Below are 144179 nucleotides of genomic sequence, written 5' to 3'. Positions count from 1 at the left end.
ACCAGTCGTGGCAGCGAGATCACACTGAGCATCACTTTAAGGATCACAATGCTGACCGACAGCCTCGTGGTTACCGTGACAACTGCTCCCTGCAACAGGCGCCACATGAGGACCAGGAGGACATCAGCTATGTTACAACAGGTCAGAGTTCATCCAAGGTAATAACGATTTAGAGCTTTTGTGTGTGTGTGTGTGTGTGTGTGTGTGTGTGTGTGTGTGTGTGTGTGTGTGTGTGTGTGTGTGTGTGTGTGTGTGTGTGTGTGTGTGTGTGTGTGTGTGTGTGTGTGTGTGCGTGCCATATCTTCACAAAAACCTTGTGTATCAAAGTGCAACTTGATACACAAAATCACCCCAATAGCACTTCGGACAAGATCAGTGTTGGGTTTGTTTCAATTCTGATTATGCCCACTAGGGGGCAGAATCTCAGTCCTACTGGATTGCACTTTGCTCAGATCTTGCATAAGTTCAAAGGTCAGGTGCAGGTTAGTGTCATTGTTGACTTTGTTCATGGTTTACTTCATAAAATGTCAGAAGATATTTCTAATGTCCATTATGTTCTCACGGAGCTAACAGCGGCTTCATAACATTGGCGCTTGTGTCCGGCAGCGTTGCTCTGTGTGTCCATCCTTAAATGAGCACTGGGCGGACACACAGGTGGGGGCGCTGTTTTGCCACGTACGAATAACTTGCTGATCAGTGGTTGATATTCAAAATAAATATGAATTAAAACTTATCCTGGATCATGATCTGTTCAAAGTCTCATCAAACGTTCTGTGTCAAGACATACTTTTTGTCCATAACATGTCATTAAAATCTGTTCATGTGTTTTTGCAATATCCTGCTCACAAACACATAGGATGACCTTTTGTCTTTTGGGCACTAAAGGTTCATTTTCATCTTCATGAAATAGAGAAAAGCAGCACATTCCCGCAGTTTAGGAGCCAGTATGAGTGAATATTTTTACTTTATAAATTCATCTACATGCTGATTGATTTTCTGTTGCTCACCTGAATAACTGTGTTTACTCGTATCGCTTTAATTACTTGTTTTCTGTGTGAGGTTTTTTTAAACAGAAGAAACAATCGTGATTGTTGTTTCAGGAATGTCGACACCAAACGGCCACGCAGTGATGAATCCTGAATGACCACCAGCACAGAGAAGGAGCACTACAGGACTGTGCACAGATCAGAGGACCATGACAGACCCACACCCCCCCCAAACAGACCCTTAACCCCTCAACGGACCCATACTCTCCCCAACAGACTCTAACCCCTGATTTTCCAAGGTCATTTTCAAAAATCAGCAGCTTTATGTGGATTTATGTCCGTCTGTGATGGTGAATTGGACTGAAATGAACAGGACAGACTTTATATTTTTTCCGTGTGTGAATGAAACGTATGGACCACAGCTTTCAGCCAGTCAGTGGCCAGCATTAATGGATGGATTTAGACTTATGAGTAAATTACAAGAAACGTCTGCCAACAATCACATAACTTACCTGCAACTTATGTCCATCATGTGCAGGACGTATGAGTCACACGCTGGCATGCGTTGAAAATTTTCAGTGTGCCCAAAATTTTTTTAGGACGTACAGTAATGTTTAGAATAATAGTAGTGCTATGTGACCAAAAAGATTAATCCAGGTTTTGAGTATATTTCTTATTGTTACATGGGAAACAAGGTACCAGTACGTAGATTCAGTAGACTCACTGACTGAATGCCACACTACTATTATTGTGAACACCCCCTTTTCTACTTTTTTTACTAATAGCCCAACTTCATAGCCTTAAGAGTGTGCATATCATGAATGCTTGGTCTTGTTGGATTTGTGAGAATCTACTGAATCTACTGGTACCTTGTTTCCAATGTAACAATAAGAAATATACTCAAAACCTGGATTAATCTTTTTAGTCACATAGCACTACTATTATTCTGAACACTACTGTACATCAACGAGCTTCAATGCACTCTTAACTTATAAAAAAAAACTTACCCTTAACTTATTGAAATTATGCCAACATTTTTATGCGGTTGGCATACGCTGGCTAAATCGTCAACAGTGAGTTTTTGAAAGTTTTTAAAATGTGCATTGTGTGTGTGTGTGTGTGTGTGTGTGTGTGTGTGTGTGTGTGTGTGTGTGTGTGTGTGTGTGTGTGTGTATACACAATGCACGTTTTAAAAGGTTTCACTGCAAAGCAGCCTTAGGAACAATTAGCCTCCACCCCCAAACAAAAAACAGGTTATCGTCATTGACATTGATGAGGGATTTTACTGCCATAATTTTGGTTTAAGTATTTTATTTTGCATTATGCATATTTTGCATGGCATTTGGGAGGTATTTTTCTTCTCCACCTAGCATTCTGTAAACTTCGGCGGCCTTCGACCACAGCATACTCGCTACCTCGCGCTGACCCCGACACCCCCTTCCTACGAATGGTTTGTGCCGACACTGCACACTCAACCCGTGTGTTAGTCTCACTCATCACCGACTGAACAGTACCCCTAAAAATCGGTCCGCCCTGCCTTCACTGCACATGCATCATCAGCCGTGGTTCACATATTATCGCCTCGTTTCTGCTTCGAACTGCATTCCAGTCATCATCTATCTCAGAGACAGATATCTGAAGCTTTTGTACAACAATCATTTCTACATAAATTCAGTGTTATTTAATCATAAAAGACGGGGGAAGTGATCAGAGCACCACAGCTGCTCGAGCTGCTCGCTGATGCATTGACTGCGTGTCGGTCATTTCATAGCGTCACAGAGCTTCTCCTCATTTCTGCTTAAAATAGCCTCATTTCCGCTTAAAATTGACATTAGAATGATTTAAGAGGTTTTACCTTGTCATCTGATGGGTAATAATCCCATTAATCCAAAAAGATGAAATGACGCGTAGTGGAGGCGGGGCGGACCAATTTTTAGGGTCGGTCCGTTCAGTCTGTGATACCGGATAAGCGGTTGAAGATGAGTGAGTGAGTGCGTGACTATTAGTATTATTGTTATTTATTTATTTAGACATTGGCACTGCATTAGTTGGTCACCATGGACCCCACATCTAAATATATACACCACACACAGATCTGAAACACAGAAAAAAAAAGGATTATAATGAAACAAGAGAATAATAAAAACTTGTAATATTGCATCAAATGAGGGGAGAGGTTCTGTGTAATTATGATTCTTAGCATCTTAAATATTATCTGTACAGTGTGTTTATTCAGTCCTCTGTTTAAAATAAGTAGCTGATCCTGCGTAGAGGAAATCATTTCTAAAGTTAAAAACAGTATTATTTAGTGGAAACACACAATGAATAAATAAAAATAATGTTCAAATAATAAAAATCCAGCCTTCAACTTATCATGCAGTGAATCAATGAATATCTTAAATACATGAGTCCAGTTTTATGATGTAAGTCAAAGAAGCTTTATCCTTATTGTTGACGAAAGTAGAACAGCGACATCTGCCGGATGATAAAAATTACAGCAGGCAGTACACGTTAAAATTATGTTTTGGTAGCTTTGGAAAGGTCTTTGAGTTCACAGATATGGATTCAAAGCAGGTTTTTGCAGGCACTTGTAGCCAAGTCAAGAATTCAAAAGGACTACAAGAAGCAGAACATGAGGTCAGAAATTTCCGTGTTACAACACGTCGTCGGCTTCCACAGCTGCTTTGAAGATGATGACTTTGTGTTTGTTCTCTTGGATCTGTGCAGCAGCGGGTCCTTAGGAGACATCCTCAGGTTTCGTCAGACGGTGACTGAGGTTGAGGCTCGATATTTAATGATGCAGCTCTTCAAAGGTGTGAAGTATCTGCACAGTAACAAAGTGGTCCACAGAGACCTCACACCAGAAAATATGTTTTTCTGTGACCGTATGGAGTTCAAGATTGGAGATTTTGGCTTGTCCACAAGCATTGAATTTGAAGGTCAGCAGAGACACGGCAAGTGTGGAACGTACAACTTGATGGCACCTGAAGTCATTAGTGAGAAGGGCTACAGTTACCAAGTTGATGTCTGGTCACTTGGGTGCATATTGTACACCATGCTGGTGGCTCAGCCCCCTTTCCAAGCCTCATCTTTAAAGGAGACTTTGAAGCGCATCAGGAACAATGACTACACCATCCCCAGCCACATCAGTTCTGCAGCATCCTCTCTGTTAAACAGATGCTTCTTGCTGAACCTTCTGAGAGGCCCACAGTCACCAGACTGCAAACACACAGTTTCTTCACAGGCCGATAAATACCCTGAGGCCTGCACCCGACACCTTCATCATCATTAATGAAGGTCATCCAGAGGCTGCTGTTGGAGCCCGAAAGATTGTGACTGCTGGTATCCATGGTGCTGGTGGTTGGGTGAAGGACCTGTGCTATGGTGGCCGAGGTGATAATCCGTGAACCGCGGCTAATGACGTATGCACAGTGAAGGCAGGGCGGACACTGTCTGTCAAAAAGGTCACAAAACAATCACAATTTATGACCGCCCTCCCCAAGCCCTTCCTCCAAACCCCCGCCCCCAGACTTGTTCCCTACCTAAACCCCTCCCACCTGTGTCTACTTTTTTAATAGTGTTTTAGAATTTTTTAATTTCTGAATTAAAGAATAATAAAAAAATAAATGTATCTTTATTGTAATTATGGGAAGATTTTTTAATGTAGTAATTAAAGAAATAGTGGTTTATAATATCTACTAAAGTGGATTAGAAGTTTTTTGTGGTACACAGCACCAACTAGTGGACAGGAGGAACCTAGCAGTCAATGTGACTCTGATTTCAAAATGCTGCTCTTTGCAATCAGACATGTGGTGCCGTGACCTGTCAATCATCTATGTCCAATCAGATTTCAGTGGAGTCCAGAGCAACCCTGGCCTGTGCTCAAGCTCCACCCATTCGCCCTATTGAGATATCCCATAATCCCTTATGGGCCATAGTTGCTGTCGTGAAAACAACATAAAGAATCCACATGCAAATTGCAAATCAATCAATCAATCAATCAACTTTTTTCTTGTATAGCGCCAAATCACAACAAACAGTTGCCCCAAGGCGCTCCACATTGCAAGGCAAGGCCATACAATAATTATGAAACACAGTCTACGTCTAAAGCAACATAACCAAGGGATGGTCCAGGGTCACCCGATCCAGCCCTAACTATAAGCCTTAGCGAAAAGGAAAGTTTTAAGCCTAATCTTAAAAGTAGAGAGGGTATCTGTCTCCCTGATCTGAATTGGGAGCTGGTTCCACAGGAGAGGAGCCTGAAAGCTGAAGGCTCTGCCTCCCATTCTACTCTTACAAACCCTAGGAACTACAAGTAAGCCCGCAGTCTGAGAGCGAAGCGCTCTAATGGGGTAATATGGTACTACGAGGTCCCTAAGATAAGATGGGACCTGATTATTCAAAACCTTATAAGTAAGAAGAAGAATTTTAAATTCTATTCTAGCATTAACAGGAAGCCAATGAAGGGAGGCCAACACGGGTGAGATATGCTCTCTCCTGCTAGTCCCCGTCAGTACTCTAGCTGCAGCATTCTGAACCAACTGAAGGCTTTTTAGGGAACTTTTAGGACAACCTGATAATAATGAATTACAATAGTCCAGCCTAGAGGAAATAAATGCATGAATTAGTTTTTCAGCATCACTCTGAGACAAGACCTTTCTGATTTTAGAGATATTGCGTGAATGCAAAAAGGCAGTCCTACATATTTGTTTAATATGCGCTTTGAATGACATATCCTGATCAAAAATAACTCCAAGATTTCTCACAGTATTACTAGAGATCAGGGAAATGCCATCCAGAGTAACGATCTGGTTAGACACCATGCTTCTAAGATTTGTGGGGCCAAGTACAATAACTTCAGTTTTATCTGAGTTTAAAAGCAGGAAATTAGAGGTCATCCATGTCTTTATGTCTGTAAGACAATCCTGCAGTTTAGCTAATTGGTGCGTATCCTCTGGCTTCATGGATAGATAAAGCTGGGTATCATCTGCGTAACAATGAAAATTTAAGCAATACCGTCTAATAATACTGCCCAAGGGAAGCATGTATAAAGTGAATAAAATTGGTCCTAGCACAGAACCTTGTGGAACTCCATAATTAACTTTAGTCTGTGAAGAAGATTCCCCATTTACATGAACAAACTGTAATCTATTAGACAAATATGATTCAAACCACCGCAGCGCAATGCCTTTAATACCTATGACATGCTCTAATCTCTGTAATAAAATTTTATGGTCAACAATATCAAAAGCAGCACTGAGGTCCAACAGAACAAGCACAGAGATAAGTCCACTGTCCGAAGCCATAAGAAGATCATTTGTAACCTTCACTAATGCTGTTTCTGTACTATGATGAATTCTAAAACCTGACTGAAACTCTTCAAATAGACCATTCCTCTGCAGGTGATCAGTTAGCTGTTTTACAACTACCCTCTCAAGAATCTTTGAGAGAAAAGGAAGGTTGGAGATTGGCCTATAATTAGCTAAGATAGCTGGGTCAAGTGATGGCTTTTTAAGTAATGGTTTAATTACTGCCACCTTAAAGGCCTGTGGTACATAACCAACTAACAAAGATAGATTGATCATATTTAAGATTGAAGCATTAAATAATGGTAGGACTTCCTTGAGCAGCCTGGCAGGAATGGGGTCTAATAAGCCTGTTGATGGTTTGGATGAAGTAACTAATGAAAATAACTCAGACAGAACAATCGGAGAGAAAGAGTCTAACCAAATACCGGCATCACTGAAAGCAGCCAAAGATAACGATACATCTTTGGGATGGTTATGAGTAATTTTTTCTCTAATAGTCAAAATTTTGTTAGCAAAGAAAGTCATGAAGTCATTACTAGTTAAAGTTAATGGAATACTCAGCTCAATAGAGCTCTGACTCTTTGTCAGCCTGGCTACAGTGCTGAAAAGAAACCTGGGGTTGTTCTTATTTTCTTCAATTAGTGATGAGTAGAAAGATGTCCTAGCTTCACGAAGGGCTTTCTTATAGAGCAACAAACTCTTTTTTGCTACGAGTTTGTGAGTTATACCACGGAGTCAGACACTTCTGATTTAAAGCTCTCTTTTTCAGAGGAGCTACAGCATCCAAAGTTGTCTTCAATGAGGATGTAAAACTATTGACAAGATACTCTAACTCCCTTACAGAGTTTAGGTAGCTACTCTGCTCTGTGTTGGTATATGACATTAGAGAACATAAAGAAGGAATCATATCCTTAAACCTAGTTACAGCGCTTTCTGAAAGACTTCTAGTGTAATGAAACTTATTCCCCACTGCAGGGTAGTCCAAATGAACATTATACTACTAAAATGTAATTTTTTTTTATGCTTTTCATCACGTTTATAAGAGACTGCATGCATGAGACCCTGACAACTAAAATATATATTTCAAATAATCCGTGTCTGCTTTGTATGACATGAACAGGAAGTGATCGCAGCTCACAGCAAATCCCATTGAAAATAACGGAGGAACAACCTGTGCTTCTCGCATGCTTACATAAAACACTTGCAATAACAACGTCTAAAAACCCAGATAATAGATTCACCAGAGTTCTTCGAAGTTTTTTGGGATTTGAAACCTTAATAGGGCGAATGCCAGGAAGGAAGGAAGGAACATTTGACATTCCGTTTCACCGTGGACTCAAAATTTGACACTTCCTGTTTCAGTGTGAACTTGCCACTGAGTTCCCGTGAGATTCCATTCGGCCTTTTCAGGTTTCAAATCCCGCAAAACCTTGGAGAGGTCGCTGCGCTACGAGATCTCAGTAACATTGAGAACTGCATTGAGACGGTCTGATTGAGCTGCACTTTAACTGCTGCACACAGACAACACCATTAACATCGCAACATAAAACTATTTTTATATTGTACCTAAAACTCTCATGAATATATTCTCTGGGTTTATAGACGTTGTTATTGCGTTTGTTTTATGTAAACAAGTGAGAATCACAGGCTGTCTCTCCGTTATTTTCAATGGGAGCTGCTGTGAGCTACACTCGCTTCCTGATCATTTCGTTCTGGGGGAAAGTGAAGTTTACTCTTTAACGTCTTGATTATTGTTCTTTACAAAACTGTTTGTAAACTGTTTAGCAGGAGTAGTGGAAAAACTACAGAGGATCTTCAGACAGCACAAAATCCCAGTTTACTTTAAATCGGTTAACACCTTGAGACAGAAATTAGTTCACCCTAAGGACAAGATCCCTAGTTACAAACAGAGCAATGTAGTGTATTCTATCAGATGTCAGGAAAACTGTAACAAACACTACATAGGTGAGACTAAGCAACCTTTACACAAAAGGCTATACCAGCACCGCAGAGAGTTCGCCAGTGGACCTCAGTCTGCAGTTCATTTCCTTCTTAAATATGCTAACCACACGTTTGAGGACAAGGAAGTTAAAATATTAGCCAGAGAGAAGAAATGGTTTGAGAGAGGGGTCAAGGAGGCATTCTTTGTGAAACGTTTGAAACACAGCCTTAACCGGGGAGGGGGTCTGATACACGCTTTATCCCCTGTTTACAATGGGGTACTCAGGTCAAAGCAGTTTCAGTCTTTTGTTCATGGTAATGAGTCATTCACGTCATCATGAGAGTCATCAAGGGAGCCATCAGGAGAGGGTCCGTCCCATCATTAGGAGGGACAGCTGCCCTGTCATTAGGAGGGTGCTAACTAGAGCACAATAGGTGCTAATTAGAGCTATTGTTTAGTCACTAGCCTATAGCAGTCTGCCTTTCGTTAGGAGGGGTCTGGTTAGGTTTAAAACTCCAGCTTTTGTGACTTCTGATTATTCTTCTCTACAAGAGTCAAGACAGAAGTCAGACCACTAGAGCAAGAATTTTAGCTGAGGAAGCTTCTGCAATTTGAAGCGAAACGTCCTTGCGTCAAGCAACCCAGCCCAGTCGAAGATTCAAGCTTCTCTACTATGGAAACCATCTGGACAACTGAGAGCCTACACAGAAACACTGTTTGTCCTCTTTGTTACATACTAATATATATATAAGATGTCTGAAATTCGGTTTCTGTTTATTAAATTCCACGCAGAACATAGCAGACACGAATTATTTGTTAGAATTGTTTTAGCAAGTTTTCAGGGTATCATGCATGCAGTCTCTTATTAACGTGATGAAAAGCATTAAAAAATTACATTTTTGTAGTATAATATTCATTTACAATTGTCATCATGTGGATTCTCTATGTTGTTTTGACGGCAGTGACTCTCTGGCGCACAAGGGATTATGGGATACATGAAAACCCCGAATGGGATCTCGTCTGTCAATCCAGGAAGTGTTGATCCAGGAAGTGTTTGGCATTGCCTGTTTCACTGAGGAAAATTTGGCACTTCCAGTGGCCAAGATGGTGGCTTGAGCCAAAGTGGTAGAGATGCCGCGCACCTTTAAGTCAATACCTTTAAGTCAATATATACTTATTATCTTAAGTCAATAAAAGATGGACTTTTCTACTTGCTTTTTAATCAAACGTGGACCCAAATGAGTCAACGCTGTATCAGAGGAAGTTTTTCCACACGAGGAGGTACGAAGCGGACGCACGGAAGACCTAGCACCGTGAAGCTAACTGTGGCTGAGCACGACTACACTCGGAACATGCAAAGTTTTGAAGAAGACTTTCCAGTCCGGTAACACTGTCTAAATCACCGGCTATGAAGAAGAAGGCGCATGAGGTGGAGGTAAATGGTAAATGGACTGCATTTATATAGCGCTTTTCCATCTGCATCAGACTTTAGACATCAGCCTGATCAGACATCAGGCTTTACAATTATGCCTCACATTTACTACACACCGGGAGCAATAGGGGATTAAAGGCCTTGCCCAACAGTCCTTAGTGATTTTCCAGTCAGGTGGGGATTTGAACCCATGATCTTCTGGACTCAAGCCCAACACCTTAACCACTGGACCATCACCTCCCCCTAGGGAATGATCTAGTGAGGTGAGCCCTTCTTTTATAAACCAGATGCATGCTCAATTTGAAGCTGTAAAAGCTCTAATTAATGCAAGATGTGACTCACTCGAGTGCAAAATAACTACCATGGAGGTCAAAATTGAAAGTGTAGTTACTGACTTGGGTGTAGAAAACACATTGTCGCTCACATGGAGCACCGTTTGAGGACAGCACTAAGAAGATTGGATGAACAGGAGTCACATTCAAGAAGAATGAACCTGAGACTGATCAACTTACCAGAGTCGGACCAGGAGGATGTGTGTGAGAAAATCAGCAACATTTGTCAGCAGGTTGCACCAGAGTCCAGATAGCTCAAAACGTGGATGTTGCCCACCATCTGGGGGCAAAGCGGAGGCCTGCTGGTGGCCCGGTCCGCCCCAGAGCGGTCATTGTACAGTTCTCCCAGCGCTGCTACAGGGACGCTGTGTGGAAAGCAGCTAAACGGTCTACATACCTGGAACAGCACGAACTGCAGTTCAAACAGGACTTCTCCAAATGGGATCGAGAGCAGAGAAAGAAACTGTGGCCCCTGGTCCAGAAGGCTCACACTGATGGAGACATTGCATTCTTTATTGGGGCTTGAGTCTTTATCCAGGGTAAAGGAGAAATCCTTCTACCAGAAGATGGAGATGGAGTGCATTACCCACTTCCATTGTAACTGCAACTCAAAGGTGGGATTCACCTCCCTTGGTTCTTTAAAATAACATCAAAAAGCTGTCTTGTAAGAACTATTTAGAGGATCTTTGAGACAAAACATGAACTGTAAAGGTGTCGCAGGTGACCTTTTCTTTAAGTATCTAGTACTATTTTCTCTTAAAAGGTTATCTCATCTTCATTTATCTATTCTTTCTTTTTCTTCTCTTTCCTTCCTCCTTCTTTCTTCCTTCTTTTTCTTATGCCTTTGTCTAAGTTTCACTAAACACTAGGGGATTAAGAAATAATTTAAAGTGTAAAGCCTTATTTCTATATGCTAAGCAGCTGAAAACTGATTCTGTATTTTTTTTCAAGAAACTCGTTCGCGTGCTGAAGACAAAAACGTTTGGCAGTCACAATGGGGTAATGAAATATGGCTTTCTCATGGGTCTGAACTTTCCGCAGGTGTATCTTGCATGAAACTTAATTTCATGGGGGATATTTTACATTCAGTGTGTGATAGTTGTGGCCATTGTATTTGTTTAATTTTAGAGTTAAAGGGCAAAAAAGTATTCTTGGCTAATATTTATGGTTATAATTTAAACCAGATAATGACAACTTTATGGAAAGACTGGACAGTAAACTCACAATCTTACTTGAAATGTTTCCCAATGCTTACCTTATAACTGGCAGAGACTTCAATGTTGTTATGAATGAAACATTTGATAGATGGCCTTCGGGGAAAATCTCAACCAAAAAGTCTTCTTTAAAGCAACTAATGGAAAGTATGATTTAACTGATGTGTGGAGAGATAAGTACCCTAATAATAGACTCTACACTTGGAGGAATAAAAGCGGCTCCAGACAGTCACGACTAGACTATTGGCTGGTCTCTAAATCACTGTGTAATGACAGTATCTTAATCAATGCTTTACCAACTCCTTTAACTGACCATAAGACAATAACAGTTGAGATCAACTTCTCTCCGGACATTAGTAAATCAAAAAGCTTCTCCTTATTGGAAGATGAAAAGCTCTCACTTAAAGCATAGCACTGTAAGACAAGAATTAGACAGATTGATTAGGTTTTTCTGGGGTGGTGGACAAGTGGTTAATGCGCTTGGTTTCAGTTCAGAAGGTTCCGGGTTCAAATCCCACCCCTGCCACATTTCTCCATGTAATGTGGAGTTGTGTCAGGAAGGGCATCCGGCGTAAAACCCGTGCCAATTCAACATGCAGATCCACCTTGGATTTGCTGTGGCGACCCCAAGTGCAAACAAGGGAGCAGCCGAAGGGATTAGGTTTTCTGGAATAAAGCCCAACTTGAGGAATCATATGGAAAGAACTGGTAAATTCTTAAATTTGAAACAGGTAAATATCTTCAACACTATGGGAAGGATTTAGCTAATTCTAGATGCAAAACTGAAACTGAGGTTATTTTAGAAATTACCTCCATATCATGCAGACAACCTGATACTCTCTACTGAAGAAAAATTACAACAAACTGTGAACTTCAGAACAAATTAGATGAAATATATAAGTTTAAAAACAGAGGGTGCCTTTGTTCATTCTAGACGAATATCATTCAGTATTTTTTAATTGGAGAGATCTCACACTAAGTACAATACTATGCTTGAGTTAAGAATTCATGGTGCTGTCACTGATGATAAGAGAAGCAAATCTCAGTTTTGCCTTGAATACTTTTCCTCTTTATAGAAAAGTAGGTTTAATAATCTCGACACTACAAACACTATAAATGATTAGGAAATATTATGTGATACTCCTGTCACACATAAAAAAGTATTAAGTGCAATATCTCATCTTAAAAGTAACTGTTCACCCGGTGTTGATGGTATTACTTCAGAATTTTATCGTGACTTTGCTGAGCTTTTGGCTCCTTTTCTCTTTAAAGTGTTTTCAGAAAGCATCTCAAACAATGTTCTCCCGGTTACTTGCGTTTAATTACATTAATACCCAAACCAAAAAAGATTTCCGTTCCATTGACTGGAGACCAATTACGTTACTCAATAATAATTCAGTTATTGATGAAAATCAGTCAGGCTTTATGAGAAATAAACATATTTTTAATAACATTAGATTAATCCTTGATCTTACAGATGGCGCTTTTTTGATGAATGAAGATAGCTTTATTTTATTCTTGGACTTTTGCGAAGCCTTTGATACAGTTGAACATCTGTTTATCTATCACAGTCTTCATGGGTTTGGTTTTGGGCCTTTCTTTTGTGATGCTCTGAAAATTCTTTAAGCTGGAGGAAACAGTTCAGTAAAGCTAAGTGACGGGACAACAGAGATTTAACTTGGAAAGAGGGGTCAGACAAGGGTGTCCAGTATCCGTTTATTTATTCTTAATTACAGCTCAAATGTTTTGTCACCATATAAAATCTGGTAGGTTGGAAGGCATCTCTATTGCAGATAGAAACATTTTGTTAAGTCAACTGGCAGATGATACAGCCATTTTTTTGAAAGATGCATTGCAGGTTAAGCCTGCAATCAATCTGATAGACACCTTTTCAAATGCGTCAGGTTTACACCTCAGCCTAAAAAAATGTGAGTTATTTTCCTTAAGAAGTTATGATATAACATCTACTGATAACATACAGGTAAAAAGTAAGGTCAATTATTTGGGTGTGGTCATAACAAAAAATCAGCAAGAGAGATGCCTTCTAAACTTTGAACTGAGAATTAGGAAAGCACAAAACAAGTTTAATCTCTGCCTGCGAAGAGAACTGTCTTTAAAAGGTCGGGCCCTTCTATCCAAAGCTGAAGGAATCTCCAGATTAGTCTATGCTGCTTCTTCACTTGCCTTGGACTCTAAAATGTTAAAAACAGTTGATCAAATGCTTTTTTAATTTTTTGTGGAAAAAACGTACAGATTACATTCGTAATTCTGTTGTTATTAATACCTGTAAGAATGGGGGTCTTAACGAGTTCTCCACCTTAAATTCTGTCTTTAAGATTAACTGGTTGAAATACTTTATCAAAAAAATGATTAATCTTTATGGAATTTTATACCTAACATGTTTTCAATCAAATTGGTGGACTCCCATTCTTGCTAGTCTGCAACTACCAAATAAACAAGATACCCCTGAAATTGTCAGAATACCATAAACAAGCATTGTTGTCATGGAAACTGGTCTATAAACACAACTTCTGTCCTCACCATTATTCAAAAAGTTTATTTCTACAAAACTGGTTTGACAAAAATATCTTTTCAGTTTCACAACTAATCACTACCAATGGACACTTATTGAGTCATCAAGAATTCATAAGAAAATTTTCATTTTCTGTCTCTTTAAAGGATTTTAATGAGGTTACTAAAGCTAGCCCAGCTGGAGTGATGATGTTATGCAGAAATGTCTCTCCTGCAGCCATTGTCTCTGTTGTCAATCCATGCGAAATTTACTGTGGGAAAATATGCTTTGTATCTCACAGGAATGGCAACAGAGCAACACTTGCATTACTTCAGATAGATACAGTAACAAAGCCTTATGTAATTTATACTGGAATACATTTGTTGTTGACCTTCCATGAGAAAAGATCTGGTTACTCCCCCCAAAATATTTGGTTACAAATAAAATCAAAGAGATCTCCTTTAAAAATTCTCCATAAAATTCATCCTGTGAAACATTTTATGCTTAAATTCAAAAAGGATATTGACATTAATGGTTGCTTTTGTTCTGCTCAGACTGAAATGGTTCCCCACTTATTCTGGTCCTGCACCTACACAAAAACGTTTTGGCAAGATTGTGCTAGATTTTTGTGCAACAAAATAAATGGGAATTTCTGTTTGAAATACAAACATATTATATTAGGTGTGTTTACTTTCAATTGTCTCTTCTGAAAATCAAAAGGCTTTAACAACTATTAATATCTGCAATGCTTTTTCACTGATTGACAGTGAGTGACAGGCTGATATGGACTAGTTGTGCATTATATATTGAAAGACAACTTAAGATAATGCACTTGTGTTGCAAATTGCGTTTTTTCTATACAGCCTAGTTACGTTTGAGTTATTGTGAATAATATGCCTTTTCTCAAGTGTGAGTGTGACAACCATGGAACTATAGACCTGGAATGGACGCGCCTCAATCTGTTAGTGTCGCTCAGGACAGGAAGGCGTCATTACTAAGGGTGGAGATGTGCAGATCATCAATAATAACTTTTTTTTTGCACTAGCGTCGCTATTTCTGAACGGATTTTAATAAATGTAGGCTTGTTTTAAAGCCCTTTGAAAGCTCTTTCCAATGAACCTATACATGTGTGGGTGAAAAAAAAAAACAACTTTTATGTAAAATGCAGAAATTTGGGGAAATTATGACAAACTGTGCTACTTTTCTCGCTCTATTGTCGCTATTTGTTAACAGATTTTAATAAAAGTAGGCTTGTTTTAAAGCCCTTTAATTGCTCTTTCTAGTGAACCCATACATGCATGGTTAGGAAAAAATGTTTTATGTAAAGTGTGGAAATTTGGGGAAAATATGCCATTCTGTTAATTTACTGTGATGTTTTTTTTTTTCCTGTCATCATAATTCTCGATGGATTTTTATAAATGAGGCCTTAAGTTGTATTCAAGCTGATTAAAAGCTCTAATGAACTCATACTGGATAAAAAATCCTTATGTATTAAAATATAAATCTGAAGTATGCCTTGCCATTGTGCTCATTTACCATGTACATATCATATTAAACAACAACTGCAAGTATATATATAAATATATTTAAATATTTTTGTTTCTGTATCGGCATGCATGTAGCTTAATGAAAAGAACTTATGGCGTTGAGTCAAGGGCCTTTCACACTGAAAGCTTCAGCGCTACGCTTTAAAGCTTCTCAACGCATCTCATTGAAAATAATGCTTTTTAGACCGATTTTTGACGCTTCTGACGCGTTCAGTGTGAAAGGCCCTTCAGTCTCAGTATATTGCTGCCTTTTCCCCCTCATTTCGCTTCTGTTTAACAGGTGTCTTAACTGGCTCAAGGCGGTCTCTCCACCCTTAGTAATGGCCGCCGTGCGGCACCCTGCTAATCTCAAAGAGCTCTTATTTTGAAAAGCCAGACGTCGTAGTATCCGTTTTGTTTTTTGAGGCGAGCTTGACGAGCGGCGCTCTGAGCACTGGGTGGTTCAGTGACAACAAGTGAAGGAGCGCTAGAGCAGCAGCGGCGCCAGGACGGTGATAGCCGGTAAATAACGTTTTATTCACACCGATTTATGGCTCTCTGCTGTCTGCGTGTCAGCACACGGCAGCGGCAGGCCACCACGGACCTTTTCCTTCTCGGTTTTCCTACCGTTTTTGTCAAGGTGTTAGCTTTAAAGACTCCAGCTCACATACGTTTTGTGGGAGTGATTTCTGGAAGAGCACTCGAGTGCACTCTTCCGCCGAAACGCAGGTCTTAGCAAAGTTATTACACGTTTATAACTCAAAGAGGTTCTGGCATTCCCACTAGAGGGAATTGTAATTACTTAAAGCAGCTAGAAGTGACAGGCTTCTTAAAAACACACATTTTCCATAAGGCCCTGGGTACAGGTACGGACCGTATCTACAGAGACCGTTCCAAAGATGCAGAGGGTATTCCCCAGGAAAGATTTGAGAAAATATCATGTCTGTTTAGAATTGAATAGGCTCTATCAGATGGCAAAACAGATGAGTAACGTTGAACATTATTATCACTTACTGAGGCGTTGCTGGGTCGGTAGCATAGATTTACATTTACGCTACCTGGCTATACCTGCCCGCAGTAGCATAAACTGATGATGTCATAGCGCGCAGCCCAAGAACTGTCCGCAGAGGAACACACAATGGACCCTACCTTTAGCAGTCCTGCAGAAGATACGGATGTATGTATCCTTAGCCACTTCGTTCCCATAAACGCTGAGGTAATGCATTGTCATTTTTCGCTCTACACATGTGCACTCCTTTGGCTCTTTTGCTTGCATGTGGTGGTTACTCAGCAGATCTGGACTGGAGTCTTTGAAGTTCAAAGAGACTTAATGATTAACTTTGTAAACATTGTGTGGTGGCGGCCGCTGCTGCACTATTATTACCGGTGTCGCAGACCAAACTAGTGTGCCTTGATTAGAGAGAGTGGCGACATGCCAAGTCAAAAAAATCGGTCACGTGATTCATGGTGCCATCTTGGGTTCAACATAGTATTCACTGTTAATGTGTCTGAATGTAAATACAGCTATTTTATTTATTTATTCGCTGAAAATGACGGGTTGTTGTGCATTTGGAGGCACAAATCGACACAATAAGGGCTTCAAGATGTACACAGTCCCTTCAGATCCACAGAAGAAAAATTTAGGAAAATAAAGTCAGCTGTGTGGGATGGAAGCGACTTCATCATCAAAGCTTTGAGAGGTAAATTTATTGTTCAGTCCCATGTACAGTAAAACTCACCTAAACCAGCATAATATAAACCAGATATTCACAGTCACCGGACAAAAAGGTCCGAAAGTTTTTGTATTGTTTTCCATGTAATAAACATCGTTTTTAACTGATTTTGTACAACAGATTTTCACTCACATCTGATAAAATGTCCTGTCCGATCGCAATGTATTTCCATTAAACCCCTCACATGCGGGACTGGAGACATTTACATGATTAAAAGTCGGACCATTTTTTAGACACAGCAAAAGGCTGTGATTTCACACTTTGCTGCTTTCAATCCTTCGTCTCTCTCTCTCTCTCTCTCTCTCACACACACACACACACACACACACACATCTTCAACCGCTTAGTCCAATTGAGCCTATCCCAGCAGTCATAGAGCACGAGGCAGGGTACACCCAGGACAGGATGCCAGTCTGCCACAAACAGACAAACAAACAGTCACACCCACACGCACACTGACAGACAATTTAAAGATTCCAGTCCTCCTAACCCGCATGTCTTTGGATGTGGGAGGAAACCGGAGCACCCGGAGGAAACCCACGCAAACACGGGTAGAACATGCAAACTCCACACAGAAAGGCCACAGGCAGGAATTGAACTCATGACCCTCTCTAGTGCTAACCACTAAGCCACCGTGCTGCCCCCTTCGCCTCTCATCATATTTTAATAGTTTTTACATTGCGCATGCAGATAACATTTTGATAATGGATCAAAAACATTTGGCAGAAAAAAAAATTCAGAGGAAATTTTGACCCTGTTATTAATGAGGCACACATCCCGATGCAGATGATCAGCACCTCCTGACTGTAACTAATCAATTATATACATCTCGCTCACATCAGATAAAATGCACCGTCAGATCACAATGTATTTCCACTAAAAACCCCGAGCAGCCTGGACGTGCAGAGGTTAAATTAAAGTTCAGCTCTGAAACTCACTGATTTGTGGAAAGAGGAACTGGGGTGATTTCTGTGATTAAAAGTCAGACCGTTTATTTTATCAAACTGTGTTGAGCCTGGGACCTGAAGCCTGACGTGCACCTGGTAAATCAGACACAAAAGGCTGTGATTTGATACTTTTCTGCTTTTAATCCTTCGTCTCCCATCATATCCATCCATTCTGATCCATTTATCAGTGCGCACACAAATAAATGGATCAGAAAAGTCTGCGCATTTACAGCACAAAGTCGGTAAAAGAGGAAAATGCACAGCTTACCTTTAATTTGGAGGTGATGACTGTAGAAAGAAAAGCTTATTGAGGGTCATAATAGTCTAGAATAAAGCAAAATCCAGAGATGGAGAACTTTAAAACTCTCACGCACGTCATTGCATGATACGGAGTTACAGAGCAGCATCTGCATAAATCAGGCTTTAAATTAATTAAATAAATCATCATAAATTGTAAATTTGATAGCTTAACTATTTTTATATTTGTTTTGATAGTACCTGTACCTGGATGTGTTGCTCAGTGTGGTTAAATGATTTAAAAAAAATGTTGAAAACACAAAAACGTTCATTCAGTAGTTCAGCACAGTTGAACCCAAAATGGCGCCGTGTTCTGAGTTGACGCCACTCTGTCTAATCAAGGCACTCTACCCCAAACGCCTCCCCCCCCCACCCCCAAAAAAAGTTCCACCTTGCTTCACTGCGCATGCCTCATTTCAGACCACAGCAGCACGTCTGAGGCAGAGTCTCTTCACCCAAAGCATTCAAATGGATTAATGGGATTATTAACCATCAGATGATAAAGGTAAAACCTCTTAAATCATTCTAAAGTCAGTTTTAAGCAGTAACTCGGCAAAATTCCGTGATGCTTTGAAATGACCAACATGCAGTGAACGCAGCAGCAGCAGCTCCTCTGGCTGTGGTGCTCTGATCGCTTCATCTGTCTTTTATGATTAAATAATGCTGAATTTATGTGGAAATGATTGTTGTACAAAAGCTTCAGATATCTGTCGCTAAGATAGTTGATGACTGGAGTGCAGTTTTAAGCAGAAACGAGGTGATCATCTGTGAACTGTGGCTAATGACGCATGCACAGTGAAGCAAGGCGGACCGATTTTTACAGGGGGACCGTTCGGTCTGTGACACGCGTTATAGCTGTTCTCTATGAAACATGCGTTGACATTTATTTGATCATCATACGCATTGATTTCGAAACGAGCCTGCAAGAAAATTTTGTACGGGCTACATTCATCAGTTCTGTAAGTTTTTCTTGATGAAATAGTTCATCGTGTGCATCTGACACTGCTCTGGCCTCGTTCTGTTTCATAAGGGCAGCGCGATAATGGGCAGTGCTCAGTGCTGCCGTGGTGATGGCCTTGCGTGTGATTAGGGATGGGTATTGATAAGATTTTATCGATATTGATGCCATTATCGATTCTGCTTATCGATCCGATTCCTTATCGATTCCCCTATCGATACCGCTTGTGAATTTTCTGTCTACTAAAAGTAGGCTTTACAGGTTTTCTATGTCAACAACATTTTATTGAGTCTTAAAGTAAATAAATATGAAATTGGTCACTGGATCCTTGATCTGTGGATATAAATAAAAATAAACAAATTCTGTAGTTTTTGTCCAAAGCATTTCTTTTCAGACATTTTGGCATGAATGTCTCTCCATACCACTGAGCTGAGCTCAGCCGGCTGCTGCATGTGAGCACAGGACGTCTCATTTTGGGAGGAAAAAACATTTTGATCAATTGCAGTTTGTTTGTATTACAATGTTTGGAAAGAGGTGTCATTTGATTTAAACAATGTTTCACTTTGAATTTATTAATTATGACTGGACTCTATCGTTCTACTTGACACGGCAGAGAGCCGCAGCGTTTGGAGCTGTATGAACAGAATGGAGGACGTTTCTCGTTTCTTTTTTGAAACAAGACAGGAGTCCCAGTTAGTGACTTTAATCTGCGCAAAAGTGACTCACGATTGACATATTCAGGGATGAAAGGGGTGAAAACAAAAAAAAAGTTGTAACCCAGAATTACCCCCCAACACCACCTGCACAAAATGTTTGAATTCTAGAAGCTCTGAAATGCAATCTGGCGCTATTCCAGACAATAAACTGCAGTGAGTGCAGGATGCAACAGTTTTCTAGTTTGGCAGATAGTTCTGGAGGAAATCACTGAATAAATTAACATATTGAAAACAGTTTTTATTTCTACATTTATTTATTTATGTTCATTGCTATTGTTAATTTTTGGGGTTTTAGTGGGGAAAAATTAAAATAAAGTGAAATAAAACAAAGAACCATGAAGCAGTGCGTCGGATCAATGCTTCATTGCTCCAAGCTTCAAAGAAGAGCCGCGCTTCAGAAACGGTTGATTACAGACCTTGCAGGGGTTAGGTAATCAACGTAGACGCATGATCATTTTCCTGACAAACACCCCCAAAAACAACGGACACTCTGAAGTACAGATAAGGGAATCGTTAAGCAAAAAGCTATTAATGTTGGTGGATCGAATCGTTTCTTAACAATACCCGAAAAGAACTGGTTCTCGATACCCAACTCTATGTGTGATAGGCCCTTATTACTGGCCAGTCAGGTACAGCTTTATGCAAAAAATAAAAACGTTTTTATCATTGCTTTGGCCGTTTTCATCCTGCTCACACAGACAGCACAGGTGCATAGCCTTAGAAACGAGGGGTCAAAAGCGCAGGCCCACTTTTGAAGATATTTTTATGATTTTTTTTCCCATACAGTAAGAATAACAATAGTAATAATAATAAGAAAAAAATGTATCAAATATTTATTAACCAGCACAATCTTCATAATAAATCCACTCTAATCTAATAAAAATACTTATAATATATATTTTAGTAAATGCTTTAAATTAAATAATGAATCATATTAAATCTCCCAAATAACAATAGGTAAGTTTTGAAGACATTTTAAATATATATATTTTTACATACAATAAGAATAACAACAATAGTAATGAATAATAAGAAAATGAAATGATATAACAATACTAGTATTATTTTGTTAATTAATGAAATCCTCATAAATAAATCCCCTCAATGTAATAAAATACTTAAAACATATATTTTAATAAATGTTTTAAATTAAATAATGAAGTATATTAAATCTCTGAAATAACAATACCTAAGTGTTTTAGTCACTTTCTTTAGTCGTAATATTTATAAAATAGGAGTTGATTAGTATTTTATTATTTATTGCTATTATTATTGTTAGTATATTAATATTTCCTTCGAGCACTTATGAATGAATGAATGAATGAATGAATGAATGAATTAATTTATTTATCCGGCACACAGCTGAGCAACAACAAAGGCAATAACAAAACATAAAAGAAACAATGTACAAAGAACCCGTGTGGCCGAAAGGGCGAAGGCAGAAGCAAGGCTTATAAGCATCCTCCCATTATACCATTAAAAATAAAGAATATGTATCTCTCTCTCTCTCTCTCTCTCTCTCTCTCTCTCTCTCTCTCTCTCTCTCTCTCTCTCTCTCTCTCTCTATATATATATATATATATATAAAATTATGGAATCACCGGCCTCGGAGGATGTTCATTCAGTTGTTTAATTTTGTAGAAAAAAAGCAGATCACAGACATGACACAAAACTAAAGTCATTTCAAATGGCAACTTTCTGGCTTTAAGAAACACTATAAGAAATCAAGAAAAAAAAATTGTGGCAGTCAGTAACGGTTACTTTTTTAGACCAAACAGAGGGAAAAAAATATGGACTAACTCAATTCTGAGGAATAAATTATGGAATCACCCTGTAAATTTTCATCCCCAAAACTAACACCTGCATCAAATCAGATCTGCTCGTTAGTCTGCATCTAAAAAGGAGTGATCACACCTTGGAGAGCTGTTGCACCAAGTGGACTGACATGAATCATGGCTCCAACACGAGAGATGTCAATTGAAACAAAGGAGAGGATTATCAAACTCTTAAAAGAGGATAAATCATCACACAGTGTTGCAAAAGATGTTGGTTGTTCACAGTCAGTTGTGTCTAAACTCTGGACCAAATACAAACAACATGGGAAGGTTGTTAAAGGCAAACATACTGGTAGACCAAGGATGACATCAAAGCGTCAAGACAGAAAACTTAAAGCAATATGTCTCAAAAATCGAAAATGCACAACAAAACAAATGAGGAACAAATGGGAGGAAACTGGAGTCAACGTCTGTGACTAAACTGTAAGAAACCGCCTGAAGGAAATGGGATTTACATACAGAAAAGCTAAACGAAAGCCATCATTAACACGTAAACAGAAAAAAACAAGGTTACAATGAGCTAAGGAAAAGCAATCATGGACTGTGGATGACTGGATGAAAGTCATATTCAGTGATGAATCTCGAATCTGCATTGGGCAAGGTGATGATGCTGGAACTTTTGTTTGGTGCCATTCCAATGAGATTTATAAAGATGACTGCTTGAAGAGCCCTTGTAAATTTCCACAGTGATTGATGATATGGGGCTGCATGTCAGGTAAAGGCACTGGGGAGATGGCTGTCATTACATCATCAATAAATGCACAAGTTTACATTGATATTTTGACACTTTCTTATCCCATCAATTGAAAGGATGTTTGGGGATGATGAAATCATTTTTCAAGATGATATTGCATCTTGCCATAGAGCAAAAACTGTGAAAACATTCCTTGCAAAAAGACACATAGGGTCAATGTCATGGCCTGCAAATAGTCCGGATCTTAATCCAATTGAAAATCTTTGGTGGAAGTTGAAGAAAATGGTCCATGACAAGGCTCCAACCTGCAAAGCTGATCTGGCAACAGCAGTCAGAGAAAGTTGGAGCCAGATTGATGAAGAGTACTGTTTGTCACTCATTAAGTCCATGCCTCAGAGACTGCAAGCTGTTATAAAAGCCAGAGGTGGTGCAACAAAATACTAGTGATGTGTTGGAGCGTTTTTGTTTTTCATGATTCCAAGTCTGTCCGGTGGTGAGCATCTAACAGAGCTCTAGTAGATATTGCTAGGGAAGCAAGACTGCTAAAAAAACAGAAACACATTGTTACTACATGGGTCTGGAATTGTAGGGTGTGGATTAGAGTGAAAGAAGGAACAAATGGTATACAAATCAAAAACATGGAGGACCTTACAAAATACAGACCTGAATAGACAATCAAATATGACATCTGTTGGTAATTTGACCAACAAAAAATCATATCAAACATGGAAACAGATGATAAAATATATGACAGACACTAATATTGATAAAAGTATATTTGACTTAAAAACGATTGGTTGTGAGTATTATACAGAAGAACAGATAAATAGTGAAAAAATTTCAGAAGATACCGTCACTCATACATATAAACAGCCGAAGCTTGTATTGTAAAATGTCACAAATAAAAGATTATTTAAATAGTTTAAAAATAGATTTAGTATTGTTGCAGTCACTTGGCTTAAAGATGATCTCATGGCTGATGTTCAAATGGAGGGATATGAGCTGTATTTTGTAAACAGAAGAGATAAAAAAGGCGGAGGTATTGCTCTGTACATATAAACAGATCTGATATGTACAATTGTAGAAGAAATGACAATTATGGATGATGTCATAGAAATTGTAACAGTGGAACTTGTACATGAAACATCTAAGAATATTCTAATCAGTTGTGTATACAGAGCACCAGACTCATGTGTTGTGAAAGTTACAGATAAAATAATAGAGTTATTCCATCATATTAAAAACAAAACGCTTTATATGTGTGGAGACTTTAACATTAACATAGAAAGCTCCAGTTGCCAAAGAATAAGTGATTTTGTGAATTCAATGTATAGTTTGGGGTTATTCCCCTTGATAACAAAACCATCCAGAATTACATCGCAAAGTGCAACGGTAATCGACAATATATTTACAAATAGAACAGATGAAATTATCAAGAATGGGAGCTTGATGACAGATGTTAGCGATCATTTACCAGTTTTTTCAATATTTAAATATAAAAATAGGTACAAGAAAAAACTGTTATAAACTTTAAAAGAGATAAGTCAGTAAAAGCCTTAGAGGCATTAAAATATGACCTTAAAAATCAAAATTGGGAAGAAGTTTATGTCAGTGATGTTAATGTAGCATATAATTCATTTATGAAAGTATTGATGAAATCTTATGATAAAAACTGTAAATTAATAGAAATTAGTAAGAAAAGAGTAAATAAACCATGGCTGACAAAGGGAATAAAAAATGCTTGTGCAAAGAAAAACTATTTATACAGGTGCTTTTTAAAAATGCAAACAAAGGAAACAGAACACAGATACAAAAATATAAAAATAAACTATTGACAATAATTAGGAAACAAAAAAAAGATTATTATAGTGAACAATTAAATAAGAGTAAAGATAATATGAGGGCAACATGGGGAATTATAAAAAGTGTGATTGAAAGTGATAGAGCGAAAGCAACTTTTCCAAATTACTTTGTCAAGGAAAATAAAGAGATATATGACATAAACGAAGTTGCAAATGGGTTTAATGATTATTTTTCAAATGTAGGATCAAGTCTGGTGGGAAATAAACCAATAGTAGAAGATAAATTACATACACTTGTAAATACGGTCAATAGTGTTTTCCTGGAAAATGTGGAAAAAGATGAAATAAGTAATATTGTAAAAAAAAACTGTGTAAGCAAAAGATCAACTGACCATGACGATTTAGACATGATGACTGTAAAAAGTATAATAGAAACTGTTATTGAACCATTCACTTACATTTTTCCAGACGAAATGAAAATTGCCAGGGTAGTCCCATTATATAAAAATTGAGACAAACATGTTTTTTCTAATTACAGGCCAGTATCATTGCTTCCACAGTTTTCTAAAATTATGGAAAAAGTTTTTGTGACAAGGTTGGATAAATTAATTGAGAAACATCATATTTTAAATAATGCTCAGTATGGATTCAGAACAAAACATTCAACAGCTATGGCAATTATGGAATTAATAGAGAAAATATCAACAACAATAGAAAATAAGGATTATTTTGTAAGTATTTTTATCGACCTGAAAAAGGCTTTTGATATTATCGACCACTCAAGATTGCTTTACAAGTTACAACAATATGGAATAAGAGGTATTGCACATCAGTGGGTAAAAAGCTACTTAGAAAATAGAAAACAGTTTGTTCAGATAAATAATACCAAATCAGAATTGTGTAACATTATTTATGGAGTACCACAAGGATCAGTACTTGGACCCAAACTGTTTATTTTGTATATCAATGATTTTGTGAATGTATCTAATGTGCTTGGCAGCATTTTATTTGCTGATGATACAACGCTGTTTTACTCTGGATCAGATATACAGGAAGTAGCACAAGTGATAAATACAGAGTTGGAAAAAGTTAAACATTGGTTTGATATAAACAGATTGTCACTAAATATTAATAAGACAAATTTCATATTGTTTAACGACAGAGTGAAAAAAAATGTGTCATTACAAATAGATGGAATGGATATACAAAGGGTAAAAGAAATGAAATTTTTAGGAGTCATGATTGATGAAGATCTTACATGGAAGTCACACATAAATTACATAAAAGGAAAAATAGCGAAAGCCATTGCTGTTTTGCATAAAGTAAAATATTCATTAAATAGTTATGGTTTATTAACATTGTACAATTCATTGATTGTTCCATATTTAACTTATTGTGTAGAAATCTGGGGATCAGCATATACAACTTATACACAACCTTTATTTATTCTGCAGAAAAGAGCTTTAAAAGTGATTAGCAACAGTGGTTTTAGAGATCCATCTAATCCATTGTTCATTAAGTATAGGGTACTTAAATTTCATGATTTAGTCAATTTGAAAATATTATAAACAATGCACCAAGCTAATAAAAATACTTTACCAACAAGCATTCAAAATATGTTTGAAAAAAGAGTAAGTAGTTATAAATTGAAAGGAATAGAAGTCTTTAAAAAACCAAGATTCAGAACCAAAGTAAAGGAACGGAGTATTGCAGCAAATGGTGTAAAATTATGGAACAATCTCAACAAAGAAATCATAGAATTAAGGTTGCTTAAGTTATTTAAAAAACGTATTAAACTAGATGTATTAAGTAAGTATGAAACTATGAAATAAGTCAGTGGGCTGTGAGAAAGCCAAAAAAATGTAATCTGTTAATAATGTTTAAAATGTTTTAAGTTTAAAATGTAACCTGTCAGAGATGTAATCTACTAAATAATGGTCATAATTATGAAATAAGTCAGTGGTATGTGACAAGTCAAAGAAATGCAATCTGTTAAATAATGTCGAATAATGACGCTGGATATCGAAAGATTGTAATGTAAAAAGGGGCAGAAAACATAAGACTTGTTCTTCTCTCTGCTCCTTTTCATTCAGGTGATTTGTGATGCTTTATTTCTGCTTTTCTGTTTTTTTCTTTTAAATGAATGAAATAAATATTAAAGAAGAAGAAGAAGAGTGATTCCATATTTTTTTCCCTCTGCTTGGTCTAAAAAAGTAACCGTTACTGACTGCCACAATTTTTTTTCCTGATTTCTTATAGTGTTTCTTAAAGCCAGAAATTTGCCATTTGAAATGACTTTAGTTTTGTGTCATGTCTGTGATCTGCTTTTTTTCTACAAAATTAAACAACTGAATGAACATCCTCCGAGGCCGGTGATTTCATAATTTTTGCCAGGGGTTGTATATGGTCATAATAACTGTACAAGAAAATAAAAAAGGTGCATAAACAATTTAACTTAATCACAAAAATTTCAAAACACAACCAAACAAGTAAGAGTGAACAGTGACAAAAATGATAAACCTAATTCTTCAACCTATAACGGGTAATTATGTTCTTTTTGTAAAGGCTTTTAAAACCAACCAGTGTACCAAGTATTTTAATATTATCAGGACAATTATTACAAATATTAACACCGTTGACGGAAACACAATGACTTTTACCATTAGTACGGATCTTCAATTTCTCAAATAATAATGTTCCTCTCAAACTGTAGCTTTTAAACAGATTCTGGACATGTAGAGGCAAAAGCTTATTTTTGACTTTATACATAATCTGTATTGTAATATAATCAACCAAGTCCCAGAATTTTAAAATTGGCAGACAAGCAAATGACGGCTTTGTTGGCTCTTGATATGGTTTATTACTAATAATTCTTGTAGCTTTCTTTTGCAACATAAAAACTGGTTAGTATTAGTTCTGTATGTATTTCCCCAAATCTCAACACAATATGTCATATATGGAACAAGTAATGCATGATATAAAGTGGTTAACCCTCCTGGGTCTAAGGCCTTTTTTGGCCATTTCTCTCGCTTGGACTTTTTTTTTTTTTATTATGCTGACATAACAACACCTTATGAGCCACAATCAAGTAGTATAAACCCTTTTTTTCAGGACAAGCTAAATTTTCACAATATACACACTTTGTTCTATTTGCATGAAGGTAGAAAAACGTGTAGAACAAGAAATGCAAAGGAAAAATTTAGGCGAAAAATAAATCTTACAAATGTTTAATGGTAAAACACACTAAATACCAATGAATAAGCGAAGTCGCAACTGAAATATGCTCTTGATGGTCTGCTTGACCAATGTGAAAAATTTGGAATTTCTGGAATAAGTAAAAATATATATTTTTTTCATTAAATAATAAAAAGTCACTCGTCCTGACAGATTAGGTATGGTGGTATTCAAAAAACCAGTTCCTGTCAGCCACCAGGCACAGAGGGACATCACATAGAAAACATGGGTGGGTGGGGGATTCTTCAGGCTGGACAGGAGATGTAGGTGGAGAGTCTTGAGGCTCATCACTAAAACAAAAGAGAAATAAGTTACTTTGTGTATCTTGTAATACTTGTCATTATACTATTATAACAATATCGCATTTACACTGTAATCTCACAAAGACAAGTCAGCAAATTTATGGACTTCATCCCCCAGGGGCCACACCTAAGTACCCCCATCCCCCCAGGCCAAAGGTGTGAAATAATGTGATAGACAGGAACAAAGGAGCCAAGTAAACTCCCAAAGTAAAACTACAATCTTAGCTTTTACAGTCAGTACACATACATTACAGTGTATGTGTGCATACTAGTGTAGAATCACTAAAATGTGAGTTTCACATAGTCTGTTCACATAACAAATGCATAGATGCACATGTTTATATTGTTTACACTGCTGAGCAGAGGAAAACTGCATATTCTCCAATACATATATATATATATATATATATATATATATATATATATATATATATATATATATATATATATATATATACTCAACAAAAATATAAACGCAACACTTTTGGTTTTGCTCCCATTTTGTATGAGATGAACTCAAAGATCTAAAATTTTTTCCACATACGCAATATCACCATTTCCCTCAAATATTGTTCACAAACCAGTTGAAATCTGTGATAGTGAGCACTTCTCCTTTGCTGAGATAATCCATCCCACCTGACAGGTGTGCCATACCAAGATGCTGATTAGACACCATGATTAATGCACAGGTGTGCCTTAGAGTAAACACAATAAAAGGCCACTCTGAAAGGTGCAGTTTTGTTTTATTGGGGGGGGATACCAGTCAGTATCTGGTGTGACCACCATTTGCCTCATGCAGTGCAATGCATCTCCTTTGCATCATCCGTGAAGAGAGCACCTCTCCAACGTGCCAAACGCCAGCGAATGTGAGCATTTGCCCACTCAAGTCGGTTATGACGACGAACTGGAGTCAGGTCGAGACCCCGATGAGGATGACGAGCATGCAGATGAGCTTCCCTGAGACGGTTTCTGACAGTTTGTGTAGAAATTCTTTGGTTATGCAAACCGATTGTTCCAGCAGCTGTCCGAGTGGCTGGTCTCAGACGATCTTGGAGGTGAACATGCTGGATGTGGAGGTCCTGGACTGGTGTGGTTACACGTGGTCTGCAGTTGTGAGGCTGGTTGGATGTACTGCCAAATTCTCTGAAACGCCTTTGGAGATGGCTTATGGTAGAGACATGAACATTCAATACACGAGCAACAGCTCTGGTTGACATTCCTGCTGTCAGCATGCCAATTGCACGCTCCCTCAAATCTTCATCTGTGGCATTGTGCTGTGTGATAAAACTGCACCTTTCAGAGTGGCCTTTTATTGTGGACAGTCTAAGGCACACCTGTGCACTAATCATGGTGTCTAATCAGCATCTTGGTATGGCACACCTGTGAGGTGGGATGGATTATCTCAGCAAAGGAGAAGTGCTCACTATCACAGATTTAGACTGGTTTGTGAACAATATTTGAGGGAAATGGTGATATTGTGTATGTGGAAAAAATTTTAGATCTTTGAGTTCATCTCATACAAAATGGGAGCAAAACCAAAAGTGTTGCGTTTATATTTTTTGTTGAGTGTATGTATATATATATATATATATATATATATATATATATATATATATATATATATATATATATATATATATATATATATATACACGAGGTCTGTCAATAAAGTAACGGTCCTTTTTATTTTTTTCAAAAACTATATAGATTTCATTCATATGTTTTTACGTCAGACATGCTTGAACCCTCGTGCGCATTCGTGAGTTTTTCCATGCCTGTCGGTGACGTCATTCGCCTGTGAGCACGCCTTGTGGAAGGAGTGGTCCCGCCCCCTCTTTGGATTTTCATTGTCTGGAAATGGCGGAATGAAAAGGACTTTTTTTCCATCACAATTTTTTCAGAAGCTGTAAGACACTGGCACCTGGAAACCATTCGAAAATGTATCTGGCTTTCGGTGAAAATTTACGGGCTTCACAGAGAATAAGGACTGTTACTGCAGCTTTAAGGACCCCTTTAAGGACGCTCGGCACGCCGCGCTCCGAGGTGCGATGACGCGGCACAAGCCACCGGACCATTTCTAAACGGATGGCTCTGTGGATATGAGACCGTCGTGTGCTCTTTCTCTGGTTATCACAGGCTTCGCGCGTAAAGACCGATTCGCTTTGGAAGCGAGACAAAGGAACACCTCCGTTTTGGCGTGTCAGAGGACATGTTTGGACATGTCTATCTCGGCTTTCAATGCTTACCAGTCCAGTAAGTATCAGTGAAATTGTGGAGAGCTGGACATGTCCAAACTTGTCCTCTGACATGCCAAAACGGAGGTGTTCCTTTGTCTCGCTTCCAAAGCGAATCGGTCTTTACGCGCGAAGCCTCCGTGCGGCCTTCCATGACAAAATCTCTTGTTAAAAGTGAAATCTGCCGGAAAATGGCTGATGTCCAGCTCTTGTGATAACCAGAGAAAGAGCACATGACAGACTCGTATCCACAGAGCCATCCATTTAGAAATGGTCCAGTGGCTTGTGCCGCGTCGTCGCAGCTCAGCGTGGCGCGCCGAGCGTCCTTAAAGGGGTCCTTAAAGCTGTAGTAACAGTCCTTATTCTCTGTGAAGCCTGTAAAATTTTCACCGAAAGCCAGATAAATTTTTCGAATGGTTTCCAGGTGCCAGTCTCTAACAGCTTCTGAAAAAATTCTGATGGAAAAAAAGTCCTTTTCATTCCGCCATTTCCAGACAATGAAAATCTGATGAGGGGGTGGGACCACTCCTTCCCAAGGCGTGCTCACAGGCGAATGACGTCACCGACAGGCGTGGAAAAACTCACGCATGCGCACGAGGGTTCAAGCATGTCTAACGTAAAAACATATGAATGAAATCCATATAGTTTTTGAAAAAAATAAAAAGGACCGTTACTTTATTGACAGACCTTGTATATATATGTATGTATATATATATATATATATATATATATATATATATATATATATATATATATATATATATAAAATAAACTCAAAACAACATAATGCACACAACTTACTATAGATATAATAGTGTTACTGCACTTGTTATTATCTATAATAATTTGGATACTCACTCCTCAACTGGATCCAAATACACGAGATAGTCCAGCTCCTCGTTGATGTAAAAACTCTCCTCATCGGAGAGCCTGACTCGACTTTTTCTTTTCTTTCTTTAATATTTATTTCATTCATTTAAAAGAAAAACAGAAAAGCAAAAAACAAAACCACCACAATACCAGAATGAAAAGGAGCAGAAAGAAGAACAAGTCTTATGATTTCTGCCCCTTTTAACAATACAATCTTTCAATATACAGCATCATAGTCAACATTATTTAACAGATTGCATTTCTTTAACTTGTCACATACCACTGACCCATTTCATAATTATGACCATTAATTAATAGATTACATCACTGACAGGTTACATTTAAACTTAAGACACTCGAAACATTATTAACAGTTTACTTTTTTTTTTTTTTTTGACTTTCTTGCAGCCCACTGACTTACTTCATAGTTTCATACTTACTTAATACATCTAATTTAATATGTTTTTTAAATAATTTAAGCGACCTTAATTCTTTAATTTCTTTATTAAGATTGTTCCATAATTTTACACCATTTACTGCAATACTCCTTACCTTTACTTTGGTTCTAAATCTTGGTTTTTTAAAGACTTCTATTCCTTTCAATTTATAACTACTTACTCTTTTTTCAAACATATTTTGAATGTTTGTTGGTAAAGTATTTTTATTAACTTGGTACATCGTTTGTAATATTTTCAAATCAACTAAATCATGAAATTTAAGTACCCTATACTTAATAAACAATGGATTAGATGAATCTCTAAAACCACTGTTACTAATCACTTTTAAGCTCTTTTCTGCAAAATAAATAAAGGTTGTATATAGGTTGTATATGTTGATCCCCAGATTTCTACACAGTAAGTTAAATATGGGACAATCAATGAATTGTACAATGTTAATAAACCATAACTATTTAATGAATATTTTACTTTATGCCAAAACAGCAATGGCTTTCGCTATTTTTCCTTTTATGTAATTTATGTGTGACTTCCATGTAAGATCTTCATCAATCATGACTCCTAAAATTTCATTTCTTTTACCCTTTGTATATCCATTCCATCTATTTGTAATGACACATTATTTTCTTTCGCTCTATCATTAACAATATGAAATTTGTCTTATTAATATTAGTGACAATCTGTTTATATCAAACCAATGTTTAACTTTTTCCAACTCTGTATTTATCACTTGTGCTACTTCCTGTATATCTGATCCAGAGTAAAACAGCGTTGTATCATCAGCAAATAAAATGCTGCCAAGCACATTGGATACATTCACAAAATCATTGATATACAAAATAAACAGTTTGGGTCCAAGTACCGATCCTTGTGGTACTCCATAAATAATGTTACACAATTCTGATTTGGTATTATTTATCTGAACAAACTGTTTTCTATTTTCTAAGTAGCTTTTTACCCACTGATGTGCAACACCTCTTATTCCATATTGTTGTAACTTGTGGAGCAATCTTGAGTGGTCTATAACATCAAAAGCCTTTTCAGGTCAATAAAAATACTTACAAAATAATCCTTATTATCTATTGTTGTTGATATTTTCTCTATTAGTTCCATAATTGCCATAGCTGTCGAATGTTTTGTTCTGAATCCATACTGAGCATTATTTAAAATATGATGTTTCTCAATAAATTTATCCAATCTTGTTACAAAAACTTTTTCCATAATTTTAGAAAACTGTGGAAGCAATGATACTGGCCTGTAATTAGAAAAATTATGTTTGTCTCCATTTTTATATAATGGGACTACCTTAGTAATTTTCATTTCATCTGGAAAAACCCCAGTTGACAGAGACAGATTACAAATATAAGTAAATGGTTCAATAACAATTTCTATTATACTTTTTACAGTCATCATGTCTAAATCTTCATGGTCAGTTGATCTTTTGCTTACACAGTTTTTTACAATATTTCTTATTTCATCTTTTTCCACATTGTCCAGGAAATACTATTGACCGTATTTACCAATGTACATAATTTATCTTCTATTATTGGTTTATTTCCCACCAGACTTGACCCTACATTTGAAAAATAATCATTAAACCCATTTGCAACTTCTTTTATATCATATATCTCTTTATTTTCCTTAACAAAGTAATTTGGAATAGTTTCTTTCGTTCCATCACTATCAATCACACTTTTATAATTCCCCATGTTACCCTCATATTATCTTTACTCTTATTTAGTTTTTCACTGTAATAATCTTTTTTTTGTTTCCTAATTATTGTTAATAGTTTATTTTTATATTTTTGTATTTATGTTCTGATTCCTTTGTTTGCAATTTTAAAAAGCACCTGTATAAATAGTTTTTCTTTGCACAAGCATTTTTTTATTCCCTTTGTCAGCCATGGTTTATTTACTCTTTTCTTACTAATTTCAATTAATTTACAATTTTTATTGTATGATTTCATCAATATTTTCATAAATGAGTATATGCTACATTAACATCACTGACATAAACTTCTCCCAGTTTTGATTTTTAAGGTCATATTTTAATGCCTCTAGGCTTTTACTGACTTATCTTCTTTTAAAGTTTATATCAGTTTTTTGTTGTACCTATTTTGTATATTTAAATATTGAAAAAATTGGTAATGGTCGCTAATATCTGTCATGAAGATCCATTCTTGATAATTTCATCTGTTCTGTTTGTAATATATTATAAATTACCGTTGCACTTTGCGATGTAATTCTTGTTGGTTTTGTTATCAAGGGGAATAACCCCAAACTATACATTGTATCACAAAATCACTTGATCTTTGGCAGCTGGAGCTTTCTATGTTAATATTAAAGTCCCCCACACATAAAAAGCGTTTTGTTTTTAATTTGATGGAATAATTCAATTATTTTATCTGTAAATTTCACAAACACAAGAATCTGGTGCTCTGTATACACAACTAACTAAAATATTCTTAGATGTTTCATGTACAAGTTCCACTGTTACAATTTCTATGACATCATTCATAATTGTCATTTCTTCAACAATTGTACACATCAGATCTGTTTTTGTATACAGAGCAATACCACCGCCTTTTTTATATCTTCTGTTTACAAAATACAGCTCATATCCCTCCATTTGAACTTCATCCATGAGATCATCTTTAAGCCAAGATTCAGTGATTGCAACAATACTAAATTATTTTTAAACTGATTTAAATAATCTTTTATTTGTGACATTTACAATACAAGCTTCGACTGTTTTATATGTATGAGTGACAGGGTATCTTCTGCAATTTTTTCACTATTCAGCTGGTTCTACTGTATAATACTCACAACCAATCGTTTTTAAGTCAAATATACTTTCAATCAATATTAGTGTCTATGTCATATATTTTATCCTCTGTTTCCTGTTTGATCTGATTTTTTGTTGGTCCAATTTGCTGTCGTCACAAATCTGCTGCAAAGCTTCCTGGACGGTGAAAGTTTCTTTGCCAATTCTTGCATCTTCCCAGAAAAAGTATGTCAGATGGTTGCATGCAGCTCTGTGCGTAAAGGCACCGGGGCGCATGGAGACGCTTCCTTTTTTTATCATAGCAACTGAGTCCAGAGCCATTTCTGGTTCGTGACATCATTACCGTCACCGTACTGTGTTTGTGCTGTTCTGTAGTATATCTATTGTTTGTGCAGTGCACGTGCGTAATTGTGTACAATATACTTTGATATAGGCTCGTTATTTTCATGATTTGATCGCATTTATAGCTGTAAAAAGTGTCAGCTGAGTGACTACAAGCATACAGAATTGAAGCAGATCATTCTCTTGTTGACAAACAACCTTTGTCATGAGTATTTTGGGCTCTGATTGGAGAACCACGCGTCACATGCGTAAGGCGCACGCTGCCATTGGACAGGCATTTTCAGAGTTTTAGAAACACAGGTTGGGGAGGGCCAAACTGGAAACCAGAGACGTGCGCTGAAGGCTTGAAATCTCAACTTTACTCTGCAAAAAAAAGTAAGTTTGATAGCTTCTACGGATCAAAAGATCCACGTGAAACTGTAAGCATACTCTCTGAGGTCATATACGACCTCATCGACCTCCGAGGGTTAATTGCATGTTGGGTGAGGAAGTCCTGGGCTTTATGCAGAATTACAAGGCTTTTGATATTTTAGTTGTTAACATAGTTAATATGTGTTTCCAGCTTAATCTATCATCAATATGAACACCAAGAATTTTTTGTCTGTTACAATTTCAGTTTCAATACCATGTCATAATAGTTTTTTGCTTAAATTCCTGACTTTTCCATATATGATACACTTAGTTTTACCAAAATGGAGTGATAATTATTTAAATCAAACCATTTTTTTTTTTTATTTATGTAATTCATTCTCACTCTTGTCCACGATCTGTCCCAAATGAGTTTTGATCTCAATGAGTTTTTTATCCTGGTTAAATCCCCACTACCAAAACACAGTCGTATCATCCGCAAATAAAATACAACTTACGTACTAGAAACCAAACATATATCATTAATATACAAAAGGAACAACAGTGGCCCAAGGACTGACCCTGGGTCACCCCACAAGTAATCTTCAAAAACTCAGAATTTGTCCCACCGAAGTGGACACACTGATACCTACTGTCTAAGTAGCTTGCTATCCAGTCATGTGCCAATCCTCTGATACCATACTTCTGTTAATTTGTCCAGTAGCAAGGTATGATCTATAGTATCAAATGCTTTTGTAAATAAAAAAAAAAAAAAAAAAACCCTGCAGGGATATTGCTTATTTTCAATCGCGTTAGAAATTTGTTTGTCGGAAATCCTCACAGCCAGTGAAGTAGTGCGATTCTTCTAAAACCATATTGCTGCTCGCTAAGGATATGATGTTTAGTTAAAAAAATCATTTAATCTAATTTCAAATACCTTTTCCAAAATTTTGGAAAATTGTGGTAAGAGGGAGATTGGCCTATAATTGGAAAACAATGCTTGCCACCTGATTTGAACAATGGGATCACTTTTGCTATTTCACTTTGAAAGGAAATTTCCTGAAAGCCATCTGAATTTTCCGAATGGTTGTCCACCTGGAGGTCTCTACAGTTTCTGGAAAAAATTGATGCAGCAAAGCTCTAAATCGTTCAGACATTTTATTCGCAATAAAAATCCGACGAGAGGGCTGGACCACTGCTCACACAAAGCCTGCTCAACAGGCGAATGACGCAAACCGACAGGCGTGAAAAAACTCACGCATGCGCACGAAGGTTCAAGCTTGGCTGATGCAATCACACGTGATTCAAATCCATATGGTTTTTGCAAAAAATAAAAAGGTCGGATACTTTTCTAACAGACCTCGTATATCAATAATTTCTTTTTCATCCGTTCCTCTAATGAACATTGAATCACAAACTGTTTCTATTGTTTTGCTGTGATTCAAGGAGCATGTTTTGGATCTATTGAATTTGCTAAGTTTTTACCCACGTTAACAAATAACCATTAAAATGATCTGCTCTAGCTTTGTTGCTTTATTTGGAAAATACACAGAAACATGTTGCAAGGTTGTTCTGAATTGTATATTTAACCCAGTTGGGTTATTCCGTGCCAACTCACTTAAATTTCAGGAACTTCCCCAGGTCACCACCACCCCCCTCCCCCCGCCTCAGATTTTGTTAGACAAATTCCTAAATGTAGCTCCATATTGTATTACTCGTCATGCAAAAGATTAGCTTTCAGTAAATCTCAGTTTAGGCCTTTGACATTTAATCCTAAAATGCTGTATGTGAAAATTTGCCTTTTTTCCCAAGTTCTGGGGCTCATAATTTTATAATGGAACAACCTAGGAAGCTCATATTGCACATATTTACTAAATGGTATCTATATTTATTTATTTATTTATTTATTTCAAATACCCCCTGGGATTAAGACATTTTGCACTGTTTGAGGCTAAAAATGTTTTGTTTTTTTTGCCAAAAATGGAGAAAATATGGTGGAACTGTAGGAGTTCTCCTGAAACTATCGAATAACTTAGAACTTTCCCATTATAACTCAGCAAGTTTAGGGTTATTATGTATTAACAGGTACATGGGTTGCCAGGGTAACACAGTTTGGTAATGAATGCAAAAAGTTTTAAAGTAGCCCCACCCTTCAAAGTGCTCCCAAATTAGGCCATTTTACCTGTCAATGGGTAAGTTATGTTGAGAAAGTTCTAAGTTATTCGATATTTGCAGGAATGCTACTACAGTTCCACCATATTTTCCCCATTTTGGGAAAAAGGCCATATTTAGCCACATGCAGAGCAAAAAGTATTAATAATTTAATTAGAATTAGATTTGGGCCTTAATAATAACATTATTAGCAGTATTTCGCCACCGCTGCTAATAAACATCCTTGAGGAAACACTGCAACTTCAAAAGCAATATTGTTCCTCTTGGGTGCAGACTCAGAACCTTTCAAAGTTGTGTTCCCCTTACTGTTTTTGCTTTCCGTGCCATGTGTTTTGCACTTCACCACACATCTTTGCTGACAAATGAAGTCCAGACTGAGATTCAACTTGATAATAATAGTTTTTGTCCAGCTTTGGTTGCCTTCACTGTGTTAGCTGTCATCACTTGTGTGACGTGAACCTCTATTGTATAGGAGCTTTGTAAAGCTCATAATTAATAGTGGTTATCTTTCTGTGAACTAGTGCAGTCATCAGGAACCAGTTACCGTCTACAGCATTTATCTTTTCCACCAAAGCGACACTCCACCCAGGGGTGAACTTTTCACCTTCTTCTTTCCACCTCACAGGACTGGACTGACCTTCATGTTACGGAAACAAAACAGTAAGGGCAATTTGTGCGCCTCACCCGGCAGGTTGTGAATCTAAACACCTCATAAAGTTAGATTAGATTAGGATTATATTAGACTGGATTAGACAGAACTTTATTGATGCTTTGGGAAGGCTCACTCAGGGAAATTGAGGGTCCAGCAGCATTGTATAGCAGCACACAGAGTATCAAAAGTGAAAGTAAAAAAGAAAAACAGTTTGCAGTATAAATACCAAAAATGCATACAGTTGTGCTTGAGTGTGAAGAAGTGTTGTGTTGTGCAACTTGTGCACTTGGTGCAGGTTTAAGATGATAAGCACATAGTCTGCACTAACCCGCGGCGCCCTGAACAAACATGAAAAAGCTTGTCATTAAAGGCCCATTTACATGAGCATGCCTTTGCTTCATGCAATAGCACGAATGTCGTGACAATCCCACCCGCTGTGTTCACAACTGGATGCCGTTCTTTGTTCTACTGACTGCCATGTGCTCTGCGCTGGACGCCGTGTATATAAAATAATTATATCGTGGTGAATTAATCTTTTTTTTTTCTGCAATTTGGCCATTGAAAACAGCTCTAATCACTTCCTGAATCACAGAGGAGGCTGCAGCCAGAGCCGTTCACGTGCGCGCACCTAACAAGCTGCAGAAAGCATTTTGAGCTGTCTAAAATGGTAATTATTTGTCTTGTTTATATCGTCATGGCTTGATAAAACAGTTGCGTGTTCTTTGCTTCTTGTCTGCAGCTGTTATTTGTGTTTATAACAAATTTAACTTCTTGTTATAATCCTTAAGATGAGCTGCGCTCTGATGCGATCCACTGACGTCACCACTTGCTCTGTTCACTTCTTGTTTACTCCACTTGACAAGCTGCATGTAGAATGTTGGAGATTAGATCGTGCCACATAGCACGACATTTGTGCATGAAAGATTTTTTTGAACATTTCAAAATTCTCTGTGCGTAACAGCCAATTTGCAGAAAAAAATTATTAATCCACCATGAAATAATTATTTTCTATACGCAGCGTCCAGCGCAGAGTGCGTGGCAGCCAGTAGAACAAAGAACGGCGTCCAGCTGTGAACACAGCGGGTGGGATCGTCAGGACACAGGCCGTGCTATTGCGTGAAGCCATGGCTCGTGTAAATGGACCTTAAGCATTGCGTCATTGTTAATGTCATTTCACAGAGCATATTTTCCAGACACTCCTTGTCACAGCATTCACGGTGAGTCAGCTGATCAGGTATCCCGGCGTGCAGCATTCCTGCACGTCAGGCTGACACAATGAACACAAACTTATTGCCCTGACTTCCTTCCTTGTGTTATTAGTTTGTGCTTGTGCGTATGTTTCCAGATCAGGAGAGAATAGGGAATCAAAACAATTTGACCGAGAAGTAGAGATAAGATCTTGACAGAGTGCCCCCATTAGGTACTTTGACTTTAAGCAGGATATCGAAAAAAACAAATGATTGGATTTCAATGAAATTTGTTGAGCACATGGATAATGTTCTGAGAAATAAGTGATTTGATTTTGGAGGTGATGGGAATATGTACTGGAAGTGAGATCCAGAAGAATATTTGGTATATAGTCACATTTAACTCACAAGGATGTGAGATGATGTTGATGAGCAGATGGATAATGAGGGATTTTATTTTTGACTTTAATTTGATGAACCTATTTGGGATCCAGGATCCAGAAGATGTTTTAATCATTCAGGAACGTTTTCCGTATCTGTGCGTTGGAACGCCCCCCTCCCTGAGCGTCCGCCTGCCACCTTCTTTAATGAAAGTTGGTTAAACGGGCACCCTAAATTCAGTTTAGTTTTTTAAATTAAAGTTGGTTAAATTCTCACTGTAAATTATTATTTTTTTTTCATATTAAAGTTGGTTTAATGCCCACCCAAATATTTTTTAATTAAAGTTGGTTAAATTACCACCCTGAATTAAATTTTTTAATTAAAGTTGGCTAAATTACCACCATAAATTATTATTATTTTTATATTCAAGTTGGTTAAATGCCACCCTAAATAAAACATTTTTTTTTATTTATTAGAGCTGGTTAAATTACTGCCCTAAATTCAGTTTTTTAAATTAAAGTTGGTTAAACACCCACGCTAAATTATATATTTTTTCATATTAAACTTGGTTTAAATGCTCACCCTAAATTATTATTTTTTTTCATATTAAAGTTGGTTAAACTCCCACACTATATTCATTTTTTAATTAAAGCTGGTTAAATTACTGCCCTAAATTCAGTTTTTTTTTTAATTAAAGTTGGTTAAACACCCACGCTAAATGATATATTTTTTCGTATTATACTTGGTTAAATGCTCACCCTAAATTATATTTTTTTCATATTAAAGTTGGTTAAACTTCCACACTAAATTCATTTTTTAATTAAAGTTGGTTAAATGCCCACCCAAAAATAAATAAATTTTGTGACACAACACATCATAAAAAGCAAAAAAATAATGAGATTTCACATTTTCTCCTCACTTCCACATCTTACCAGTGTGTGATGGTCGCATGACAATGATATCAGTTTGATAGTTTGTAATTTGACTGTTACACATGAGGCGGAACAGATCTGTCTAGAAAAAGGTGGGTTATTTGTGATTTATTTCTTATTTGTGATGAAATTCAACATTTTGTTGAAATATATGGAGGGGTGGGCATTCTGATGAATATAATATTGGCCACACTCATACGTCTGCCCACCTTCAGGCAGAATTTCACAGGTACAGTAATTGCAAGCTTTATCAATGATGAACTTCAATAAAATTTTGAGATATAGCAACATTGAACTCTAAATCTTGGTGAAATTTTACGAGCATATTGATAAATTCTTTAGAAACAGAGTGTGATGCTTGATGTGAAATGCAAGTAAAGTGGGCATTTGGGGGAATATGTGGCCCTGTCAGAGGTGTGTACTCTCTGAGTGTCTTCTGGAATAATTTTAGACACATCAGAGAGATTTGGCATAGATATTTTGTTTATGCATGACCTGAAATCCAAATCTTTGTTTTGTTTTTTGTTTCTTTCTTGAGACAGGAAAACCTGCCAGCCCTTTCTCAGAGGATGGGACATTCCACGATGCTTTTGTCTCCCGTCAGAGGAAAACTTCAATCACACTGTCTCGATTGGTCCGTGCAGCGTCTCATGAAGCCTTTAGCGAAGGTTTTGTCCAATTGGTCTGTCATGACACACTGAAGTCTAGTCAGCCAATCGGTCTCTGCCTGAGTGAGTGTAACTTCCTCTTGCCACCAGCTGCTGCAGTCAGTCAGTTTATTCAGCAGCATGTGCACCCCTGTCCACTCCCCCCAACCACCACCGCATCCACCCTCTTTTCCTCCACAAAACAGCCTGTCATCTCTAATTTCCACTCCCATCCCCCCTTGACCACTCGACCGCCACAAATCCTAACAGCAGTAGGCAAGTCACTGCAGAAAGTTAACGCCAGACAAACAGGCTAGTTTTCCACGAGGACAGTGTCTCTGCTGCAGCAGAGGACACATCACAAAGAGAGAGAGGGAGTTAGAGATAGAGAGCGAGAGAAAGATAGAGAGAGAGAGAGAGAGAGAGAGAGAGGGAGAGAGAGAGCGAGGTCTTGGAGATTCTGCAGCAGGTAATGAGAGCTGGAGTCCGGTGCAGGATTGTGCTTGTTGTGGGTTCATTTTGTGTGCAGCAGATCTGTTTGACTGGAGCGTGAAGGTGAGAAACATTTTGTGTTTTGTAGCCTGACAGTGTACATCGATTTCATACCTGCCAACGTTAGAATTTACCAGTGTGGGACACCCACACGTAGCCACGACGCCAAGGGTGCAAAGTGTAACTAGGGGGGTGGGGGCATGCCGGACCCACACAAATGCAGGATTAATGGGTGTCCCGCACACACCCATGCAGGGCACAGGGGTAAATACCAGGACTGTCCCGCCCAAAGTAAGATGGTTGGCAGCACTGCTATTTGTGTAGTTTATAAAAAGCTAATTTTGTCTCTTTATGACATGTTTCTGACTCACTGGATTCTGTTAAACATTGTGGTGGAAGACAAGAGAAGCAAACTCAAAAAAAGTTGGAATGGTATGGAAAATACAAACTAACAAACAAACCACAACAAAACATGCAGTAAGTCTTCCGTGTACTTTGACTTAATTCATTTCACACAGTATGAACCCAAGATATTTCCTGTTTCTTCATTTGTTAATCTATATCCATTCTTGCATTTAAGGCCTGCAACTCAGAGTTTCAGTGTTGTCAAAGTATGTTTGTGCTGTAAATGCAGTGATTCCATCTGGTTGCCTCCCTGCTACAATCTGTCATCTTTTTCCCGACCGTGGTGGAGCTTTGCTGTAGTGTGGCTGTGACGCGGGTGCTATATCACCGCTGTGCTGTTTGTGTAACACAGCAGTGACAGCAAATACAGTGGTGCTGATAAGAAACACATGCACGGTAATGTGACAAAAAAGGTTGGGTCACGTGTGTTCATATTTGGTCAGCATGAACTTTAGAGTCTTCACATCTAACATTCAATGTTCTGTTTAGAAGATCAAAACATTGTCGTACTTTTATTTTATATTATGACGGTGCATCTTGTCCTGATTGGAACAAGACAGAGTGACTCCATCAAGATCAGAATGTAGTTTATTTGACCCTATGGGTACTGGTTTACCAATATTTGAAGACGATGCTGTGATCTTTGTAGATCCAGTGGATTTCCAGGACTTATGAAGCAGAGTGAGGAGTCAGAGCTATGGTCCAGGCTTCCTGAACTCACCGATTAGATGTGCATCTGTATATAGTGCAGGTGTCGAACTTGTAGACAGTTCTAGATCTAGGTCCTCTGCCTTTGAGATCCAGAAACACAGGGAAAGCCCTTATGGAGTCATGTTTCGCCATGCTGATACCTTTGCAGAAAGAAGGTCTTTCAGGTGCTGGTGCGTCTTGTCTTTCTGTAGGGTTGTAAGATTTGGGCACTAACCTAGGTTACCTAGTTACCTGTGATAACTGGACATGCCTTGCCTAAATAGTCCATCCTTGGGTTCCACTGAAATGACTTTGTGCCACTTTATGCATGGTTGCTTGGGGAGGTTCCGATGAGGAGTGTCACTTACATTATGAGACAATATCAGCTACGACCTGTTTGGCCATGTGGCACATTTCGCTGGGCATGATCAGCACACAGGTGCCTCAGTGTTGAGGACCCTGGTAACTGGAAAAGGTGAAGGACATGCCCACATTTCACCTGGCTGCGGCAGATAGATGGTTATTTTCTGAAAGTGGAGATGAACCTGTTGGCTGTCTGGCTGGTTGCCATCCAGGGCTCAAGGCAGTTCCATAATATGGTGGATGCAGCAACAAGTCAGTTAAAACGCTGAGTTATGTGTCCTTTATGATTTGCGGGAGGTATAAAAACAGACCTGAACATGATAAATATTACAGTCGGTGGCCTGGTTACAGTGGCTTCATTGAGTCAAAGCAGAAAAATAAGATTTCACATGATTTTTTAGTGTCATCTTTTCATGGTACTTACAAAACTTTTATCACATTGAAGAGATTTATTAGTGCCTCCACAGACGGCAAATGCTCCTGCATGATCACATCTTCTAAATATTTGCTTTTGACAGGGATCTCCAACATGGAGGTGCCTGCAAGACCTCAACATTCTACCTTCAAACTATATCTGCCAAACTCAGTCTCCTCTGATCAGCCTCCCCTGGGACCTGTTGGAATGGTCACCAAGAAAGATCTGATGGACAAAGACATCCAAGAGAAGACAGATGGAGCCACAGAGAAAGAAGAATTTGATGTTGGGGAACTGGAGTTTATTCCAGATGAGTCTGTCTTTGAAGGCATACCAGGAGATACCTCAGAACCTTTCGATTTGAATGCTTCTACTGGTTCTGCAAATTTAAAACTTTACTCACAGCACAGCATCTCAGAAGAGAGTTTGACTGCAGAGGAGGAAGAGGAGGCCAAAAAGAGGCGGGAAGAAGAGGAAGCAGCAGCTAAAGAGCGGGCAGCCCAGAGACAGCAGATGGCCATCGACGAGCTGGTTCATTCTGAGAGGAATTATCTCCGAATGCTACAAGTTAGCACTGTGACCATCAGGAACAACCTGCAAAAAATACAGGTATGCGTGAAGACGTATGTCTCCACATGTCAAAAACACTACTAAGCACATGTTTTCCTTGACCTTTGACCTTTGGTACTCCAAAATGTAATCAATGTCTATCAAAGTAAATTTCCCACCAGGTTTGAAGGAAATCTGTCCAGCTGTTTTTGAGTTATCTTGTCCACAGACACAGTCATGCTTTTCATATTTGCTGGTGATGGGGTCAACTAGCTGGGTATTCTTAAAAGTATAAGAAAAAAAAAATGTATTTAATGTTGTTTTCTGAAATGGCACTCACAGAAGGTAACTTTAAAAATGCAAAACATCGAGGCAGATTGCATAGTATAAACATAACAAATGAGCACGGGTTTGTGCACTTTTGTCTCTTTCTGTGGGGAAAAATGTGACTGCACTGTAGACATGGGCCTGTTGTGTTGTGCTGATTCTGTTGTGATGAGACAATAATGCACACACTTGTTGGTAGAAGACAACAATCTGCATGTTGTCACTGAGAACAAACTGGTAACTTTCTCTATATCACAATGGCATCATTCATCCATTCTGTTCTTCTCATCCCAGTCTTAACTCCACTGCTTTGCCCAAATCATTCCATCTTTCCCACCCTTTCATTTCTGCACATTTTTTTTTCTCAATATTACATCATGTTTTATCTACAGTGATGGGGATGTTGAGCTACTGAACACAGTTAGATGAAATTTACAAAGTGATAAATGATAAATAGCATACACATGTATGATACCTATGCTTTTGCCAGGGCACCTCACAGAACTGCGTACCTCATTGAACTATACATCCCAGCCCCACTTCCAGCACACGCACACCATCACTGCAGATCAAGCACACGTAGTCGCTGCCCATTCTGGTCCGTTTTCACCCCGCTCCAGTGGACTCGCTCACTGCTTGCTCCAAAACAGCAAACAATCTGTATTGTATTTTAGTTTCACCTTAAACTATAGCCTGGTGTCAAAATAATTGAGCAGCCAAATCCACATTCAAACGGAAGTAATTTATTTCAAGATGCATTAATGAAAAAAACAAACAAAAACAACAGCCATCTGTAACCCTCTATTTGCACAAATTACCACACCCATGAATAAGAACACCCAGGACCCAGGTTCTGCACGAAACTCTGCCTGAAAGAGGGTGGGCAGATATACGAGCGCATGGCCAATATTACATTCATTATAACACACCTCCATATGGGTGATTCTTTAACTACGGGCACTATTGGCCTTGTAAATGTAATTTCCACCACACCATTGCCTTACAATATAAAGCGCCTTGGGGCAACTGTTTGTTGTGATTTGGCGCTATATACATGTGCTCTGATGTCACTGTTTATCTCCATAGAAACTACCCAAACAATCTTTCATACAAACTGTTTAAAGGGACATTACAGTGTTGTGGTGGAAATTACGGCAATAGTGTGGGACAACTACATTTTATTTAAAAAAAATCACAACAGTTGTATGACATTGAATACCCCAATTATGTTTTGATTATTTTACTGATATTTTATTCAGAGATATTTTAAAACATTAGAAAAAACGTTTCTTTACCATTCATTTTTATCATTGAAGATCAAAAGTCTGGGTGTGGGACAAGCACAAAATGTCAATATTTGCATATAATGATGCTGAAAAAAGGTGAAAAAGTCATCGTAGACTACTAGAACAAATTTCTTAACACACTTTCATTGTAAAGATAACTATAAAAGTGTGAAATTTCCCCTTTTTTCTGTTTTTCATACAATATGATCAAAGGACATAAGTGCCCGTAGTCTAAGAATCACCCATATACGTATTTCAATAAACTCTCTGATTTCATCACAACTCACCCATTTAGTGCCAGACGGTGCCAGATCCATGCATCATATTGATGTCATTGTCATGTGACGACTACAGATTAAAAAAAATTGTGTGGATGCATGAAATAATTAATAAATTAAAATGTAATTAGCCATGCAATGTTATTCTTATTGTAGGTCACCCAGTCCATTTAAAGAACACGGGAAAGACAAGCACACATTGATGATGTCATCAGAGGTGTATGGAAGCAACGAGAAAAACCTTGTGAAAAGTTATTATTTTTTGCTTTTTATGATGTGTTGTGTAAGGGTTAAGGTTAGAGTCATCGCATATGCTGGTCGCGGTTTATCACCCAGTGAGTCGAGGTATCCAGCTCATAAACATGAGTTTCTCGCACTGAAATGGGGTATTACCGAGAAGTTCCATGATTACCTGTACGGAGCCAGTTTCACTGTAATCACTGACAACAAAAAGAAATGTTTAAATGATGGGTATTAGTTCGGCTTAATAATGATTGCGTCTGTGTTGTTAAAAGAACATGGTTAGGATTAATTGGGGGCATTGAATTCCATGGTATGCTTATGTTTACATTATGTTGGAGTCTGATGTTAATTGTGTTTTTATTTTATGATGACAGCTGATCCTTTTGAATTTACTTCTGTACAAGAATTACCAGCTTTTCAGTATACAGAACATCATATTCAAGATTGGGAATATGAGATAGACCCGGACAATCATTTTTATTCTTCTGTAAATAGTAATTGCCAGTATTATACTGAGGAACAATACAATAAGTGCACTATATGGGATGGGAAGTTCTCAATAAACTACTTTAACAGAAGGAGTTTGTACAAGAATTTCGGGAGTATTAAAGACTATTTAAAACAATTCTGCCAACCTTTCAGTGTAATTGCTATAATGGAAACTTGGCTTGCTGACATTGATGATTCAAATTATGAATTGGAAGGTTATGAATTTAATAATCTGAATAGATATAATAGAGGTGGCAAAGTAGCATTGTATGTTGATAAAAGGCTTAAATACAAAATTAATGATCAGCTATAGAAAATCTTTTGGAATGTATCACACTTGAAATATGTTTGGGAATAGATACAAATATAATTATTAGTTGTATTTATAGAGCTGACTCAAAAATTGAAAAATTTCAAAATTGGGTTGAGAAATACTTTTCACAGGTGGGTAGCAAGTGAGTATTTGTCTGTGGAGATATAAATATTGATCTTTTAAATCCGCATCAACATAAAGTGACAGATGATTTCATTAATACCTTGTACAGCTTAAATTTATATCCAAAAATTACTAGGCCTTCAAGAATAACTTCTCAGTCAGCTACCCTTATTGATAATATACTTACTGTTATATGGCTGGGGGGGCCTGGCTGCCGGTTTGTTTGTCTTTTGGTTTCCTCCCAGGTGGCTTGCGTTTGGGACTGAGTGGCTGTGTTGCTGAGGCTGTCAGGACCTCACCCTGATCACCTGCGACTCGTCAGGACTCACAGCTGTGGTGCATCTGGATGGATTGGAACATGTTGGCATTTAAGACTGGAGTGCACAGTGTGTATTTGCCAGAGACTCGACCTTGTGACCAGACGGGTGAGATCGTCGTCTCGGGAGCCATCTCATCAGCAGCGGATGCTGAGAACGTCCAGGGTTGATGCACAGTCTGTGAAAGAGGAGGGGGTGAGGTCTCACGCTCGTCAGCACACTTCCTGAGGTACGTTAGATTTTGTGACTAACTGTTATACAGTCAGTAAATGTGGTGTCCCTCACACCTTATTGTATTGAGCTGTTTGTTAGTCATGTATCAGCTTCCACTGCAGTGGAGTTTTGTGAACGGGATGTTCCATGCCTGCAGGTTGGGAAGCTGATCAGTAATCAAGCCAGGAAGTGTTTGCTGTTTGTACACCTTTAAGTGTTCTGTGTGTAGAGTGTGGACTCACATAATGGTTCCTTCTTTCACAGACTCGGTTGTTGCGGCCACCTGGGGGGTGTCGGCGGGGTCCTTGGGTCCGAAACAGCTTCTGGCTCCGGACCGTTAGCGCTGCTGGGAGCGCACCACGCCAGGCCGCACCTTTTTGTTATTATATTATCACTGTTATGTATTAAATTCAGTTATCCTTTGAACCGTGCTCTGCTTATTTCATACTGGGTCCTTCAAACGCTGGTCGGTTCTCCGAGCTGCGTCCGACACATAACACTTACAAATGATACCAATACCGAAACAATAAGTGGTTTATTGATCAATGATATCAGTGACCACTTACCAACTTCTATAGTAACAGAGCTGAATTTAAATACTAAATGGAAGGAGAAAATACAATATCGAAAGCGTTTGCAATCTGAAGAAGCTATTACCACCCTAAAAAATTATTTCCGTCTGCAGGATTGGAATTCCATTTACACGGAGAACGATGCTAATTTAGCATACGTCAAATTTGAATATATATATATATATATATATATATATATATATATATATATAACAAAAATTGTCCAATTCTACATTGCAGTGTAAATAACAAGTATAATGACCATCCATGGATAACAAAGGGACTGCAAAAGGCGTGTAAGAAGAAAAATATGTTATAGAGAGTTTATCAGTAGTAAATCAAGAGAGGCTGGAGTTAAATATAAGTACTACAACCAGTATGTGGAATTGTAAAAAAAATCTTATTTTGGAAAAATTCTAAATGATAATAAAAATAACATAAAGGAAACATGGAAAATACAAAATAGTATTTTAAGAAATAAACCCAAATAAAAGAATTACCCATCAATAGCAGCAATAAAGATGAATATGACATGAACCAAGTAGTGAACAGTTTTAATATTTTTTTTGCTAATGTTGGGCGAGATTTAGCAGCTGACATTCCACATACTTCATTGGTAAACCAGCAATTAATTGAGAGAAATCCATATACTATGTTTGTTGGCCTGGTTGATGAGAGGGAAATTATTATGTTAGTCAGCAGTTGTAAAAGTAAAAAGTCAACTGATCGTAATGATGTACATATGACCTTAGTAAAGCAGATAATTCCAGAAATTGCTAAACCATTAGCATATATATTTAATAAATCATTTCAAATGGGAATTGTTCCAAATGGTATGAAAGTGGCAAAGGTGATACCTTTATTTAAATCTGGTGACAAATATCTTTTTACTAACTACAGGCCTGTGTCTTTATTGTCACAATTTTCTAAGATACTGGAAAAACTTTACAATAACAGACTGGATAGATTTATTGAACTTCACAACCTGCTTGATGACAGTCAATATGGGTTCAGAGCAAAAAGGTCCACTGCTTTGGCTTTGTGCAGTGCAATCGAAGAGATAAATAAACATGTGGACCAAAGGGAATTAGTAATAGGTCTATTTATTGACTTAAAAAAGGCTTTTGACACAATCAATCATAACATCCATCATTCCAACTGGATGGATCCAGTTGGAACTTTATGGGATTAGAGGAGTGGCTCTGAATTGGATTAAAAGTTATTTGCAAAACCGGAAGCAGTTTGTTAAAATTGGGGACTGCTGTTCTGCATATCTGGACATCGGGGTTCCCCAGGGCTCTGTGCTGGGACCAAAATTATTTATTTTATTTTATACATTAATGATTTATGTAAAGTTTCCAATGTGTTTAAAGCAGTTCTTTTTGCTGATGACACAAACCTGTTTTGTTCTGGAGAGAATTTGCAGCAGTTATTGTTTGATTTGAGAGCTGAAATGATAAAGCTGAAGAGTTGGTTTGATATGAACAAATTGTTATTAAATTGGTCAAAAACTAAAATGATGTTATTTGGAAATTATAAACAGGATGTACAAATACAGTTAAATATACTTGGGGTAAATATAGATTGTGTCAATGAGAATAAGTTGTTAGGTGTGATTATTGATGATATAATTAAATGGAAAGTGCAAATTCAACATATCCAAAAGAAAGTTTCTAAAAGTATTACAGTATTAAGTACATTCTAGATGGTAAATCACTACATACTTTGTATTGTGCATTGATTGCACCTTATATGACATACTGTGCTGAAGTTTGTGGTAATAACTATAAAACTACATTACAATCATTATTCATCCTTCAAAAAAGAGCATTAAGAATAATTCACAATGCAGGGTTTTGGGATCATACCAATCCGTTGTTTATTAAATCAAAGATATTAAAACTTGATGATATGATTTCATTTAAGACTGTTCAGTTGATGCATAAAGCGAGAAATAAAAAATTACATTTCAGAATTCAAGAATATTTTACACAGAGGGAATGTATAATTTAAGGGGTTTGTTTTATTTTAAAATTGCAGGCACTAGGATGACTAGGAGGTGCTTCTGTGTCTCCATTTGTGGCCCAAAAAATGGAATAATTTACAGGAGAAACCTAAATGATGTTCAGATATCAACCGGTTCAAACATTTATACAGAGAATTGGTATTTTCTAGATATGTACGTGGTATTAGATGAATATGGTTGAGTTGTGTTATATGTAGATGCTGTTATACTGGAACCTTTGGTTTTTTGTTTGTTTGTGAGCTGTCTGGAGAAATATTTCACTTCTTTTATCTGTAGCTATGGCTGCTGTGTTCAGATTGTGTTGGATATAAATGTCTATGAACAGGCATATATGCCTGGTTTGATTTGATTTTATACAGGAGTATAGGCGTTGATAAGCGTTGCTTCTGCCTATGCCTTTAGGCACCATGTATTTTGTTTATTTTCTTATATTTCTTTTCTCCTTGGACTTTTCTGTTATAATTTTGGTCATTTGTATATGAGTGAATTTCTGTTATGCATGGGTGACTAATAAATTCAAATTCAATCCCCTCACGTACATCCTTACATCAGCAAACTTGGATGCTGCTAGTCACTGTTGGCTCGCTGCGCTTTCAGCATATACCTTCATGCTCCAGTACCGTGCCGGAAGGCAAAATGTTTATGCCGACGCATTGTCCCGATGTCCACATGCCAACTCTGTAGATGCGTCTGGTCAAGATTCTGATTTGATTCAAGAGTTCACACAAGATCACAGTGGGGAGTCTGGAAATGAAGTTGCACCTGAAGTTGTGATCGCTATTTGTCAAAGCTTCCTTTGAAGAGTTGTGTTTCCAGTTCCTTTGATCAAACAATCACCTTGTTAGAGTCCTTGAGCATGTCAGCTGAAGTCATTCCCTCATGTTTTATTGATGAAAGTCAGCAAGGATTGCCAGTGATTCCATCTTTGTCTCTCTGTGATCTCAAGGAAAAGCAAAGAGCGGATTCCTGCATTAGAGAAGTCATCCATCAGCTAGAGACCGGAGAACAAGTTCCTCCCACAGTCAGACAAGGGCTCCCAGACCTTGGACTCCTGCTGAGGGAGCTGAACCGTCTTAAGCTACAGGATGATATCTTGTATAGGAAGAGGCATGAAGGGGATCAAGTACGGTAACAGCTTGTTCTTCCTGGAGAGTTCCAGTACATGGTCTTGATGACTCTCCATAATGACATGGGTCATATGGGTGTGGAGAGAACCCTGGATCTCATTCACTCAAGGTTTTTTGGCCTTGTATGGCTGCTGATATGGAGCCTCATATCCCGACCTCGCATTGGTGTGTAAGAAGAAAAGCCTTGCCTGAGTGAGCTGCATCATTGGTTAATATTATCCCCTTAACGCCTATTGTTGCATATATGCTACAATATTTGACTCAAATATGCAACATACCAAATTGACCAGTATGCCTGTTGTTGCAAATTTGCAACATACCATTATTATTATTATAACATTATAACATAAACTCATTACCAAAATACCAAAATTACTATTTATTTTTTGTGCAAAAGTGAAATTAATAATCTCAACATTATTTACCATCTACTTAAAAGCAAAAACACACACAAAACATTTTTTTATATACAGCTATATAAATTCAGGCGTTAAGGGGTTATTACCACACGACCACTTGAACTTGTCTGCATGGACTATCTCTCATTGGAACCTGACCAAAGTAACATCAAAGATGTCCTTGTTCTTACAGATCATTTCATCAAGTATGCTGTGGCTATACCAACTACCAATCAAAAAGCAAAAACAGTGGCAAGATGCTTGTGGGACAATTTTATTATTCATTATGGCACCCCTGAATGCCTTCATATTGATCAAGGGCCTGATTTTGAGGCAAAACTCATAAGAGAACTCTGTGATCTTCTGGGGATTCACAAAACAAGGACTACCCCCATACCATCCTCGGGGGAACCCCGTTGAACGTTTTAACCGAACACTGCTTGGTATGCTGGGAACTCTAGAACCTAAACAAAAACAAAGATGGAAAGAGTATGTAAAGCCACTTGTGCATGCGTACAATTGCACTCGAAATGAGGTCACAGGTTATACGCCGTATGAGTTGATGTTCGGCCAATCACCCCGTCTTCCTTTAGACTTAGACTTTGGGTTACCACCAGGAGAGCACCAGTCCAAATCACATTCACAGTACGTGGAGAACTTGTGAGCTCAGTTGGAAGAGAGTTACCAACTTGCTTCTAAACATGCTGGGAAATCAGCCGTAAGGCACAAAAGTCGCTTCGACCAGTGAGTGAAACTATCGATTCTCGAAGTCGGAGACAGGGTCTTGGTTCGCAGTGTGAGGCTGCACGGTAAGCACAAGCTGGAGGACAAGTGGGAGCATGACATTTATGTAGTTGTCAAACGTGCTTGTGACTTTCCAGTTTATACTGTCTGGACAGAGAAGGTTGAAAATGGACTCACTCGTACTCTGCACCGTGACCTACTGTACTTTTGCCTTGTGGATTTCTCCCAGCCGTTGACACTGAGCCTCCTCAAGTTACACCTGTCTGTAGGCCAGTGACCCACAGTCAACCACTTGTTGATTCTGAGTTGGATGAAAATCTGAGAGATGACTATGTTGAGGCCGAGTTGCCGCATATTCCTGGTCCTCCGCCTGTTACAGTTGAGAGCTGTCATCCGCCTCGAAGTGATACTGTTTCCAAATGTACCTTTGATTCTGGTTTTCAAGTTCCTCCACCTGCTGAGTCTGAACCTGCCTGTGTGTTTACTGCCAGTAGTCCTATAGATCCTGGTTCCCTGGCAGATAATGTTCCTGTTCTTGGAAAGTTCCCCATTGAATCCGAAGCTCCATTGTCACCTGTGGAGATACCTGGACCTGAAACTAGAGATGAAATTCAGAGGGATTCACTGGAGGTAGCTCATCCTGAGGAAGAGCCACAGCTCTGTGGTCAAGCAGAGGCATCCCCTAACCCTATACTGTCCGGCCGCAGTCCCACTAAAGTACCTATTGCTCATTCCTCTGAACCCGGTCCTGGATTAGGGGGGTTCGATTCTTCAGGTCGTTGCTCCACTAGAAATCGAAACCCTCCTGTGTCTACAATATTTTGCGTTAGGCAAACCGCTTATATCAGTAGTAGAAACTCTATTCCATAGCTTGGCAGACACCTATGGAAATGTTTTTACAGCTTCCTCTGCAACACCCGAGGAATCTAACTCCCGCGTCCACGTTGTATAGCATGCACCCGGAGGTGCATGGTCTTAAGGGGGGAGGGTGTAACCCGGGTGGTAATGTCCGGTTTCCTATCTCCCATTGATAAATCCTGTGTCCTATTACATCATTGCGTTGTACGTCACACGTTATTCTTTATTACCTGGTAGTTAGACGCTGTCGGGCAGATGCGAGGGAACACGGAGGAAGGAGTTGCTGCAGGTCGGTGACAAAGTCGTTCTTCTAGTATACATCCTAATACGTTACCATATTCAATGTATTGATTGTTCGTTTGTAGGAGCCGACTATCGCTGACGAAGAGCATGGGGAGAAGCTTGCGGTTGTCTTAAATAAGTGGAATTGGTGAGTTAGCATGCCTTAGCTTAGCATGTTAGCTGCATCCATTTAATTTTAATGGGCTGGTTAGCCTAGCCCGGTCCCATTCAGTTTTAAGGGGAACATTTAGCTTCAGGTATTATGTTTTTTCTTTGAGGATTCATATGTTGGTGAATTAAAAACAATGTGGAATGTTTACAAATGCTAAAAGGTTCATGTTAAAAGGGTTTTATCATTGATATGTAACCACTGAATGTACTTTGTTGTGTTTAAGCTAATTTTAGTGGGGGTTGGATGTGCTGTTTAAATCCTTGCCCTTATAATGCACTTTACTTGTTTATGCACATTTTGATACAAAGGTTATACTGTGTTTATTGTAGCTTCAATATTTAGGTGTACTAGCACCTTGCACTTTACTTTATTGAGGTGCAATATATTTAGCTATTTCTATTTGTGATAAACAATAACTTTTATAAATAATAGTACATTTATTTGTAATAGCATATTAAATTATTAATATTTAAATAATGTAATTAGAAATTAATAATTGAACATTTGAACTTTGTATTGTACAATATTAATATTGTTATTGGATTTTCTGATACAATAATTAATACTATCCATATTATTTCTGTTGTGATACTGAATAATAATGCACTCAGGATATTTTGAACTGCATGGTCCTGTTTTTATGCAGACCAGGCTTTTACTAATGGTGAGCTAAATGAACCTGAATCAATTGTTTGTGTTGTCTGTCTGCACACTTAAATATATGTTTTTGGGTACCCACTATTCCTGGCTGCTGTTGTGTCACTGGCTCCCAGAGTTGAATTCTAGCTTCTGAGAATCTGGCCCAATTTCATTGTACATTTGTACCTATATGTGAAGTATCTTGATAATACTGGTCCTAAAATTATCATAACACACTTGTTACAGTTGGGTCACAAAATTAATTTAATTTAGAGTGAGCATTTAAGCAGCTTTCATTACAAAAGGGGAGGGCAGATGCTCGAGAAGGGGATATTCTGACGCGCGGAAACGGCATCAAACTAATTAATGGATTTTAGGCCTTGGAAAACTCTGGATTCTGGATCAGGGTTTCACTTTGTAGACTTTAAAGGATTACCTCAAAACTTCACGGATACGACATCATGATGTAAAATCAAGATCAGGAAGACACTATTTTGTTTCAGCTTGTGAATTAAATATCAGATCACAATATCTTGATCAGTTGGACCATTCTGGATCAGTATGCAATTATTGCATTGTGTTGTGGAATCCGGATCCCGGTAAAGTCTGGGTCATGATCTGAATCACACATTTTATTTTGCGTCCTCATCAGTCCTTGGCAGATGTCAGAAATCTTGGATTGCTCTTGTTTATTATCAATTCTTCACCAGCACCTTAAAATATTTAAATAAATAAAAAATCGTCTTACAATCTAGACTGTACGATCTCAAGAATTTGATGACCCCCCACCACCACTTATGTTTGTATGGTGGGTGATTGTTTTTGTGCTTCCTCACCAACCATAAAGCCTTATTTCATTTTGTAATAGCTCATTTTAATAAAGGGAGTAATAGACAGAATCTCAGACATTATTAAAGCTGGTGACAGACAGCGGATCGTCTCAGACTGGCTCACAGTGTCTCTAGGTGCTGCAGAGCCAATCAAACATACAGTAATTACATTTAATTTAGAGGCACAGCCAGTGATGGCAACATTTTATCACTCAACACAGACAGCTTTCACACAATCACCCAGATGATGCATTCACATGCTGATGGTGCACTTCACACTCACACACAAAAAAACTCCACATTTATTTTTGTCTGTGAGAGGATGATGGAAAACTGTGAGAGCTGCACACACAGGCAGTGTGTACCATCAACAACACATGTAAAATAATGTAAGGGTAGAAGCATTTCCTGGACTCAAAAATCAATTAATTCATGATGTGACACCAACATAGGAATGGTCATAGTCACTTAAATAACTTTTTGTCCCCCAGCCTGATGCTTGGTTTGAACGACAGTAGATCCTCTTCACCTTGTCTACATGCCTAAATGTATTAATTGTCTGCTGTTTGATTGACTGATGTTTGCTTAAGTGGCCAGTTAGTGTATACTGATGTCCACAGGTGATTTTCAGGAAATGTAAGATGTTTTTAAATAATAATTATTTTGTATAAATGTCACTGTGTTACTGTCCTATCTCATGGATAGGAGACCACATGTAAAAAGTACCTTCGAGGGGCTCTTATTTTAACCTCCTGTTGAAACCATTGCCAGATATTTTCAGTTCGAGTACCCATCTACAGAAGATGTCATATGTTCAAAGATTGTGATGGACAGCTGACATGGACAGAACAAGCAGCTTGTTTTGACATATACACACATGGGCAAGCATGGGTTGTGTGCATACCTGTATTAAACCAAATTTGGGTCTTATCCCACGAGAGCTCTGTGAAATTCTGTTATATCTGCATTAATGGTAAATGTACACCAAGTGATGATATTGCTCCATTTCAAGAACCTTCAGTACAGGCTGCTGTGAGACATGATGATGACCAACCTTTTGCTTATATCAGTAGATGTTATTCATTTGACAACACATTTGTGACCTTGTAGGAAATTAATTATTTTGTTTGTCTGCACATCCACCACAGCCTGATCTAGCCAATCTGGACAGTTTGTTTCTTCACGTAGACGATGTAATTGATGTGTCAAGTCGACTCCTCAGCTTGTTGGACCAGAAGCAAGTTCAGTATGGAGACCCTCTGTTCCTGGAGACCCTATGTAAGTGACATGACTCACTTTCATTCATAACGGTTAACTGATATGCCACCCCAAATCTCTCAGTCTTTGATTCAGGTCTGAGGCATGTTGGCTTAGATCAGTGGTCTCCAAACTATTCCAGAAAGGGCCGAGAGGGTGCAGGTTTTCTTTGCAGCCACTGACTTCAGCAGGTGATTTCACTGATTAACATCCCTTTGAACAGGCGGGATGAGTTCAACAATGAAATCACATGCTGGAGTCAGTGGCTGCAAGAAAACCTGCACCCTCTCTGCCCTTTTTGGAATAGTTTGGAGACCACTGGCTTAGATAAAGAACTGGAAAATGCATTTTTTCATTACAGACTGTGATCAGCATTCTTTTTTCTTTTTGTTTTTTTTTTACTAGAACCATTTTTTGTTGTTGCTTGGCAGTATTTGTACAGATGTCAAAGTCTGTAGTTGTTTTAGTTAGCTGGCAACATGTGGAGGAAGAGTCTCACTCCTTCCCAAGGTGATTCTGGCATTCATCAGGGACATGTTCTGGCTCCTTCTCTGTTCAGTGCTTCCATGGACCTTGTTTTGCATAATTTGGATGCCTTTTGACTGTGACTTTATGAATGATGTTGTGATGTTTATAGAATTAACAGATGCCCCGTTTGCACTGCTTGAAAAGGGTTGTATTTCCTGGGTGTGTGACCATCCTGGATCAAGACTAAAATCCAGGCTTTCAGTGACTTCCTGGCAGAGAGATTCATTTATCTTGGCAGTAGTTGCCCATTCACACGCTGACGATTAGCCCAGTGTTTGCCAACGGAGAGGGAAAATTTGCTTGCCATTGGCCAGCGCCGAGGTCCACCAGACTCAGTAGGAGTTAAGTTGATGTCAGTCGGGCAACAGTGATGTTCGTTGTGGTCCTGGAAAAAAATTTCAACATGCTTAAAATGTTTGACATTCATGCTAAATCACTGACAAGAGCTTAGCTCTCCTACCACTATGTCACCTCTGCTAGTACGCCGTTACTGCTCTGTTCGGCCTCCACTGTCCACCATCAGAGGCTTGACTCAATGCACCATGCCCTCTGGATCCCTTGGGCAGAAATATGTACAAATATGAAGCAATGTGAAGGAATATGAAGAACCTGTCTTGATGATGTACCAGTGGTAAGAGACGCAATCACAGAGTTGTCGAGTTTAAATTATGGACTCACCTGCCTCGGAGGATGTTCATTCAGTTGTTTAATTTTGTAGAAAAAAAGCAGATCACAGACATGACACAAAACTAAAGTCATTTCAAATGGCAACTTTCTGGCTTTAAGAAACACTATAAGAAATCAGGAAAAAAAATTGTGGCAGTCAGTAACGGTTACTTTTTTAGACCAAGCAGAGGGAAAAAAATATGGAATCACTCAATTCTGAGGAAAAAATTATGGAATCATGAAAAACAAAAGAACGCTCCAACACATCACTAGTATTTTATTGCACCACCTCTGGCTTTTATAACAGCTTGCAGTCTCTGAGGCATGGACTTAATGAGTGACAAACAGTACTCTTCATCAATCTGGCTCCAACCTTCTGTGATTGCTGTTGCCAGATCAGCTTTGCAGGTTGGAGCCTTGTCATGGACCATTTTCTTCAACTTCCACCAAAGATTTTCAATTGGATTAAGATCCGGACTATTTACAGGCCATGACATTGACCCTATGTGTCTTTTTGCAAGGAATGTTTTCACAGTTTTTGCTCTATGGCGAGATGCATTATCATCTTGAAAAATGATTTCATCATCCCCAAACATCCTTTCAATTGATGGGATAAGAAAAGTGTCCAAAATATCAACGTAAACTTGTGCATTTATTGATGATGTAATGACAGCCATCTCCCCAGTGCCTTTACCTGACATGCAGCCCCATATCATCAATGACTGTGGAAATTAACATGTTCTTTTCAGGCAGTCATCTTTATAAATCTCATTGGAACGGCACCAAACAAAAGTTCCAGCATCATCACCTTGCCCAATGCAGATTCGAGATTCATCACTGAATATGACTTTCATCCAGTCATCCACAGTCCACGATTGCTTTTCCTTAGCCCATTGTAACCTTGTTTTTTTTTCTGTTTAGGTGTTAATGATGGCTTTCGTTTAGCTTTTCTGTATGTAAATCCCATTTCCTTTAGGCGGTTTCTTACAGTTCGGTCACAGACGTTGACTCCAGTTTCCTCCCATTTGTTCCTCATTTGTTTTGTTGTGCATTTTCGATTTTTGAGACATATTGCTTTAAGTTTTCTGTCTTGACGCTTTGATGTCTTCCTTGGTCTACCAGTATGTTTGCCTTTAATAACCTTCCCATGTTGTTTGTATTTGGTCCAGAGTTTAGACACAGCTGACTGTGAACAACCAACATCTTTTGCAACATTGCGTGATGATTTACCCTCTTTTAAGAGTTTGATAATCCTCTTCTTTGTTTCAATTGACATCTCTCGTGTTGGAGCCATGATTCATGTCAGTCCACTTGGTGCAACAGCTCTCCAAGGTGTGATCACTCCTTTTTAGATGCAGACTAACGAGCAGATCTGATTTGATGCAGGTGTTAGTTTTGGGGATGAAAATTTACAGGGTGATTCCATAATTTATTCCTCAGAATTGAGTGAGTCCCTATATTTTTCCCTCTGCTTGGTCTAAAAAAGTAACAGTTACTGACTGCCACAATTTGTTTTTCTTGATTTCTTATAGTGTTTCTTAAAGCCAGAAAGTTGCCATTTGAAATGACTTTAGTTTTGTGTCATGTCTGTGATCTGCTTTTTTTCTACAAAATTAAACAACTGAATGAACATCCTCTGAGGCCGGTGATTCCATAATTATTGCCAGGGGTTGTATATAGACTATAGAGTCAACGATCAGCTTTGCCAAACTATGCTAATGCTCCGTGGAGTGTGCTACCAAATTGCCCGCCCTCTGATGGAAAGACTTTGCAGCAAATGGCTGGTTAATTCAGCGTACTAATGGCATAGTGAGGAAATTCAGGTGCCTCAGTATTGATGATTGCAGCAAATGAGACTGAGAGTCAGTGTCAAACTTTCACACGACAATCTGACAACTTGCTGGTTGCACTGGTTTCCGGTGTGATATTGTGTTGAGATTTACATGATGAAGAGCAGCCACTGTGGTTAATATTTCCTAATGTCATGGCCTCAAGCCCGAAATGTACAAAACTGCTTCTGCTTCCCTTCATTCTGAGCTGAAATAAACTGGCAGTTTTAAGACCAAAACACTGCAGTTTTGGGTAAAACATCTTTGATTCAGTGTTGGTCAGACAGATATGCAGTTTTTCTCAGTGAAACAAACATTGCTGATGTGTGACATTCATTTTTTGTCCTGGCAGGTAATTCGTTCCTCAGCATGTCTGCAGACATTGAGGCAGCTTATAAAGAATATTTGGCAAACTACAGCAACATTACAGAGGTGGAGAACAGCTACAAAGACAAGGAGGCACTGTGGAACGAGATCGTCACAGTCATCAAAAGCTCAGCGTAGGTTTATAAGATTTTCATACAGCCATCATCTGTTCAGACCGTGTAAGTGTAAACTAATGGTCAACTGCAAAATTGGAAAACGTAAAATAAAGTCAAATAAAAGCAAAATAAGTATCAAAGCTAAAGACTTGCTTAAGTATCAAAGGAATTTTTTCCCCATTAAGAGATGACCTTTGCTAATTTCTCACTGCTATGCTAACTGTCAGGACGGGTGGATGCCCGGCACCCAGAGCAGCTGGACCCGCAATGCAAACTCCCAGACTAAGCTTTGGTGAAAGAGAAATCATGGTCTTTATTCCAGGCCTTGTTGGTCAGTAAGCGTAGCAGAAGGATAAGGCAGAGACGCAGTCATAAGTGAGCAGGGTTCAGAGGCATGAGCAAACACCGACATCTGTAATGAAGCAAGAGGTATGGTCGAGGAGTACAGAGCAGGATTCGGAACATGGCGAAACAAAAACTCAGAACTGTGAAAGGTGCTGGAAAGTGTACAAAGACAATAATCTGGCAGGGAAACGAAGGACTGTGAGGTTTAAATGCAGGTGGACTGATCAGGATGTGAGATGAGGAACAGGTGGCGTTAATGAGGTGCTAGAAAGATCTAGAAAGGGGCGTGGCTAATGAACAAAGATTATACACGGGCAAGATTGTGAGGTGGGTACTGCACAAAGTGGAGTGATGTAATTGACAAAGATACGTGAGCTGGTGTCAAGAGTGAAAGATACGAGGCAGGTGCACGGAACACAGTCAAATACGAGTGAGGGACGAAGACATGATGGCAGGTGCAGGGGTGTAGAGTGGAAAAAACAAATGACAATGAGGAAAACAGAACAGAGCTAAAATAGAAATCGAGAGGAGAATATAATACAACAACAAAGTGGGCATGAACATGAGAACTGAAAGAAAATAAACACTAAGACAAAACTAAACTGCAACTGACAAAGAAAACAAAGTGGCTAAACAAGCTATAAATAAAACAGAGACTCTGTGATAAACAAAACCTGACACTAAAGCACAACAGATGATATAACAAATGAGAAGAACAAAATAAACAAGTGATAAACAATGACAGCACAACCTGACAGAACAGAACTGAACAATGGTTAAATTATAAAAGTAACAAAGTCGCAAAGAAAAATAGAATCAGGGATCTGGATCAGGGCCAAGCATGACACTAGCACCGTTTTGAAAAATGACCTGAGGGTTTGAATACTCTCTCATCTTCTCTACAGGCCTGAAGTGAACGCCACCTCTCTCAGTTTCTTCCTGGTGATGCCGGTGCAACGAATTGCCCGCTACCCCCTCCTCCTGCAGACCATTCAGAAACACACCGAGCCTGGGCATCCGGCGTACGCGCTCCTGGAGCAGACCGTTCACACCGCTATTGCATTGAACTGTCGCATCAACGAGTACAAACGCTTCAAAGAAGTTGGTGAGAAGCCAGCAAACAGCAGAAGTCACATGTTCAGTCTGTTAGAAGGATTACTCATAGTTAGTTAAATGTGAAGCAGGGATCAAACTTACAAAAAAAACCTTTAAAGCTACAGTGTGTAGGATGTAGTTTCATCTAGTGGTGAAGTTGCAGATTGCATTTTGCCTTTGCTGGTCATAATTTTCTTTCCTTTCACGTTTTAGCTTCTTTGGCCATGGGGATTCATGCTCCCTTGTCCTCTGTTGTGATAAGCAACATATACATGCCTCCATTTCACAAAACGTTTCTAAATTGGTTAGCCTGCGCTAGCAACTGGTAGACAGCCTGCAGGGGAGCAACTACTGATTCCACTTCATTTTTCTTCAGTTTGCTGGTCGTGCTGCAAAATGCGAAAGGAGGAATAAGTATGTCCTATTTGGGCTTCTGTTTCAACATGGCACTGCAACAAGGTGATCTCCACAAGGGGGCCCACTCCCGTGTAATCTCGTTCATATGCCATCATTTTGATCCTGATGCCTCCCATGGAAACATGCATAAAACTACTTCAGTCGGGTACTAATGGAAAACATTTGTAGCATTTTAGAACTTGGCCATTGTCAGTGAGTTTGTGCAACATACAGCTTGTTGTCAGTAGAACGTGGGACCATAAACTATAGAGAGAGTCATAAATGCTGTGTATAATTTTGGCATTACTGTTGGGTGCTGGAGACTATGTGCTGTTTGACCTTCTTCAGCCACACTGAAACTTGGTTCCTGCACCTTTCTGGTGTAGATGAGCAGTCATTCAGACTTGACGTGCTGATGTGTAAGGAGCAGATTCACAGTGGATCTGCTGTTCATGAGATTTTAAAAGGTATGTGTCCATTATTACAGTGCAGGTTAATAAATCTTTGGGTACTGTTGCTAAAAAGGATTTCCAGGTGCTACACTAGCTGAACTGAAGATCATGTGTTTGTCCCTCATATCTCTGTAGCTGACAAATACAAGAAGACTGAAATGCTTACCATCAAGGACAAGATCAACCGCTTGAATCCCCACAGCATCGCCAAGAAGACAGCGAGACTCAGCCAGCAAATCAAACATGAGACTGGAATGGCAAACTAAGGTATAGTTTAACATTTAACAGCTGTGAGTCTGTACATAGTGGATTCTATCTCCACACTGGCCTGGGAACACCTCAGGATCCCCCAGTTAGAGATGGTCAATGTGGCATGGGAAAGGAAAGTCTGGGGTCCCCTGCTAGAGCTGTTGCCCCCTGCAGCCCGATCCCGGATAAGGGGTTGAAGATGAGTGACTGAGTGATTCAGACTATTCTGAAGTCAGACGAGCAGCAAGCAAAGACAGTAACCAACAACAAAAAGCTACAGTATGAGAGCTTTCTCAAGGTTCATGTGTTTACATTATCTGTTCTCAAGACGGCATATTGAGGAACCTTCGTTCTTCTGCTCATAGAAGAAGAGGAAAAGAGGTGTAGAAGAGTATCATTGCTGATTAGGCACTTTACTGTTTACTCGGCAACCATCATGTTTCTCAAATTGTCTGCAGTTGGTAGTCTGCACAGACACACTGATGATGGTTTGTCAAATCAGTACTTCACTCTGTCACTCTGACACACACACAAAATAACACGCTTCTTTATCGGACTCAAGGAAGCAGTAATACACTGATCACCAATGCTGTTTTGCTTGTAACATGAAGTTATTGTACTGCACATTTACGTTTGCTATTTTAGGAAGATTTTTTTGAAGACTCAAGGCAAATTTGCATTCCTGCTTGTGTTCAGAACATGCTCACTCCAACTGAATTCCACTAAGAATTTACTTATTTAATTTTGCTGTAGTGCCTCAGCTTGCTTACTGTTGGCAGTGACATTGTGTTATGCAGCACCAAATTGGGGAAGGGCCTTGGAAGATAAAGTAATGGAAGATTAGAAAAACGGTGACAAATTGAATTTGATTTGTCACAGTGTAATAAGGAGCGTTGTGCAGGTGACAATGCATCAGATGCATCAACTCCTCACAGATATGGGTTTAGAAATAGGCAAAGAACTTGAAATTCCAAAGAGTGAATATAATTTTTTCTTGTTTACCCTTGAACCCCTTTTAAGACCAGACGTAAAGGAAATTGTTTAACGTAATGTTTTTATGTGTGTTTTGTTGAAAGCTGGTGGATGAGCAGTTTGATGTACTGGAAGATTTCTTTTATGTTCTGAAGCACGGGATCCTGGAACTGCTTGAAAATGTTGAGATGTATCTGCACCATATGCAGGTAGGTAGCACCTGGTTACCTTGTTCTAAAATGTGTAGTAACAGTTTAAACTGAATCAGCATCAGATCAGAAAATTTGTAAAGTTTCATCTTGCAGATGGCATCATTGTACATATCTGTACCATATTTTCTTATCAGGTTATGACCTATAACAGTCAGATAAACCATTAGACAACAAAGAAGACACCCAAGAAGACACTGTTACTTTCTATGCCGCATTCACACTGGACGACACGAGATCGACGGCAGCCACAGGTTGCCAATGTAATCCCTATGGAAGGACGCGTTGTGGCGCCACCAAAAGTTCAAGCCACATGATGGACGTGAATGAAGCAACGCAAATGAAGCGATTTTGATGCGATTGGCGCGTTTGTGTCGCAATATCGCGTCGTGTTGCCCTTCTCCCCAAGTTGAAAAATCTGAACTTTTTCATCTTGTCGCGTCGCGATGACCAATCAGGGACTGGAAATGTAGTGACGTGGCGATGTCTGGAGTTTTATACTTGATGTGGACAATGTCCTGTCTCTGGCAGCCAGCCTGTGAGCAGGACTTATGTCCCTTTTGTCTTTTATTCCACATGACAGAGTTTGAGGGGAGAGCGAGCAGCAGCCAGTTTTTTTTTACGTGCGTGTGCGAACGACTTGTCCGTGAAGATTATTTTATTATTAACTACACAGATGTATAATAAAACAAATGGTGACTGGTTTATAACACAATTATGACAGAGTTTGAGGGGAGAGGGAGCAGCCGCACTGCAGCAGCGGCAGCAGCCAGTTTTTTTTCCATGTGCGCGCGCAAATGAATCGTCCGTGAGATCATTTTATTAACTACACAGATGTATAAGAAATAAATGGTGACTGGTTTATAACACAGTTATGACAGAGTTTGTGGGGAGAGCAAGCAGCTGCACCACAGCAGCGGCAGCAGCCAGTTTTTTTTTCCCGTGCACGCGCGAACGAATCATCAGTGAAGATAATTTTATAATAAACAAATGGTGACTGATTTATAACACAATTATGACAGAGTTTGAGGGAGAGAGAGCAGCAGCAGCAGCGGCAGCCAGTTTTTTTTAATTGTTCACATGTGCGCGCATGCGAATGGGACAGGAGGTCCTCAAACTGGGTCCTGGAGAGGCGGAAGTACCGCTGAAAGCAGCCGTCATTCAGATGCAGCTCCTGCAGCAAATAATGAAACACCCGAATTGGGAACGTCTCATGAGGAAGTTGTGAACCCACGGACGGTGCAGCTGGCGACGTTTGTCAGCTTTCCACAACAAACTAGAGCGCAGCAACTCGCTCCATGTGATCAAGGTTCGGCATGTTGACTTGACTGACATCGGAGCCGGCGAGCGGAGTAGAAGCTCCTCCTATTTGATGACGCATTGGGGCGAATTTTCGCAGCGAAACCAGAGTGACACACCAGGTGATGGTGGCGCGTCCATAGCCAGGCGAGAGACGCGATTTTGTGGCATCGCGTGTCGTGCAGTGTGAACGCAGCATTACTTGCGGGGAGAGAGGGCAGCAGAAACTGTGACAATGGCTTCTCCCTCTCTGCTGTCTGCCACTCCACTCAGCATTTTATTCACTTAAGCCCCTTTCACACCGGGGCTGCTTGCAGTTGCGTCGTTGCGTCGTCATGACGATGCCGCGTGGAAGCAAACTGAGTGCCGAGATGATGTATCTCGACCCCACAACAGCGCGAGGGGCGCAAAGGACAAAGCAAATCGGATGGCAAAAATTAACATGTTTAATTTTGTTTTGTGTCCTCTGCTCAACGCAGAAATTAAGTGGTTTCAGCGCAAGTCAGAGCAACAGGACGGTACTCATTGTGACTGGAAGCCACACTCTCACAACTCATAAACTCTCTCATCACGGTGTTAAAAAAGAACAAAAAAGGACATAAGTCCTGCTCACAGACTGATTGCCAGAGACAGGACATGTCTGCATTCAAGTATAACTCCAGACATCTCCACATTTACTCATGGACGGTTCGTTCGCGCTCGCGCATTCTCGCAGTCAAGGAGGAAAGATAAACTATAACAGAACTCAGAGCGCAGACCTGCAGCCCTGCACAAGAACAAATATAAACTAGAAGAGAAATCAGACGTGCACAGTCTGGCTGCAGCCAAACTGTGCACTTTGATTTTCTCTGTGCAGAGAACCTGCAGGCTGTGCTCTCACCTCCTCTCTGGCCCCTGCTGTGCACACTTGACGCAGAAATTCTGCGTCATCATGACGCCACAGGAAGCAACTCGAAGGAGCAATGGAAACACAGCAGGAATCATAATTGGCTCGAGTCACGCCGGGTAACGCGTCTTTGCCCCGAGTTACGCCCCTTAAAGCCCTTTAGCCCCTTTCACACCGGGGCTGCTCCCAGTTGCGACGTGTGTCATTATGATGACACCGCGTGGAAGCAACTCAGTGCCGAGACGATGCAGCTCGGCGCCACAACAGTGCGAGGTGCGCAAAGGAGGAAGCAAGTTGGGCGCCAAAAATTAAACCTGTTTAATTTTTTTGGCATCCTGTGATCCACACAGAAAGGAAGTGGTTCCAGTGCAAGTCGGGGCAAAGAGGCGTAATTCGGGGCAAGAGGCATTACCCGACGTGACTCCAAGCCAATTTATGATTCCTGCTGTGTTCCGTTGTTCCCGCAGTATAAATCACACAGGATTGTTTTTTTATACCGTGTACTTATAATGCAGTAAAAACTACACGCTGAAGAAAAAAATATAATGCAGAATGATTGCCAGAAATATCCAGTAAATGTCCGGATATCTCTAGTCCACTCATGGACGTTCGTTCACACGCGCACATGTGAACAATTAAAAGAAAAAAAAGTCTGGCTTCAGGCTTTAGTTCCTTGTTCTCTGCTCAAACTCTCACATCACAGTTAAAACAAGGACATAAGTCCTGAGACAGGACATGTCAACATCAAGTAGAACTCCAGACATATCCAGATTTGCTTGACGGACCGTTCACGCGTGCACGCGCATCTCGCAGTCAAAGGAGGAAAGAAAAGAAAAAAAATTTGTCTGCAGGCAGTTAGTTCCTGTCTCTCCAGACTCTCATCACAGTTAAAAAGGACATAAGTCCAGGAATGTCAACATCAAGTAGAACTCCAGACAGCTCCATATTTGCTTAGGACTGTCCGTGCGCACGCATCTCACGGTCAAGGGAGGAAAGATAAACTATAACAGAACTCAGAGCACAGCCTGCAGCTCAGCACAACAAGTAGAAGAGAAGTCAGAGTGCACAGTCTGTCTGCCGCTAAACTGTGCACTCTGACTTCTCTGTGCAGATGAACCTGCAGGCTGAGTTCTCACCTCCTCTCTGCCCCCTGCCTGCGTGCACCTGACGCAGAAATTCCTGCATCATCATGACGCCACAGGGAGCAACTGGGAGCAAGCCCCGGTGTGAAAGTGGCTAAAGGGGCTTTAAGGGGCGTAACTCGGGGCAAAGAGGTGTTACACGGCGTGACCTCGGAGCCAATTTATGATTCCTGCTGTGTTCCATTGTTCCCGCAGTATAAATCACGCAGGATTGTTTTTATACCGTGTACTCAATGCAGTAAAAACTACACACTGAAGAAAAAAAAAATGCAGACTGATTGCCAGAAATATACAGTAAAAAGTCCGGACATCTCGAGTCCACTCATGGACGTTCGTTCACGCGCGCACATGTAAAGTAAAGTAAGTCCCTTCGGCTGCCTCCCTTGTTTGCACTCGGGGTCGCCACAGCAAATCCAAGGTGGATCTGCATGTTGAATTGGCACAAGTTTTACGCCGGATGCCCTTCCTGACGCAACTCCACATTACATGGAGAAATGTGGCAGGGGTGGGATTTGAACCCGGAACCTTCTGAACTGAAACCAAGCGCATTAACCACTTGGCCAACAATTAAAGGAAAAAAAAAAGTCTGGCTTTCAGGCATTAGTTCCTTGTTTCTCTGCTCAACTCTCACATCACAGTAAAAAAAGGACATAAGTCCTGAGACAGGACATGTCAACATCAAGTAGAACTCCAGACATCTCCACATTGCTTGACGGTTCACTCGCGTGCGCGCGCATCTCGCAGTCAAAGGAGGAAAGAAAAGAAAAAAATTGTCTGCAGGCAGTCTAGTTCCTTTCTCTCCTCACTCTCTCCTCACAGTTAAAAAAGGACATACGTAAGTCCAGGACATGTCAACATCAAGTAGACTCCAACAATCTCCACATTTGCGCAAGGACGGTCCGTGCGCGCGCGCATCTTGCGGTCAAGGGAGGAAAGATAAACTATAACAGAACTCAGAGCGCAGCCCTGCAGCCTCAGCACAACAAGCAGAAGAGAAGTCAGAGTGCACAGTCTGTCTGCAGCCAAACTGTGCACTCTGACTTCCTCTGTGCAGAGAACCTGCAGCCTGCATTCTCACTCCTCTCTGCCCCCTACTGCGCGCACCTGACGCAGAAATTCCTGCGTCGTCATGACGCCACAGGGAGCAACTGGGTTCAGCCCCTGGTGTGAAAGGGGCTTTACACACACAGGAGTTCATTAAAAACAATAGCATACTGTCTCTGCAGGGAGTACTTCCTCAGGGATGGCTTGACTGATACGCAAACAATAGCAGAAAGTCTTTGCAGACAGGTCACACAATCATGTTTATGCAACAGTTTTACAGAGTTTTCAGTCAATGTTTCAGTGGTTTATAAGAAACTGAAACTTGCAGGCAATGCACCATAAATGATTATATGTAAGGAAGGCATTATAAATGATAACATGTATGTATGATTTTTCCAACATTCTACAGTATTTGTTGCTGCCTTTTTATTTATTTAATTTTATTTTACTACTACTACTACTACTACTACTACTACTAGTAATAATAATAATAAAAGTATTTATATAGGACTTTCCCAGGAATCAACACACTAAACAAAAAAAAACTCACTAATAAGTAATAAGTGACAGTGGACCAAAATCCTAAATTAAAAAGTTGATTAAACAAAAAAATCGAATGGACTCACGTTTTTATTGTTGTGTTTCAATATGCCATGGGTCACCAGTCCATGTCCATCTGTATCGATTAACATCTGATATGTTGACTCGTTGCACGTTTATTTAGCCAGTTTGCTTATTTTTGGAATTTAAAAGTCTTGAATTTTAAAGGGCTTCTTCCATAAATCCACTGTTAACCTCTCCATCGATGTCTATCTGACATTTTCTGTTGAACAAATTACAGCAAATAACATGAAATATGTTGTCCATCACACAATTATTTGTCCATATATTTGTCATTTAAAAGACCTTACTAGCACACTGTGGGGGATCCACGGGCTCTAGATTGAGTAGTATTTCTAAAATAGGTCGCTGACCTTTTTCAAGAGTGGTAATAATTATGCAAAGTTTCTATAATGAGTTGAAATGGTGTGTGAGTTCCGAATGTTTGTAGAACCTTAATTACATTTTTTTGGTGTTAATTTACTGTCTTAATGTATTTATAAATGTTTAGGTTCTTGTTATCATACACACACACACTATTATTATATCATTAGCATTATTACTACTATTATCAGTATTATTATTATTTTTATTATTGTTTGTAATTTCTCTTTTTTAAGGACCATAATGGAAAATAAGTGTTTTCACTTTCTTGTCATCCATGTATTTTAACGTATTTACAATTATATTGTGCACTTACAATGAACTTAGTAAATAAAATCATGCACACAAACATGTACATAGATGCCACTTCACTTTTAATGTATAGATGGTTTACCGCGCCCTGCTGGAATGGTGTGTGAGTCCAGAATGCAATTATCAATGTCCATTGTTCATTGTTGTTAGATAATATCTGTAGTTTCTCCAAAAATATTTGTCCTATTAACTTTCCATTTTCACATTGTTCATTCTTGACCCAAAATACATCAGCATACCAACAGGCAAGTGCCAGCTCTCCCCAGTTTGTCTGTGATTGAAGCCATACACACACATGCATGCACACAAAGGCCACTTGGCTATTATAATATAGATATTTAGTAACAGCACATGCTGTGGTGTGCACATGTGGAACACTGAGTTCCTGTATGCTGTAAAACACTGTGCTCAAAAGTGAATTGTACGTATAGTAAAAAGGTGTGACTAATATGTGTTTTTCCTACTCGAGAAGAGTTCTTTTTTTTTGAAAGGGTGACCTATGCTCGATAAAAGAATAACAGATATAACAGGTCTCATTCTAAATCTGTGTGTCAGCCTTTGAATAAACTAAAACTAAAGGTCATGATTTTCCATTCATTAGAATTGTCACCTTGTTTACTGGGTTTTAGGAATTCTTGGCCTGCAAAACAGAGACGTTTGACTTAGACATGGATGGAGAGAAACCAGCTGTTTGCTACAAGGAGATCGCTACTGCCCTCAGACAGTGGATCCTTCCTACATTTGTGAGTCATTTCAGTGCTGTGTTTTAATAAAAAGGGTCATTGAATTTATGTTAAACCACTCTGTCCTGCTTCTGTCCAGGAGAAAAGAATGAGGACATTGATCCATAAGCATTGTGTGCACTCCGTGACCTACTGGTGGGCCCAAGGAACCTGATCAGGAAGCGGCTGGACAACACTGCTCGACTATGAAATGATCGAAGCCAAATCCACTCTGAGCTATGAGGAGCAGGCTGTGGCAATGCCTACAGGTGGACTAAGAGTTTACAAACTGGTTTGAAAGTTCATCGTCTGTCTGGTTGAACTCAGAACTACTTCATTTGATCTTCATTATCTGATCTCCAATCTTTTATTCTTCTCCTCTTCTCTTGTGTCCTTGTCTCTGCCTCTCTTCTTTTGTTACCACCCTCTGCTCTCTCTTCTTTCATTTCATGTTGGAGTCATTTCTTATTTGGTGTGTCTCCTCTTGATTCATAACCATCTCCGCTCTTTTGTCTCACCTCATGGTGTCTGCTCCTCTCTTCTTTTTCTTCTTTCTCTTGTGATCCGATCTCCTCTTTATTAATTTATCTGCTACATTTTGCTCTTTTTAAACTACAATCACTCATTTTTGTCTCCTTATTTGCACCTCTGTCTTAACATCTTGTGTCCCATTTCCTTTTTTTAATCTTGCTTTGTCTTCTCTCATCTCAACTCATCTCTTTATTCTTATTCTTTGTCACCTCTTTTCTCATCTTGTTTCTTTATTTCATGTTGTCTCTGCTTCTCTCACCTTTTCTTTCTGTTCTTGTTTCTTATTCTCTCACATACCGTAAATACATACCATATTTTCCAGAGAATACCGTAATTTCCAGACTATAGAGCGCACCTGAATATTAGCGCACCCGCCAATTTTAAAAAGAAAAAAGAAATTGTACATGAATAAGCCGCAGTTGTTTATAAGTTGCAGGTCTCCACATTGTAACATTAGATATTTACACAGAAAGATGTTAGACAGAAAGATTTCTTAACTTTTAGTTACATTTGTACCGTAAATGCTTTTTTTCCCTCAACTGTTACACCTAAATATTAACGTGTACCTAATCCAGCGCGTGCACAGTGTCTCTGCTCCACACAGAGAACTTAGTAATTTTAACTTTTCTTGAGATTTCATCGCATGCAGCCAGGATTGCATGGAGTCTGTGGTATATGAGACGTTAATGAGGCGCTTTGACTTTTTTGACATGTTGCGCCAAGACAGAGAACTGGTGTGGAAGGGTGGGGGGAGAAGGCTCTGCTCCGCTAACTGATCTGATGGTGCAAAGTGCTGGAGAGGGACTTTTCTTCACTAAAATGAACAGGTAAGACCCTATATTTATACTGTGTGTGAATTTACATCGCACGAGGAGCACAACTTTTAGGAAATCAATTGACAGCATCAATTGACGTATTTCCACTTCTGATAAGCCTGTAAAAATCCATAAATTAGCCGCATCATTGTAAAAGCCACAGTGTTCAAATGTGTTAAAAACGTAGTGGCTAATAGTCTGGAAATTACAGTACGTTGCTTTTCTGCAGTAGACAAAAAATAAAACAATAATAAAACCGCGACCTTGACAAGCTGTCAGAAAATGAATGGATGCATGAATTAATCTCTCCTGTGGAACCAGCTCCCCAATTCAGATCAGGGAGACAGATACCCTCTCTACTTTTAAGATTAGGCTTAAAACTTTCCTTTTCGCTAAGGCTTATAGTTAGGGCTGGATCGGGTGACCCTGGACTATCCCTTGGTTATGCTGCTTTAGAAGTAGACTGGGGGGGTTCCCATGATGCACTGTTTCTTTCTCTTTTTGCTCTGTATGCATCACTCCGCATTTAATCATTGGTGATCGATCTCTGCTCCCCTCCACAGCATGTCTTTTTCCTGGTTCTTTCCCTCGGCCCCAACCAGTCTCAGCAGAAGACTGCCCCTCCCTGAGCCTGGTTCTGCTGGAGGTTTCTTCCTGTTAAGAGGGAGTTTTACCTTCCCACTGTTGCCAAGTGCTTGCTCATAGGGGGTCGTTTTGACCGTTGGGGTTTTTCATAATTATTGTATGGCCTTGCCTTACAATATAAAGCGCCTTGGGGCAACTGTTGTTGTGATTTGGCGCTATATAAAAAAAAAGTTGATTGATTGATTGATTAATGATTTTTATTATTATTATTATTATTATTGCTTGTTTTGGAGGTCCTGCAACTGATACTTACAGTTTTTCTCAATTGCTAAGACACATTTCTCGAAGGCTGCTCTTCTTTCCCTAATCTGTGAACACGAAACCCAATTTTCAAGCTACATTCACAAAACCCCAGACTCCTCTTGCAAAACCAAACTTTCACATCAAAACAGTTCAATCTGTGCTCAAAACTGAACTACCGGTATGTTGTTAAATCGTGCCCTGAGTCAATCAAAATTAAAAACACTACTGATCAGTCTCTAAACACAACATAGAAAATAGAAAACACAATGCTTAGGACATGAAGCTGTAGAAATCGGTGTTTATTGTTCATTGTAAGCTAAATGCATGTTGCAAAACAAAAAAACCTGTGCATTTAGCACTTGTACGTACAACCCCTAGTATTCTATGTATATTTTTGTACTTTGTTAATTTTAAGTAGGCTTACTATATACAAGTGCTAGTTAGTTTTTGTACTGTACAAGTGCTCTGTGTAAATACACAGGATTTATGTTATTTGTACTTGTTTTTTACTACAACCCCAATTCCAATGAAGTTGGGACGTTGTGAAAAATGTAAATAAAAAACAATACAATGATTTGCAAATCCTCTTTAATCTATATTCAATTGAATACACCGCAAAGACAAGATATTTAATGTTCAAACTGATAACATTTATTGTTTTGTGCAAATATTTGCTCATTTTGAAATGGATGCCTGCAACACATTTCAAAAAAGCTGGGACAGTGGTATGTTTACCACTGTGTTACATCACCTTTCCTTCTAACAACACTCAATAAGCGTTTGGGAACTGAGGACACTAGTTGTTGAAGCTTTGTACGTGGAATTCTTTCCCATTCTTGCTTGATGTACGACTTCAGTTGTTCAACAGTCGAGGGTCTCTGTTGTCGTATTTTGCGCTTCATAATGCGCCACACATTTTCAATGGGCAACAGGTCTGGACTGCAGGCAGGACAGTCTAGTACCCGCACTCTTTTACTACAAAGCCACGCTGTTATAACATGTGCAGAATGTGGCTTGGCATTGTCTTGTTGAAATAAGCAGGGACGTCCCTGAAAAAGACGTTGCTTGAATGGCAGCATGTGTTGCTCCAAAACCTGGATGTACCTTTGAGCATTGATGGTGTCATCACAGATGTGTAAGTTGTCCATGCCATGGGCACTAACACACCCCCATACTATCACAGATGCTGGCTTTTGAACTTTGCGCTGGTAACAGTCTGGATGGTCTTTTTCCTCTTTTGTCCAGAGGACATGGCGTCCATGATTTCCAAAAACAATTTGAAATGTGGACTCATCAGATCACAGCACACCTTTCCACTTTGCGTCTGTCCATTTCAGCTTTCGCTTTGCATGGTAGCGTTTTAACTTGCACTTGTAGATGTAGAGACGAACTGTGTTAACTGACAATGGTTTTCTGAAGTGTTGCTGAGCCCACACAGTAAAATCCTTTACACAATGATGCCGGTTTTTAATGCAGTGCCGCCCGAGGGATCGTAGGTCACGGGCATTCAGTGTTGGTTTTCGGCTTTGCCGCTTACTTGTAGAAAGTTCTCCAGATTCTCTGAATCTTCTGATTATATTATGGACTGTAGATGATTGAACGTTGTGAAACATTATTCTTAAACTGTTGGACTATTTTTTCATGCAGTTGTTCACAAAGTGGTGATCCTTGCCCCATCTTTGCTTGTGAATGGCTGAACCTTTTGGTGATGCTCCTTTTAAACCCAATTATGACACTCACCTGTTTCCAAACAGGTGTTCTTTGAGCATTCTTCAACTTTCCCCGTCTTTTGTTGCCCCAGCTTTTTTGAAACGTGTTGCAGGCATCCATTTCAAAATGAGCAAATATTTGCACAAAAACAAAAACGTTTATTAGTTTGAACATTAAATATCTTGTCTTTGTGGTGTATTTAATTGAATATAGGTTGAAGAGGATTTGCAAATCATTGTATTCTGTTTTTATTTACATTTTACACAACATCCCAACTTCATTGGAATTGGGATTGTAGTAAAAAATGAGTACAAATAACAGAAATCCTGTGTATTTACACGGAGCACTTGTACAGTACAAAAACTAATTGGCACTTGTATAGTAAGCCTACTTAAAATTAACAAAGTACAAAAATATACATAGAATACTAGGCCAAAAAACAGTTATGCCCCCATCACACATAGCCGGAATCACACAGAGTGGCATCAGAGTTATGAATCGGCGCACATCCGAAAAGTGTCGGATTTTAGTTCCAAAACGTTCTGACAGCCATTTGCGGAATTCCACACAGTTGGTCAAAATTGGCCAGCAGCCCCAAGTGTGATGCACATGTTCAAAACTTTCCGGGCGTGATCTAGATGGGACACCTATCTGACGGTGGTCCATGTGTAATCTGAGGACCATCTAACTGCAATTTACATATTCCGTTGGCTGTAAAACAGAATCCGAAATGATTTGAGTGCATACAAGGGAACCTCAAGATAGAGCTGGCACCGCAAAGCCTGGTATGACCTGCACATCCCATGTATAATAATGCCCCCCCCCGGAGTGCAAAGGAAATGTTGAAATGTATATGGCACACTTCATCATGGTAATAATTATGACTTGTTATCATGTACAGTGAATGTGAACAGCAGCTATCAAGCCGAAAGCACCGTGCGCTAATGTGCACATGCCGCTGTGAATCTGAACAGGCTGTTATATCCACATTAGACCTTACACTACAGACATTTGTCCATTCCTTCCCATGGGTGACTTAAATAATATGAACTATTGTCTCCATCATAAGTGTATCTAACACAGGCAGCTGTGTCTCTCTGTGGTGCGCAGTGATGCGTCATTACACGCATCAGGCTCGGAGCTGAATGGAGCTCACGCTGTAATAAATGTTCACCTTCTATCTCTGTCGGAGATATGACGTGGAACTTGTGCCAGGCCGTTACGCCATTACAGTTTTTCCAATTGCTAAAACACAATTTTGCAAAATAGTATGGTTTTATCAAAATACTTAAGTCAGAAAAACACACCCAAACTACAAAATACTCCTATAGCCTGCAAAATGAAGCACTGCAGCCAAAACAGAATATAGCATTGTCAAAATCAAACTTTTGCACCAAGTGGCACACACGTCATGCATATTCCCAAATTTTTGTCTAACCAACTACACACTGTTGGGCATAATGTAAAAAACTCTCATTTCGTGTGCTTGCCACAATACTAAAATAGTTCAATTTGTAGAAAATTCTTCAGATTGTTCACATGCTCAGAAATATTGGCGGATACACACATGCTGTTGAAACATGTTATTTTTCCCCAAACAGGACAGTGCAACATACGCACAACAGATATATTTACATTGGAATGAACAAAAATATGCTCACAAATAAATAAAAACAGTAAACTGAAAAGAAAATTACAGAAAAATATATAGGCAACAAAAATAATTAGGCAGCATCTTGCCGCACAGCTGGGTCTGGCCACAACTCCTCGTCCACATCACAGGCAATATCTTCCCTTGCCAGACATCGAGGGAAGAAGTGCCTTATCCGTCCCTGAATCGCACCCACATCAATTTCACCACATGCCTCTTCCATAGCCTGCACTAAAGGAATGCGCACATAGGGGCTGGTCACCTTCCACCGCCATGCCAAAAACAACTCTTCTGTAGGGTTCAGAAATGATGAGTAAGGTGGGAGGTATTGCACAAGAAATGGTGGGTGGTCAGCAAACCAATTTTGAACTGGGGCTGCACGATGAGAGCTCACGTTGTCCCAAACTACAACATACCGGTTTCTTTAATGGTCTGGATCATTCATACACTCTGGTGGTATGAGAATGTTGTGGAGTCTGCAGAAATGTGAGAATATGGGCTGTGTTGTATGGTCCAAGGTTGGCATGACTGTGGAGGACACCATGCGTATTGGAGATGGCAGCGCACATTATGATGTTCCCAGCACGTTGGCCAGGAACATTTACGAGTATAATGGCTCTGTGGCCAATGTTTCTTCCCCTTCTTCTGGTCTTTGGAAGGTTGAAGCCAGCCTCATCTATGAAGATGAACTCATGTGGGATTGCATGAGCATCTATTTCCAGTACTCCCTGAAAACAAAGAACAAAAAGGCTATATGATTTTATCCAGCACACTGGAAAACATGTTGCGTGTAGTGTACTGCAGTCAATACTGTACATACATCCACATATGCACGTCTGAGCTCTTTGTTTCTTTGAGAGTTTCTCTCAAAAGACACCTTATAAAGTTGTTTGCGAGTCAGTGTGGACAGACTGACTCGTTAAATATTGTAGAAGATGATGTCTTGGATGATGTGGCTTTGAATTTAATGTAATCTAATTTCATTATTTTCCAAAACCAAGTTTACAGTGGCAGCTTCCTGTACCCCAGTGAACATTTGGCCCCTTCCTCCACCATGGTTGCGTCTCTCAGTCCTTTAGAAAAACAAAAAAAACAAACAAAACAAAACAAGTATATAGGGCTTGGACAATGCAGCCTAAAGATATTTCCCCCACAGTAGAGTAAATTGTACAGGAAACCTGTACAATTAGTGTATGACATCAGCCATTCATGAAGTAAACAGGTGTCACCCAACTGATACACTATGACATGGGCTGTACTACATAGTGTGAAAGAAATGTTGGTGACATACCTGTGCTGTAGTCTAAATGTCCGGATGACAGAGGCGAATGTAAGTTGGGCTGAATTCTCTGTCCAGCTTCTCACATTGTCAGCCCGTGGTTGATGACATGATCAACTAAGGTTGCTCTGATTTCATTTGAGAGTTGTTGTCTTCTTCATCCATGAACTCCTCTCCCAGCTCTACCCCTACCTCTACTCTTCCCCCCCTCTCATTCTCATTCTCCCTCTTCCTCTTCCTCTCTCTGCCACGTCTTCCATTGTTGTTGTAAAAGAAAGAGGTGCTCACCTGTGCTTTTTATAGTGCTTATTTCCTGATTGAAGTGTTGACAATTAAGCATTCAGGTGTTTGTCCAGGTGGACCATATATTGGCCAATTAGCTCATGTAGTGTCATTTTGAATAGCAGTGTTTTGAAATTGCAAACATGTGACTTTATGTCAGATTGTTGTGTCTTATGCAGAGAACCGTGTTCAGTTCATTTAAAAAGTGCCATTTTGAATTGCAAAATGTGTGTACAGCAGAAACTGTTTAGACTTTTGGAGACTTGAGAGGAGGTTTTGCTCTCTGTGTGTCAGTTAAAATAATTGTGCTATGGATGTCGTTGTAGTGTGTTAGCGAATGGAAAAAACTGTAGTAAACATGAATCTCACCTCCAACAGCGGCCCAGGAGTCTTTCACAGCGTGCACGTGGGCATGAAGGCGGGACACAGCCTGTGGTTAGCATCTAATCACCCAAAAGAAAAACATTGCTTCCATGTGATAATTCAACCATCGTGGTATCCAGAGTTGTGTTGTACTCCTGAAGTCAGCAAAAACGAAAAAAGAAAGTTCCCTGGAAAGGCGCACCGTCTGAGGTACTGCATGGCACACTGCCAGCAAACTTTGGAGCGGAGCTGTCCATTGGAAGGCGCACGTGCACCCGGCGCGCGCTTAGTGGCCCATGCAGTGTTATGCATACACACACACACACAGCTGAGTGATAATTGCAGCCCCACGCGTGTGTGCGCAGCGCCTGTGCGCCACGAACACGCGCGGTGCAGTCCCGTGTTTGCCATCCAGAAAGTTGGAGATCAGGCAGTCTGCAGTGCTTTTTATGGCCATCTGACAGTAGTCTGTGTCATCCACATACGTGGATACGATCTGACACGCGTGGATGAGGCAGTCTGTCTGCGCTCCGACACTGCAGACCGCGCTTCTTTTCTTCCCGACTGCATTGGATTATGGCAATATTTTCCATATCGGCATGCTTCTGGCACAATCTTACTATGTGTCACAGGGGCTTTAGACTAACCCTCCATAAAAGTACTACAGTACATTGGCACAGTGATGTACTCAAACATGTATTTACTTACCGTATACTGTTGTACAGTATATACATAGTATTCTTGGGATTCTGGTGGACACAGTGAATCTACTGATGTTTGGTTGGACCCTTTGTCCGGCCTCCCTCGTGCTCATACCGTGGACAAGAACATGGTCATTTCATCAGATATTACTGTTCTTTGTCTTCGCTGACCACCTCGACCACCTTGGTCACTTCAGCCTCCTCTCATACCAACTCCTCCTCTCAGATTTCTATCCGTTGTCGTGCCTCACAAACCAGTGCTCTCTGAACTGGCTTATATATGTTCCCTCACATCATTGGCCACAAGTGTGATGAGTTTTGAGTTGTTGTGTTCAACCGGTGACACCAGTTCTTTAACTGTGTTTGACTTTTGCCATCTGTGTTCACTATTATGCAACACAGGTGCATCAGAACGGCTGAATCACAATCAAGTTGACCAGCTGTGGTGCACAAGAGGTAAAAAATGAAGTTCCTCAGATGAAGATGAAAATACTTCTAAAACAATCTATACTATAGTATCCAGAGCTCAATGCCTGAAAATATTTTTGAAGTAACTGTCTTCATGAGCCAACCTTGAACCTTCGTGTGCATGTGTTTGCATGCAGTTTTTTCACGCCTGTCGGTTGCGTCATTTGCCTGTGAGCAGGCTATGAGTGAGCACTGGTCCTCCCCCCTCGTTGGATTTTCATTTTGAGGAAAATGTCTGAACGATTGGAGCAGCGCTGAATCAAATTTTTCCAGAAACTGTGAGAGACACCCAGGTGGAAACCATTCGGAAGATTCAAATGGCTTTCGGTGGCTTTTCAGTCAAGTAAGTATCCGAGGAATTGTGTAAGAGCTGGACATGTCACAACATGTCCTGCGAGACTTCCAACTTCCGCACGTCTTTCATTACAAAATCTCCTGTAACAATGGAATGTGCCAAAAAAGTGCTGATGTTCACCTCTTCTGCAATTTCTCTGGTAGTCAGACGACATCCCGGATCAACACAGTGTTCACTTTGGAAATGATCTGGTCGTTTCAGCATGTCAATGGCCGATCGGAGCGCGGCGCACCCTCCGCCATTGTGTGCCGTCTTTAAACCGGTTGTAACGCTCCTTAATCTGTGTGATGCCCATAGGATTGTCACCGAAAGCCGCCTGAATCTTCCGAATGGTTTCCACCTGGCTGTCTCACAGTTTCTAGAAAAATTTGATGCAGCAAAGCTCCAAATCGTTCCACCTCGCAATGAAAATCCAACGAGAGGGGAGGACCAGTGCTCACACAAAGCCTGCTCACAGGCGAATGATGCAACCGATGGGCGTAAAAAAAATCACGCATGCGCATGAAGGTTCAAGGTTGGCTCATGCAAGCACACATGATTCAAATCCATATGGTTTTTGAAAAAAATAAAAAGGTCTGATACTTTTTGGACAGACCTCGTATTCATGATTTCACATGGAAACGGCTCAAAATTTATTTTTTATATGATCAAAAATACGTAGAACACGACATCATTTCTGAAAAAAGTAGCTTTATTGCTTAACTTGAAACATCCATCCCCAAAGTGGGAATACACATAGTAATACATATATCAAAAGAACTTCTGTCAGAATTGTTTAATGTGACCTCTGCTACCATATAACAGAACTGAAGTTATCTATGTACAGACACAACACAAAAAAATCTAATTATTCAAATCATGCATTATTTTTTTATTTGTGTATTACTAAAATTTATTTGCTGAAATATCAATGGTTTGCTGTTTACTATCCTGATTTTAGCACAATACACGACACTATGTACGGACACAGTATGTACTAACAGTTTCCAGCTGTTAGTGCCCAAATGTTCACTTCAAATGAGAATTGAAAAACTATTTTTCTGTTATGAATAAAGACTAAGCTAGACTACTGTTACATACCATTTGATCCACTGACATCCTTTGGGTAGAGGATTCTCCAGGGCTATGTATGGACACTACTAACCCACTATTTTGGTGAACAAAAGGTGTGGTCACAAAACTCGAATTTTTGGGAAAACAAACAATTCAAATTCAATGATATTCAACATAATGTCACAGTTTTTCTCAGATGCTAAAACACAAAACCCTATTGCCTAAATAAAATTCTCAAATGCCTTTACACAGTTATTGAATTAATCTCCCTTTTGGCAAAACCGTAGATGACTTTCACATAGGTAGACACATTTAGCAAAATTCATTCACTCTTTTTGCAAAACTCTAAACACATTCTCATACTATAAAACACATTCTGCATAATAATTCACTTCTTAATATATTACTAACCAAACAAACAGAAGATAAACACAATTAAAGCACAGATGTCACCAATTAGACACTACTAGTCAGAACTGTTAACACTTGTGTCTAATGATGTGACAACCATATAAGCCAGTTCAGAGTTGAAACAGGCTGGTTGGAGTTTCATTGCAACAGTGGACAGAAACCAGAGGCGCAGGGGGTGGGTGCGTGTTAGAGGTGGGGGAGTATGAAGAGGAGGAAGAGGAAGACAACGAGTTACAGTAAATGATGAAATTCGGGCCACAATCATTGACCATGTTCTGGTTCATGGGATGTTAATGAGAGAAGCAGGACTTCGAGTCCAACCTAACCTTAGCCATTTCTCTGTGGCTTCAATAATTCAGACATTCAGACAACAGAACAGGTATAGTGTAAATGTTCAGTACTGTATACAGTACACAGTTACAGCAGATTTTGTAGACCACTGTGACAAAGCGTATATTGTATATTCACTTGTGTAGAATTGCAAGGATGCCAGGGGGAGGTGGAAGAACCTTTATGTTCTCCCAGCAGCAGGAGACCCTGATAGTTGACATGGTCATTCAAAACAACACCATTAGACTACGCGAAATACAACAGCAAGTGATTGAAGACAATGTCATTTTGAAGGAATCAACACCGTAAGCCTCTCCACCACTGACTGTGTCCTGAAACGCAACAGAGTGCGCATGAAACAAGTGTACAGAGTACCCTTTGAACGCAACTCTAACAGAGTGAAAGAGCTCAGATATGAGTATGTCCAAGTAAGTACACATTCAGATACAGTACAAGTACTGCATACTTTAAACACTATCATATCTGCCTGTCTTTCTGTTCACTAAAGCCTCGGTCCCGCCGAATAATGAAGGCTGAAGAAGGAGCCACGCATGGGTGTGGGGTGATTATTTGAAGAATGACCCACGTTTTCATCTATCACGTATCCACTATGAAGGTGCCACTATGTGCCTCTGTACCCCGCATGTGCCACATAGCAGCCTCTAGTGAGCCACGACCACCTGTCATTACAGCCTCGAATGGCTCGCATCAGCCACACTAAGCCACATAGTGCCATGATAGCGCCATGATAACGCCATGCTGGCGCACGTTTAGGCATGAGTTTGGTCCAAACCTCCACACCTGGTCCTTTTAAAGTGTGGGTTTTCAATTCACAGATTCACAGCAGCATTTAAAGATGTCCCTTCTTTTTTATTTTTTAAACGCAGTCCAAAATTAGACACTCCATCACAGTTCCGCAGTTGTGCGCTGTGCGCCAGGCTGCAGTCCACCTGTAATGCACCAGACCAGCTACACCCGAACCACGGGTTCCTGGAGAGCCGCCTCTGAGTGCCTCGCTTGCTCCGCGGCTCTCTGGCTTTTTTTTTTTTTTTTTTTTTTTTTTCCACCTTTAAACACACAAAACTTTATGTTTGTCCGTTTATTTCTGCAAAATCGCTGTTTTGCGCGTGCTGCTGTTGTCCTTTCATGGACAGCTGTCTCTGTGCTCTTTCTGGCTTCCTTTCCATCCGTGGCTTGCTGGCTTTATTTTTTCCCTGGCTTTAAGCACAATCATTTTTACAACGTGAATCCACTTTAACTTTGTGTTCGTCCGTTTATTTCTGCAAAAGCACTCTTTTGCGCGCTGTGCCGTTCTGCATACAGAATGAGGTGGCCGTTTTATTATATACACCTGAGGATCATTTTCATATATATATATATATATATATATATATATATATATATATATATATATATATATATATATATATACGAGGTGTCCATAAAGTATCGTACCTTTTTTTATTTTTTTAAACTATATGGATTTGATTCATATGTTTTACGTCAGACAAGCTTGAACCCTTGTGCGCATGCGTGAGTTTTTCCACGCCTGTTGGTGACGTCATCCGCCTGTGAGCACGTTGTGGAAGGAGTGGTCCCGCTCCGTCGTCAGATTTTCATTGTCTGGAAATGGCGGAATGATTTGGGGATTTTTTCCATCAGAATTTTTTCAGAAGCTGTTAGAGACTGGCACCTGGAAACTATTTGAAAAATGTATCTGGCTTTGATCTATCTCGGCTTTCAATGCTTACCAGTCCAGTAAGTATCAGTGAAATTGTGGAGAGCTGGACATGTCCAAACTTGTCCTCTGACACGCCGAAACGGAGGTGTTCCTTTGTCTCGCTTCCAAAGCGAATCGGTCGTGATGCGCGAAGCCTCCGGCGGCTTTCCATGACAAAATCTCTTGTTAAAAGTGAAATCTGCGGTATTTTCGGCATCCAAGGTTTGACAGAAAATGTCCAGTGCACAGAGCCGGTGGAATTGTGTGCGCAAGACAGCCGCTCCAAAAATAGCCTCTCAGGTCCTGCCTCAGTGCGCACACACAGCGGAGCTCATGTGATCCATTAACAAAATATTAAATCAACATACTTTTACATCCAACAGACATCAACATACAGACATACTTTTACAGCTAGGAACTGTTTATCAAGCTCTAAAAACATTAAAAATACACTCAACAAAAATATAAACGCAACACTTTTGGTTTTGCTCCCATTTTGTATGAGATGAACTCAAAGATCTAAAACTTTTTCCACATATACAATATCACCATTTCCCTCAAATATTGTTCACAAACCAGTCTAAATCTGTGATAGTGACCACTTCTCCTTTGCTGAGATAATCCATCCCACCTCACAGGTGTGCCATATCAAGATGCTGATTAGACACCATGATTAATGCACAGGTGTGCCTTAGACTGCCCACAATAAAAGGCCACTCTGAAAGGTGCAGTTTTATCACACAGCACAATGCCACAGATGTCGCAAGATTTGAGGGAGCGTGCAATTGGCATGCTGACAGCAGGAATGTCAACCAGAGCTGTTGCTTGTGTATTAAATGTTCATTTCTCTACCATAAGCCACCTCCAAAGGCGTTTCAGAGAATTTGGCAGTACATCCAACCAGCCTCACAACCGCAGACCACGTGTAACCACACCAGCCAGGACCTCCACATCCAGCATGTTCACCTCCAAGATCGTCTGAGACCAGCTACTCGAACAGCTGCTGGAACAATCGGTTTGCATAGGGAAGCTCATCTGCATGCTCGTCGTCCTCATCAGGGTCTCGACCTGACTCCAGTTCGTCGTCGTAACGACTTGAGTGGGCAAATGCTCACATTCGAATGTTCCTGTTCTTGGAAAGTTCCCCATTGAATCCGAAGCTCCATTGTCACCTGTGGAGATACCTGGACCTGAAACTAGAGATGAAATTCAGAGGGATTCACTGGAGGTAGCTCATCCTGAGGAAGAGCCACAGCTCTGTGGTCAAGCAGAGGCATCCCCTAACCCTATACTGTCCGGCCGCAGTCCCACTAAAGTACCTATTGCTCATTCCTCTGAACCCGGTCCTGGATTAGGGGGGTTCGATTCTTCAGGTCGTTGCTCCACTAGAAATCGAAACCCTCCTGTGTCTACAATATTTTGCGTTAGGCAAACCGCTTATATCAGTAGTAGAAACTCTATTCCATAGCTTGGCAGACACCTATGGAAATGTTTTTACAGCTTCCTCTGCAACACCCGAGGAATCTAACTCCCGCGTCCACGTTGTATAGCATGCACCCGGAGGTGCATGGTCTTAAGGGGGGAGGGTGTAACCCGGGTGGTAAATGTCCGGTTTCCTATCTCCCATTGATAAATCCTGTGTCCTATTACATCATTGCGTTGTACGTCACACGTTATTCTTTATTACCTGGTAGTTAGACGCTGTCGGGCAGATGCGAGGGAACACGGAGGAAGGAGTTGCTGCAGGTCGGTGACAAAGTCGTTCTTCTAGTATACATCCTAATACGTTACCATATTCAATGTATTGATTGTTCGTTTGTAGGAGCCGACTATCGCTGACGAAGAGCATGGGGAGAAGCTTGCGGTTGTCTTAAATAAGTGGAATTGGTGAGTTAGCATGCCTTAGCTTAGCATGTTAGCTGCATCCATTTAATTTTAATGGGCTGGTTAGCCTAGCCCGGTCCCATTCAGTTTTAAGGGGAACATTTAGCTTCAGGTATTATGTTTTTTCTTTGAGGATTCATATGTTGGTGAATTAAAAACAATGTGGAATGTTTACAAATGCTAAAAGGTTCATGTTAAAAGGGTTTTATCATTGATATGTAACCACTGAATGTACTTTGTTGTGTTTAAGCTAATTTTAGTGGGGGTTGGATGTGCTGTTTAAATCCTTGCCCTTATAATGCACTTTACTTGTTTATGCACATTTTGATACAAAGGTTATACTGTGTTTATTGTAGCTTCAATATTTAGGTGTACTAGCACCTTGCACTTTACTTTATTGAGGTGCAATATATTTAGCTATTTCTATTTTGTGATAAACAATAACTTTTATAAATAATAGTACATTTATTTGTAATAGCATATTAAATTATTAATATTTAAATAATGTAATTAGAAATTAATAATTGAACATTTGAACTTTGTATTGTACAATATTAATATTGTTATTGGATTTTCTGATACAATAATTAATACTATCCATATTATTTCTGTTGTGATACTGAATAATAATGCACTCAGGATATTTTGAACTGCATGGTCCTGTTTTTATGCAGACCAGGCTTTTACTAATGGTGAGCTAAATGAACCTGAATCAATTGTTTTGTGTTGTCTGTCTGCACACTTAAATATGTTTTTGGGTACCCACTATTCCTGGCTGCTGTTGTGTCACTGGCTCCCAGAGTTGAATTCTAGCTTCTGAGAATCTGGCCCAATTTCATTGTACATTTGTACCTATATGTGAAGTATCTTGATAATACTGGTCCTAAAATTATCATAACACACTTGTTACAGTTGGGTCACAAAATTAATTTAATTTAGAGTGAGCATTTAAGCAGCTTTCATTACAAAAGGGGAGGGCAGATGCTCGAGAAGGGGATATTCTGACGCGCGGAAACGGCATCAAACTAATTAATGGATTTTAGGCCTTGGAAAACTCTGGATTCTGGATCAGGGTTTCACTTTGTAGACTTTAAAGGATTACCTCAAAACTTCACGGATACGACATCATGATGTAAAATCAAGATCAGGAAGACACTATTTTGTTTCAGCTTGTGAATTAAATATCAGATCACAATATCTTGATCAGTTGGACCATTCTGGATCAGTATGCAATTATTGCATTGTGTTGTGGAATCCGGATCCCGGTAAAGTCTGGGTCATGATCTGAATCACACATTTTATTTTGCGTCCTCATCAGTCCTTGGCAGATGTCAGAAATCTTGGATTGCTCTTGTTTATTATCAATTCTTCACCAGCACCTTAAAATATTTAAATAAATAAAAATCGTCTTACAATCTAGACTGTACGATCTCAAGAATTTGATGACCCCCACCACCACTTATGTTTGTATGGTGGGTGATTGTTTTTGTGCTTCCTCACCAACCATAAAGCCTTATTTCATTTTGTAATAGCTCATTTTAATAAAGGGAGTAATAGACAGAATCTCAGACATTATTAAAGCTGGTGACAGACAGCGGATCGTCTCAGACTGGCTCACAGTGTCTCTAGGTGCTGCAGAGCCAATCAAACATACAGTAATTACATTTAATTTAGAGGCACAGCCAGTGATGGCAACATTTTATCACTCAACACAGACAGCTTTCACACAATCACCCAGATGATGCATTCACATGCTGATGGTGCACTTCACACTCACACAAAAAAACTCCACATTTATTTTTGTCTGTGAGAGGATGATGGAAAACTGTGAGAGCTGCACACACAGGCAGTGTGTACCATCAACAACACATGTAAAATAATGTAAGGGTAGAAGCATTTCCTGGACTCAAAAATCAATTAATTCATGATGTGACACCAACATAGGAATGGTCATAGTCACTTAAATAACTTTTTGTCCCCCAGCCTGATGCTTGGTTTGAACGACAGTAGATCCTCTTCACCTTGTCTACATGCCTAAATGTATTAATTGTCTGCTGTTTGATTGACTGATGTTTGCTTAAGTGGCCAGTTAGTGTATACTGATGTCCACAGGTGATTTTCAGGAAATGTAAGATGTTTTTAAATAATAATTATTTTTGTATAAATGTCACTGTGTTACTGTCCTATCTCATGGATAGGAGACCACATGTAAAAAGTACCTTCAAGGGGCTTATTTTAACCTCCTGTTGAAACCATTGCCAGATATTTTCAGTTCGAGTACCCATCTACAGAAGATGTCATATGTTCAAAGATTGTGATGGACAGCTGACATGGACAGAACAAGCAGCTTGTTTTGACATATACACACATGGGCAAGCATGGGTTGTGTGCATACCTGTATTAAACCAAATTTGGGTCTTATCCCACGAGAGCTCTGTGAAATTCTGTTATATCTGCATTAATGGTAAATGTACACCAAGTGATGATATTGCTCCATTTCAAGAACCTTCAGTACAGGCTGCTGTGAGACATGATGATGACCAACCTTTTGCTTATATCAGTAGATGTTATTCATTTGACAACACATTTGTGACCTTGTAGGAAATTAATTATTTTGTTTGTCTGCACATCCACCACAGCCTGATCTAGCCAATCTGGACAGTTTGTTTCTTCACGTAGACGATGTAATTGATGTGTCAAGTCGACTCCTCAGCTTGTTGGACCAGAAGCAAGTTCAGTATGGAGACCCTCTGTTCCTGGAGACCCTATGTAAGTGACATGACTCACTTTCATTCATAACGGTTAACTGATATGCCACCCCAAATCTCTCAGTCTTTGATTCAGGTCTGAGGCATGTTGGCTTAGATCAGTGGTCTCCAAACTATTCCAGAAAGGGCCGAGAGGGTGCAGGTTTTCTTTGCAGCCACTGACTTCAGCAGGTGATTTCACTGATTAACATCCCTTTGAACAGGCGGGATGAGTTCAACAATGAAATCACATGCTGGAGTCAGTGGCTGCAAAGAAAACCTGCACCCTCTCTGCCCTTTTTGGAATAGTTTGGAGACCACTGGCTTAGATAAAGAACTGGAAAATGCATTTTTTCATTACAGACTGTGATCAGCATTCTTTTTCTTTTTTTTTTTTTTACTAGAACCATTTTTTGTTGTTGCTTGGCAGTATTTGTACAGATGTCAAAGTCTGTAGTTGTTTTAGTTAGCTGGCAACATGTGGAGGAAGAGTCTCACTCCTTCCCAAGGTGATTCTGGCATTCATCAGGGACATGTTCTGGCTCCTTCTCTGTTCAGTGCTTCCATTGGACCTTGTTTTGCATAATTTGGATGCCTTTTGACTGTGACTTTATGAATGATGTTGTGATGTTTATAGAATTAACAGATGCCCCGTTTGCACTGCTTGAAAAGGGTTGTATTTCCTGGGTGTGTGACCATCCTGGATCAAGACTAAAATCCAGGCTTTCAGTGACTTCCTGGCAGAGAGATTCATGTTATCTTGGCAGTAGTTGCCCATTCACACGCTGTACGATTAGCCCAGTGTTTGCCAACGGAGAGGGAAAATTTGCTTGCCATTGGCCAGCGCCGAGGTCCACCAGACTCAGTAGGAGTTAAGTTGATGTCAGTCGGGCAACAGTGATGTTCGTTGTGTGGTCCTGGAAAAAAATTTCAACATGCTTAAAATGTTTGACATTCATGCTAAATCACTGACAAGAGCTTAGCTCTCCTACCACTATGTCACCTCTGCTAGTACGCCGTTACTGCTCTGTTCGGCCTCCACTGTCCACCATCAGAGGCTTGACTCAATGCACCATGCCCTCTGGATCCCTTGGGCAGAAATATGTACAAATATGAAGCAATGTGAAGGAATATGAAGACCTGTCTTGATGATGTACCAGTGGTAAGAGACGCAATCACAGAGTTGTCGAGTTTAAATTATGGACTCACCTGCCTCGGAGGATTTCATTCAGTTGTTTAATTTTGTAGAAAAAAAGCAGATCACAGACATGACACAAAACTAAAGTCATTTCAAATGGCAACTTTCTGGCTTTAAGAAACACTATAAGAAATCAGGAAAAAAAATTGTGGCAGTCAGTAACGGTTACTTTTTTAGACCAAGCAGAGGGAAAAAAATATGGAATCACTCAATTCTGAGGAAAAAATTATGGAATCATGAAAAACAAAAGAACGCTCCAACACATCACTAGTATTTTATTGCACCACCTCTGGCTTTTATAACAGCTTGCAGTCTCTGAGGCATGGACTTAATGAGTGACAAACAGTACTCTTCATCAATCTGGCTCCAACCTTCTGTGATTGCTGTTTGCCAGATCAGCTTGCAGGTGGAGCCTTGTCATGGACCATTTTCTTCAACTTCCACCAAAGATTTTCAATTGGATTAAGATCCGGAACTATTTACAGGCCATGACATTGACCCTATGTGTCTTTTTGCAAGGAATGTTTTCACAGTTTTTGCTCTATGGCGAGATGCATTATCATCTTGAAAAATGATTTCATCATCCCCAAACATCCTTTCAATTGATGGGATAAGAAAAGTGTCCAAAATATCAACGTAAACTTGTGCATTTATTGATGATGTAATGACAGCCATCTCCCCAGTGCCTTTACCTGACATGCAGCCCCATATCATCAATGACTGTGGAATTAACATGTTCTTTTCAGGCAGTCATCTTTATAACATCATTGGAACGGCACCAAACAAAAGTTCCAGCATCATCACCTTGCCCAATGCAGATTCGAGATTCATCACTGAATATGACTTTCATCCAGTCATCCACAGTCCACGATTGCTTTTCCTTAGCCCATTGTAACCTTGTTTTTTTTTTTTCTGTTTAGGTGTTAATGATGGCTTTCGTTAGCTTTTCTGTATGTAAATCCCATTTCCTTTAGGCGTTTCTTACAGTTCGGTCACAGACGTTGACTCCCGTTTCCTCCCTTTGTTCCTCATTTGTTTTGTTGTGCATTTTCGATTTTTGAGACATATTGCTTTAAGTTTTCTGTCTTGACGCTTTGATGTCTTCCTTGGTCTACCAGTATGTTTGCCTTTAATAACCTTCCCATGTTGTTTGTATTTGGTCCAGAGTTTAGACACAGCTGACTGTGAACAACCAACATCTTTTGCAACATTGCGTGATGATTTACCCTCTTTTAAGAGTTTGATAATCCTCTTCTTTGTTTCAATTGACATCTCTCGTGTTGGAGCCATGATTCATGTCAGTCCACTTGGTGCAACAGCTCTCCAAGGTGTGATCACTCCTTTTTAGATGCAGACTAACGAGCAGATCTGATTTGATGCAGGTGTTAGTTTTGGGGATGAAAATTTACAGGGTGATTCCATAATTTATTCCTCAGAATTGAGTGAGTCCCTATATTTTTCCCTCTGCTTGGTCTAAAAAAGTAACAGTTACTGACTGCCACAATTGTTTTTTTCTTGATTTCTATAGTGTTTCTTAAAGCCAGAAAGTTGCCATTTGAAATGACTTTAGTTTTGTGTCATGTCTGTGATCTGCTTTTTTTCTACAAAATTAAACAACTGAATGAACATCCTCTGAGGCCGGTGATTCCATAATTATTGCCAGGGGTTGTATATAGACTATAGAGTCAACGATCAGCTTTGCCAAACTATGCCTAATGCTCCGTGGAGTGTGCTACCAAATTGCCCGCCCTCTGATGGAAAGACTTTGCAGCAAATGGCTGGTTAATTCAGCGTACTAATGGCATAGTGAGGAAATTCAGGTGCCTCAGTATTGATGATTGCAGCAAATGAGACTGAGAGTCAGTGTCAAACTTTCACACGACAATCTGACAACTTGCTGGTTGCACTGGTTTCCGGTGTGATATTGTGTTGAGATTACATGATGAAGAGCAGCCACTGTGGTTAATATTTCCTAATGTCATGGCCTCAAGCCCGAAATGTACAAAACTGCTTCTGCTTCCCTTCATTCTGAGCTGAAATAAACTGCAGTTTTAAGACCAAAACACTGCAGTTTTGGGTAAAACATCTTTGATTCAGTGTTGGTCAGACAGATATGCAGTTTTTCTCAGTGAAACAAACATTGCTGATGTGTGACATTCATTTTTGTCCTGGCAGGTAATTCGTTCCTCAGCATGTCGCAGACATTGAGGCAGCTTATAAAGAATATTTGGCAAACTACGCAACATTACGAGGTGGAGAACAGCTACAAAGACAAGGGGCACTGTGGAACGAGATCGTCACAGTCATCAAAAGCTCAGCGTAGGTTTATAAGATTTTCATACAGCCATCATCTGTTCAGACCGTGTAAGTGTAAACTAATGGTCAACTGCAAAATTGGAAAACGTAAAATAAAGTCAAATAAAAGCAAAATAGTATCAAAGCTAAAGACTTGCTTAAGTATCAAGGAATTTTTTCCCCATTAAGAGATGACCGTTGCTAATTTCTCACTGCTATGCTAACTGTCAGGACGGGGTGGATGCCCGGCACCCGAGCAGCTGGACCCGCAATGCAAACTCCCAGACTAAGCTTTGGTGAAAGAGAAATCATGGTCTTTATTCCCGTCCTTGTGGTCAGTAAGCGTAGCAGAAGGATAAGGCAGAGACGCAGTCATAAGTGAGCAGGGTTCAGAGGCATGAGCAAACACCGACATCTGTAATGAAGCAAGAGGTATGGTCGAGGAGTACAGAGCAGGATTCGGAACATGGCGAAACAAAACTCAGAACTGTGAAGGTGCTGGAAAGTGTACAAAGACAATAATCTGGCAGGGAACGAAGGACTGTGAGGTTTAAATGCAGGTGGACTGATCAGGATGTGAGATGAGGACAGGTGGCGTTATGAGGTGCTAGAAAGATCTAGAAAGGGGCGTGGCTAATGAACAAAGATTATACACGGGCAAGATTGTGATGTGGGTACGGCACAAAGTGGAGTGATGTAATTGACAAAGATACGTGAGCTGGTGTCAAGAGTGAAAGATACGAGGCAGGTGCACGGAACACAGTCAAATACGAGTGAGGGACGAAGACATGATTGGCAGGTGCAGGGGTTAGAGTGGAAAAACAAATGACAATGAGGAAAAACAGAACAGAGCTAAAATAGAAATCGAGAGGAGAATATAATACAACAACAAAGTGGGCATGAACATGAGAACTGAAAGAAATAAACACTAAGACAAAACTAACTGCAACTGACAAAGAAAACAAAGTGGCTAAACAAGCTATAAATAAAACAGAGACTCTGTGATAAACAAAACCTGACACTAAAGCAACAACAGATGATATAACAAATGAGAAGAACAAAAATAAACAAGTGATAAACAATGACAGCACACCTGACAGAACAGAACTGAACAATGGTTAAATTATAAAAGTAACAAAGTCGCAAAGAAAAATAGAATCAGGGATCTGGATCAGGGCCAAGCATGACACTAGCACCGTTTTGAAAAATGACCTGAGGGTTTGAATACTCTCTCATCTTCTCTACAGGCCTGAAGTGAACGCCACCCTCTCTCAGTTTTCTTCCTGGTGATGCCGGTGCAACGAATTGCCCGCTACCCCCCTCCTCCTGCAGACCATTCAGAAACACACCGAGCCTGGGCATCCGGCGTACGCGCTCCTGGAGCAGGACCGTTCACAACCGCTATTGCATTGAAACTGTCGCATCAACGAGTACAAACGCTTCAAAGAAGTTGGTGAGAAGCCAGCAACAGCAGAAGTCACATGTCAGTCTGTTAGAAGGAGTTACTCATAGTTAGTTAAATGTGAAGCAGGGATCAAACTTACAAAAAAAAACCTTTAAAGCTACAGTGTGTAGGATGTAGTTTCATCTAGTGGTGAAGTTGCAGATTGCATTTGCCTTTGCTGGTCATAATTTTCTTTCCTTTCACGGTTTAGCTTCTTTGGCCATGGGGATTCATGCTCCCTTGTCCTCTGTTGTGATAAGCAGACATATACATGCCTCCATTTCACAAACGTTTCTAAATTGGTTAGCCTGCGCTAGCAACTGGTAGACAGCCTGCAGGGAGCAACTACTGATTCCACTTCATTTTTCTTCAGTTTGCTGGTCGTGCTGCAAAATGCGAAAGGAGGAATAAGTATGTCCTATTTGGGCTTCTGTTTCAACATGGCACTGCAACAAGGTGATCTCCACAAGGGGGCCCACTCCCGTGTAATCTCGTTCATATGCCATCATTTTGATCCTGATGCCTCCCATGGAAACATGCATAAAACTACTTCAGTCGGGTACTAATGGAAAACATTTGTAGCATTTTAGAACTTGGCCATTGTCAGTGAGTTTGTGCAACATACAGCTTGTTGTCAGTAGAACGTGGGACCATAAACTATAGACAGAGTCATAAATGCTGTGTATAATTTTGGCATTACTGTTGGGTGCTGGAGACTATGTGCTGTTTGACCTTCTTCAGCCACACTGAAACTTGGTTCCTGCACCTTCTGGTGTAGATGAGCAGTCATTCAGACTTTGACGTGCTGATGTGTAAGGAGCAGATTCACAGTGGATCTGCTGTTCATGAGATTTTAAAAGGTATGTGTCCATTATTACAGTGCAGGGTTAATAAATCTTTGGGTACTGTTGCTAAAAAGGATTTCCAGGTGCTACACTAGCTGAACTGAAGATCATGTGTTTGTCCCTCATATCTCTGTAGCTGACAAATACAAGAAGACTGAAATGCTTACCATCAAGGACAAGATCAACCGCTTGAATCCCCACAGCATCGCCAAGAAGACAGCGAGACTCAGCCAGCAAATCAAACATGAGACTGGAATGGCAACTAAGGTATAGTTTAACATTTAACAGCTGTGAGTCTGTACATAGTGGATTCTATCTCCACACTGGCCTGGGAACACCTCAGGATCCCCCAGTTAGAGATGGTCAATGTGGCATGGGAAAGGAAAGTCTGGGGTCCCCTGCTAGAGCTGTTGCCCCTGCAGCCCGATCCCGGATAAGGGGTTGAAGATGAGTGACTGAGTGATTCAGACTATTCTGAAGTCAGACGAGCAGCAAGCAAAGACAGTAACCAACAACAAAAAAGCTACAGTATGAGAGCTTTCTCAAGGTTCATGTGTTTACATTATCTGTTCTCAAGACGGCATATTGAGGAACCTTCGTTCTTCTGCTCATAGAAGAAGAGGAAAAGAGGTGTAGAAGAGTATCATTGCTGATTAGGCACTTTACTGTTTACTCGGCAACCATCATGTTTCTCAAATTGTCTGCAGTTGGTAGTCTGCACAGACACACTGATGATGGTTTGTCAAATCAGTACTTCACTCTGTCACTCTGACACACACACAAAATAACACGCTTCTTTATCGGACTCAAGGAAGCAGTAATACACTGATCACCAATGCTGTTTTGCTTGTAACATGAAGTTATTGTACTGCACATTTACGTTTGCTATTTTAGGAAGATTTTTTTGAAGACTCAAGGCAAATTTGCATTCCTGCTTGTGTTCAGAACATGCTCACTCCAACTGAATTCCACTAAGAATTTACTTATTTAATTTTGCTGTAGTGCCTCAGCTTGCTTACTGTTGGCAGTGACATTGTGTTATGCAGCCCAAATTGGGGAAGGGCCTTGGAAGATAAAGTAATGGAAGATTAGAAAAACGGTGACAAATGGAATTTGATTTGTCACAGTGTAATAAGGAGCGTTGTGCAGGTGACAATGCATCAGATGCATCAACTCCTCACAGATATGGGTTTAGAAATAGGCAAAGAACTGAAATTCCAAAGAGTGAATATAATTTTTTCTTGTTACCCTTGAACCCCTTTTAAGACCAGACGTAAAGGAAATTGTTTAACGTAATGTTTTTATGTGTGTTTGTTGAAAGCTGGTGGATGAGCAGTTTGATGTACTGGAAGATTTCTTTTATGTTCTGAAGCACGGGATCCTGGAACTGCTTGAAAATGTTGAGATGTATCTGCACCATATGCAGGTAGGTAGCACCTGGTTACCTTGTTCTAAAATGTGTAGTACAGTTTAACTGAATCAGCATCAGATCAGAAAATTGTAAAAGTTTTCATCTTGCAGATGGCATCATTGTACATATCTGTACCATATTTTCTTATCAGGTTATGACCTATAACAGTCAGATAAACCATTAGACAACAAAGAAGACACCAAGAAGACACTGTTACTTTCTTATGCCGCATTCACACTGGACGACACGAGATCGACGGCAGCCACAGGTTGCCATGTAATCCCTATGGAAGGACGCGTTGTGGCGCCACAAAAGTTCAAGCCACATGATGGACGTGAATGAAGCAACGCAAATGAAGCGATTTTGAGCGATTGGCGCGTTTGTGTCGCAATATCGCGTCGTGTTGCCCTTCTCCCCAAGTTGAAAAATCTGAACTTTTTCATCTTGTCGCGTCGCGATGACCAATCAGGGACTGGAAATGTAGTGACGTGGCGATGTCTGGAGTTTATACTTGATGTGGACAATGTCCTGTCTCTGGCAGCCAGCCTGTGAGCAGGACTTATGTCCCTTTTGTCTTTTATTCCACATGACAGAGTTTGAGGGGAGAGCGAGCAGCAGCCAGTTTTTTTTTACGTGCGTGTGCGAACGACTTGTCCGTGAAGATTATTTTATTTATTAACTACACAGATGTATAATAAAACAAATGGTGACTGGTTTATAACACAATTATGACAGAGTTTGAGGGGAGAGGGAGCAGCCGCACTGCAGCAGCGGCAGCAGCCAGTTTTTTTTCCATGTGCGCGCGCAAATGAATCGTCCGTGAGATCATTTTATTAACTACACAGATGTATAAGAAAATAAATGGTGACTGGTTTATAACACAGTTATGACAGAGTTTGTGGGGAGAGCAAGCAGCTGCACCACAGCAGCGGCAGCAGCCAGTTTTTTTTTCACGTGCACGCGCGAACGAATCATCAGTGAAGATAATTTTATAATAAAACAAATGGTGACTGATTTATAACACAATTATGACAGAGTTTGAGGGGAGAGAGAGCAGCAGCAGCAGCGGCAGCCAGTTTTTTTTAATTGTTCACATGTGCGCGCGCGAATGGGACAGGAGGTCCTCAAACTGGGTCCTGGAGAGGCGGAAGTACCGCTGAAAGCAGCCGTCATTCAGATGCAGCTCCTGCAGCAAATAATGAAACACCCCGAATTGGGAACGTCTCATGAGGAAGTTGTGAACCCACGGACGGTGCAGCTGGCGACGTTTGTCAGCTTTCCACAACAAATAGAGCGCAGCAACTCGCTCCATGTGATCAAGGTTCGGCATGTTGACTTGACTGACATCCGGAGCCGGCGAGCGGAGTAGAAGCTCCTCCTATTTGATGACGCATTGGGGCGAATTTTCGCAGCGAAACCAGAGTGACACACCAGGTGATGGTGGCGCGTCCATAGCCAGGCGAGAGACGCGATTTTGTGGCATCGCGTGTCGTGCAGTGTGAACGCAGCATTACTTGCGGGGAGAGAGGGCAGCAGAAACTGTGACAATGGCTTCTCCCTCTCTGCTGTCTGCCACTCCACTCAGCATTTTATTCACTTAAGCCCCTTTCACACCGGGGCTGCTTGCAGTTGCGTCGTGCGTCGTCATGACGATGCCGCGTGGAAGCAACTGAGTGCCGAGATGATGTATCTCGACCCCACAACAGCGCGAGGGGCGCAAAGGACAAAGCAAATCGGATGGCAAAAATTAAACATGTTTAATTTTTGTTTTGTGTCCTCTGCTCAACGCAGAAATTAAGTGGTTTCAGCGCAAGTCAGAGCAACAGGACGGTACTCATTGTGACTGGAAGCCACACTCTCACAACTCATAAACTCTCTCATCACGGTGTTAAAAAAAGAACAAAAAAGGACATAAGTCCTGCTCACAGACTGATTGCCAGAGACAGGACATGTCTGCATCAAGTATAACTCCAGACATCTCCACATTTACTCATGGACGGTTCGTTCGCGCTCGCGCATCTCGCAGTCAAAGGAGGAAAGATAAACTATAACAGAACTCAGAGCGCAGACCTGCAGCCCTGCACAAGAACAAATATAAACTAGAAGAGAAATCAGAGTGCACAGTCTGGCTGCAGCCAAACTGTGCACTTTGATTTCTCTGTGCAGAGAACCTGCAGGCTGTGCTCTCACCTCCTCTCTGGCCCCTGCTGTGCACACTTGACGCAGAAATTCCTGCGTCATCATGACGCAACAGGAAGCAACTCGAAGGAGCAATGGAACACAGCAGGAATCATAAATTGGCTCCGAGTCACGCCGGGTAACGCGTCTTTGCCCCGAGTTACGCCCCTTAAAGCCCCTTTAGCCCCTTTCACACCGGGGCTGCTCCCAGTTGCGCCGTGTGTCATTATGATGACACCGCGTGGAAGCAACTCAGTGCCGAGACGATGCAGCTCGGCGCCACAACAGTGCGAGGTGCGCAAAGGAGGAAGCAAGTTGGGCGCCAAAAAATTAAACCTGTTTAATTTTTTTGGCATCCTGTGATCCACACAGAAAGGAAGTGGTTCCAGTGCAAGTCGGGGCAAAGAGGCGTAATTCGGGGCAAAGAGGCATTACCCGACGTGACTCCAAGCCAATTTATGATTCCTGCTGTGTTCCGTTGTTCCCGCAGTATAAATCACACAGGATTGTTTTTATACCGTGTACTTATAATGCAGTAAAAACTACACGCTGAAGAAAAAAATATAATGCAGAATGATTGCCAGAAATATCCAGTAAAATGTCCGGATATCTCTAGTCCACTCATGGACGTTCGTTCACACGCGCACATGTGAACAATTAAAAGAAAAAAAAAGTCTGGCTTCAGGCTTTAGTTCCTTGTTCTCTGCTCAAACTCTCACATCACAGTTAAAACAAGGACATAAGTCCTGAGACAGGACATGTCAACATCAAGTAGAACTCCAGACATATCCAGATTTGCTTGACGGACCGTTCACGCGTGCACGCGCATCTCGCAGTCAAAGGAGGAAAGAAAAGAAAAAAAATTTGTCTGCAGGCAGTTAGTTCCTGTCTCTCCAGACTCTCATCACAGTTAAAAAAGGACATAAGTCCAGGACATGTCAACATCAAGTAGAACTCCAGACAGCTCCATATTTGCTTAAGGACTGTCCGTGCGCACGCATCTCACGGTCAAGGGAGGAAAGATAAACTATAACAGAACTCAGAGCACAGCCCTGCAGCTCAGCACAACAAGTAGAAGAGAAGTCAGAGTGCACAGTCTGTCTGCCGCTAAACTGTGCACTCTGACTTCTCTGTGCAGAGAACCTGCAGGCTGAGTTCTCACCTCCTCTCTGCCCCCTGCTGCGTGCACCTGACGCAGAAATTCCTGCATCATCATGACGCCACAGGGAGCAACTGGGAGCAGCCCCGGTGTGAAAGTGGCTAAAGGGGCTTTAAGGGCGTAACTCGGGGCAAAGAGGTGTTACCCGCGTGACTCGGAGCCAATTTATGATTCCTGCTGTGTTCCATTGTTCCCGCAGTATAAATCACGCAGGATTGTTTTTATACCGTGTACTCAATGCAGTAAAAACTACACACTGAAGAAAAAAAAAATGCAGACTGATTGCCAGAAATATACAGTAAAAAGTCCGGACATCTCGAGTCCACTCATGGACGTTCGTTCACAGGCCGCACATGTAAAAGTAAGTAAGTCCTTCGGCTGCTCCCTTGTTTGCACTCGGGGGTCGCCACAGCAAATCCAAGGGGGATCTGCATGTTGAATTGGCACAAGTTTTACCGCCGGATGCCCTTCCTGACGCAACTCCACATACATGGAGAAGTGGCAGGGGTGGGATTGAACCCGGAACCTTCTGAACTGAAACCAAGCGCATTAACCACTTGGCCAACAATTAAAAGGAAAAAAAAAAGTCTGGCTTCAGGCATTAGTTCCTTGTTCTCTGCTCAAACTCTCACATCACAGTTAAAAAAAGGACATAAGTCCTGAGACAGGACATGTCAACATCAAGTAGAACTCCAGACATCTCCACATTGCTTGACGGTTCACTCGCGTGCGCGCGCATCTCGCAGTCAAAGGAGGAAAGAAAGAAAAAAATTGTCTGCAGGCAGTTAGTTCCTTTCTCTCCTCACTCTCTCATCACAGTTAAAAAAGGACATACGTAAGTCCAGGACATGTCAACATCAAGTAGAACTCCAACAATCTCCACATTTGCGCAAGGACGGTCCGTGCGCGCGCGCATCTTGCGGTCAAGGGAGGAAAGATAAACTATAACAGAACTCAGAGCGCAGCCCTGCAGCTCAGCACAACAAGCAGAAGAGAAGTCAGAGTGCACAGTCTGTCTGCAGCCAAACTGTGCACTCTGACTTCTCTGTGCAGAGAACCTGCAGCCTGCATTCTCACCTCCTCTCTGCCCCCTACTGCGCGCACCTGACGCAGAAATTCCTGCGTCGTCATGACGCCACAGGGAGCAACTGGGTTCAGCCCTGGTGTGAAAGGGGCTTTACACACACAGGAGTTCATTAAAAACAATAGCATACTGTCTCTGCAGGGAGTACTTCCTCAGGGATGGCTTGACTGATACGCAAAACAATAGCAGAAAGTCTTTGCAGACAGGTCACACAATCATGTTTATGCAACAGTTTTACAGAGTTTTCAGTCAATGTTTCAGTGGTTTATAAGAAACTGAAACTTGCAGGCAATGCACCATAAATGATTATATGTAAGGAAGGCATTATAAATGATAACATGTATGTATGATTTTTCCAACATTCTACAGTATTTGTTGCTGCCTTTTTATTTATTTAATTTTATTTTACTACTACTACTACTACTACTACTACTACTACTAGTAATAATAATAATAAAGTATTTATATAGGACTTTCCCAGGAATCAACACACTAAACAAAAAAAACTCACTAATAAGTAATAAGTGACAGTGGACCAAAATCCTAAATTAAAAGTTGATTAAACAAAAAAATCGAATGGACTCACGTTTTTATTGTTGTGTTTCAATATGCCATGGGTCACCAGTCCATGTCCATCTGTATCGATTAACATCTGATATGTTGACTCGTTGCACGTTTATTTAGCCAGTTTGCTTATTTTTGGAATTTAAAAGTCTTGAATTTTAAAGGGCTTCTTCCATAAATCCACTGTTAACCTCTCCATCGATGTCTATCTGACATTTTCTGTTGAACAAATTACAGCAAATAACATGAAATATGTTGTCCATCACACAATTATTTGTCCATATATTTGTCATTTAAAAGACCTTACTAGCACACTGTGGGGGATCCACGGGCTCTAGATTGAGTAGTATTTCTAAAATAGGTCGCTGACCTTTTTCAAGAGTGGTAATAAATTATGCAAAGTTTCTATAATGAGTTGAAATGGTGTGTGAGTTCCGAATGTTTGTAGAACCTTAATTACATTTTTTTGGTGTTAATTTACTGTCTTAATGTATTTATAAATTGTTTAGGTTCTTGTTATCATACACACACACACTATTATTATTATCATTAGCATTATTACTACTATTATCAGTATTATTATTATTTTTATTATTGTTTGTAATTTCTCTTTTTTAATGGACCATAATGGAAAATAAGTGTTTTCACTTTCTTGTCATCCATGTATTTTTAACGTATTTACAATTATATTGTGCACTTACAATGAACTTAGTAAATAAAATCATGCACACAAACATGTACATAGATGCCACTTCACTTTTAATGTATAGATGGTTTACCGCGCCCTGCTGGAATGGTGTGTGAGTCCAGAATGCAATTATCAATGTCCATTGTTCATTGTTGTTAGATAATATCTGTAGTTTCTCCAAAAATATTTGTCCTATTAACTTTCCATTTTCACATTGTTCATTCTTGACCCAAAATACATCAGCATACCAACAGGCAAGTGCCAGCTCTCCCCAGTTTGTCTGTGATTGAAGCCATACACACACATGCATGCACACAAAGGCCACTTGGCTATTATAATATAGATATTTAGTAACAGCACATGCTGTGGTGTGCACATGTGGAACACTGAGTTCCTGTATGCTGTAAAACACTGTGCTCAAAAGTGAATTGTACGTATAGTAAAAAGGTGTGACTAATATGTGTTTTTCCTACTCGAGAAGAGTTCTTTTTTTTTGAAAGGGTGACCTATGCTCGATAAAAGAATAACAGATATAACAGGTCTCATTCTAAATCTGTGTGTCAGCCTTTGAATAAACTAAAACTAAAAGGTCATGATTTTCCATTAATTAGAATTGTCACCTTGTTTACTGGGTTTTAGGAATTCTTGGCCTGCAAAACAGAGACGTTTGACTTAGACATGGATGGAGAGAAACCAGCTGTTTGCTACAAGGAGATCGCTACTGCCCTCAGACAGTGGATCCTTCCTACATTTGTGAGTCATTTCAGTGCTGTGTTTTAATAAAAAGGGTCATTGAATTTATGTTAAACCACTCTGTCCCTGCTTCTGTCCAGGAGAAAAGAATGAGGACATTGATCCATAAGCCATTGTGTGCACTCCGTGACCTACTGGTGGGCCCAAGGAACCTGATCAGGAAGCGGCTGGACAAACTGCTCGACTATGAAATGATCGAAGCCAAATCCACTCTGAGCTATGAGGAGCAGGCTGTGGCCAATGCCTACAGGTGGACTAAGAGTTTACAAACTGGTTTGAAAGTTCATCGTCTGTCTGGTTGAACTCAGAACTACTTCATTTGATCTTCATTATCTGATCTCCAATCTTTTATTCTTCTCTCTTCTCTTGTGTCCTTGTCTCTGCCTCTCTTCTTTTGTTACCACCCTCTGCTCTCTCTTCTTTCATTTCATGTTGGAGTCATTTCTTATTTGGTGTGTCCTCTTGATTCATACCATCTCCGCTCTTTTGTCTCACCTCATGGTGTCTGCTCCTCTCTTCTTTTTCTTCTTTCTCTTGTGATCCGATCTCCTCTTTATTAATTTATCTGCTACATTTTGCTCTTTTTAAACTACAATCACTCATTTTTGTCTCCTTATTTGCACCTCTGTCTTAACATCTTGTGTCCCATTTCCTTTTTTTAATCTTGCTTTGTCTTCTCTCATCTCAACTCATCTCTTTATTCTTATTCTTTGTCACCTCTTTTCTCATCTTGTTTCTTTATTTCATGTTGTCTCTGCTTCTCTCACCTTTTCTTTCTGTTCTTGTTTCTTATTCTCTCACATACCGTAAAATACATACCATATTTTCCAGAGAATACCGTAATTTCCAGACTATAGAGCGCACCTGAATATTAGCGCACCCGCCAATTTTAAAAAGAAAAAAGAAATTGTACATGAATAAGCCGCAGTTGTTTATAAGTTGCAGGTCTCCACATTGTAACATTAGATATTTACACAGAAAGATGTTAGACAGAAAGATTTCTTAACTTTTAGTTACATTTGTACCGTAAATGCTTTTTTCCCTCAACTGTTACACCTAAATATTAACGTGTACCTAATCCAGCGCGTGCACAGTGTCTCTGCTCCACACAGAGAACTTAGTAATTTTAACTTTTCTTGAGATTTCATCGCATGCAGCCAGGATTGCATGGAGTCTGTGGTATATGAGACGTTAATGAGGCGCTTTGACTTTTTTGACATGTTGCGCCAAGACAGAGAACTGGTGTGGAAGGGTGGGGGGAGAAGGCTCTGCTCCGCTAACTGATCTGATGGTGCAAAGTGCTGGAGAGGGACTTTTCTTCACTAAAATGAACAGGTAAGACCCTATATTTATACTGTGTGTGAATTTACATCGCACGAGGAGCACAACTTTTAGGAAATCAATTGACAGCATCAATTGACGTATTTCCACTTCTGATAAAGCCTGTAAAAATCCATAAATTAGCCGCATCATTGTAAAAGCCACAGTGTTCAAAATGTGTTAAAAAAGTAGTGGCTAATAGTCTGGAAATTACAGTACGTTGCTTTCTTGCAGTAGACAAAAAATAAAACAATAAATAAAACCGCGACCTTGACAAGCGTCAGAAAATGAATGGATGCATGAATTAATCTCTCCTGTGGAACCAGCTCCCAATTCAGATCAGGGAGACAGATACCCTCTCTACTTTTAAGATTAGGCTTAAAACTTTCCTTTTCGCTAAGGCTTATAGTTAGGGCTGGATCGGGTGACCCTGGACTATCCCTTGGTTATGCTGCTTTAGAAGTAGACTGTGGGGGGGTTCCCATGATGCACTGTTTCTTTCTCTTTTTGCTCTGTATGCATCACTCCGCATTTAATCATTGGTGATCGATCTCTGCTCCCCTCCACAGCATGTCTTTTTCCTGGTTCTTTCCCTCGGCCCCAACCAGTCTCAGCAGAAGACTGCCCCTCCCTGAGCCTGGTTCTGCTGGAGGTTTCTTCCTGTTAAGAGGGAGTTTTACCTTCCCACTGTTGCCAAGTGCTTGCTCATAGGGGGTCGTTTGACCGTTGGGGTTTTTCATAATTATTGTATGGCCTTGCCTTACAATATAAAGCGCCTTGGGGCAACTGTTTGTTGTGATTTGGCGCTATATAAAAAAAAAGTTGATTGATTGATTGATTAATGATTTTTATTATTATTATTATTATTATTATTGCTTGTTTTGGAGGTCCTGCAACTGATACTTACAGTTTTTCTCAATTGCTAAGACACATTTCTCGAAGGCTGCTCTTCTTTTCCCTAATCTGTGAACACGAAACCCAATTTTCAAGCTACATTCACAAAACCCCAGACTCCTCTTGCAAAACCAAACTTTCACATCAAAACAGTTCAATCTGTGCTCAAAACTGAACTACCGGTATGTTGTTAAATCGTGCCCTGAGTCAATCAAAATTAAAAACACTACTGATCAGTCTCTAAACACAACATAGAAAAATAGAAAACACAATGCTTAGGACATGAAGCTGTAGAAATCGGTGTTTATTGTTCATTGTAAGCTAAATGCATGTTGCAAAACAAAAAAACCTGTGCATTTAGCACTTGTACGTACAACCCCTAGTATTCTATGTATATTTTTGTACTTTGTTAATTTTAAGTAGGCTTACTATATACAAGTGCTAGTTAGTTTTTGTACTGTACAAGTGCTCTGTGTAAATACACAGGATTTATGTTATTTGTACTTGTTTTTTACTACAACCCCAATTCCAATGAAGTTGGGACGTTGTGAAAAATGTAAATAAAAAACAATACAATGATTTGCAAATCCTCTTTAATCTATATTCAATTGAATACACCGCAAAGACAAGATATTTAATGTTCAAACTGATAACATTTATTGTTTTTGTGCAAATATTTGCTCATTTTGAAATGGATGCCTGCAACACATTTCAAAAAAGCTGGGACAGTGGTATGTTTACCACTGTGTTACATCACCTTTCCTTCTAACAACACTCAATAAGCGTTTGGGAACTGAGGACACTAGTTGTTGAAGCTTTGTACGTGGAATTCTTTCCCATTCTTGCTTGATGTACGACTTCAGTTGTTCAACAGTCGAGGGTCTCTGTTGTCGTATTTTGCGCTTCATAATGCGCCACACATTTTCAATGGGCAACAGGTCTGGACTGCAGGCAGGACAGTCTAGTACCCGCACTCTTTTACTACAAAGCCACGCTGTTATAACATGTGCAGAATGTGGCTTGGCATTGTCTTGTTGAAATAAGCAGGGACGTCCCTGAAAAAGACGTTGCTTGAATGGCAGCATGTGTTGCTCCAAAACCTGGATGTACCTTTGAGCATTGATGGTGTCATCACAGATGTGTAAGTTGTCCATGCCATGGGCACTAACACACCCCCATACTATCACAGATGCTGGCTTTTGAACTTTGCGCTGGTAACAGTCTGGATGGTCTTTTTCCTCTTTTGTCCAGAGGACATGGCGTCCATGATTTCCAAAAACAATTTGAAATGTGGACTCATCAGATCACAGCACACCTTTCCACTTTGCGTCTGTCCATTTCAGCTTTCGCTTTGCATGGTAGCGTTTTAACTTGCACTTGTAGATGTAGAGACGAACTGTGTTAACTGACAATGGTTTTCTGAAGTGTTGCTGAGCCCACACAGTAAAATCCTTTACACAATGATGCCGGTTTTTAATGCAGTGCCGCCCGAGGGATCGTAGGTCACGGGCATTCAGTGTTGGTTTTCGGCTTTGCCGCTTACTTGTAGAAAGTTCTCCAGATTCTCTGAATCTTCTGATTATATTATGGACTGTAGATGATTGAACGTTGTGAAACATTATTCTTAAACTGTTGGACTATTTTTTCATGCAGTTGTTCACAAAGTGGTGATCCTTGCCCCATCTTTGCTTGTGAATGGCTGAACCTTTTGGTGATGCTCCTTTTAAACCCAATTATGACACTCACCTGTTTCCAAACAGGTGTTCTTTGAGCATTCTTCAACTTTCCCCGTCTTTTGTTGCCCCAGCTTTTTTGAAACGTGTTGCAGGCATCCATTTCAAAATGAGCAAATATTTGCACAAAAACAAAAACGTTTATTAGTTTGAACATTAAATATCTTGTCTTTGTGGTGTATTTAATTGAATATAGGTTGAAGAGGATTTGCAAATCATTGTATTCTGTTTTTATTTACATTTTACACAACATCCCAACTTCATTGGAATTGGGATTGTAGTAAAAAATAAGTACAAATAACAGAAATCCTGTGTATTTACACGGAGCACTTGTACAGTACAAAAACTAATTGGCACTTGTATATAGTAAGCCTACTTAAAATTAACAAAGTACAAAAATATACATAGAATACTAGGCCAAAAAAACAGTTATGCCCCCATCACACATAGCCGGAATCACACAGAGTGGCATCAGAGTTATGAATCGGCGCACATCCGAAAAGTGTCGGATTTTAGTTCCAAAACGTTCTGACAGCCATTTGCGGAATTCCACACAGTTGGTCAAAATTGGCCAGCAGCCCCAAGTGTGATGCACATGTTCAAAACTTTCCGGGCGTGATCTAGATGGGACACCTATCTGACGGTGGTCCATGTGTAATCTGAGGACCATCTAACTGCAATTTACATATTCCGTTGGCTGTAAAACAGAATCCGAAATGATTTGAGTGCATACAAGGGAACCTCAAGATAGAGCTGGCACCGCAAAGCCTGCCGGTATGACCTGCACATCCCATGTATAATAATGCCCCCCCCCCGGAGTGCAAAGGAAATGTTGAAATGTATATGGCACACTTCATCATGGTAATAATTATGACTTGTTATCATGTACAGTGAATGTGAACAGCAGCTATCAAGCCGAAAGCACCGTGCGCTAATGTGCACATGCCGCTGTGAATCTGAACAGGCTGTTATATCCACATTAGACCTTACACTACAGACATTTGTCCATTCCTTCCCATGGGTGACTTAAATAATATGAACTATTGTCTCCATCATAAGTGTATCTAACACAGGCAGCTGTGTCTCTCTGTGGTGCGCAGTGATGCGTCATTACACGCATCAGGCTCGGAGCTGAATGGAGCTCACGCTGTAATAAATGTTCACCTTCTATCTCTGTCGGAGATATGACGTGGAACTTGTGCCAGGCCGTTACGCCATTACAGTTTTTCCAATTGCTAAAACACAATTTTGCAAAATAGTATGGTTTATCAAATACTTAAGTCAGAAAAACACACACCCAAACTACAAAATACCTCCTATAGCCTGCAAAATGAAGCACTGCAGCCAAAACAGAATATAGCATTGTCAAAATCAAACTTTTGCACCAAGTGGCACACACGTCATGCATATTCCCAAATTTTTGTCTAACCAACTACACACTGTTGGGCATAATGTAAAAAACTCTCATCTTTCGTGTGCTTGCCACAATACTAAAATAGTTCAATTTGTAGAAAATTCTTCAGATTGTTCACATGCTCAGAAATATTGGCGGATACACACATGCTGTTGAAACATGTTATTTTTCCCCAAACAGGACAGTGCAACATACGCACAACAGATATATTTACATTGGAATGAACAAAAATATGCTCACAAATAAATAAAAACAGTAAACTGAAAAGAAAATTACAGAAAAATATATAGGCAACAAAAATAATTAGGCAGCATCTTGCCGCACAGCTGGGTCTGGCCACAACTCCTCGTCCACATCACAGGCAATATCTTCCCTTGCCAGACATCGAGGGAAGAAGTGCCTTATCCGTCCCTGAATCGCACCCACATCAATTTCACCACATGCCTCTTCCATAGCCTGCACTAAAGGAATGCGCACATAGGGCTGCTGGTCACCTTCCACCGCCATGCCAAAAACAACTCTTCTGTAGGGTTCAGAAATGATGAGTAAGGTGGGAGGTATTGCACAAGAAATGGTGGGTGGTCAGCAAACCAATTTTGAACTGGGGCTGCACGATGAGAGCTCACGTTGTCCCAAACTACAACATACCGGTTTCTTTAATGGTCTGGATCATTCATACACTCTGGTGGTATGAGAATGTTGTGGAGTCTGTTCAGAAATGTGAGAATATGGGCTGTGTTGTATGGTCCAAGGTTGGCATGACTGTGGAGGACACCATGCGTATTGGAGATGGCAGCGCACATTATGATGTTCCCAGCACGTTGGCCAGGAACATTTACGAGTATAATGGCTCTGTGGCCAATGTTTCTTCCCCTTCTTCTGGTCTTTGGAAGGTTGAAGCCAGCCTCATCTATGAAGATGAACTCATGTGGGATTGCATGAGCATCTATTTCCAGTACTCCCTGAAAACAAAGAACAAAAGGCTATATGATTTTATCCAGCACACTGGAAAACATGTTGCGTGTAGTGTACTGCAGTCAATACTGTACATACATCCACATATGCACGTCTGAGCTCTTTGTTTCTTTGAGAGTTTCTCTCAAAAGACACCTTATAAAGTTGTTTGCGAGTCAGTGTGGACAGACTGACTCGTTAAATATTGTAGAAGATGATGTCTTGGATGATGTGGCTTTGAATTTAATGTAATCTAATTTCATTATTTTCCAAAACCAAGTTTACAGTGGCAGCTTCCTGTACCCCAGTGAACATTTGGCCCCTTCCTCCACCATGGTTGCGTCTCTCAGTCCTTTAGAAAAACAAAAAAACAAACAAAACAAAACAAGTATATAGGGCTTGGACAATGCAGCCTAAAGATATTTCCCCCACAGTAGAGTAAATTGTACAGGAAACCTGTACAATTAGTGTATGACATCAGCCATTCATGAAGTAAACAGGTGTCACCCAACTGATACACTATGACATGGGCTGTACTACATAGTGTGAAAGAAATGTTGGTGACATACCTGTGCTGTAGTCTAAATGTCCGGATGACAGAGGCGAATGTAAGTTGGGCTGAATTCTCTGTCCAGCTTCTCACATTGTCAGCCCGTGGTTGATGACATGATCAACTAAGGTTGCTCTGATTTCATTTGAGAGTTGTTGTCTTCTTCATCCATGAACTCCTCTCCCAGCTCTACCCCTACCTCTACTCTTCCCCCCCTCTCATTCTCATTCTCCCTCTTCCTCTTCCTCTCTCTGCAACGTCTTCCATTGTTGTTGTAAAAGAAAGAGGTGCTCACCTGTGCTCTTTTTATAGTGCTTATTTCCTGATTGAAGTGTTGACAATTAAGCATTCAGGTGTTTGTCCAGGTGGACCATATATTGGCCAATTAGCTCATGTAGTGTCATTTTGAATAGCAGTGTTTTGAAATTGCAAACATGTGACTTATGTCAGATTGTTGTGTCTTATGCAGAGAACCGTGTTCAGTTCATTTAAAAAGTGCCATTTTGAATTGCAAAATGTGTGTACAGCAGAAACTGTTTAGACTTTTGGAGACTTGAGAGGAGGTTTTGCTCTCTGTGTGTCAGTTAAAATAATTGTGCTATGGATGTCGTTGTAGTGTGTTAGCGAATGGAAAAAACTGTAGTAAACATGAATCTCACCTCCAACAGCGGCCCAGGAGTCTTTCACAGCGTGCACGTGGGCATGAAGGCGGGACACAGCCTGTGGTTAGCATCTAATCACCCAAAAGAAAAACATTGCTTCCATGTGATAATTCAACCATCGTGGTATCCAGAGTTGTGTTGTACTCCTGAAGTCAGCAAAAACGAAAAAAGAAAGTTCCCTGGAAAGGCGCACCGTCTGAGGTACTGCATGGCACACTGCCAGCAAACTTTGGAGCGGAGCTGTCCATTGGAAGGCGCACGTGCACCCGGCGCGCGCTTAGTGGCCCATGCAGTGTTATGCATACACACACACACACAGCTGAGTGATAATTGCAGCCCCACGCGTGTGTGCGCAGCGCCTGTGCGCCACGAACACGCGCGGTGCAGTCCCGTGTTTGCCATCCAGAAAGTTGGAGATCAGGCAGTCTGCAGTGCTTTTTATGGCCATCTGACAGTAGTCTGTGTCATCCACATACGCTGTGGATACGATCTGACACGCGTGGATGAGGCAGTCTGTCTGCGCTCCGACACTGCAGACCGCGCTTCTTTTCTTCCCGACTGCATTGGATTATGGCAATATTTTCCATATCGGCATGCTTCTGGCACAATCTTACTATGTGTCACAGGGGCTTTAGACTAACCCTCCATAAAAGTACTACAGTACATTGGCACAGTGATGTACTCAAACATGTATTTACTTACCGTATACTGTTGTACAGTATATACATAGTATTCTTGGGATTCTGGTGGACACAGTGAATCTACTGATGTTTGGTTGGACCCTTTGTCCGGCCTCCCTCGTGCTCATACCGTGGACAAGAACATGGTCATTTCATCAGATATTACTGTTCTTTGTCTTCGCTGACCACCTCGACCACCTGGTCACTTCAGCCTCCTCTCATACCAACTCCTCCTCTCAGATTTCTATCCGTTGTCGTGCCTCACAAACCAGTGCTCTCTGAACTGGCTTATATATGTTCCCTCACATCATTGGCCACAAGTGTGATGAGTTTTGAGTTGTTGTGTTCAACCGGTGACACCAGTTCTTTAACTGTGTTTGACTTTTGCCATCTGTGTTCACTATTATGCAACACAGGTGCATCAGAACGGCTGAATCACAATCAAGTTGACCAGCTGTGGTGCACAAGAGGTAAAAAATGAAGTTCCTCAGATGAAGATGAAAATACTTCTAAAACAATCTATACTATAGTATCCAGAGCTCAATGCCTGAAAATATTTTTGAAGTAACTGTCTTCATGAGCCAACCTTGAACCTTCGTGTGCATGTGTTTGCATGCAGTTTTTTCACGCCTGTCGGTTGCGTCATTTGCCTGTGAGCAGGCTATGAGTGAGCACTGGTCCTCCCCCCTCGTTGGATTTTCATTTTGAGGAAATGTCTGAACGATTGGAGCAGCGCTGAATCAAATTTTTCCAGAAACTGTGAGAGACACCCAGGTGGAAACCATTCGGAAGATTCAAATGGCTTTCGGTGGCTTTTCAGTCAAGTAAGTATCCGAGGAATTGTGTAAGAGCTGGACATGTCACAACATGTCCTGCGAGACTTCCAACTTCCGCACGTCTTTCATTACAAAATCTCCTGTAACAATGGAATGTGCCAAAAAAGTGCTGATGTTCACCTCTTCTGCAATTTCTCTGGTAGTCAGACGACATCCCGGATCAACACAGTGTTCACTTTGGAAATGATCTGGTCGTTTCAGCATGTCAATGGCCGATCGGAGCGCGGCGCACCCTCCGCCATTGTGTGCCGTCTTTAAACCGGTTGTAACGCTCCTTAATCTGTGTGATGCCCATAGGATTGTCACCGAAAGCCGCCTGAATCTTCCGAATGGTTTCCACCTGGCTGTCTCACAGTTTCTAGAAAAATTTGATGCAGCAAAGCTCCAAATCGTTCCACCTCGCAATGAAAATCCAACGAGAGGGGAGGACCAGTGCTCACACAAAGCCTGCTCACAGGCGAATGATGCAACCGATGGGCGTGAAAAAAATCACGCATGCGCATGAAGGTTCAAGGTTGGCTCATGCAAGCACACATGATTCAAATCCATATGGTTTTTGAAAAAAATAAAAAGGTCTGATACTTTTTGGACAGACCTCGTATTCATGATTTCACATGGAAACGGCTCAAAATTTATTTTTTATATGATCAAAAATACGTAGAACACGACATCATTTCTGAAAAAAAGTAGCTTTATTGCTTAACTTGAAACATCCATCCCCAAAAGTGGGAATACACATAGTAATACATATATCAAAAGAACTTCTGTCAGAATTGTTTAATGTGACCTCTGCTACCATATAACAGAACTGAAGTTATCTATGTACAGACACAACACAAAAAAATCTAATTATTCAAAATCATGCATTATTTTTTTATTTGTGTATTACTAAAATTTATTTGCTGAAATATCAATGGTTTGCTGTTTACTATCCTGATTTTAGCACAATACACGACACTATGTACGGACACAGTATGTACTAACAGTTTCCAGCTGTTAGTGCCCAAATGTTCACTTCAAATGAGAATTGAAAAACTATTTTTCTGTTATGAATAAAGACTAAGCTAGACTACTGTTACATACCATTTGATCCACTGACATCCTTTGGGTAGAGGATTCTCCAGGGCTATGTATGGACACTACTAACCCACTATTTTGGTGAACAAAAGGTGTGGTCACAAAACTCGAATTTTTGGGGAAAACAACAATTCAAATTCAATGATATTCAACATAATGTCACAGTTTTTCTCAGATGCTAAAACACAAAACCCTATTGCCTAAATAAAATTCTCAAATGCCTTTACACAGTTATTGAATTAATCTCCCTTTTGGCAAAACCGTAGATGACTTTCACATAGGTAGACACATTTAGCAAAATTCATTCACTCTTTTTGCAAAACTCTAAACACATTCTCATACTATAAAACACATTCTGCATAATAATTCACTTCTTAATTATATTACTAACCAAACAAAACAGAAGATAAACACAATTAAAGCACAGATGTCACCAATTAGACACTACTAGTCAGAACTGTTAACACTTGTGTCTAATGATGTGACAACCAATATAAGCCAGTTCAGAGTTGAAACAGGCTGGTTGGAGTTTCATTGCAACAGTGGACAGAAACCAGAGGCGCAGGGGGTGGGTGCGTGTTAGAGGTGGGGGAGTATGAAGAGGAGGAAGAGGAAGACAACGAGTTACAGTAAATGATGAAATTCGGGCCACAATCATTGACCATGTTCTGGTTCATGGGATGTTAATGAGAGAAGCAGGACTTCGAGTCCAACCTAACCTTAGCCATTTCTCTGTGGCTTCAATAATTCAGACATTCAGACAACAGAACAGGTATAGTGTAAATGTTCAGTACTGTATACAGTACACAGTTACAGCAGATTTTGTAGACCACTGTGACAAAGCGTATATTGTATATTCACTTGTGTAGAATTGCAAGGATGCCAGGGGGAGGTGGAAGAACCTTTATGTTCTCCCAGCAGCAGGAGACCCTGATAGTTGACATGGTCATTCAAAACAACACCATTAGACTACGCGAAATACAACAGCAAGTGATTGAAGACAATGTCAATTTTGAAGGAATCAACACCGTAAGCCTCTCCACCACTGACTGTGTCCTGAAACGCAACAGAGTGCGCATGAAACAAGTGTACAGAGTACCCTTTGAACGCAACTCTAACAGAGTGAAAGAGCTCAGATATGAGTATGTCCAAGTAAGTACACATTCAGATACAGTACAAGTACTGCATACTTTAAACACTATCATATCTGCCTGTCTTTCTGTTCACTAAAGCCTCGGTCCCGCCGAATAATGAAGGCTGAAGAAGGAGCCACGCATGGGTGTGGGGTGATTATTTGAAGAATGACCCACGTTTTCATCTATCACGTATCCACTATGAAGGTGCCACTATGTGCCTCTGTACCCCGCATGTGCCACATAGCAGCCTCTAGTGAGCCACGACCACCTGTCATTACAGCCTCGAATGGCTCGCATCAGCCACACTAAGCCACATAGTGCCATGATAGCGCCATGATAACGCCATGCTGGCGCACGTTTAGGCATGAGTTTGGTCCAAACCTCCAGCCCTCCCACACCTGGTCCCTTTAAAGTGTGGGTTTTCAATTCACAGATTCACAGCAGCATTTAAAGATGTCCCTTCTTTTTTTTAAACGCAGTCCAAAAATAGACACTCCATCACAGTTCCGCAGTTGTGCGCTGTGCACCAGGCTGCTGTCCACCTGTAATGCACCAGACCAGCTACACCCGAACCACGGGTTCCTGGAGAGCCGCCTCTGAGTGCCTCGCTTGCTCCGCGGCTCTCTGGCTTTTTTTTTTTTTTTTTTTTTTTTTTTCCACCTTTAAACACACAAAACTTTATGTTTGTCCGTTTATTTCTGCAAAATCGCTGTTTTGCGCGTGCTGCTGTTGTCCTTTCATGGACAGCTGTCTCTGTGCTCTTTCTGGCTTCCTTTCCATCCGTGGCTTGCTGGCTTTATTTTTCCCTGGCTTTAAGCACAATCATTTTTACAACGTGAATCCACTTTAACTTTGTGTTCGTCCGTTTATTTCTGCAAAAGCACTCTTTTGCGCGCTGTGCCGTTCTGCATACAGAATGAGGTGGCCGTTTTATTATATACACCTGAGGATCATTTTCAATATATATATATATATATATATATATATATATATATATATATATATACGAGGTCTGTCCATAAAGTATCGTACCTTCCTTTTTATTTTTTTTAAACTATATGGATTTGATTCATATGTTTTTACGTCAGACAAGCTTGAACCCTTGTGCGCATGCGTGAGTTTTTCCACGCCTGTTGGTGACGTCATCCGCCTGTGAGCACGCCTTGTGGAAGGAGTGGTCCCGCTCCGTCGTCAGATTTTCATTGTCTGGAAATGGCGGAATGATTTGGGGATTTTTTCCATCAGAATTTTTTCAGAAGCTGTTAGAGACTGGCACCTGGAAACTATTTGAAAAATGTATCTGGCTTTGATCTATCTCGGCTTTCAATGCTTACCAGTCCAGTAAGTATCAGTGAAATTGTGGAGAGCTGGACATGTCCAAACTTGTCCTCTGACACGCCGAAACGGAGGTGTTCCTTTGTCTCGCTTCCAAAGCGAATCGGTCGTGATGCGCGAAGCCTCCGCGCGGCTTTCCATGACAAAATCTCTTGTTAAAAGTGAAATCTGCGGTATTTTCGGCATCCAAGGTTTGACAGAAAATGTCCAGTGCACAGAGCCGGTGGAATTGTGTGCGCAAGACAGCCGCTCCAAAAATAGCCTCTCAGGTCCTGCCTCAGTGCGCACACACAGCGGAGCTCATGTGATCCATTAACAAAATATTAAATCAACATACTTTTACATCCAACAGACATCAACATACAGACATACTTTTACAGCTAGGAACTGTTTTATCAAGCTCTAAAAAACATTAAAAATACACTCAACAAAAATATAAACGCAACACTTTTGGTTTTGCTCCCATTTTGTATGAGATGAACTCAAAGATCTAAAACTTTTTCCACATATACAATATCACCATTTCCCTCAAATATTGTTCACAAACCAGTCTAAATCTGTGATAGTGACCACTTCTCCTTTGCTGAGATAATCCATCCCACCTCACAGGTGTGCCATATCAAGATGCTGATTAGACACCATGATTAATGCACAGGTGTGCCTTAGACTGCCCACAATAAAAGGCCACTCTGAAAGGTGCAGTTTTATCACACAGCACAATGCCACAGATGTCGCAAGATTTGAGGGAGCGTGCAATTGGCATGCTGACAGCAGGAATGTCACCAGAGCTGTTGCTTGTGTATTAAATGTTCATTTCTCTACCATAAGCCACCTCCAAAGGCGTTTCAGAGAATTTGGGCAGTACATCCAACCAGCCTCACAACCGCAGACCACGTGTAACCACACCAGCCCAGGACCTCCACATCCAGCATGTTCACCTCCAAGATCGTCTGAGACCAGCTACTCGAACAGCTGCTGGAACAATCGGTTTGCATAGGGAAGCTCATCTGCATGCTCGTCGTCCTCATCGGGGTCTCGACCTGACTCCAGTTCGTCGTCGTAACCGACTTGAGTGGGCAAATGCTCACATTCGCTGGCGTTTGGCACCTTGGAGAGGTGTTCTCTTCACGGATGAATCCCGGTTCACACTGTTCAGGGCAGATGGCAGACAGCGTGTGTGGCGTCGTGTGGGTGAGCGGTTTTCTGATGTCAATGTTATGGATTGAGTGGCCCATGGTGGCGGTGGGGTTATGGTATGGGCAGGCGTCTGTTATGGATGAAGAACACAGGTGCATTTTATTGATGGCATTTTGAATGCACAGAGATACCGTGACGAGATCCTGAGGCCCATTGTTGTGCCATACATCCAAGAACATCACCTCATGTTGCAGCAGGATAATGCACGGCCCCATGTTGCAAGGATCTGTACACAATTCTTGGAAGCTGAAAATGTCCCAGTTCTTGCATGGCTGGCATACTCACCGGACGTCACCCATTGAGCATGTTTGGGATGCTCTGGACTGGCGTATACGACAGCGTGTACCAGTTCCTGCCAATATCCAGCAACTTTGCACAGCCATTGAAGAGGAGTGGACCAACATTCCACAGGCCACAATTGACAACCTGATCAACTCTATGCGAAGGAGATGTGTTGCACTGCATGAGGCAAATGGTGGTTACACCAGATACTGACTGGTATCCCCCCCCCCAATAAAACAAAACTGCACCTTTCAGAGTGGCCTTTTATTGTGGACAGTCTAAGGCACACCTGTGCACTAATCATGGTGTCTAATCAGCATCTTGGTATGGCACACCTGTGAGGTGGGATGGATTATCTCAGCAAAGGAGAAGTGCTCACTATCACAGATTTAGACTGGTTTGTGAACAGTATTTGAGGGAAATGGTGATATTGTGTATGTGGAAAAAGTTTTAGATCTTTGAGTTCATCTCATACAAAATGGGAGCAAAACCAAAAGTGTTGCATTTATATTTTTGTTGAGTGTAATTACCTTAAGCTGTTCAAAATACATTCCACATGGAGCAGGAAAGAGGAAAAAAGTGTCCAGATGAAACAGTCCTCTGTGATGCCAGAAGTGATTAGAAGTGTTTTCAACATCCAAGGTTTGGCAGAAAATGATTAATCCACTACAAAATATAGTCCAGTGCACAGAGCAGGTGCAATTGTGTGCGCAAGAGGAGGAGCCGCTCCAAAAATAGCCTCTCAGGTCCTGCGAAGGTGCCAGGCGCACGGATAATGGACTTTTGCAGACTCGTAAGCACCACGCAAATGCCTCTAAGCCGTCGCAGTAACTCGAACACAAACTGCGCCATGCTGTTGTTGCTAAATTTTGAACATCTTGAAATTAGCGCCACGCTCAGAGAGGAGCCTCATTAACTGAAGATAATGTCTCTAAGAGCCACTCTGAGCCACTGTAATGCCACGATACCTCACGAAACAAAAAAAAAACAGGGTGCGTGGCTCCTTCTTCACTCCTTCTTCACTCGGTGGGACCGAGGCTTTACAAAACTATCTATCTATTTTTTTATATATAGAATATTTGAATTGGAGGCCAGTGAAAAGCCCCATGAATATATATTAGTGGACGAAGCAGGATTTGACCTAGCGAAGAGGAGAAGGAGGGGCCGGAACATAATTGGTCAGTGTGCCATTGTTGATGTTCCTGGTCAGCGTGGTGGCAATGTGACCATTTGTGCTGCCATAAGCAACTGTGGGGTCCTGCATCGACATGTAACACTAGGGCCATACAACACTCAACACCTTCTTACATTTCTAGCAGGTCTCCGGGATGTTTTGGTGGCTCGGCAGCATGAGATGAATGACCAGTACACATATGTGATCATATGGGACAATGTAAGATTCCATCTTGCTGCTCAAATAAGAGAATGGTTTAACATCAATGAGCAATTCATCAATATGTACCTCCCACCATACTCACCTTTCCTGAACCCCATAGAGGAGTTTTGTTCAAGTTGGAGGTGGAAGGTATATGACCGGCAACCCTATATCAGAGTGGATCTCCTGTGGGCCATGGAGTTAGCTTGTGGCGACATAACTAAGGAGTCATGCCAAGGCTGGATAAACCACACAAGAGCCTTCTTCCCCCACTGCCTCAGAAGAGAGAACATCACTTGTGATGTTGACGAAGTCTTGTGGCCTGACCCAGGCCAAAGGCATGATGAAGCTCTTTTATTGTAATATTTTATTTTTTGATTGTAGATTTACCCTGTTTCATTTATAGTTAGATTTCAATGAATAAAAAGACTTCAGGAGCTATATGCCCTGCCCTGCACACTGTGTTTTCCATTGTTTGATGTATTGTGTATCATTGCTCAGCAGGATTTTCATTTTGACTGCTAAAAGAATGATTCTGAGACCATTAGTTGGTTTTGGGAAAACTTAAAATGGTTTTGAGATGATTGGTCAGTTTTGTAACAAGAATCTAGGGTTTTGTGCATGTGGTTGAAAAATGGGTTTTGTGTTTAGAGTTTTGAGAAAAGGGTAAATGGTTTCACAAAATGTGTTTTAGCAATTGTGAAAAACTGCAATACAACTGTAACTCCTTAATATAAATGAACAATAACCAGTTTATTTGAACATATTTTATTATTTCAAGACCTTTACAAGCGCTTACAAAACGAAAAATTGCAACACCGCAGGTTTATCTGAAAAAAAAACAGTCTGAAATTAAATATTGTTCTATGTTCATATAGATATGTCATCATGGTTCGGATTGGTTGCTGTGACTTCCTGAACCTGAAAAAAGTAATTACAAAAATGAAATATCAAGTAATGCTGTATCAGTTGAATTGAATATTTTGCATGCACCAGCATAACAGTAAAATTTCCCACATTAGAAGCACATACTGTAATTCGCTGTCACTCGAAAAGTTTTCATCTGATCTCTATCAAATTTGGAAGTTAAGGGCATGTTTTGGCAACAATGGAAATGACAACAAACTCCATAGCCTTGAACACACAGTTTATTGTAGATTGGGCTACAACATCAACACTTGCAAGTTGGTCAACTTGATTGTGATTCAGCCGCAATGAAAATGTGCTGGCAAGTTGTGTCTAAACTGGTGAAAAGTGCTTATGGTTTTGACAAAAGAGTGACTGATTCAGGCAACTGAGCATTTGGTTCAGACAACAGGGTTTAGTGTTTTAGCAACTGAGAAAAACTAAACGAAAATCATGCGTTTATTAACAATAATATTATTAACTTACATTAAACATAATAAACACCAATAATAGAAGTACATAATAATGCACAAAAATCCCAAATTAAAGAGCTGATAAAAAAAAGTAATGGACTCATGTTTTGTTGTAGTGTTTCCAAAGCTGTGGGCCAGTCATCTGTGTCCATCTGACAATTTGTTTTGTCCAAACTGCATCCTAATGTTTAGTTTAATCTTCTTGTTTCTGCCTCTCATCTCTTCTTCACTCCTTTCATCATCTCACCTGCCTTGCTGTCATTTCCTCTCCTGTCTCCAGGACCATCAACACTTGCTCCTGAATGAGCTTCCTCAGTTTAACAGTTGGGCTCTGCAGATGATCTGGAGCCTGCTGGGGACCTTCAGCTGTCTGCACAAAGACCTGGCCTCCGACATGGAGCAGCTGTTCCACTGTTTTGCACAACAGGTCTGCTGTGCTGTGAACTTTAATATCCAGACACGCGTACATGTGTAACAATTTTTCCATCATAATTAAGCTTGTTTCTCTGTTTTTTGACTTCCTTGAAGCTCCCTCACAGCTCTCTTGACTCCCAGTGGTTTCTGGCAGGTGGGCAGAGTTTGCAGTTCTAGAAGGCGCAAGGAAGCTGCAGAGTCTGTGCCGAAATGTAGAGGAAGCACTCAGTACACCGTCATCCAGGTTAGTGCAGCATCATCGTGAACAATGTCTGACTGTTGATGAACAACTCAGGAAACTTTGTGCTTGCGTCAACTTAATTTTATTAGCCTTCAACGACAAAGCCTACTTAAAACCAAATCTGTTTATTCAATCATTTATCTTTTTTGGGTGGGGGGGGGGTGGGGGGGGGGGGGGTGGGGGGGTGGGGGGGGGGGGGGGTGGGGGTGGTATAGGATAGCACAAACAAGTACCGTATTTTCTGCACTATAAGTAGCATCATTTTTTAAACTACTTTGGGAGGTTTTGCAGCTTATACATCAGTGCTACTTATATCCTGAAAAATTGGGGGAAAAACTATTATTATCAACATTGACAATAATAATGATAAAGGGCTTTCCAAGGAATCAAACCATGAAACAAAACAAAAAAATAATGCTAATATTAAAAATACACTACAACAATGCACTATATTCAAGCTTGAAAAACATTTATACTGTGTGGGACCCCAAATGTGGGGCAATCTGCATCAGATAACATGTAATATGCTGTCCAGTGCATGTTTATTTGTCCATCTTAGTTATTTTTGGAATTTAACAATCCTTTTTTTAAGAAACAGCACAGGCTGTGGTGTGCACATTTGCTGCACTGAGTTCCTGTCTGTTGTTAAACTCGTCTCCAGGCAAACACTGAGTTACAAAGTCAGTGCCATACACAGAAATATGGTGTGATTTATACACAATTTTTAACACTTCTTCAGAATGCATTGTTTGACAGAAACGACTTATATTCAGGAAATTACGGTAATCAGTGTGAGCCAAAAAATAGGAAGATAAACAAAAATATTGAGGCTGGAAGACTAATGTTCAGAAAAAAAATGTTTGTTTCATACTTTCATTTTGGTGATGTGCTTTCTTTAAGGGCCCCTTCACATCTAGTGAGAAGTTTGGTCGAAGTGCGCATGAAGCAGGAATCGTGTGCAAAATGTGTAAAATCATCCCTGCCTCGAACGCCACGTACACCTGTTGCTACAACTATTACGCACACCAGCAGCTGAAAGGACAGAGTGTGCTCTGTGCGAACCATCAGTCCCTCTCGTGGCAGGTGTCGGCCAAATTCCAGCTGGCACACATGAACATCTAACACTGCTCATTTGGCACTTAGATAATGTGTGGTCATTTGCACTCTTGGCACGACAACAGTCTGCAGACAATCACTGTCATGCTGGCAGTGAAATTTGTCTAGGTTCCCTATGAGTGTGGCTTTGGTGTGTGCACTGAACTGACAGGAGGTGTGGCTGCCCACTGTGGAGATCTGTCATTCTGGACATCCCAGCTGGACAACACTTGCTGTGTTTGGACGGACATGGACTAACAGGTGCCCACTGTGATGCGCGTGTGTCTGTTTGCTGTCATCATGTCGACATAAATAAAAACATATATCACTGTGGCGATATATGCTGTGGGCTGCAGTGAGCGTGCACGCGCTCCCTTGCTGCAGTCCATTGACAGGCTGCCCCCAGGTTGAAACGGACCATCAGAGCAGAACACGCAGTGGGCGATCTGACTTTCACATCACCTACGTGAGCTCTGTTCCATATGACGCGGTGTCACTTCTAGCGTGCCATCCACAAGACATGCGTGTCAGCAGGACATGCGCGCAGGCCGGCTAAATACCCGCCAGCAGATGTGGACATGAATGAGCGAATGAGTATGAAGCGAAGTGCTTCTCATTTCTGTCATTTCATGACTGTATGTTTGTGACCATGGGTCATCTACAGAGGAACAGACAGATCATACTTGTATTGCCTGCATGATAAGAGGGATTCAATATAAAATGCTGTGTTTTTTGTGGTGTATGGTTTTATTTATTTATTTTTTTAATACGTCCATCTTTTTGTTGATTTCAGGCATTTCCCTGCACCGTTTACAGGCAAGTGACAGTAGCTCAGTGGTAAAGTTTTGGGCTGGTAATCAGTAAAGTGCAGGTACAAATCCCATGGGTGTTATGTTTTTTTTTATTTATTCCACATAAACAGCACAATGTGGTTCCACAGGTACTAGATGGTTTTTATTTTTTATTTATTCCATATCAGCGGCGCGATGTGGTGCACCTCACACTGTGTTCCTGCTCGAAAGACACAGAGAAACCATCGCACTGGGATCGTGCACGCCTGCTTGTCGGCACGATGTTTCGTGTGCACTAATTGACCTGTTTTACGCTGCTTCGCCGTATTCAACCAAACTTCGCACAGTGTGTGAAGGGTCCTTAAAGGAGGACAATATCACATTTCTATCTGATGCAATCAACTATTTTCAAAATCATCTTCCTAAAGTCACACAGCAATTACTGAGTAGTGATACAGTTTTGAATAATTTGAAATTTAAGTCATCTTCTTTTTTTTCAAAGATTTATGGTAGTTATATATTTCTTCTCCTTTTCTCTTTGGTTCATCTACCACTAAAAGTCATTTTAAATAAGTTTATTATCCAGTAAGTGTGTTATTATGATGATTTTATTTAATATGTGTACATCTGATTTTTACAACCCAAGAGCAGACAAAACCTCACTCACGCTGGTGATCTTTGGCACCTCCTTGAGGGAGGCACGGACCCGGGTTGGGAACAGTGGGTGTTCTGGGTAATTACTGTAACAGCAAACCACTGTTGTCTGACAGCAGAGAGAAGTCAGAATTCTGATATTTATCCCGGTCAGATCTGTGTGATGTCACAAGGGCAAAGAGTTGAAGAAAGATAAAAACAGAAAACCTGTTTGTTGTTTTTTTTGTGAGCCACATTTCTTTGGACATGACTAGACACTAAAAGAACTTGATGCTTTAATTTTAATTTAATTAATTTAATTTAATTAGCTTATAATGCGCCAAATCACAGCAAAAGCCATCTCAAGGTGATTTACACGGAGCAGTTCAACATAAAATTTAAATAAATAAATTAAAAATCAATAAAAAAAAATTTCAAACACAATTAAAAACAGAAGTAAAAAAATAAAACAGATAAAAAAATAAAAACTATTCATAAGAAAGAGAATAAAAATAGGTTTTCAGTCTTGACTTAAAAATGTCCACAGACTCTGCCTCACGGTTGCAGGAAGACTGTTCCACAGGGCGGGTGCACGATGAGAAAAGGCTCTTTGACCTGCTGACTTCTTCTTCACCCTGGGAACACAGAGAAGTCCCGCATCCTACGACTGCAAAGCCTGGGCCGGCACGTGAAGTTCCACCGGATCAGCCAGATAAGATGGTGCCAGTTTATGAACAATTTCAGAAGTCAATAACAAAACCTTAAAATCTGCTCTCACAGAGACAGGGAGCCAGTGCAAAGATGCCAAAATGGGTGTGATATGTTCAGACCTTCTGCTACGTGTTAAAAGTCTGGTGGCAGCAGTCTGAACCAGCTGAAGACCCCTAATGCTGGACTGCGGTAACCCTGAAAATAAAACATTACAATAATCTAATCTAGAAGAAACACAAGCATGAATCAGGGTCTCAGCATCAGCCATAGACAGGATGGGGTGGATCCTCGCTATATTTCACAGATGGAAAAAAGCAGTCCTAGTAACATCCCTGATGTGGAGGTCAAAAGACAGCGTGGGATCAAAAATTGCCCCAAGGTTCCTCATTTTGTCCATATGATGTATGACACATGAACCCAGGCTGAGCACCAGCTGGTCAAACTGATGCCGATGTCTCGCTGGACCAAGAACCATCATTTAAGTCTTATCAAATTTTAAAAGTACGAAGTTACTAGACATCCAACTTCTCACTGATAGAAGACAGTCCTCCAGGGATTTTATGGGAGTGAGATTTCCCGCAGTTATCGGCCTGTACAACTGAGTATCATCAGCGTAACAATGAAAGGCAGTCTCAAAACTCCGCAGTATACGCCCAAGGGGTGCTACATACAGGGAGAAAAGCAAGGGGCCTAAAATGGATCGCTGAGGAACTCCAAATCTCATGTCACTAAGATTAGAGGTAGTGTTATTATACAAGACACATTAAGAATGACTGGACAGATATGACGTCAACCACGCAAGGGCACTTCCAGTAATCCCAAAAAGATTCTCCAACCTATCGAGCAAATATGACGATCCACGGTATCAAATGCAGCACTGAGATCTAACAACACCAAAACCGTAGTGGTGTCTGAGTCCATTGCTCGACATCATTCACTACTTTAATGAGCTCTGTCTCTGTGGAGTGATATTTCCTAAAGCAAACTGCAGTAGCTCAAAAAGATCATTATCAGTGAGGTGGTCTGGAACAGAATGATAGATTTGATTATCGGCCTGTAATTTTTCAATACACCAGGTCAAGATTAGATTTCTTAAGTAATGGTTTAATCACTGCAGATTTAAAACATTTCGGAACAGATCCAGATCTTAATGACAGATTGATAATTTCCAGCACAGTGGGCCCAAGTGTGGACCACAGGTCCTTAAACAGTTTTGTGGGTATAGGACCAAATAAACAGGTTGTGCTTTTTGTAGACACCACAAGTTTTATCAGCACGCCTAATGAAATACTGTTAAATTCTGTAAATCTAGGTAACACCTCAGTGGTAGCACCCACCTCCATAGCAGGTTTTAATGGCTGGGCTGAGGCGTGCTGAGATATGCTCAGCCTTCAGTCTTCTATTTTCTTCTTGAAATAATCCAAGAAATCCTGTGCTGGAAAGGGAGAACGACTAACAGGTGGCTGCCCGTGAATAAGAAATGTTACCGTGTCAAACAAGAACTTTGAGTTATGTTTGTTTTTACTGATCAAATCAGAGTAATAGGCCCACTTTGTGGCCAGTAGTGCATGCTTATAATCTAAAAGCATCATGCCACACAAGTCGGAAACACCTCTAATTTGGAACTACGCCATTTCCGTTCCAAACCTCTAGCCTTCTGCCTGAGGTCACGCAAGTAATCATTGAACCAAGGTGACTGTGCCTTGGGAGGAGGCGCAATCTTAGTTTTAAGCACTAAATTTAAACTATCCGCAAGGCTGTCTACTGATTTAGCGCTCTCCAGACTCAAAGCTAAAATATCAGGTAGTCTAGCCTCAAGTTCAGTCATAGTTGAGGGTTTAATACGACGCCGCAGTAGTAGACAAGGTTGTTGTTCCACTAAACGTGGCAGCGTAAATATAAGCCTGATAAGTGAATGGCCTGAGACTATAGATGTGAGAGGCAAGATGTCGATATTCGTGACAGCAAACCCACGTGCAAGAACCGGATCCAGGGTATTTCCACTAATATGTGTCGGGTCCTGAATGCATTGCTGGAATCCTAATGCTGCCACAATTTGCATAAATGATTTGCTAAAGGGATCAGAAGGCTTATTTATATGAATGTTAAAATCACCAATAATCAAAATGTTATCTGCACTAGTTGACAAACTAGAGATGAATGCACCAAATTCATCTAAGAAATCAGAATATGGGCCAGGGGGCCTATAAACAGTGACAAAATAACATCGCTGAGCTCCAGTTTTACAAGTATGACCCTGACAGTACTTAGCATCATGGGCATAACGGAGAGTCAGATGCTCAAAGGAAATATATTTGTGACCCCCAACAGCTAATAAAGAAAACCTAGATTATTAATAAAAGCAACACCCCCGCCTTGCTTCACACCACGAGACGTGACTAAATATGTACGCTGGTGGATGGGCCTCATTCAGAGGAAGGAGAGTTGTGGGTTTGAGCCAGTTTTCACATAAGCCAATCATATCTAAATGATGATCCATGATTAGATCATTAATCAACAAAGATTTCGAGGACAGTGATCTGATGTTCAGGAGACCCAGGGTAAGGACCTCAGTGGGGATGACAGCCTGACTGTTCGAAACCCAGCGAAGCAAGCCAGGTTCCGAGGGCGCCACTGGCGCACATCAATCTGGCGAAGACGTGTACGGCCGGGTCGACAGTCCTCAGAGCCGACTAGCGGCACCATGCAGTCTTTAACTGGATCCACAAGGCGCCAGGGCAGGACAGATCCCGCCAGAATTCTGTGCACAGCTCGTCCAGACACCAAACAGCAAGCCAAACAGTGCTCAGCTTCACCAGTCGGCCACTTCTTCTTCTTCAATATTTATTTCATTCATTTAAAAGAAAATAGAAAAGCAGAAATGAATATATTACAAGACATTGAATTAAAGGAGCAGAGGGAAGAACAAGTCTATTTTCTGCCCCTTTTACAATACAATCTTTCAATTTTAAGCATCATTATTCACATTATTTAAAAGATTACATTTTTTGACTTTGTCACATACCACTGACTTATTTCATAATTGTAGCCATTATTTAAAAGATTACATTTTTAACAGGTTACATTTTAGACTTAAACATTTTAGACATTATTAACAGATTACATTTTAGACTTTGTCACAACCCACTCACTTATTTCATAGTTTCATACTTACTTAATACATCTAGTTTAATACATTTTTTAAATAATTTAAGTGACCTTGATTCTTTGATTTCTTTGTTGAGGTTGTTCCATAATTATAACCATTCACTGTAATACTCCGTTCCTTTACTTTGGTTCTGAATCTTGGTTTTTTAAAGACTTCTATCCTTTCAAATTATAACTACCTACTCTTTTTTCAAACATATTTTGAATGTTATTGGTAAGGTATTTTTATTAGCTTGGTGTATTGTTTGTAATATTTTCAAATCAACTAAATCATGAAATTTAAGTACCCTATACTTAATGAATAATGGATTAGATGGATCTCTAAAATGACTATTGCTAATCATTTTTAAAGCTCTTTTCTGCAGAATAAATAATGGTTGTGTATAAGTTTTACATGTTGATCCCCAGATTCTACACATAAGTTAAATATGAAACAATCAATGAATTGTACAATGTTAATAAACCATAACTATTCAACGAAAATTTTACTTTATGCAAATGGCTTTCGCTATTTTTCCTTTTGTGTATTTTATGTGTGACTTCCATGTAAGATCTTCATCAATCGTGACTCCTAGAATTTTGTTTCTTTTACCCTTTGTATGTCCATTCCATCTATTTTAATGACACATCATTTTTTTTTCCACTCTGTCATTAAACAATATGAAATTTGTCTTATTACGATTTAGTGACAATCTGTTTATATCAAACAATGTTTAAGTTTTTCCAACTCTATATTTATCACTTGTATACTTCCTGTATATCTGATCCAGAGGTAAATAATGTATCATCAGCAAATAATATGCTCGCCAAGTACTTTACATACATTCACAAAGTCATTGATATACAAAATAACCAGTTTGGGTCCAAGTACCGACCCTTGTGGTACTCCATAAATAATGTTACACAATTCTGATTTAGTATTATTTATCTGAACAAACTGTTTTCTATTTTCTAAATAGCTTTTTACCCACTGATGTGCAATACCTCTAATTCCATATTGTTGTAACTTGTGAAGCAATCTTGAGTGGTCGATAACATCAAACGCTTTTTTCAGGTCAATAAAAATACTTACAAAATAATCCTTATTATCTGTTGTTGTTGATATTTTCTCTGTTAATTCCATAACTGCCATAGCTGTCGAATGTTTTTGTTCTGAATCCATACTGAGCGTTATTTAAAATATGATGTTTCTCAATGATTTGTCCAACCTTGTCACAAAAACTTTTTCCATAATTTTAGAAAACTGTGGAAGCAATGATACTGGCCCTGTAATTTGAAAAAACTGTGTTTGTCTCCATTTTTATATAAATGGGACTACCTTGGCAATTTTCATCTCCTGCAGCGACGGCTGCGCTTTTGGCTGAAAGGCAGTGCAGGAGCATTGCCACAGAAAAGCCGGCACCTCGATAGAAATGGGGACGGAAAGTTCTGTCCACCCGCTGATAACTGCACCCCGAACCGGGGCTGGAGATCAGCAGCGTTTGGCGATCATACACCGCAGTGCCTCTGATTCAAAAACAGCATAAGTTAAAAAACAATAAAATAATAAACAGACTGGAGAGCAGCAGACGAGCAGCCAGACACAATGGCGCCATCTTGGCACTCCCTCCCAGAGTTTTGCTTTGACAGCTGTGATTACATCAGTGGTACTAGTTAACACGTTTTTACTGTTTGACTCATATCTAACTTTATACAATTATAGACTTTTTGATGAGGTGTACCCGTGATTATGCGGACCTGGTCAGGATTATATAAAGTATTTTGTTAATTTGAAACCTGTTTAAGAGATTATTTAATAATAAAAGTGATGGTCAGTTCAGCTTTCGTCTGTTCACTTTAATAGCGCATCAGGTTCATCCCGCAGCGCCAGTTCTACTTACCAAAAGTGGGCCCACTGGCAAGTCTATAACTGACTTTATTATATGGTAAACAAGAAAATGGGAGTTGTCAAACATACTAAAACTGAAAAATCAATCTCAAGTTTCAGCTCTTTATAGTACTGTCATACTGCACCAACTGACATCCCATCGATCGACTGGAGATGCCTATTAAGTCCGTGACACAAGAGTCATCAGGCTTGTTTGGGGAGGTGATGATCTAGTGGTTAAGGTGTTGGCCTTGAGTCCAGAAGATAATGGGTTCAAATCCCCGCCTGACTGGAAAATCACTAAGGGCCCTTGGGCAAGGTCTTTAATCCCCAAGTTGCTCCTGGTGTGTAGTGAGTGCCCTGTATGGCAGCACCCTGACATTGGGGTGAATGTGAGGCATAATTGTAAATTGCATTTACCATTTATTGTTTTCTTATAAAGTACGCCATTCGCCTGTCTAGCTTCCGCGTAAAATCGACCGAGTACTCCGTCAAGCATCCGTCTGTCATAAATTTCAAAGTTGAGCGCACGTCCCTTTTCAGTGACGTACTTGCGAAACAGGTTGGCTGCTGACTGTGTATTTCTGCGAGTGTTCTTCGCATCTTTTTCGTGTAAAATTTGTTTTAAGTCAGTGTCGCTAACAGACGCAAACCTGTCTTCTGCCAAATTGTCAACAAACTGACAGCCAAACTAGGTGTTGTATCGCGTTATCTGATTGGACGTTATCGATAGACGGCGTTGCTCGATTAGCTAGCGCTACGCTGCACACGAGGTGTACTCGTTTTGCATGCGCGGTCTACCCAGGTCCACCAGCGGTCAACTTGGCATGTGGTACAGCTCAGAAAGTGGCGAATGGAGCAATCACAAGTTGGCAAAATCCCACACCACATAATACTATGTCATGTGTACCTGGTCTGAGTAGAAGACGAGCGGATCTTGATTCAACCTCTTACAAATATCCTGCTGGTGTTTTGTAACATTCATCACACTGTTTGCATTAATCACTAATTGTGGGTGTGTTTAAGGCGTGGAGCGCATTTGTGTTTTAACGAACGGGATTTTGCGATTTTACATTTTTTGTGCACACCCTTCTCATCTTTGATACATATCTAAATGTTAGTCTGGATTGTGCGCACACGTGGGTCTCTAAATGTTGTAGAGTTTCTGATTCTTCTTCTTTTGTGATTTTTTTTTTTCTTGTTTTGCGCTCAGCCTTTGAGTCCGTCCTCACAGCGCCGCCTGAAGCAGCTCATGGACAGACATGGTTCTGGGAAGATCTACCAGGTGATGGCTCCAGTGGTGGGCAGCAGAGACCTGGACCTGAGCCTGTCTAAAGGGGAGCTGGTGGCCATCATCAGTGAGGCTGACACTCGAGGGGACAAACGGCGCTGGCTGGTCGATGCAGGGGGTAAGAACTAGTCACAGAAAAGGTCCTAAACTTTAGGTTTATTCAGTTTTATTTGTTTAGTAAACAATTTGTTTGTAGCCAGACATTAACCAGTAAACTGAGGAGTGACGCTACAATTCAGACATGGTGCTTTTTTAAAATAGCACATGTGCTCCCTCTGTTGGTTGATTACTGTTATTGCAGTGAGAGATTTGTTGGGGACTTTGATGATGTAAAAGTAAAAGCTGAAGTTTCAAATTGTATGAGTTAGAGGTCAGTATTTAATGGCAGAAAAAGCTTTCCGGGTCTCAAACAAATGTAAGTCGTATGAATAAGTCAGCCACATATTTTAGATGATAGACGAGAGTGTTTTGGAGGTTGCTCATCTCTACATGACAGGAAATGACACCTTGATTTAAATTAACAGCATGTTCTGAAGACAGAGAAAGAACACCTATTTTTTCCCACCTTTCAGAACTAAAAATAGCCTTATACTAACTTCTGATATGATCTAGCTTGAGCGTATGATTTTATGCTTCTATCAAAAACAAAAGTCATCTTTATACGATTGTGGAATGTGAACTTATGAAGCCCAGACTGCTTGTTTTCATTACCGGTGCCAGGTCAAACCTCTCCATTCCTTAATAATATCCGTTCCAATTACTATTGACATTTATATATTTATTGCTTATACTTAAAACACACAAATTACAGTCACTTTCTTTTATTAATGGGAAACTAGGCCATTTATTGTTTGCAGTTTTGTCAAAATCCTGGCTGGCCTCACGATCAACAAAAGCTATTTGAAACATTGACATACACGTGTGTGACTATCACATCAATTTCAAAGTTCAATTAGCATATTTCTCATTATTAGCAACATGCTAATGTAGCTAATATCATTGGGTTGCAAGCAAAAAGTCACTCGTCTTTCTTTCTACCAGTTTGAGTCAGTTTCTCTGGCTCGAGCAGTTGTCCATCTTCTGTCAACAAAATCTTGTTGTAATCGCCACATTTTGGAAGCTAACGTGGTGATGTTTGGTTGTTTTGGCAAGAAAGTTCAGGCAGTCAGATTCTCAGTCTGCTACCAGCATCAATCTCCAATTTAAAAATAATAAAAATACTTTAAAAATACCAGTTATCACTCTCCACCTCTAAAATCACCCAGTGTAATATCTGGCTCCTCCATTCTTCTGGCATACCACATTTGACGAAAATTACTAAATCTACAGTCACATTAGCTGCGAGCCATAGCACGCGACAGAGGCAAAGCGATGGCTTACCATTCATTTTCAATCAGAGTGGGTGCTTTGTAGTGGCAAGAAACAAACAGTTGCTCTACTGGCAGCTAGGTGGGGCTAAAATAGACCAGAAGTCTGTTGTATGCAATACTGAGCAGCGCTACACAGCAACGTCAAGTGCCGAGTGAATCCACAGCAATGGCATCAAATCAAATCAAATCAATTTTATTTATATAGCGCCAAATCACAACAAACAGTTGCCCAAGGCGCTTTATATTGTAAGGCAAAAGCCATACAATAATTACAGAAAAACCCCAATGGTCAAAACGCCCCCTGTGAGCAAGCACTTGGCGACAGTGGGAAGGAAAAACTCCCTTTTAACAGGAAGAAACCTCCAGCTGAACCAGGCTCAGGGAGGGGCAGTCTTCTGCTGGGACTGGTTGGAGGCTGAGGGAGAGAACCAGGAAAAGACATGCTGTGGAAGAGAGCAGAGATCAATCAGCTGGCCTGCTCGCCCAAACAGTAATCAAAGATGGTGGAAAATGCTTTGAAACAACGGTATTTCTCTTTAAATCTGATTTGTTTCTCATATATTTGGTACAAAATTGGCAAGAAATAAACACTTCTGTATGTTACTGCTTTGACACCAGATAACACCTCTAAAGTGACAAGACATCTTACAGAGATGCTGGGAACGCCCATCAAGCAACTAAACCAACTGCTTGTCGCTGTCATTTGTAGCTAAAGCAAGTGTAGCTAATCTCTTTCCACAGGCTTCCTATTCTACTCACAGCAACTCCTCGCAACTACTCATGGCAAGTGTAAATAAAATAACTTTCTTATTCATCACATCTTTTGATGCAGTCTATTGCAGTTGGTCATCGGGCATGCTCATATCACCAGGACAGTGACAATTCAATGAACAGTGCAGCCCAACTTCAAATATAGTCCAACTGTTCCCTATGTGGGGAGTAAAGAAATGTGAGGGAAATCATCCCTGATGCTTTTTTCAATATTGTGAAAAACTCGAAATTCTGGATTAAAAAAGGGTCAAATTCTGTGGGTCTTTCCTGTCTTTCATATCCAACATCTTCTTTAAAAATTCAGTTGGAATCGGTCAGGTTACCATTATGGAGATTTTGGTGTTGTGTGTGATGTGTAACTCGTTTAGAAAAACAGGAAAAGGCTTCATATTATTATAATATAGATAAATTCACGGTGCATTTTGTGTTGCATGCAGGCAGAAGAGGCTATGCTCCTTCCTCAAACTGATTCGTTATCATCAGGCAGCAGAAGAGCCGCCCCCTTCACCTCATCTGACTCTGCCAGAGGGCATGCCAGGACTCAGGAGACACTCCTACTCCCCAGAGAGCCGGTCAATCACAGCCATGCCTTGCTTCCAGGTGACTGATGCAGTAGAAACTGGGCTGTTGTAGTGTAAAAGTTGTAGTGTCAATAAAACAATCTTCTTTTTTTAATCATCGGGATTTAAAAATGATTATTTACTCTGAAAAAAAGTACATTTTTCCACAAGCTATTCATTGTGTTTGAGCTCACTCACGTACGAGGTCTGTTAGAAAAGTATCGGACCTTTTTATTTTTTTCAACATCTATATGGATTTTAATCACGTGCAATTACATCAGACAAGCTTGAACCCTCGTGGGCATGCGAGAGTTTTTTCACGCCTGTCGGTTACGTCATTCGCCTGTGGGCTGGCTTTGAGTGAGGAGTGGTCCACCCCTCCTGTCGGAATCTCTTTGTCTGAGAACTTCCTGAGAGACTGACGCTTTGCTTGATCAAATTTTTTCAAAGACTGTGAGGCACATCGAAGTGGACACCATCTGAGAAATTCAGCTGGTTTTCTGTGAAAATTTTACGAGGCTGATGAGAGATTATGGACTGTTGCTGTCGCTTTAAGGACTGCCGCCGCTGTCTGCCTGTTTCGAGCTAAAAGCTTCCAAATTTAAGCCTCTTTGACCCAGGACGTCGTGAGAGAACAGAGAACTTTCAGAAGAGGTCGGGATCAGCAGTTTTATCCGGACAGTCACTGTTAAAGGATATTGTGTGAATGAAAGAAGGTGCGGACGGGTCCGCGCGTCGGGACGCAGCTGGCACCGCGCGCCGCCACAGGAAAACACCTCCGTTGGAAGCCTTAAGGACAAGTTGGAACATGTCCAGCTGTTAAACAATTTCTCAGATACTCACTCAACTGAAACCATCAAAAGACGCCTGGTTTTTACAAATGGTTATCAACACAGAGGTGTTTTTCCTGTGCCGCTGCACCGCGCCGGCTGTTGTCCCGACGCGCGGACCAGTCCGCACGTCTTTCATTAATAAATCTCCTTTAACAGTGGAATGTCCGGATAAACTGCTGATCCCGACCTCTTCTGAAAGTTCTCTGTTCTGTCACGACGTTCCTGGTCAACAGAGGCTTAAATTTGGGAAGCTTTCAGCTCGAAACAGGCAGACAGCGGCGCCTCAGGGCGCATCGCAACGTCCCGCTCCGTGGGCAGTCCTTAAAGCGACAGCAACAGTCCATAATCTCTCATCAGCCGTTAAAATTTTCACAGAAAACCAGCTGAATTTCTCAAATGATGTCCACTTCGATGTGCCTCACAGTCTTTGAAAAAAATTTTGATCAAGCAAAGCGCCCAGTTTCTTCTCAGGAAGTTCTCAGACAAAGAGATTCCGACGGGAGGGGTGGACCACTCCTCACTCAAAGCCTCCTCACAAAGATGTAATCGCACGTGATTCAACTCCATATAGTTTTTGAAAAAATAAAAAGGTACGTTAGTTTTATCACAGACCTCGTACATCCACACTGAGCAAAGGGACAAACACTGTGTCAGCTGCAGAATTAGCTGGATAAATTAATCTGTTCGTAATTAACAACAGATTTTTTTTTTAAAGAAATTGTTTAGAAGACAATTTACAATTTCTCGGATAGTCACACGACTGAAAAGCCACCGAAAGCCGTCTGAATCTTCGAATGGTGGAAGAGGGGGCAATCATTTTTCAGAGTCCAGCATGTCCTGTGAGATTTCAACACGGAGTTGCTTTTGCTCCGTCAGCAGCTTCGTGCCGAAGCATCGGCATGAATTTCGCTGCAACTCCTTTTCATGGCCAAATCTTCTGTCACAGTGGAATGTGCCGAAAAAGTGCTGAGTCCACCTCTTTCGCAATTTCTCGGATAGTCACCACGACGGTCCTCCCGCATCACCACAGCGTTCACTTTGGGAAATGATCTGGTCATTTCAGCATGTTGATGGCTGACTGGAGCGCAGCACGCTCTCCACCGTTGTATGGACGTCTTTAAAACGGTTGTACCGCTCCTTAATCTGTGTGATGCCCAATAGGATCGTCACCAAAGCCATCTGAATAATCCCGAATGGTTTCCACTGGCTGTCGCCCAGTTTCTGGCAAAATTTGATGCAGTCGCGCTGCTCCAGTTGTTCCGCCATTTTCCTTGCAAAGAAAATCCGACGAGAGACTACACCCATCTTCACACAAAGGCTGCTTACAAGCAAATGACGCAATCGACAGGCGTGAAAAAATTCACGCATACGCACAAATGTCAAGGTTGGCTCATGCAAGCACACGTGATTCAAATCCATCAGGTTTTTGAAAAAAATAAAAAGGTCGGATACTTTTCTAACAGACCTCGTATACATGTGGTGTTATTTCATGCAGTGTTTGGTTGTATCAAACACCAGAAAATGACTAAATTAGATAGCAGCTAACGCTACAAACACAGCTTACCCGTTTGTCTCACTCGCATCCGCCGTGGCTTCTTCAACGGAGTGTTATAGTCCAATCATTTCTCTGGGTAAAGATCCGTGGTGTGGGTTTTTTTGTTCATAAAATGAAAAGAACAGCCATAGGGACGTTTGGGTGGATTTTTCAAATTCAGCGCTTTTAGCCAGCACCGGAGATCCTCGTCTTTCAATGGAAGAGGGATCAAGTTAAATGCTCGTCCACAGCACTCAGATCTCTCCTTTCCATGTTCAAAACATCATTCTGAAAGCGATAGTTTCCTCTTTTTTCAGTTATTGTGGCACCCACAAACTGAACAATTAATGCTGCTCAATGTTCGGGCACTTGTAGCATACTGTGTTCCCACGTAGATAATCTTTAGAAGCAGTGACAAACCAGAAGTTGTTTGACAAAATGGAGCCACCCACCCTGACTTCCTGAATAAAGTGAATACAAATGGTCGGCATAGCGGCACAGTGGCTTAGTGGTTAGCACTGGTGCTTCACAGCAAGAAGGTCGTGGGATCGCTTCTCGCCCTTTCTGTGTGGAGTTTACATGTTCTCCCCGTGTCTGTGTGGGTTTCCTGTGCAATGACATTTGTGTACAGCATGATTTATCAAACATAAAACAAAAATCACAATTCAAACTCCAAATAGAAATGTATCACACAATCAACAATATAAATAACATGAGGGGAAAAAATTTTCAATTATTTTCATGTATATAGCACCAAATCACAACAAAGCTGCCTCAAGGTGCTTCACACAAGTAAGGTCTAACCTTACCAAAAAAACATACACCAACATAAAATTAAATATTCTAGTATATGCTGACATCTCCTTAAGTCTACAAACACAAAATAAGTCTGCACACTGAGGCCACAGCACACAGGAAGGCACGTAAGGTTTACATGTTAGGTGTCTGTAAAATGTCTTCAACTACTTTGCAGGGTTAAACTATTTTAAAGTGGTTTTAAGATGTTCTCATTTTAACATCTGTAGATGACCTCTCTTCTGAACAGTTATTTGAAGATATCTCCTTGTAGTAATGGGCGTGTGACATTCTATAAAGTATTTTGTTAATTTGAAACCTATTTAAGAGATAATTTAACATTAAAAGGGGTGGTCAGTTCAGCTTTCATCTGGTCACTTTAATGTCTCCTTTAATATATCGGCAGACGGTCAGAGATCACGTGTTAATAAATAAAGTGGTAAATTTTAACAGCTCTGTGTGTGAATTATATCTGCTGTGATATCAACCTCACCGTGTTGCTATCAGCTTAAATTATTTTATTTCCAGCTCCAAAGTATGAGTGCATGTACAATGTAATTTCCTAAATTGAACATTATGGGATGTTTGTGTGTGTCGGTACAGATGACTGATCCATGTGATAGTGTCACACGATGGAGCCATCAATCTGTCGCACATGCGTGTGTGTGTTGTTAATGGAAAGGCCCATCATTAGCAGTTTAACCTTGTGCGTGTTTGTGTGTGTGGGTGGGGGGGGGGGGGGGAGGGGGGATTGTAAATATGCCCTGGTTTGTGTGATACAGAGGCAATTCTGTGTGTTTATTTAAATGTTTCTCACAGTTGTACAGTCAAATGCCCCCAAGCTTCCAATGAAATACGTTGCCAGGTTTGCATTTTATAGGTAATTTAAGGCTGGGACATACAGACAGACTTTATTGTTCCAAGAGTTATTTGTGATGTCATCCTCAATACATGAAAATAACATCACAACTAGGGCTGCAACAAACGATTATTTGGATCATCAATGAATCTGATGGGGTTTCGACACGATTAATTGATTAATCGGATTAGCGGGGAATTTTTAAAAAATGTGCCAGGGAGACAATTTTTCTGTCCTTCCATCACTTTATTTAACAGCAGAACATTATTTGAAAACTTAAAATACTTGAAAATCAACAAATCATCAAATGTCCCTTGACTGTTGAAATATAAAATAATAAAGAATAAAACAGTTTATAATAAAGAACAAAAATAATTATTTCAAATGGCATTGCTTTATCAAAGTGCTGAGTTGCCATAAAACAACATTGAAACATATAAATGTTATAAAATATATGGTGAAAAAAGAGATATTTTTGTTGCTGCAAATGACCAATTAGCATAACCAGTTAACATTCAAGAAATCAAAAACTGTAGCCTGACTCATTATATGTGCAACATTCTCTGTATAACTTGTAAACTATGTGGTCATTTCACAATGACACATGTGACTCATGTCTCTTTCTCTAAAATTGTATTGTAGCATTATTAGTTATTATTACTATTATTATTGTTGCTATTACTATTAATATATAAATAAAAATAAATTAAATATTATTATTTGTAATACATTTGACTCTTTTACAACAACAAACGCTGAGTCATTAATTATTATACAGAAAACAAATGCACAAACATGCTGAAATGCCAGTAGCTTAATGCTAACTTTAACATTGAAAACGCCATAGACATGCTAACGCATTAGTATCGGTGTTAGCATAAAATACATCTATCAACTGTTTCAGAAGACCATAACAGGTCAGTTTAACATTAAAAAGGTAAATATCCTCACAGACATATGCTTCTTAGTGTTTTAGTGGGGAAAAATTAAGATAAAGTGAAATAAAACAAATAGAAACCAACGAAGCAGCAGCTCGAAGCACTCCTTCATTGGTTCAAGATTCAAAGCAAAGCTCGTTTGATTATATGGAAGAAACGAAACATTTGCGGTAAACAAAGTTATTTAGCAACTAATCAATGACTAAATTAGTTGACAACTATTTTCAAAATCGATTAACTCGATTATGTTTCAGCTCTAATCACAACCACATGATATTAACCCTCTGGAGTCCAGGGTATAATGGCCGTTTTTGACTACTTTGGTTTTTAACATCATAATTACCTTAAATCTGTTTACTTTGCTTTGTGTGGTGTCATTTTTTTCAGCACAACTGTGTGACATTACAGTTTTTCTTTTCTTCTGACTTACTGTATTAACACAATGAACCTAAATTCACACCAAAAACATATAATCTGAATTGAAAAATGTTTGTTTTTTTTACTGTTAAAATCACAAACGTGTTTAACAAACCCTTTTTATAACTTAGAATGTAACTATAAATTGTCACTCACTCACTCATCTTCAACCACTTATCTGCGATCGGGTTGCGGGGACAACAGCTCCAACAGGGGACCCCAGACTTCCCTTTCCCGGGCCACATTGCTACAGTGGTTTATTCCTGACATTATTAGCACAGTTTGATTTTGTTTGTGTTTATATATTTGACAGTGCGGTGGTCAGAGGATGCAGATTTATTTGGACATGACAGGATTCGTTACATTTTATTTTTCTTGTTTGCCTTCATTACATCACTTGGTGCTCTTTTCTAACTTCCAATAATGGTTCCACTGACTGTTGCATCTTTTTTGTCTGGGTTGGCCTGAACCTGAGACTTGATGGACTCAACAGATTTGTTAATCATTCTAACATTAACTTGATTGATTCCGTGTTGTTGCACATAATTTGTCCTCCATCACCTCATCCGCAATGGGTGTGTGTCTCTAACCGCCACATTTTAGGAGCCACTAGTAGGTGATGAAGGATTAATAGCAGATACTCCACAACATCCATTAAAATGACCAGTTATTCTTGTGACCTTTTAACCCCTTCTAAGCTGTATATCCCACACACTCACACGTTCATCTTCAACTGCTTAGTCCAATTAAGGGTCGTGGGGAGCTGGAGCCTATCCCAGCAGTCATAGAGCGTGAGGTGGGGTACACCCAGGACAGGATGCCAGTCTGTCGCAGGGCCACAAACAGACAAACAAACACATCCACACCCACTTGCACACCTACGGAGATACTGACATGCCAAATTGAGGCGAGTGGTAGGGGGTTAAAGGAGGGTTTTCATGCCTGAGCATCCTCATGTTTGTCTTCCAGGTCCCTGATTCACATATGACTAAAGGCCACATTATGAGCAAATCACACAAATGACACTAAATCATTTTTCATTATTAATGGCACCGAGCAGCAAGATAAAGTCAGCTATTAGCTCTGCTGGGGCACTTTGTCAGACCTGCACTCCACCGGATTCTTTAGGAAGCCTTCATTTTGCATGTGTGTGTGTGTGTGTGTGTAGTGATGAGATAGGATTTGTCATGACATAACATATACAGTCATTCACATAGTGCAGTCATTTGCGCCACCTGTGTTAAAACCGCGCTGCCCCAAAACACAGTCACCTTGGTTCAGTGATTACCTGCGTGACCTCAAGTATAAGGCTAGAGGTCTAGAATGGAAATGGCGTAGTTCAAAATTAGAAGTATTCCACCTTGCGTGGCGTGATGCTATCTTAGACTGTAAGCATGCATTACTGGCTACAAAGCGGACCTATTACTCTGATCAACAAAAACAAGCAGAACTCAAAGTTCTTGTTCGACACGGTGGCAACACTTATTCATGGACAACCACCTGTAGTTCGCTCTCCTTTAACAGCACAAGTTTTCTTGGATTACTTTGAGAAGAAAATAGAAGACATTAGGTTAAACATATCCCAGCATGCCTCAACCCAGCCACGACACCATGCTATTGAGGTGGATGCAATTACTGAGGTATTACCTAGATTTAAAGAATTTGAGAGTATCTCAGTAGGCATGCTGATGAAACTCGTAGCGTCAACAAAAAGCATAATCTGCGTATTTGATCCTATACCAACAAAACTGTTTAAGGACCTGTGGGCCACTCTTGGGCTGACTGTGCTGGAAATTATTAATCTCTTATTAACGTCTGGATCTGTTCCTAAATGTTTCAAATCTGCAGTGATAATACCATTACTTAAGAAACCTAATCTTGACCCTAGTGTATTAAAAAACTATCGGCCGATACCAAATCTATGATTTTGCTCTAAAATTCTAGAAAAAGTGGTGTCACGGCAGATCATGGACTATCTTACTGAGAATAATCTTTTTGAGCCACTGCAGTCTGCTTTTAGAAAATATTGTTCCACAGAGACGGCTTTCACTAAAGTGGTGAATCATCTTTTGCTTGCAATGGATTCGGACATGACTACAGTTCTGTGCTGTTAGATCTCAGTGCTGCATTTGATATTGTGGATCATCATATTCTACTTGATAGGCTGGAAAATCATTTTGGGATTACTGGGAGCGCCGTTGCATGGCTGACATCATACTTGACCAGTCGTTCTCACTGTTTTGTACAGTAACACTACCTCTAACCTTAGTTAAAGGTACCTCTAACTATAACTATATATATATATATATATATATATAATATACCACCAGGCAGTTATATAGCACCCCTTGGGTACACATTGCGGGGTTTTGGGATTACCTTTCACTGCTATGCTGATTATACTCAGTTGTACATGCCGATAATTGCTGGTAATTTCATTCACATAAAATCCTTAGAAGATTGCCTTGCATCAGTGAGAAGTTGGATGTCTAGAAACTTCCTACTTTTAAATTCTGATAAGACTGAAATGGTGGTCTTGGTCCAGTGAGACACTGGCATCAATTTGACCAGTTAACGCTTAGCCTAGGCTCGTGTGTAATACATCACACTGACAAAGTGAGGAACCTTGTGGTAATTTTTGATCTTACATTGTCCTTTGACCTCCACATTAGAAATATTACGAGGACTGCTTTCTTCCACCTGCGAAATATAGCGAAGATTCATCCCATCCTGTCTATGGCTGATGCTGAGACCCTGATCCATGCGTTTATCTCTTCTAGATTGGACTATTGCAATGTTCTATTTTCTGGTTTACCGCAGTCCAGCATTAGGGCTCTCCAATTGGTTCAAAATGCTGCAGCCAGACTTTTGACACAAAGCAGAAAGTTCGACCACATTACACCCATTTTAGCATCCCTTCACTGGCTTCCTGTCCCAGTGAGATCAGATTTTAAGGTTCTGCTACTAGTCTATAAAATTGTTCATGGACTGACACCTCCCTACCTAGCTGACCTAATTAAACCTTACGTACCAGCCCGGGCTTTGCGTTCTCAGGGTGCAGGGCTATTTTGTGTCCCTAGGGTGAATAAGAAGTCTGCGGGTCACAGAGCTTTCTCTTATCATGCCCCTGTTCTGTGGAATGATCTCCCTGTGTCAGTAAAACAGATTCTGTGGAGGTTTTCAGGTCCGGACATAAGACGCACTTATTTTCCCTTTCGTATGGCTAGCATACTGGCATAGTATAGTTCTGCACTTTTTATTCTTTTAATTCATTTTATTAGGAAACAGAGCATGCCGCGGCCTCAACTTTACCTAAATTCTGGGTCTTTTAGTGAAGCTTAGGGCTAGTGGCCAGCGATCAGCTTAGCATCCTGTTTTTCTTGTTGTTTAATGCTGACAGTTTATACTGTATTTGTTGTCTTTCTGATGCCTGATTCTGTTTTTTCTCTCTGTTTAAGGTGCAGTTCCATCCAGAGATGTGTGGTATTTGTGCTGGAGACCCTCCTGTCCTGTGCACCAACAGCATTTCTTGTATATTTGTTTTGTGAATTGTTCTGTAATTTGAATCTGTAGCATGGCCCAAGCAGAGGGTCACCCCTTTGAGTCTGGTCTGCTTGAGGTTTCTTCCTCAGAGGGAGTTTTTTCTTACCACTGTTGCTCTGAGGGTTAGTAAGGTTAGACCTTACTTGTGTGAAGCACCTTGAGGCAACTCTCTTGTGATTTGGCGCTGCATACAGTGACGAAAATAAGTATTTGAACACCCTGCGATTTTGTAAGTTCTCCGACTTAGAAATCATGGAGGGGTCTAAAATCATCTTAGGTGCATGTCCACTGTGAGAGACATAATCTAAAAAAAACAAATCTGGAAATCACAATGTATGATTTTTTAAATAATTTATTTGTATGTTACTGCTGCAAATAAGTATTTGAACACCTGTGAAAATCAGTGTTAATATTTGGTACAGTAGCATTTGTTTGCAATTACTGGGGTCAAACGTTTCCTGTAGTTGTTCACCAGGTTTGCACACACTGCAGCAGGGATTTTGGTCCACTCCTCCATATAGATCTTCTCTAGCTCTTTCAGGTTTGGAGTTTCAGCTCCCTTCAAAGATTTTCTATTGAGTTCAGGTCTGGAGACTGGCCAGGCCACTCCAGGACCTTGAAATGCTTCTTACGGAGCCCCTCCTTAGTTGCCCTGACTGTGTGTTTGGGGTCATTGTCATGCTGGAAGACCCAGCCATGACCCATCTTCAATGCTCTTACTGAGGGAAGGAGGTTGTTTGCCAAAATCTTGCAATACATGACCCCATCCATCCTCCCTTCAATACTGTGCAGTCGTCCTGTCCCCTGTGCAGAAGAGCACCCCCAGAGTATGATGTTTCCACCTCCATGCTTCACGGTTGAGATGGTTTTCTTGGGGTTGTTCTCATCCTCTAAACATGGTAAGTGGAGTTGATTCCAAAAAGCTCTATTCTGGTCTCATCTGACCACATGACCTTTTCCCATGCCTCCTCGGGATCATCCAGATGGTCACTGGTGAACTTCAAACAGGCCTGGACATGTACTGGCTTGAGCAGGGGGACCTTGCTGCCCTGCAGGATTTTAAACCATGACAGCATCATGTGTTACTAATGTAATCTTTGTGACTGTGGTCCCAGCTCTTTTCAGGTCATTGACCAGGTCCTCCTGTGTAGTTCTGAGCTTTCTTAGAATCATCCTTACCCCACCAAGTGAGATCTTGTATGGAATCCCAGACCGAGGGAGATTGACAGTCATCTTGTGTTTCTTCCACTTTCTAATAAATAATCATAACAGTTGTTGTCTTCTACCAAGCTGCTTGCCTGCTGTCCTGTAGTCCATCCCAGCCTTGTGCAGTTTTGTCCCTGGTGTCCTTCGACAGCTCTTTGGTCTTGGCTATGGTGGACAGGTTGGAGTGGGATTGATTGAGTGTGTGAACAGGTGTCTTTTATACAGGTAACAAGTTCAAACAGGTGCAATTAATACAGGTAAAGAGTGCAGAATAAGAAGGCTTCTTAAAGAAAAATTAACAGGTCTGTGTGAGCCAGAATTCTTGCTGGTTGGTAGGTGTTCAAATACTTATTTGCAGCAGTAACATACAAATAAATTATTTAAAAAAAATCATACTATGTGATTTCCGTATTTTTTTTTTTTTTTTTAGATTATGTGTCTCACCCCTCCATGATTTCTAAGTGGGAGAACTTGCAAAATCGCAGGGTGTTCAAATACTTATTTGTCTCACTGTAAATAAAAATAAATTGAAATTGAAAAATTTGCAGAAGCGCGTGAATTCATTAGAGTTGACTCTGTGTTTTGATTTGTGAAAGAACAACTGTGATGATTTTACCACCAAAACTCACCAGAAAATAAAAATATTGAGAAAGTAACAATTTAGTCTTTTCAGTACAAAATACTCCTCAGTGAAAGTGTCTCACATTCACTCGTTCACCACTGTCAGAGTAACGATGGCGAGACAAGCGCTGTCTCTCACCTCCGTTACCCACATTGACCTGAACGATGGGGGGATTGAACCTATAACCCTCTGGTCTCAAGCTCACGTCTTGGTTTTTTATGTTTTGTTTTTTTTTGTGTGTGTGATTATATCTTGACAAAGCAGAGATGTTGATTATGCTGCAATCTTGGTCTGAGACATTTCTGTAAGTTTAGTACCTTTTTGTAGCCACCTGACCACAGATCACCTTCACAAGCTTCAATAATCCTAAAGCGGCTTCATGTCTTGGAGGTTTTTTTTTTAAGTTTTATTCAATTAATATAAGCTGTCGAATATTTGAAAATACTCAATACTTATTTCTGACTTGGCGTCTTCTCTACCAGGTGTTTGCAGCCTATGACTTCACGGCAAGGGGAAACCACGAGGTCTCTGTTCGGGCCGGTGAGCCAGTTCTAGTCCTGGAGCCCCACGACAAGAAAGGGAAACACAGAGTGGAGCCTGGTGGCGACGAATGGGGACAGAGAGGCTATGTGCCTTCTAACTACCTCACCATTTGTCGCACAAGGACGGGGACACTTGGTCGCGCCACTCCTTACTGATCAGAAGGCTGGAGGAAAGACAGCATGTCCCTGCAGTATGTGACTAATACTGTGTTGAATGCTTCTAACTGTGTTATCACACTGAAGGCGTCCTGCTTTTCAAAGTACCAACACTTATTTTCTTTTAAGTTTTCAGTATGGAAGTGAGTCTTTAGAGACAAAAAAAAAAACAATATGAAGGACACCACCTGCAGGAATGCTAAAGGTTTTGAAATGCCATCAGACTGTGGGCGTGATCAGTGTCTGACATATATGAAGTTAGAAGGGATTCAGTGGTTTGCTGAAGGACACTGTAGTAGCACTTTTCTGTGAAGGTTCGCTGACAGTGGTGCCAATGACAATGAGAAAATGATGCCAAAGACGGGCGATATTCTAGGAGAAGACATGATGATCCTTTAGCCACATCCTGTGAGCTTCAGCCAGAGGGAAGGATCTTCAGACAACTTTATCGATCCCTAAAAGGGCAATTCATTTCACAGCCAATTACCTCAGACAAATATACAGCAATTAATCCACAATTATTACTCGTTGAACGTAATAATGACACATCAGAATTAAAACAACCGCACATATACACTTGATTGTTTACGTACGCTAAACTTTGAAACAGTCTGTCATCTGAATTGAGGAAATGTGAGTGTGGGGGGGGGGCGCAGAAACACGTGGTCGCGCAGCCAGCTTGGGGGGAACGGGAGTTGCAGCAGCTAAAGCTGCGCTGCTACACTGGCGGGGGAAGGGTGTGGCGTGAGCGGGTGCAGGGGGGTGGGAGCATGTGTATCAGTCTCTGCCCATGTGTGAGTGGCAAATGAGTTAAGTTTATGTCAGTTTCTGTCCGTGTGTGCTGGAGTTGCAGAAAGATAAGAAGGCAGCCAAATGGTTCACCAAGGCCATAGAAATTCTTCTGGAGGAAAACAATGGGACGTTTTGTCCTTCAGAGGCTGATAAGCCTGCCATGTCTGTGGTTGAGCAGTGAAAACACATTTGCAGCTCTCATGAACAACCAGATCCAATTTATGAGTATTCCCTGGTCTCCGACATCTTCCTTTGCAAAGCGTGCATTGCTACGACATGTTATTCAACTTGCGTCTGAGTTCAAGGGTTAACACGGGCTGAGAATGTATTGCCTTGCCCAACTCATTAATCATGACGGACAGGTGAGGGGTCGTGATTCAGTGGCAGCTGTCTTGCCAATTCTCTGGTAGGTCAGGGCAGCACATAAACCAATAAGTACCAGCCCTCCTACAATAAAACCAAATATAAATAGATCTTCGACGTCCTCCACAGAAAGTGGTGCCAAGCATGCGATGCACCATTGCTCCCAGGCGTTGAGAACATAGCCCGCAGTGTCCCCCGGCCCTGATTTTCTTGTTGAAAAAAATGGTGTCAATAGCGTTCAAAGACCAGCTGATCAATTCCATGGTTAATCCAATATAGTTTGAAGAATTCACAGACCGGTGAAGTAGTGACTTTGAAAGTTGGAGCAGAGATAGAGGAAAGAGGGGGAGATGCGACCACCCTCGCCGGAGTCCCAAGCAGAAAATAAAACAATTGAACCCTGCATGTCCACGTGCCACTGTGCTAGCGAGCTAACTGCAAAGGGCCAGCAGTGTGAGCATGCGTGCGGCTTATACGAAAAGGGTTGACAGGTGTGTGGGGGCGGTTGCAGCTATGTACCGGGTCTGACAGCTACACGGCGCTCATCATCTCAGGCGGCGTAATGTAAATGTGAAATGTCTCCAGGGCGGAGAAAGCAGGAGAAAGACAGACAGTGAGGTGAGGAGGTGAAGATGTAAAGAGCTGCAGTGAGGAGCTCTTACGAGGGAAGAAGTGAAAGAACGAGACTCTTGAGGCTGACGAGCAGGCAAGTAGAGATTTGACATCCAGGCGTATATCGTATATCACCCAACAGTACTGCTATTACCGGCGCAGCTGATCTGCAGCTGTTTTATCCCAGTGTTCAGTCACATGCACACAGGCAAGAACGTGCAAACTCCACGCAAGCATCTGATTGGATACGCTTCACCGTGAACATGTCCTCATTAACATTTCCCAAATTATAGTATGACGCATCCTGGAAGGTCGCGATCAAACCGTCGTGTGAACATTACGGTTGCCCATGAATGTGATCTTGCCTGCAGTTTGATGACATAACACACTGGACCAATACTGTTAGCACAACCATGGCGCTTCTGGAAAACCTCCGGGTGAAGCCACGGCATGTCCAACAGTGTTACGAGATCCACGGAAATGCAAAGTATGTCAAAGCTCACAACGAGGTAAAAGAGTTTTCGAACATTTAACCATGGCACAATGTTGAAATATCCTGGTTTGCTCTTCCGGAAACTTATTTTGCAAGGTACAGATCAGGTTCAGTCCGTGAGCTTCCAGGATGCGCA

At 40.3% G+C, this 144179-nt stretch overlaps 1 protein-coding gene across 1 annotated transcript; it reads left to right on the top strand.

Annotated features, from left to right (window-relative positions):
• The first annotated feature begins 41150 nt into the window (after positions 1-41150).
• arhgef37 (Rho guanine nucleotide exchange factor (GEF) 37) lies at positions 41151-141991 on the top strand. Its single transcript, XM_034182324.1, is given in 18 exon segments — positions 41151-41330; positions 43244-43749; positions 56075-56204; positions 59559-59706; positions 60939-61138; positions 92902-93032; positions 94087-94191; positions 100489-100602; positions 100683-100852; positions 111178-111193; positions 117707-117853; positions 117955-117993; positions 117996-118075; positions 119006-119015; positions 127560-127755; positions 130216-130236; positions 130239-130378; positions 141568-141991. Coding segments are annotated over 17 exon segments (2358 nt in total). The 5' UTR covers positions 41151-41330; positions 43244-43254; the 3' UTR covers positions 141784-141991.
• Positions 141992-144179: the final 2188 nt, after the last annotated feature.

This window comes from Thalassophryne amazonica, chromosome 11 (genome assembly GCF_902500255.1).
Source record: "Thalassophryne amazonica chromosome 11, fThaAma1.1, whole genome shotgun sequence".
NCBI classification, from domain to species: Eukaryota; Metazoa; Chordata; class Actinopteri; order Batrachoidiformes; family Batrachoididae; genus Thalassophryne; species Thalassophryne amazonica.
This window is presented reverse-complemented; position numbering and strand designations above follow the sequence as displayed.